This window comes from Lissotriton helveticus, chromosome 4_1 (genome assembly GCF_964261635.1).
Source record: "Lissotriton helveticus chromosome 4_1, aLisHel1.1, whole genome shotgun sequence".
Classification (NCBI taxonomy): domain Eukaryota; kingdom Metazoa; phylum Chordata; class Amphibia; order Caudata; family Salamandridae; genus Lissotriton; species Lissotriton helveticus.
The window spans coordinates 791,378,932-791,523,110 of NC_136063.1; the positions used below are offsets into that span (position 1 = coordinate 791,378,932).

The 144,179-nt window shown below is 45.6% G+C and overlaps 1 protein-coding gene, 1 long non-coding RNA gene and 1 pseudogene across 5 annotated transcripts in view; 2 read left to right on the forward strand and 1 right to left on the reverse strand.

The window, feature by feature from the left end:
• The window catches only part of GATA6 (GATA binding protein 6), a 59,101-nt gene extending 51,379 nt beyond the window's left edge, over positions 1–7,722 (reverse strand). The window contains exons 1-2 of one of the 4 annotated variants that reach the window (XM_078687427.1): positions 7,117–7,722; positions 4,069–4,986 (exon numbers count right to left, since the gene is read on the reverse strand). In XM_078687427.1, coding sequence (XP_078543553.1) covers positions 4,069–4,939 — 871 coding nt within the window. In that variant the 5' untranslated portion in view covers positions 4,940–4,986; positions 7,117–7,722. Of the gene's footprint in view, positions 1–4,068; positions 4,987–5,857 lie in introns of all 4 variants that reach the window. The other 3 variants (XM_078687429.1, XM_078687428.1, XM_078687431.1) reach the window with 3 other exon arrangements.
• A 4,989-nt stretch (positions 7,723–12,711) lies between these two features.
• LOC144827335 (uncharacterized) lies at positions 12,712–121,581 on the forward strand. The gene is made up of 4 exons (XR_013610143.1): positions 12,712–13,243; positions 103,150–103,266; positions 119,366–119,458; positions 121,428–121,581. It is a non-coding gene; the product is annotated as an uncharacterized LOC144827335 (long non-coding RNA).
• On the forward strand, positions 39,603–42,896 carry LOC144826832 (uncharacterized; annotated as a pseudogene).
• Positions 121,582–144,179: the final 22,598 nt, after the last annotated feature.

Here is a 144,179-nt window from a genome sequence, read left to right on the forward strand (position 1 = left end):
AGACAGACGCAGATAGGGAGACGCGGGATCTCTTGGGGCCTTGTTTTCAGACGCGCACACTCACATTAGGGCACTAGCGCAGGACCTTTACACCACGGTATATAGCACAATAATACCCAGTCCAGCATTAATAACGCATATGACGCAGACAGGACCTGTCATGGCGCCCACGCGTCAGCTTTGAGAGCACCGGGTCACCGCCATCTTTCTATGGTAGTCCGAGCGCAAGTACACTGAGCGACGGTGCAGGGGCGGAAATGATAGAAGGGTGAGCAAAAAATAAAGAGAGCAGTGACGTAGCTAACATTGGTGCGGCAGGCGCAGTGCACCGAGCCAAATGAACCATGCTGATTGCTGTATTTTACTACCCCAGCAGCATCCTATGGGGCCACTTTCCTTACTGGCACGAGGGGCCGTAGCATCCAAGCTCCTCCACTTGTAGAGAGAGAGTGTAACTCTCAGAGGTGCAAATGCAGAAGACGTGTGGATGGAGTGGAAGAGCCGAGGTACAGAGAGTGCAACTGGACAGAGAGAGAGAGCAGCTGTATATTGCTTTAAATATAGAGCGATTCGGACAGGCTATGGTGCGCCGACTGAAGACACGCTTCTAAATGGGCTATAGTTGTGTAGGTAAAGCAGCTGTACATGACGTCCACGTTTATAGAGAATTAAATTGAATGTCCCACGTTTATAGAGAATTAAATTGAATGTAGGGGGCAGAATTGAACAGGTGGACGAAATGCGAGTGGGCAGAATAATTATATAGGGGGTAACTTTATATACTGGAGCCGGTTGCACAGGGAGTGCAGTGAAAGGGTAGTGCAGGTATATAAGGAGTGTAGTTATACAGGGGATGGGATTCTGGGTATAACTGTATAGATGCAAACCTACAGGAGAATACAGTTGTTTAGGGAGTGCAGTTATATACACAATTCATGCATAGTTTGGACGACATGAATAATGATAGCGTATTTTATATACCTATTTAACCTGTTTTTAAAGAGCCACGCACGTTGTCTGCCACCCACTTTAGGGAACTTTGCAATACAGACCAGTTTGCGTATTAAAGCTGGTGAAATGAAGACATTTGTCAGCGTTCCGCGTGCACATTATACACTAAATAAAAGCTAAAGTAAGATTGTCCCGTTGTTCTTTGGACACAACTGGTGTAAAGGGTTTTCACGCACTCTGTGCCCTAGTGACACTAACACTAAAGGCGGCAGACGGCATCGGGTCTTCCTGCGATATAAAACTACATTTCAAACCCAGCCGCGAAGATACCGGCGAAGAACAGCGAAGGGGGCGATGAAGAGAAACTGAAGAGGGAGCCAGGTGAGAGGGAACGGTAAAGTGTCTGTGGCATTCGGGGTGCCATTTTAACTTCAGCTGCACACGGGTGTGTGTTCGGATGTTGGCGCCATGCTGCTGGCGATAATTGAATAATGAATGCACTTTAGGCCAGACTTTTGTCACTTTTCGCCACGGAGGCTGCGTATGCTTCGGAAGAATGTCTGCAGTGGGACTGCACGGGGGTTTCGACGCCCTGCACCCCGGATTACTACTATTACTATCGGCCGGGCATGCAGTGTGAGCTACGAGGCATGTCAGCAGACACCCCAGAGGCATTTCTGCAGGCACCTCAGCAAAGGAGGGCCTTAGGAAAGCAATACGAGCGAGAGGAACACAACGAGGCTTGGGAAAGTCACAGGCGCCACTGAAACGGGAGCTATCCACCAAATATCCGGTGTCTTCTAAAAATACCAAAATGTAGGGGTAAATTATAAGTCAAACATTTTCCAGGAAATAAACCCATATAGGGTTGTGATCAAATTTTGTCTCCAAGAGAGTGCCACTGTTCGAAACCTTATAAAATCCAGTGAATAGTTAATATATATCTAATGATCTGCAACATACCACAGCAATTATTTATTCTCCGTGCATGGCAGGCAAAGAAAGACCAGATTGTGCTGTGAAGCAAGTTACTACTCACATTTGAAATAATTCATGGTTCCATGTGGAATGCATGATTCATCCATCATCATGTCAGCCCCTAAATCACTCTGCAGTTCTTTATCATTGTCAAGGCCACTAGGGTTATGTGGCCAGGTTATCCAAATTGTGTGGCATGGTTATTCAAACTATGGAACGAAATGCCAAATTATGCAGCAAATTCTATGGCAGTATATTCATCCATTTGAGTTCGGATTTTTTTGTGTGTGGAATCTGCAAATGATGTGGCAAATTATGCAGCAATTGTAACTCCATAAGTTTGTGGCAACGGCTGATGCTACAGAAACACATAAATCTACTGGTCCTCACTGTTGTCTATTGTTTATGAATAGTTAATTCAGAAAAGTAAACCTAAACATTTTAGTTGCAATCATTGCTCATTGTTAGGAGCACTTTGAAGAAAACAAGCAGCCTTGTCAAGCTGACTGCTCTAAAATAAACCTGCAACATAAAAATGCATAACAGGTAGCATGCATAATATGGTCATTGGGGTTCGGGGGTCACATTTATAAACCATGTCTTGTGACACTTATGCCACAAGAATCCCTCGGTGGCAATATTGGACCATATTTTACATGTCACTTGTTGTTTCACGCACACACATATATAGACACACAAATATATGTGTATATATATATATACACACAAACACAAACACATGTAGGTGTATGTCACACACACACACATATATCGAAAAAGAGATTTATAATATAGATATATACAGTCAGTCAGTGATGTTGTTATATAGATTAACTTCATTAACATCATTTCTGAATGCACTGATAATCTGTATAGTTTTGCACAAGTCACTTTAGCATCTGTATACTGGATATTTTTATTGTTTTTAAACTGAATTTTGGTTATCTAATGTGATGTATTTGTTTGTGTGCTTTATGGGTACTATTGTATCCGAATAAAGTTGAGTTGACTGACTATAGATATATACAATAATAAACTTCACATTTTTACTGTATGGCAGTACTAACAGCAGGACGAGTACGGTCATAGCAGGTCAGTCTATAGAAGGAAGGAGTAAAAAGTGTCATGCCATTGCACAGAGCGGCTCCATTGAAAGGATTGTTTTACAAATGACTTTGGGAAACAGACTGCACTCATCTTTTCATACATGGCAGCCCGACGGGGGAGACGCCATACGCACCTTCCTGCTACAGAGTATTACCAAAGGGTTTCATTCGAGCCCTAGCTTTAAAGTGGCAGAATGCAAGGGCTGATATTTTAGTACATAACGGCATCTACGGTTGCCACTTAATGGTACAACAGCAATGACTGTCATATAAGGCGTAACATATGGTAAAGTCTCTCCCAGTCAACATGCCAAAGGAAGAAAACCTCACCTAGGTCCACAAAAGATGTATAAGCCAGAGACATAAAACAGTAGCATGCATGATTGCATCCCCAATTCTTAAATAACTCTCAATTCCTAGGATTGACAATTTGAGCATCTCACAAATACAAAAACCTAAACCAGTCGACCCAAGATCAAACATTGAGGTACTACACAAGTCAAGTTAACCCTTTCAACTTCCCTGTACCCCAGCTCCAATGTTATCGTGATTTGTCAAGATTTATATTGGCATTCAGCCTCCTGCCACTTCGGCGACCAAAGACAATGACACCAGCCCTCTGTGACTAGGGCAATGAGACATTCCAGAAGAATCCGAAAAGGCTGCCAAGACCACAAGGCAAAACCAAAGGAAATGATGGACGGAGCGTGGACAATACAAGCACTCACCCCCAGTCAACTGATCTGGGTTTAATCCATCACCATTCTGTAGCCCACTCTGCCACCCCAGTTCAGACCTGGCCATATGCAAATCAGTCTGACCCTGTGCCTCATGGGAACAGTCCAGCCCGAACTGCCAAGCCATGTCCTCCCTGGAGCGGAAACAAGCATCCTGGGACCGGTTTCTGACCACAAGGCCATGGCACAAGTGTGCAGCACATACATTACAACATAACACAACTCTTGACAGGCACGTGCATAAAATGGAAGCCTCCAGAGAGGTTTAGGTGGCCCAGAGGGTCAAGGCCGCTTACCTCCGCTGGGTCCCCGCACCGGCATGGGGGCGCGGTTCTGCAGGCTGTGCAGCATGGAGTTCTCGAAGGGGCCCGTGGGCCAGGCGGCGCCGAGCTGCGGGCCCATGTAGGAGCCGTAGGGGCTGGCGTAGGAGCCGTTGAGCGGCCTGGCCAGCGAGCTGTACTGGTCCCGGGGGTACACCCCGTCCCTGGCGGGGCCGCTGGCCATGGGCGGGCTGGGGGAGTAGGGGAAGCGGCCGGCGGGGCCGTGCGGGCTGGGGCCGCTGCTGTAGGCCGCGCTGCTGCTGTCGACGGTCTGTGCCCAGCCGGTGCCCGGGTGGTGCCCGGCCTGCGCGCCCCCGCCGCCCTGGAGGTAGTTGAGGCCGGAGATCATGGAGCCCACGCGGGTGGTGGGCACGTAGACGGGGGCGCCGGCCGCGGAGTGCATGAAGCCGGCCCCCGAGCCGTCGTAGGCCGCGGGGCCCTGCCCGGAGGCGGAGAGGGCCAGCGTCTGGTACATGTCCTCGGCCGCCGGCTCGGGGTAGGGGCCCGGCCGCGCCCCCCGGCTCGACACGATCAGCTTGTTGGTCTGGTCCAAGTCCGTGAAGAAGAGGATGTCCTCGGAGTTGAGGAAGCCCGAGGAGGGGTGGTGGTGGTGGGGGGCGCCAGGCCCGAAGTGCAGGGCGCGGGCCTCGGCCGCCGCGGGGCGGGAGCCCTCGGAGTCCAGGTGCGGGGTCCGGGAGGGGCCGGGGTCGCCCTGGGAGCAGCAGGAGGACGAGGAGGGCGACGAGGACGAGCGCTCCGGCTCCCGGCCGGGGGGCAGGTGGTGGTGGTAGTAGGGGATGGCGGGGATCCTCTTCACCACGGACCAGCTGGCTTCATTGAGGTCCATCCAGCTCGAGGGTGGAAGGAGCGTGACAGCGGGCTGCCCCCTCAGTCCTGGAAAGAAAGACACACAGGAGAGAAGTGTTAGCAGTGCAGCCCAGAAACCCTGACACCCTTTGGGCCACTCTGGGAGGCCAGTTCCCCCAGATCGAGCCCTTCCTGCCCAGCCTAGAAATCCGACCCTCCGGCCAGTGACACCTCTCCCACTCAAAACAATATCCCAGGTCAGTACAAGCTCCAGACACAGGTCCCCAAAAATGCGGCGCAGCACCCCAGGCTTAGACAAACGCCAGCTCTAATGAGCTTCATCTACCCTGGTGTAAACAAAAGGTCGCTTTAATCAGGGCTGTCTCCTCTTCTGGGCCAGGGTTAATGAGATCAGACGGGCAGGGGTCATTAACAGCCCTGACAATGGGCGCCTCGCCCGGGCCACCCCTATCTTCTTCAAACACGAAGAGGTGTGTGCTCTCAGATCAAACCTGCCCCGTCCCCCCCGTGCCTCCTCTACATGTTTCGGGAGCGGACCCCCTTGAATCAGACAGAAAATGTTAACAATTCCAACATTTTGTGCTCGCTCCCAGAAGCCCCTCTCCTTGCGCTGCAGAACCTCCTTTCCCAAACGTGGTCACATAAGAGTCGTAATTATCAGAGGTGCAGCAGGTGCAGCTGCACCGGGCCCCAAGATTGTGACTGACAGACCCATTGCTCCCCAGTTATGGACATGGTTTGCTACCCTATGTGGGGCAGGGGCTTTTAACATAAATACATTATGGCCCGCGGTCCCCTTGCAACCCTATTGTGGCCCAAGCTTGGCACTAAACTTCAGAAACGAAGCGTGCATTCGGTTCTACAGTTGTTCTCCAGTTTATTTAACTGGAAACAATTTTGTTTTCATATTGTCTACAAAGTTATCCAAATGTAATACATGGGATTGTTGTGGGAAAAGCAGTCGCCTCGCCGACAGAGCACAGAAAGCTCGCAGGCAGCAGCGTGGATGTGTGCGTTCCCATTTCCTTCGGCCCCAGGAGGAAGCTCGGAGTCAGCTGAACAGCAGCGGCGGCTTCCTTCCTCGCGGCCTGTGGGGGCCGAGGGGGTGCGCCGGCGCCGAGAGACAGAAAGAGAAAGGCAGAGAGAGCTGGGAGGAAGTGTGTGTACCTTGGGTGGAAGCCGCCGTGCCAGCCCGCGCCGTGCACCCGGGGCCTCCCGGAAGGGCAGCGCCGAGCCTGCTGCAGGCCCAGACCTCTGACTAACACACCTTGGAGAGGGCACCGCCAGGGCGGGGGCGGGCAGGGACGTGACAGCGGGCAGGCAGGGTCGGAGGTGCGGGGGGCGATGGGTTACAGCAGGCAGGGTGGTGGGTGACAGTAAGAGGGTGCAGGAGCTGCCAGGGGGTGGGAGCGGGCAGAGGAGAACTGAAATGGGAAGGGAGTTAAAGAGGTAAAGCAGGGGGGCTGGGAATGGTATGTTCGAGTAGGGCAGTGGGACTGAAAGTGGTGTGGGTAGATTCAGAGGGAGAAAGGTGAGAGCAATGGGGGGACAGTGGGATAGAAACAGGGCAGTATGTAGAGGAAAGGAGAGTGAACACAGGTGAAAGGGGTGAAAGGAGGAGTAAGGTTGGACTAGGGAGCTCGACAACAGGTTGAAGAATGACAGCTGGCAGGACAGAGGTTAATAAAAACAGGCAGAGGAGAAGACTTGCAAGAGTGACAGCAAGCACAGCACGAGGTAAAGCAGGCAGGTTTGGGCCACCAAGGGGCAGAACAGCCGGTAGTTAAAGGAGAAGAGGGAACTGGGGGCAGATAAGACTCCAGGTTGGAGCAGTCAGTGGAAGTAAGACGAGGCCATGGGTAGGGAGAGAGAGGGCGGTGAACAGGGTGACAGCAGGCTGGTGCAAGGAGCAGGCAGGTGTGAGAGAGCAGTGCTGAGGGTAGAGCAGTCGTGCAAAGGGTGAAAGGCAGGCCTGGGAGATGCCATTCACTTCTCGTAAACGTGACACTATCTACCCCAGAAACCAGAGGCGCACAGAGCCTGGATGAGCCCGGAGACAGATGCTGGGCTGCAAGTCGCAGCCCGTGCCAAGTTTAAAGAAAGAGCCGATCTAGTAGTGATCCTGGTCCAACCCCCCCTCACCGCAGCCCCCACCGCCCCCATCCCTCGCGCAGATAACCGCACGAACACTGTTACCAGATAAAGCCCGAGGCGTGTAATCCGTCCCTCGGGGTAGAGTCCTGAGAGATAAGGGCCGTAGTAGTCTGATAACCGCCCCCTAGGCACAGACCTGGAGCGGTGCGGACAGCGGCGGGGCCATGGGCGCGGGCGGGCGGGCTGCGGGGGTCGTCCGGAGCGGAGTGAGAGCGGGCACTGCTGGCTGCGACTGACCGCCGAGGGGACGAGGGCTGGGAGCCTGGGAGCCGCGGGAGGCGGAGGGAGGGGAGGGCCGGGAGAGGTGAGGAGGAGAGGATCGGGGGCGGGGCGGGCCCGGGGAGGCGCCTCCCCCGCTCCTGCTGCAGCCCCGCCGCCGCCGCAATGATTGGATTCCCTCACCCGGGGGTCCCCGGGGGTGCCAGCCCCCCTCACACCTCTCACACCCCGGGCGAGGCCTCGGGGGCGCTGCAGCCTGCAGGCGAGCAGACACCCGCCCTGAGAGAGAGAGAGAGGGAGGGTTCATCGGAGGGGTAACCAGGGTCACAGGAGGGCGGCGGGGCGCGCCGTGCTCACGCAGCAGCTGAAACTGACACCTGCACTCTCTGCTGCCTGCGAGCTCTCCAGTCCTACTGTAAGAACCGCCGCAATGCACCTATACCAAGCACCCTTTTATGAGGATTGCGGCACATTAACATTTTATCTTCAATAAAATGATAATGACATGTTTAAACACTCTCTTAATAGATTATATTCACTAACAATTAAATTAGCCAAACAGCACATACAATTTGACTAGTTTCAAATGGTTTCTAGTGTACCTAGTTGTAGAAAATGGGAATTTGGCCAATGAGCTGTCTTTTGGTTAAAAAAAAAAAAGCGTGGATAATTTATCAGGCAAATAAAATCCCAAATGAAGCCAATGATCATTTAAAAAAAAAAAATTTTATGCAGTTTAATATCGCGTGAACTGGGCCCAGGGGAATCAGAGCGCTTTATAAAAAAAAATGCAGCTAACAATCAACACAAGCATAATAACAGAGATGCACCAGAGGAGCCCAATCAGGGGAGGAAGGCAGACTGTATGTGGGTAGACTGGACAGGGCAAAAGGGGAAGCGGGGAAGTGATCAGAACTCCATCCAAAGTCTCTCAAAGAGGAGGGAGGGGTTGTGAGATCATTTTTAAACCTGGCCAGACTCGAGGGTGTGCAAAGAGCTGGTGGGAGGGAGTTTCAGGTCCTTGTTGCGCTGCCAGAGAATGTTTGTTTTATAAACTGTTCTTGTCTGAATGTTGGCGATTCCTGCAGGAGATACCATTAGGCCCTGGGAAGCAGGCCCGATGTACAACTACAGGGGACTGGGATCTTCTCTATAGTAGCTCAGAAGTTTTCCAAAGATCTGTATGCGAATAATTAAACCAAAAGCTCCATTTGTAATTGGTGAACTCGAATCCCCAAAGGGAACTACAAACGTAAAGGTGTTGCTGTGTTTTTGAGCTCTCTTTCTATAGTGATGGCCTCAGGTTCAAGGCTTGTTAGCTGAATAAGATGTAGATAACAGTCCTGCAGCCAGTTTTGTAAGGGCCATGAATGCAGAGTTTACATTAGGGTGATGGAGAGAATAAACATAGTATATTTATGATTTTTCCTTAATTCCTGAAAAAACACGTTACATTCATTCCAACAAGCAGTTCAGACTTGCCCTTCATAATGCCCTTAATATTGTTCTTTTCCCTCCCTTTTTAAGCTTTTCACACTCGCCACTAAAACATGAGGTGTTCCTAAAGTCATAGGTTTGAACCCCTCAGAGGCCTTATTCAGCTTTCTGTCTTTCTGGGATGAATACATTGATTACAAGAGATGGAATTATTTACAGTTGTAGTGCAAAATTAAAATACATTCTCAGACTGAGCAAAAAGTGGTAAGTGTCCCACCTAAGATTTTACTCTGATGAGGTGTTGGTGGTATTGGCGCTGTGATTAACACAAATTCCACTTTCTCTATCATCTTAGGCCAGGTTCCTATTAGCATCTTTGGATCGGTTCCGTTTTTTAATATCTTTTATATATTGTAAATATTTTGTATCTGAGTGATGCATTTTTACCATTGATAGATGGAGGGATGGGTGGATGGATGGATGGATGGATAGATAGATAGATAGGTAGATAGATAGATAGATAGATAGATAGATAGAGATAGATAGATAGATAGACAGATAGATAGATAGATAGATAGATAGATAGATAGATAGATAGATAGATAGATAGATAGATAGTGAACTATCTATTGATTGCCATTGCTGATGGCGAGCTTGTGCCATGAAGATTGCATTGGCTCAAGGAACTCCTCTAACAACTGTGGTAAGAAGCATATTGCCATCAGCAACTTGGCATATATGGTTTATGTCATGCTCTTTTTTATGCACAGAAGTTATACATGGAGGCATTCAATCAGAACAAAATGAGTTACCTCCATCCGACAAGAGAAAATCTCCTTAAGTCCACCACTTGATGCTTGAATAGTTCATAACACCAGGGGATTCTTCCTATTTTCAAAATATGTTATTCAACAGACAGATGTGGATCACAGGAGTTCACATGTACTGGCACTGACGCAGACATACACACACACACAAAAACCACATACACACAAACACACACACACCACATACATACACACACACCATATACGCACACAAACACCCACATAAACAAACACACTCCACATACACACACAAGGACACACACAAACACACACACAAACACCACATACACACAGACACACACTCCACATATGTTCACACACACACCACATACACACACACACAAACACCACATACACACACACCACATAACACACTACATATACACACACACCACATACAGGCACGCACATATTTCTGTAGGTCCTACATATATCTTCAACAGAAACTCACTGCACTTCTCCTGTTTGAGATCACAAAAGTGCTCAATGTAATTAAATTCCATCAGTTTAAAAGGCACCGAATTAAAAACTATGATACCCAAAAATGAATGAGTTCAAAAAAGTTCACTTCAAGGACCCAAATTCATCTGCTAACTCATGAATGCTGATATAATGGCCAAAATGTATGCTAGATGTGTATACTGATAGGGATACATAACTGCTGAGAGTGCAATATGGTGCATCGTTGCCATGAAGGGGCTCTGTTGATATCATAAATCCTGAGCTTGGATGCTGAGCAGCACTTTGAGAGGACAGTGCAAGGCCACGTTAAATATGTTTCCGGTTATTCATTTCTTGACATAGATTTATTTTGGGGAAATGACCTTGAAACAGCAGTTTTTGCAAACGGGTGAATGCTTCTTGAAAAGAATAAGTGATGCGCTGGACTGTACTGATTGATTCGTCTGTAGAAATGGAAGCAACACATATTTAATCAATTCACAAATGTAGAATTTTAGAAAAATCTATTTTCTTTGTTAAAAAACACATCTTAAGAAGAGAGAGCTGATTGAATGTATTATCTTCACAGTGCGGCTAACAATGGACACTGATTGTCATTAAAGTGTCCAGCTTCTGGTTACCTTTCATGAGTAGAAAAGGTGATTAGACAATGGACCAAAAGCTCTGCTGAGTGGTTTGGGGCTGTCACTATAATGATGAATTTATAATTCACATATATGTATACACAGACTAGTGTGTACCTCTATGAGATGAAAAAACATGTGTTTGCTTACTTGCCTGTGAAAGCATAAATGTAATAATGAAAAGTGGTTTACTTCCTGCGAACCGCCTGTTTTGCAGTTATTTTGACAAGACCTGGATAGTTTGTGGTGCCAATGGAGTTCATATGAATGTATCTTCTTTCACCCCTCACCCCAGTAGACTGGCCAGGGCCACACCCGCATGGGCACAGGTGGTGGCTGGTGCCCTCCCTAGGGTCCTTTCAGCTGCTTGGCCTGGCCCCTGCACCTCTCTGTGGGGTTGGATAAAGTTGAATTGGTATTCTAAAGCCCAGGTCATGTCTTCCGTGGTACGGAATGGAGCCCTTCTACCTGCCGGGGAGGGCAGCGTGTGACTTCACTTGTGCCCAACAATGAGCATGTTTAATATTCTATAGAACGCCGAGCCACGCCACAGTGACGACTCCTATATATGCAACTTGTGTTTCAATGAAAGGTCGCTTTTATTATACTTAAGAAAAACATATCGACATAACATACAGGTAAAATAAAGTGCGTCACTGTCTGCAAAAAATTGGAAGAGCACATTGATAATAACTGTGCGAGAGTGTTCGTTCTCCGAGACCCTCTTTTTATCAAGGGAGCCCTCTGCACCCACTGGGGAGCAGATTTGAGCCCACAAACATGGCACCTTGCTGGGCAGGCGCGCGCGCTTCCCCCGACTAATCCGTGTCCGGTGCCAAGAGCATCCTTACCCATGCTGCAGGGCAGTCTTCCTCCCAACCGACAGCCCAAAAACCAGGGAAACATTTGGACCGCAGTTCTTGGCATAATTATAAAGAGTGTTCAGTGGCGAAAAAAAGAGTCCCTCGGTTGAACATCCATTTTTACCCAGACAAGCTTCCGCAACATGTCCGCCTAGAATCATAGCAATTATGTACATGATTACCAAATAAATTGCCTGACATTAATCGCTCAATTAACTCTGAAGTAAACAAGGCACCCTCACGTAAAATCAAACCAGAAATAAGTAACCTGAAGTGAAACCCAAGTAAAAATGACATGCAGGGTGTGACAACGTTACTAGGGCATCAGGCCAGAGGCAAGCATGTCAAAGAGGGTATGCCTTTGATACCATGGGCTCTTATTGTCTTATCCTTCCACTCCCAAAACTTTAATGAAATGGCCAGTGGCCCACCGGAAATGACGCAAACGCCTGTCCAGCAATATCTGGAACCCTCCCCGAGCTGGTGGTGATCGTTATGGTGAAAGGGGACTAGTGAGTCCCTTCTAAACTACCAGCCACTCAAACCAGTGACTCCCCATTCAGGTAGCTGGCTTCTCAGAAGCACAGCACCAAGATCCTCATGAAAAGCCTGCTGCGGCCTAGCAATGGCGACTGTGCCCCAAGCCTGTGACGTAACATCTCCATCCGGTGGCAGCGCTCATGGTAACCAGATCCAGGGTAACCAGAGGGAACGACAGTTCACGTTTTAGTGGAAACACCAGGCCAAAGGTGGTCATCTCTTAAATAAACCGCGGGTGGAAGGTAACCCAACGACACGCCCCCTACTTCTTCCACTGTAGATAACGTCAACGGGAACGACGACATATACATGCATTTATATTATCAGTCAAGAATCCCAGCGTGCCCGTTTAATCACTTGGTGTGACCCTGGGTGAGTTTATCTTTCCTAGCCAGCCGAGGCCATGCGCTAGTTCGCAGTGAGTTCGACCGGTCCATTCATTGGAAATGGGGGATGTGTTTATGGCTGTGCCCCCTCCGGGGTGTGCCAGGGGTGAGGTGTGTGTGTGACCTGGTCACGCACTCTGCAGTAGAATAAAGGCCTCGTTGCGGAGCGCCCACCGTTATCTGTGGTGTGTACACATTGATATGACCCATCGTGGGGAAGGGAGAGAGAGGCTCCCGCGGGGCGGCGCAGTGCGGGGCTGGGAGCTGCCCAGGGCGGCAGGGCTGCTCGCGGGATGCGCCTGGCACGGGATCGAGCGCCTGGTGGAGGGTGATCAGACCTCAATGCGCATCTATAGCGCTTGGTGTGAGTTCACCTGACACAGACCCCTCCAGGGATGGGCGGAGGGTCACCGGCACCCCTGCCTGGTCTCCAGTCCCTGAGGTGTGCGTGGGCTGGCACGGGGACCCCCCTGGCACAGACCCTGCGAGCCCGGGGACTCGGGCACTGTCTTCTGCCCACTGCTTGGATTCAAAGGACTCTCACACGGTGTGTCTGCCCAGAGCTGCCCCGTCTTCGGCAGACCCCCTCACACACACCAGGGGCGAAACGCGGACTTACAACCTGTTCCTTCTGAATCTCTATCGGTAACAGTCGCGATTTCGTTTTCGTCGGTGGCGCCCGGGCATCAATCACCCCGGAGCCGGCGGGCCCTCTGCCAGCAGCGAGCTAGGGAAGGAGCCGGAGGAACAACATATGCGACGGGCACGAAGCGTCCGCCCTCCCGGGCGAGGCAAAGGAGTGTGTTTCATGTGTACGTATATAATGTGTACGGATTTAATGCGATGTGTCTGCACAGCCGTAGCAAGTATACAGTGGGAGATGTATTCAACGCAGTGGTGATATGTTTCTATGCACGTGTCTGGTATTTCACTGTTTCTTTCATAGTGTAATATACGCATGTGATGCTATTCCAGCATGTCACATTATATTGTATTATGTAACACATTGTGTGTTATATTTTTTAAAATTAACTGTATCTTATAACACACACACATATGAATATATTATATTATATTATATTATATTATATATCATATTGTATTGTATTGTATTACATTATGTTATATTATGTTATGTTATGTTATACTATATTATACTATATTATAGGATATTATATTGTATTATATTATATTATACCAAAATGAAAGCTTGCTTCTAATTCCTCTATTACGGTTGAGTTTTAACTTCTCTAGTCACCTTTATTAACGAAAAGACGCACTGACTCAACGGTAATAAATTATTACACATGAGTTGTGACATCATTGTTGCCAGATACTGCAGCCCTTGTAAAAGAGGAGAGTCAGGGAGCCAAATTACAGTTGCATTTACGGAACATTGCTCTTTGTTTTAACTGCTTATCCAAAGGGAAGTGACCAGCAGAAGGGAGATATTGGGTCCATATATTTATCTTTTGCATGCTGTAGGTCATTACAGGAAAGACAACCTCTCTGTGTGTTTCTAGACATTCTTTTTTAATCAGCTTTACATGTTACGGATTTTAGTATATTTTTGAAAAAATGACGGTTTTTGGTGGGTTTAATTTCATATTTGAGATTCTGCTTTTATTTATCATGTCTGCAACCGCACTGTCACTTTCATATGAACGAGCGAGATTCCCCAAGAGGTTCGTGAGAAGAGTGATGTGTTACTGTGCATTACGCGGAACAAAATACCCTCTACTGTATATTAAAAACACATTGAAAGTCACCTTGGAGTTTCAAAACCTAATAATGCAACTTAGCTTTGGTATTGTACCTTTATATGATCCCGGTACTCCCTGGTGACTTGGAATATCATTGTAATGTACTCGGATCCACTGAAATTATGCGATTTTACAACAGCATTCCCCCATAATTGTGGATTTGCCACATACATTGCATAATCCATCATTATCATCTGCATAGTCTGCAGGATTTACAATAAATGCTGCTTTAAACTAAAACTGATGAAAAGTGACTAATTCTGCAGTAATACACGCTGCACACAGCAGAAGCCCCTTCGCAAAGGGCGACCGGGTCCTATCTGTTGCGTATCGCTGTGTTTGGGTGTTGAATTGGTATCAATGGGGTGAAACCTTTATCCCACAAAAATGCGCTTCATTTTGCGTAAAATTAGCATTTTTTTGTCACATGATTTAGTCCACTTTGCTACATCATTTAGTCCTCTCCTGCTGCACAAATCCAGTGGCCCTGCATGTACTATTATATTATAGTATATTATAGCATATTATATTAGAGTGTATTATAGTGTATTATAGTATGTTATATTAAATTATAGTGTATTATAGTGCATTATTGTATGTTATATTAAATTATAGTACATTATAGTATATTTTATATTCTAATATATTATAGTATAGTATAGTATATTAAATTATATTTTAACATACATAGTATCAGATTATACATTTGCATATTGCATTAGTATTATATTGTATGATATTGTCATATAAATATGTTATGTTACATTTCAATATTATACCCCATGATATATAGTGCAGTATTCTACGACTCTTTTGAGTTACAATATTTTATTTACATTAATGTATTATTTTATCACATTGTGTATTGATTTATGTTGTTTTTCGCAACGTAACGAAAAGTTATATGGTATGAAATTATATAATCTCTTGTCATTTTATAAATTGCCGTGTAAAATGTATCACGAATATTCCTGAAAGCATTGCTGTATGGTTTCTGCTCTAATATCTGCTCAGAATGAAACACGGGCGTGCAGCATTGAAAGGGAGATACCCAAGATGGGAGAAGTAAACGTGAGGAATGGACGGAAGGCTCCGAGGGACGCGCATTACTCCGACGCCGAGCCTGCCCTGATATTATTACCACGACCCCTAACCACAGCCCCAGTGAGAGGTTCCGTAATCCACTCACTGCGCCCTTTGTCGCTATGTCTCTGGCCTCATTTGGGGAAAAAATAGCGCCTTGTCTTCAATCAAAGGGACTCGAGGCGGAGACGGCAGCCCTGCGGGGGTTACCTTAACTCCTAGCGGGAGCTGGCGTGTGTGGAGACTGGAGGCAGCCTGGGTACAGATGGGAGGGACGAGAGAGTGGCACGGTTATTTTTATTTTTAATATAAAGAGTGCGCTGCGAATGTCATGTGCGCTTTGTGAATAGCACACGGGCGCGTCACTGCGAGGTCTGCGCATTATTCTAACAAGATTCTCCACATCTTTTCTTTTAAACTATTCTCGGTTGCTGTAACTATGTTAAATACGGTAACCACTGAAGACAGGTTTTACCTACATCAGAGCCACGTGTGTGTGTGTGTTTGAGTTACTCCAATTTCACTTAATCCGAAAAGAATGGAGGGCACTTGTACAGACTCCTTTTTGTATTTATTAAATAATACTCCCTTTATCCAGGCAGCGCGAGGTTTTCCTTTAAATGACTGGAAAAAAAACATCCCTATGTGTAGACTAAATTTTGCTGCAACCGTATATAATTTATGCAGCAAAATATGCATCTTACTCTCTGGCAATATGGTGTCATCCATTGGGCGCACAAATATTTTTGTGAAATTTGGAAATTATGCTGCCAATTACATGACAAATGCTGTATGCTTTATCAAAAATTAATTCATGAATGGTAAAGTAAACTAAACTTTCTAAATCCGATCTGTGCTCACTGTTAGTCGCATTTCAGGAAATAACTTTTTCAAGTTAACTACCCAATGATAATCTTGTATTATAACAGTAAAACATAAGTTGTGACCTAATAAACAAAATGTTACTTATCAGCTGGGTCAAGTGAAGTTGGGCACAGAGATTCATGCATTTGCTATTGCTGAAGATAGACCTGGGTACTAAATAGCAGAATCCAATCACTGCGAGTGTAACAAAGCTGGACTGATATTCACAAGAAAGAAAATAAAAACATAACATAGTCAAGCATGCAGACACCCTGAGTGCAGGCTGGTTCCACATCATTATCTCTCTCTCTCTCTCTCTCTCTCTCTCTCTCTCTCTCTCTCTCTCTCTCTCTCTCTATATATATATATATATATATATATATATATATATATTTTTTTTTTTTTAATCACCAAAATGCTCCGTTACCAGGGGCACACTTTTAGCCAGCCGGTGCAAGTTCAGGGACGGGCTTTCCCTGCAAATTCAATTCTTCACCAAAAGAAATACTCGCGCTCCACCAGAAGTATAATTATGCAGGTTTAATTTTCATTAAAGTAAAGTCCACATTTGTAAAGCGCACAATCACCCGTAAGGGTCTCTAGGCGCTGGGGGGCCGTCGGGAAGATTAAGCGAGCTATTGCCCAGAGTCACATGGTGCTGGGCTAACCTGCCACCGGAGCCGGGGATCGAACCGTGGTCCCCAGATTCCAGCGTCAGTCGCCCTGGCCGCGGCGCCACACCTCTCCCATGTAAATACGTGTAAATATATGCAAGTAAAAAACGTCATTTGTTTTGTTAAAAAAATTATATATAAAAAAATGTAAATATGGAACTACCAGGACCACAATGCCTCATAACTAGGCGATTGTGACCACCTGGTATAAAAAGGTGAAACTGAAAAGGGACCAATGTTTGTAACCGTGATCAAGCAGCGGATGCTGTGAAACGCGTTGGTGAAAGCTGAAAATTAAACCTGCATAATTATACTTCTGGTGGAGTGCGAGTATTTCTTTTGGTGAAGAAATATATATATATATATATATCTCGCTATATATATATATATATATATATATATATATATATTCACTGAAAAGACAAATGTTACAGGCGATTTATAGATATGTTCATATTTTACACACAAAAAACATAGAAATTAAGCGGTTATAGTTACAGTTATGTCAAGTAACTATCACTCTTGCCTGCTGTATATTGTGTGTGTGTATATATATGGATTGCCAAAGGGGGCCACGGCACACAATTCATGCTGTCGCTGTTTGTGGCGAGACTGATTTTGAGATGGGCAGAGAGAGGCACATCACGGCGAAAACAGCGCTGAAGGACTATTTACTTACCTATCCCAATTGGGCAGGAGGCAGCGGTGTGACACTAAAAGTCCCAGCAGGTATTGGGGAAAGCAAATAAAGAGCTTATCGGAGCGTTTTGAAATAAAGTGTCAGCTGATATGCTAATCGTGGAATGAGCCTATGATTAAGGGATGAACCGAAACGCGTCAGGCTAAACACTCAGAGATTGGTGTGCTTCGGATGCCAGAAAAAACAGATTGCAGTCTGCGCGTGTGCACCCTCAAGTGCTGAGCCCTCGTATTGGAAATATATATATATATATATATATATATAGATATATACGTATGACCAAGATCTTGCTTGAGATCGAAACTCGTCGTCCTCTGACTGCTGAATAAACCCGCGTATTCTAAACTGCAAACCTGGTGTGGCCCGCCTTTTCTGCGGTTCCTACAGAGATTCTTGTTGTATATATATATATTCACTGAAAAAACCATAGGTTATAGACCATATATAGTTAGGAATTAGCATTTACAAAACCTTGAAAATTCACTGAAAAAACCATAGGTTATAGACCATATATAGTTAGGAATTAGCATTTAAAAAACCTTATTTTACTCACACAAAACCATTGAAATTCCATATATAGTTAGTTGTACTAACTATATATCGCGCACCCGCAATCCACTGCTGATCATGTCACATATTACATCATTCATGACATGGTCAGTGACATCACTGATGACATCACTGATGACATCTCAAATGACATCACTGATGACATCACTGATGACATCTCAAATGACATCACTGATGACATCACTGATGACAACATCCAGTGACTGTATGTTTCTGTAAAGTTAAAATATGTCTTACATATTGAAGAATGAGTGGATGTATAAGTGTCTGGATGAAGGATTTAGTAGGTGCATGACTGACTGTATGAGTGAGTGAATAAATGTGTGTCACTGAGTGCATGGGTTAGTGACTAAACTGTCTTAATTTGTGCATCATTATGTCTGTTGTTCTGTAAACTGCTGCATGTGTTGATCAGTAGCTATATGAGTAACTATATGGGTTATTGATTAGTTGCCCAAGTATTTGTATGGGAGACTGAGTGTGTGTGTGTGGGTGGCTGGGAGGTGTATGACTCTGTGCATAGATGTGTGAGCAGTTGATTCACTAGATGTATGGGTTCAAAAGTGCATGTAGAAACACCTGTATGGGCGGTTGACTGAGTGCATAGGTGAGTGAATGGATATCTCAGTGCTACATGTCAAAGTAAGTACATATGTAAAACACAGTACATGTGACAGTTGACCACTGCGCCTCTGGCCTGGTCGCCCCCCTGCTCCGCGCCTGCCACTGCAGCCCTGCTTACCTGCTGAGAGTTCTTTGCCGACGCCGCCAGCAGCGCCCCAGCCGCCGCTGGGCCGCCCGCTCTGCCGGTCCCGTTCCCGCGCCTCCTGCCTGCGGCCCCGCCCCCCCACCACACGATTGGTTAACCCCTTCCCGCCTCCCAGCGGACCCGCCCTCACTGCTCCCCTCTTAAGGGGACCTCGCCTGACTCTAGGGAGCGACCACTGCGCCTCTGGCCTGGTCGCCCCCCTGCTCCGCGCCTGCCACTGCAGCCCTGCTTACCTGCTGAGAGTTCTTCGCCGACGCCGCCAGCAGCGCCCCAGCTGCCGCTGGGCCGCCCGCTCTGCCGGTCCCGTTCCCGCGCCACCTGCCTGCGGCCCCGCCCCCACCACACGATTGGTTAACCCCTTCCCGCCTCCCAGCGGACCCGCCCTCACTGCTCCCCTCTTATGACGCCCCCAGAGCGACCGCGCAGCGGACGCGCGCAGCGGGAGCACCGATTGAGCGCCGAAGGTGTGCCAAAGGTAAGCCCGTCTGCGCCCGTCCGCGCCTGGACCGCGCCCAGTGCCAGGACCCCTGGCCCCCGCAGACCCCAGCCCACCCGCCAGACATACGACGCCACCACCCTCAACGCACTCAACGCCGGCCGAACCCCTGGATGCTACCGAGCCACCCCGAGACGCACCCACGGACCCTTCATCTGCCAGGCCTGCAAGTTCTCCTGCACCCGGACCTGCACTGCACCAGCACCCACCAAGCCGAACTCCAGCAGCAGCCACCTGAAGTGCATCCTGCTCAACACCCGGTCCGTCCACAGACACGCCGTCGAGCTCTGCAACCTGCTCGACACCACAGCCCCAGACGTTGCCTTCCTCACGGAAACCTGGATGAACGCCTCCTCAGCACCCGACATCGCCATCGCCATCCCGGGCGGCTACAAGATCATCCGGAGAGACCGCGTCAACCAGACAGGAGGAGGCATCGCCATCATCCACAGGACCACCATCCGCATCACGACCAACACCGACGACACTATCGCACCCGCCGAACACCTGCACTTCCAGGTCCACGTCAACCCCAAGACCACCCTCAGAGGCACCCTCATCTACAGACCCCCGGGACCACGCACACAATTCAGCGAGGACATCGCCGACTTCATCAGCCCGCTCGCCCTCCCCTCAGCCGACTACATCCTCCTCGGGGACCTCAACTTCCACCTGGAGAACAACGACGACCGCAACACCACCACCGTGCTGGAAAACCTCGCAAACCTGGGACTCAAGCAACTGGTGACCACCCCCACCCACCTCGCCGGACACACACTCGACGCCGTCTTCTCATCAAGCAAAGACATCGCCTTCAGCCACGCCACAGGACTCCACTGGACGGACCACAGCTGCGTCCACTTCACCTTCAGAAGAACGACGACCCACCACCACCAGCAACAGGTTGCCCGAAGAAGCTGGAACAAGATCACAGCCGACCAGCTCGCCGCCTCCCTGAGGCAGCACCCTCCCGCCAGCTCAGCGAACCCCAGCCAGGCCGCCGACAACCTCACGAAGTGGATCAGCAACTGCGCGGACGAACTCGCCCCTTTGAGGAACCCGCCCAGCAGACCCGGCAGCAAGAAAGCCCCATGGTTCACCGACGAACTCAAGAGCTCCAAGAAGAACTGCCGAGCCCTCGAGAAAGTCTGGAGAAGGGAACCAACACCGGACAACATGACCACCCTCAAGCTTGCCACCCGGAAGCACCACCAACTGATCCGCGCCACCAAGAAAACTGCATTCAAGGACAGACTGGACAACAACGCACACAACTGCAAGGAACTCTTCAACATCGTGAAAGAGCTCTCCAACCCCAACGCAGGAAACAACGACATCACCCCATCGCAAGACCTCTGCAACTCCCTCGCCTCCTACTTCCACAACAAGATCGCGGACATACACAACAGCTTCAGCAGTCAACCATCGCACACAACGACCGCAGCAACGCCACCCACCACCACCCTCCGCGCCTGGACTCCGATCAGCACCGATGACACCGTCCGCATGATGAACTCCATCCACTCCGGATCGCCGACCGACCCCTGCCCTCACCACGTCTTCAACAAGGCCGACACTGTCATCGCACCCCACCTGCGGGACATCATCAACACCTCCTTCGACACCGCCACCTTCCCGGAGAGCTGGAAGCACGCCGAACTCAGCGCTCTACTAAAGAAACCAACAGCGGACCCCACCGAACTCAAGAACTACCGCCCCATCTCGCTCCTCCCGTTTCCAGCCAAAGTCAGCGAGAAGACCGTCAACAAACAGCTGGCCGCCTTCCTCGAGACGAATGGATCCCTCGACCCGTCACAGTCTGGCTTCCGAGCCAACCACAGCACCGAGACCGCCCTCATCGCTGCCACCGATGACATCCGAGCCCTGATGGACAACGGAGAAACAGCGGCCCTCATCCTCCTAGACCTCTCCGCCGCATTCGACACTGTCTGCCACCGCACCCTAGTGCAACGCCTCAGCAACGTCGGAATTCAATAGAAGGCACTGGAATGGATCGTCTCCTTCCTCGACGGAAGAACACAGAGAGTCCGTCTACCACCGTACAAGTCAGAGGCCACCGAAGTCATCTGCGGCGTCCCTCAAGGATCCTCGCTGAGCCCCACCCTCTTCAACGTCTACATGAGCCCCCTCGCGCCCATCGCACGCCAACACAACCTGAACATCATCTCCTACGCCGATGACACCCAGCTGATCCTCTCACTGACCAACGACCCCGCCGCTTCCAGAGCCAACCTTCAGGAAGGGATGAAAGCCGTAGCCGAATGGATGACGACCAGCCGCTTGAAACTCAACTCAGACAAGACGGAAGTCCTCATCCTGGGCTCCTCGCCCTCCGCCTGGGACGACTCCTGGTGGCCCCCCGCCCTGGGCTCCGCACCCACACCGACAGACCACGCACGCAACCTGGGCTTCATCCTGGACTCCTCCCTCTCCATGACCAGACAAGTCAACGCCGTCTCCTCGTCATGCTTCAACATCCTGCGCATGCTACGAAAGATCTTCCGGTGGATCCCCACCGAGACCAGGAAGACGGTCACCCAGGCCCTCGTCACCAGCCGACTGGACTACGGCAACGCCCTCTACGCCGGAACCACCGCCAAGCTCCAGAAGAGACTCCAGCGGATCCAGAACGCCTCAGCCAGACTCATCCTCGACATCCCCCGACGCAGCCACATCTCCGGACATCTGAGAGACCTGCATTGGCTCCCCGTCAACAAGAGAATCACCTTCCGTCTCCTCACCCACGCACACAAAGCCCTACACGACCAAGGCCCGAGCTACCTCAACAACCGCATCAACTTCTACGCTCCCAAACGCCACCTCCGATCAGCCAGTCACGCCCTCGCCGCCGTCCCCCGCATCCGAAGATCGACAACAGGAGGAAGGTCCTTCTCCCACCTGGCCGCCAAGACCTGGAACTCCCTCCCGACCGACCTGCGCCTGACCCAAGACCACCTTTCCTTCAGGAAGAAGCTCAAGACCTGGCTTTTCGAGCAGTAGCAGCACCCCCCCCAAGCGCCTTGAGACCCTCCGGGTAAGTAGTGCGCTATATAAATGTTCATGATTGATTGATTGATTGATTGACATATATAAATAACTGTGCATAAGAGCCAGTGAATGTGTGAGTGGCTGTATGGATCATTGTGAACTTGTATCAGGCATTGTAAAAGAGAGTAAATATGTGTTAGTATATGTTTAAATAAGTAAGGTGTGTATAACTGTATAGTTGAGGAAATGGAGGTGTGATTGATTCTTTGCATGACTGACTAGGTGTGTGAGTAACTCCATGGATGAGTGACAGTCTGTGAGTGTCTGTTTACACTGAGTATATCTAAAGTTATATTAGAGTCTGAAGAGGTTCATCGTATTATCACATGAATGATGTCATCAGTGATGTGATCAGTAATGTCAAATGAGATGTCATCAGTGATGTCATTTGAGATGTCATCAGTGATGTCATCAGTGATGTCATTTGAGATGTCATCAGTGATGTCATCAGTGATGTCACTGACCATGTCATGAATGATGTAATATGTGACATGATCAGCAGTGGATTGCGGGTGCGCGATATATAGTTAGTACAACTAACTATATATGGAATTTCAATGGTTTTGTGTGAGTAAAATAAGGTTTTTTAAATGCTAATTCCTAACTATATATGGTCTATAACCTATAGTTTTTTCAGTGAATTTTCAAGGTTTTGTAAATGCTAATTCCTAACTATATATGGTCTATAATCTATGGTTTTTTCAGTGAATTTCATTGGTTTTTTAAAAGCTAATATCTGTAGCTGTAAAATGTATTCTTCTTTAAATCCCAAAATATATTTTATATGTTTCTTAATAATGTTTTTTTTAATATTTTTTTTTGTTCGCTCCCGGTTCGCGAACCGGGAAGCTTCCCGTTAGCTCATCTTGATGCCGCGACCCAGTCCGCGAACCGGTAAACGTTCCGTTTGCGCAACTGCCGCGTTAGAAATCAACATCGTGACGCGTCGCGGAAGCGCGACGTATCACGTTGTCGCGTAATGCGTCTTATGACGCGCCGCGTTAGCGCACCCGGAAGTGCTCCGGTACGCGAACTGAGACGCGAAGCGCAGCTCCCCGGAAGCGATCCGCGGCGCGTCGCGAAAGCGCGACGTATCGCGTTGCCGCGTAATGCGTCTTATGACGCGCCGCGTTAGCGCACCCGGAAGTGCTCCGGAGCTCGAACCGAGGCGCGAAGCGCAGCGACCCGGAAGCGATCCGGGGCGCGTTCCGCAGCGCGTAACTTAAGCGTAAGAGGTCATGTGACTTGTTAGTAAAACTTTTCATTGGTTCATTTCACTTTTGGTTTCATAATGATGTAAGGCTAGGTCAGGTGACCTAAAAATAACACTTTTCATTGGTTTAGAACTGTTGTTTTTCCCAAATGATGAAAACCCCTCCTTCTTTCCTCACTCTGACTTTCATCTTTGTGAGAGGAAGACCTTTTTGGATAGTTGAGCCATGGCTTCATTAGTTGCTTCAGCTGGTGCACCCCCACCACCACCTCCACCTCCTCATGGGAAGAGAGGACCACCTCCCCAGTTCATCAGCAACACAGAGGAGGAAGAGGATGAACTAGAGGAAGAGGAGACAGAAGGACCACAGTTCTTACAAGAGGTGCCCCGGGTTTCCCATCGGAAAGCCAGTTTTATTTGGCAGTTTTTTTCAATCCCTCGAGGGCAGAAGAAAGTAAATGCTAGGTATGTCACCTGCCTCATTTGTAAAGACCAGTTATCTAGAGGCACTGATAAAAAGTATAGCTTCGGTAACTATACCATGCATCGCCACATGATCAGGTGGCATCCATTGAACTACAGCCAAGCAGAGATGCGTGACCTGCAGGATAACCCAACAACAACTCCTGTGGCCAGGTCAACATCACAGATATCGTTGACAGGAGCAGAGGCACGGGAAACCGTGTCAAACATTCAGGAGAACTTTGTTCATATCAAATTTACCTGCTTGTATTGCGGTGCATTGCTGTCATGTGGTAACATGAGCATTAACTTAATCAACCTAGCTTATAAAAATCACAATTGCCCTAACCACCCCAGACAGTAATTTTTTTTTTTGCTCCTGTTGAGCCCTTTTCAATGCCTGTTTTTTGTTGTTTCCCCTCCATCAAAAACAAAAAAAAACATAAAACTGTTCAAAAAAATACAAAAAAAACAAAAAATGTTCAGAAAAAAAATAAATATATAAAACAACAAAAACATTTAAAAAAAAGTTCTTTTCAGAACTACCTCCCCTTTCAAAAAAAAATTGCTAGAATGTTTAGCACTCTGGCAAGCTCTATTTCTTTTAGTTCGCTTCCCCGTTCGCTTCCCGGTTCGCGAACCGGGAGCGAACCAAAAATTTAAAAAAAAAGAAGAGTAAGTATAAGGGAAGTAAACAGAGAGTAATGTTAAAAGAAAGACAGCTATAGGGAGTAAACCAGAGATACTGTTTAATAGATCTATTTACCGAAGAAAAGATGGAAGAGGGTATAATTGTGAAAAACAAAATAGATAAGGAAGTGAAAGAAAAAAAAGAGAGTAGAACAATAACAAAGAAGAGTTTCTTGGAGAATGTGAGTGAATGTTCAAAATAAGATTAAAACATGTGGAATAACAGAGAGAAAAAACAGAAAACAGAAAAGAAAAAATAACAGAAAAAGATTAATTGAAACAGCAAAGAAATGTAAATAACATAGAGCCATATCATCAACATAGGCAATAAAAGTTTTGCAGCTTTTATCGGCAGAAATGTATCGCTAAAGCCACTTTCGCGGCGGAAAACTGCCGCTAAAACCACTTTTGCAACAGTTTTCTGCCAATAAAAACAGCAATAATTTTATTGGCTGTGTTCATAATATGCCCCTCAGTGTGCTTCAACTACACAGAAAAAGCATAATGAACAAGTAGTGAAAGAGTGATCAGTCAAAGACACTAAGAGTAATAGAGACGGAGTGAGTGAACAAGAGTGAGGAACTATGAGAAGAGAGGGACTGAGAAAAGGAGTGGAAGGAGTAGAGTAAGTAGGTAATAGAGAAAGGAATGAGGGAAGTAGCAAAGGCAGGAAACTGAGGGTTAAAGAAATGAAGCTGTCGAACTACTAGTAGGTGAATGTGATAGAAATGTAACGAAAAGAGTACAAAACATTTACCTTATAATTGTCGTTAACTTACTCACTTTTTGTTTTTATACTTTCAATCTGTGAAAGAGAGAACAAACATTTGACAAATATTAAAACATGTATTTAAAAATTAGAAAAGACAAGGGAAAAGATTGAAGGACAAACAGTTTTTCAACAACTTTGACACTTACAGAAGCTTCTGCTTCTCCAGGCCCCCTACACAGTCCTAAAGATATACATTTTAAACTAACAGTATCTTGATGCAGATGAAGTGAGGCCTATCTTAAAACATGGTGCATCTTTTGCACTGCTGTTGTCTCACAAAAGTGTCGTAAGACACTAACATTTTAAATGATTGTTTCAGGATGCCAATAAGATGTGTCCTATCCAGAGGTTTGTTTGAGGTGAGGCCTACTCAGGGTTCCAAATGAAATTTCGAGTTGTTGAAGAGAACAGAGGACATAATACATGTGAAGTCCTACCAATGAAGTAAGTCATGTCCACTTCACTCTTGAACAAAGGCCAGACCTCTTCTGTGTCCGTGGACAGACCTAAACTTCATCTGCACAATGTCATTCGTAAACTTAGGAAACACAGGTGATGTAATTGAAAAATGTGGAGTTTCTTTTCCTCATTTCACAATCACATCACCTGTGTTGCCTTTGGTTAGGTATCTCATAGTGCAGATGGAGTCTAGCATATCAAAGAGTACATAGAAGTTGAGCAGTATATACAACAATTTTGACATTTACAGAAGACTTAGCTTCTTATCTTGTTGGAGATGAAGTCAGGCCTGTCTTGCAACATGGTGCATCTTTTGCATCACTGCTGCATCGGTTTCATGTGGCACGGGTTTTTTACAGCATGACACATCTGCCTACATGCATCAATTTGTAATTTTGTCGCCTCATAGCAAATCTTTTGCACCGCCGCTGCATCACAAAAGTGACGCACAGTGGCGCAAAAGAGGCATACACCTATCATAAATCTGTCCCTAACATTTGAAATGATTGATTCAGGATGACAATAAGGTGTGGCCTCTCCAGAGGTTTGTTTAAGGTGAGGCCTACTCAGGATTGCATATCAAATTTATGCTTGTTGAAGAATACAGAGGAGATAATACATGTGAAGGCCTACCAATGAAGTAAGTCATGTCCACTTCACTCTTGAACAAAGGCCAGACCTCTTCTGTGTCCGTGGACAGACCTAAACTTCATCTGCACAATGTCATTCGTAAACTTAGGAAACCCAGGTGATGTAATTGAAAAATGTGGAGTTTCTTTTCCTCATTTCACAATCACATCACCTGTGTTGCCTTTGCTTAGGTATCTCATAGTGCAGATGTAGTGCAGCATATTAAACAGTACCCAGAAGTGCAGCACTGCATGCAACAACTTTGACACTTACAAAAGCTTCAGCTTCTGCATGCCCCCTACACAGTGCTAATTATATACATTTTAAACTGATGGTATCTTGCTGGAGATGAACTGAAACCTATCTTGCAACATGGTGCATCTTTTACCCAAAAGTGACCCACAATGGAGCAAAAGAGGCGCACGGCCACCATAAATCTGACCATAACATTTTAAATGATTGTTTCAAGATGCCAATAAGGTGTAACCTATCCACAGATTTGTTTCAGGTAAGTCCTACTCAGGGTTGCAGATGGAATTTAGGTTTGTTGAAGAATACAGAGGAGATAATACATGTGGAGGCCTACCAACGAAGTGAGTCATGTCCACTGCACTCTTGAACAAATGTCAGACCTCCTCTGTCTCCAGGAACAGGCCTAAACCTCATCTACACAATGTGATGTGTAATGTTAGGAAACACAGGTAATATAATTGAAAAACGTGCAATTTTTTTTGCTCATTCCACAATCATATCACCTGTGTTTCCTTTGCTTAGGTATCTCATTGTGGAAATGTAGTCTATCATATGAAAGACTACGTAGAATATGAGCACTGTATGCAACAACTTTGACACTTACAGAAGCCTCTCCTTCTCCATGCCTCCTACACAGTTCTAAATGTACATCATAAATGCAAACAGTACAGAATTAGTTATACATGTTAAATGGTTTATTTTTGCTGTTCTCAGAATGTATCAAATTTCACTAAAAACAGTGACTTGAAGGTATTCATCATATAACAGCGGGGAAAAAAAACCACAATCAAAATGATTGTGTTTAAAAAACCCATACAACATAACAAATCAGAATTCAGAACTCCTTAAAGTTAACTTACTTTCCCTGACGTCGAAGGATGTCCTATGAACAGCTTACACTCTGTTGTGCTGTTATTACTTTCAGACCGCCACTTTCTGAAAGAAAACCTCCATCGTTTTGAAAAACATGTTACATACAATAAATGACTTCTTGCTCTCTACCACACGTTTCCACAAGGCCAAATCATGTCAGAGCCATTTATAACTCTTAGAATTCTTGTAAGCCAATCCCGTCATGTTGTATTTCCGCAACTTTCACAATTAAAATGTTGAAGATCATTTTCACAATCCTGGACTAGTAATATCTTCCCCTTCTTGCTCAGTCATGTTCTACATTTCCTATGACACTGATACTGCTTACTATGAAGCAGACTTACACTATCTCTATGACTACTACAATTATTTAATTCTCTACATCACTTTTAATCACAAAGCAATATAAAACAGTAGACAGCATTGCAGACTTACATTCCCTCTACTCCATGTTTTGATTGGCTGCTTCAATTTGCTTATAAAAAGAAACAGTTTTTCTGAATTCATTCAAAGTGCAGTTATTTCTCCATGACGTCCAGTGTTATGGTAAGAAGTTATGTCTCTGTACTACACTTATCCTCAAGGCCAAATCGTGTAGGAGCCATTAGAAAAAAACCTAGCAAATTCATTGAAAAAAACATAGGTTTCATATCAGTTATAGTTAGCTGGACAATTTACTCATACAAAACCATTGAAATTCCCACGTTATACTTAGTTGTACTCACTATTACTGGCGCGCCCGCAATGCACTGCTAATGACATCACATATTACATCACTCATGACATAGTCAGTGACATCACTAATGACATCACTGATGACATCTCAAATGACATCACTAATCACAGGTGTGATCAAGAGACCGGTGGGTCTCGAAACGCGTAGCGGTAACTAAAGAATAAACTTGGTGTTTTCCACCCTCTTTCTGAGTGCGCATTAAATCCCTTGTGGAACCTTGGAACTTCATATATATATATATATATATATATATATATACTCACCCCCGTGAGTGCTTTCTTTGCTGTGTTTGGAGAAAAATACGGAGTTGGAGCTGCCATAGTTGCGGGCACACCACCCGCGAAAAAGCACCCGCACGTGAGTGCGCGAAGGAGGTGAAAGGAAGGAGCTGAGAGATATATATATATATACAGGGCACAAGTCCTAAAAAAAGAAGTGGGGAGAGGCTGACGTCACAACAGGAAGTGACGTCATGAAAGGTGGCTTATACCATCAGACTCATTGCCTCCCCTCACTCACCCCTTAGATGCGATTGCATCAGAGAAGCCAGCGCGTGAACAGCATTCTGAATGAGCTTCAATCTCGCCCCAGAGAGGCAAAAGAGTGAACGTGTGGCTCCATTTGCTCCAGTAATCGAGCTCCTGGTTAAATAAGTGGGGAGACGCCGTTCAGCCGCGTGGTACCCTGACCTGAGCCCTGTATATATATATATATATATATATATATATATATATATATATATATATATATATATATACATATATATATATATATATATATATAGTGTCACAAGAAATTGCATAATTTGCCTTTCCATGCCACATAATTTAGATATCCCTGTCGCATAATTCAGTCCCACTTGTCATACAGTCCTAGTGCCCCTTACAAAGAAAAAGGTCTATATATAGTGGCTTGGGGGCAGTCGTTTTTAGGTTTCGCTGGAGGGCGGAGCTCTTAGCTCCGCCTCCAGAGAAATCTCTTGATTTCCAGTAAGGAAAATGGAATACGCCCCCCTGTCCCATTGGCTAGCTCCATAAATGGAGGCTAGCCATTGGAACAGAGATCTGTCCGTCAAGGCCGGACCAGATTCGGGGGCGTTCCCGAGATTTTTTCCCTGGGCGGAGTTTCGTTTTTTCCCGTTCCCTCCCCTTTCACTGAAAGTGATTTCAGATGCGCTGTCCATTCCCGCCCCCCTCCGTGTGCCTCCCCGCCCCGCCCCCCCCCTCGCTGTCCTGTGCACGTTTCCCGCCTCCCTCCCGCCGTCCGTGTCCTCTCCCGCCCCCCCTGTCCTCTCCCGCCCCCCTCCCGCCGTTCGTGTCCTCTCCCGCCCCCCTCCACGCCCACAAATCCTCAAAATCCGGAAGCTTGTGTCCGCCATTTTCTCTCCTTGCAGTGAAGGTAAGCCCGTGTTTGTTTCCCTCCGTGCCTTCTTCCCCCTGTCCGTTTCCCGCCCCCCTCCCGCTCTCCGTGTATTTTGTTTCCCTCCATGCGCTGTGTCTCCCCTGTCTGTTTCCCGCCCCCCTCCCGCTCTCCGTGTATTTTCGCTGTCCGTGTCTCCCCCTGTCCGTTTCCCGCCCCCCTCCCGCTCTCCGTGTATTTTCGCTGTCCGTGTCTCCCCCTGTCTGTTTCCCGCCCCCCTCCCGCTCTCCGTGTATTTTCGCTGTCTGTGTCTCCCCCTGTCCGTTTCCCGCCCCCCTCCCGCTAGGGACAGATCGTGCTTCACAGTGTAATGGGTGATTTTGCTTCCACCCCTTTATTTGACCCCGAGGGTCAGTCCATGTGCTTGCCCCAGGTGCCTGCGTGTGAGAAGGCTGGGGCAGTGTCCGGGCGAGCTGTGCAGATGCAGGCTCTTTGGAGACGCTCCCTGGGAGGAGGGGCCTGCATGAGCATTCCGAGCCGGGAGGGGAGGGCGGTGTGTGGGAGGGAGCGAGCCCGCCCGTCTGCTTGGAAAGCAGCGCTGGAACGAGGACGGAGCCGGTGCTGGAAGAGGCTGGAGCGACCAGTGACCACGAGGAGAGGGGGACGACGGAGCCTCCGGCACAAAGAGGCCAAGTGTCGCACCGAGGGAGAGGCTCCGAGGCCCGCAGGACCGGGGGAGGTACCTCTGCAGGCACGGCACCGCCGCGGCCCCGGGAAGCATGCGAGAGAGCTGCCGGGGAGCTTCTGTGGGGCTGGGCGGGCCGCCCGGCGGGGACCGACCGGAGGGGCTGCGGAAAACAGGTACGGGCTCCTCATATATTGCATACCTAACCGCCCCCGAAGCACTGCCAGGACCCCCTGACCGCCCTGCGGGCACCCGGCTTTACCACGTTTAGTTGAGCCCTCTTTACCGCCCTGCGCACACTCCTCGGCTCTGCCACCTTTGGTTGTACCCCCTTACAACCCTGGGCACACCCAACTATGCCCCCTGAGTTGTGCCCTTTAGCGCCCGCTGTGCCCCTTAGCGCCTGCTGTGCCCCTTAGCGCCCGCTGTGCCCCTTAGCGCCCGCTGTGCCACCCTTCGTTCACTGCCAGTCGCTGAGATGTCCCTAAATCGTTCCTGCGCTCTGATGCCTGAAGCTCTAATCCCCCTACTCCTAGTGGACACTAGGCCCTGCTGCCTGCAGTCCCCTTGCCTCCGTGTGAACGCCTAACATTTACCGCCCTGTGCACACCCGACTCTGCAATCTCTAGTTTTAACCCCTCTCCTGCCCCTCACCCGGCTCCGCACTCTGTAGCCTTCACCCCTTCCCTGACTGTGGACACTTGGCTGCACACTCTGTATGTAGCCTTTGACCCCCCCCCCCTGCCGGTGCACTCCTCTGCAGCCTGTAGCCCTTGCCCCCCTCCCGCCTGCGAACTCCCGGCTCCACAGTCTATAGCCTTTGACCCCTCTCCTGTCTGTGCATTCTCGGCTCTGCACTCTGTAGCCTTTGACCCCCCTCTCCTGCCCTTGCACACTCGACACTGCACTCTGTAGCTTTGGCCTCTCCTCTGCCTGTGCACACCCTGCTCTGCTGCCTGTAGCCCTGAACCCGCTTATCCACTGTGCATAATCGACTCTGCGTTCTGCAGTCCTAAACCTTACTGCCCATAGTGTGAACCCCTTACTCCCTCGACTCTAGTTCCAGCCTCTTCCTTCCCTCGCACCCAGGGCTCTGCCGCTGTGTCCAATCGTGGGCCTGGCTCCTAGCCCGCCCACCCTAACAGTGCACTGCCCTCTCTACTCTACCCGCCCCAACCACATTGTCTCACACACCCCTTTCTGCTTTCTAGAGTTAGTTATTGGCACTTGTAGCGCTTACTACCATATTTATGGCGTCGCAGCACATGAAGTGATTTGTGTAGTGAGCGCCTCGCTGCAGCATCACCACGTCTCAACCGCTATGCCCCCATCAACCCCAGCGTGATTCTCGCCCTCCTCCACCCTCTGATGTACTGCTCATCGGAGTTACCTCCACCCATATCCAGCTTTGCCTATCACCAGCACCGCCCCTTCCAGCTGTGTTCCCGCAGGAGCACCTCCACCCATCCCCAGCTGTGCTTCGGCCCCTCCACCCCGACCCCAGCTGTCGTTCTTGATCTTTCCCCTCCCGAGATGCGCTTCTCACAAGAGAGCACTCACTGGTACATTACTAGTGCACTCCTCTGTGTGATTCCCACAAGAGTGATGGACGCCCCGCTGTGCGCATTACTAGTGCTCCCACAGCTGTGCTTTACACCCCTGTCTGCTTCACGCCCTCCTGCCTGCATTACTAGCGGGCTCCCCATATGCCTGTGAGTGAAGTCCCGCCTGCCCCAGATGTGCTGCTCAGTGGCGTGTCCCGCCGCGACACTACTGTACTGGGTGGATGCGGGTCCACCCCCAAGCAGATGTGCTGCTTGCGTCATCGCCTCAGCTGTGCCGCTCCGCGCACACACACCTACAAACACACACACCATCACTCAGGGAGCTCTAATTGAATGTGAGCATTGCATGTCAGCAATACACATGTGCACACACACACACACACACCTACAAAACACACACCATCACTCAGGGAGCTCCTAATTGTCAGCAAGCTCTTTAATGACTGCAACCTAAGGCAGGGTTTTTGGTCCTTTGACAAGAAGGAGGTTAGTTATTATTAATCATTTTTACTGTTTGCGAGAGATTAAGCTATTGGCATTGTAAATGGCAATGCCATTTATTTATCTGTTTTCAAAACCAACACATAAATAAAAAAAAATGTCATTTACAATGCCAATAGCTCTAACTTTTACAAAGGCGAAACCGTTGCATTGTAAATGCTTGTTTATGATGGAGTACGTTTCAAGGGGACCTATGACATTTTTTCCATATTTCACGATTCCTTGTGAATTATTTATTTTGAACCACTGTGTTTTGTGCAATGAAATCACTTGATCATTTATGTGCATCGATTATATATTTGTTTGAGCTACATGGTTTATAGTTTAGTGTGTTTGTGTCTAATTATATTTTACTGCTATATTTAATTAAATTAAATAATCTAGCTTTCTTCCTCCCCCCCTTGGTTCCCAAGTTATCCAAGAAGTAGTAAAACAACACAGCCATCATGGCTTTCCCTTGTAAAAATGCGTGAAAGGAAGGAAAGTGATTCAAACCATTAACACGGTACAAAGTACTGTGCCGTGTCACAGATACAATGTGCCTCAGGTTTCGGACAATGCACAGTATTTTGCCGTGGGATGGAATGGGGTTCCTGTCGTTTGTAGCGCCACTCCACCTGATGGCGCTTTTTAATTTCGGTCCCTTGAAACACCCGACACATAGCTCTTTGAGTAAGTCAGTTTACAACATGCAATCGTTTACGAAAATAAATCATGCGGTGGAAAAATGCAGTAAAGAAACAATAGTAACATGTAAGTTGTCAAGTTACCAGAGACCCCATGGAGTCTACACAAAACCAGAGCTATTGAATCACACCTTTCATAGCAATTACCTATACAACATTAACAATTGAAAATTAACTTGATTATGCACAGCATGTCACACCATGCTTTTACAGTTTGTAAGCGTTGTAAATAACAGATTTTACAATTACCAAATCTAGTTGCACTGAAATTACAAATCACACGTGAGGAAATCCGAGTTGACCATAACACGATTCGAACTCGACCAGCGATCACTGCACGTGTCAGCAGCGAGCGTCAATTCATTGAGTCATCCTCCATAACCGTACTGGTATTTTATATGTGCAGAACATTTGCTCGCCTGCAAGCAAAGAGTACTATGAAAGACACAAAACACACGATCAGATATCTGTGGTGGTCCACTGCACCCATCACTACTTGCCCACAGGAATCATCTGCAGAGGTGCCATACAAAATATAACCGCATAATATAGAGTAGAAATAAGTAGAAATACAAATGAACAAGATTTGCTATCCATATTGTTGGTATAGGTGTTATATAAATATATTGAGAGAGGCTCTATAAGGGGTTAATGGGTAACTGTGTAATAAGGTCCTATATTGCCATTGAGGATTTCTCATGACATCATGAAACACGAGGAGTGATTTGTAAATGTCACCGCAACCCCACAATGACAGTTGTGGACCATGCTACCTATGCCTATATGTTTCTTTATATTGCATGTTTATTTTGGGGCAAGCTTGAAAAGGTGTGTTTTTTTTTCAAACAGGGAAATGTTTATTCCAATTTGTAAGTTCAACCCTGGACTATACTGTTTGGTTTACTGTAGAAACAAGCATTTGCAATGCAATAGGTCTCGCATTAGGAAAGTTTGAGCTATTGGTATTGTAAATGCCAATTTTTTTATTTATGTGTTGGTTTTGAAAATAGCAAAATTAATAGCTTTGTCATTTACAATGCCAATAGTTTTAACTTTCGCAAATGTGACACCTATAGCATTTGTAACGTAATATGTGTTGTATTTACATGAGTTAGATGTATTGATATTACAAATAACAATAGCTTGTAATTTTTTTAATAATTAATACTTTAAAAAAAGTTATTGTAATTTATAATGGCAATAGCTTAAACTTTTGTAAATAACTTTTGTGAAGATTATGTTCATTGTATTTTATTATGAAGAAAATCCAAGAACAGAAGTGAAATATTAACATCTTTTTGTGATATTTGTAATAAAGCTTGAAACATTGAGAGAACATATTTGAACCAGTTGTTGTTGAATGATTGCACAGATTGATGCTGTGGTGGCGCTGAGTGATGTGGCGGCGACGAGTGATGCTGTGGCGTTCAGTGGTGCTGTGGTAGCGCATAGTGATGTTGTGGTGCCCCTGAGTGATGCTGTGGTGCCCCTGAGTGATGCTGTGGTGGTGCTGAGTGATGCTGTGGTGATGCAATGGTGATGCGATAGATAGATAGAGTCAGTGCGATAGATAGAGTGAGTGCAGTAGATAGATAGATAGAGAGAGGGCGATAGATAGAGTGAGGGCGATACATAGATAGATAGAGTGAGGGCGATAGATAGATAGAGTGAGGGCGATACATAGATAGATAGAGTGAGGGCGATACATAGATAGATAGAGTGAGGGCGATACGTAGATAGATAGAGTGAGGGCGATACGAATATAGATAGAGTGAGGGCGATACATAGATAGATAGAGTGAGGGTGATACATAGATAGATAGAGTGAGGGCGATAGATAGATAGAGTGAGGGCGATACATAGATAGATAGAGTGAGGCAGATAGATAGATAGAGTGAGGCCAATAGATAGTTAGAGTGAGGCCAATAGATAGATAGAGTGAAGCCGATAGATAGATAGAGAGAAGCCGATAGATAGAGTGAGGCCGATAGACAGGTAGAGTGGTATTGTGTGGAGTGTGTGTTGCATTCAGTAGAGTGTAATTATGTGGTGTGTAATTATGTGGCACTGAGTGGTATTTGGAGTGTATGTTGCATTGAGTGCTGTGTAATTATGTGGCGTGTAATTATATGGCACTGAGTGGTATTTGAGGTGTATGTTCCATTGAGTGCTGTGTAATTATGTGGCACTGAGTGGTATTTGGGGTGTATGTTGCATTGAGTGCAGTGTAATTATGTGGCACTGAGTGGTATTTGGAGTGTATGTTGCATTGAGTGCTGTGTAATTATGTGCTGTGCAATTATGTGACACTGAGTGGTATTTGGTGTATGTTGCATTGAGTGCTGTGTAATTATGTGGCGTGTAATTATGTGGCACTGAGTGGTATTTGGAGTGTATGTTGCATTGAGTGCAGTGTAATTATGTGGCACTGAGTGGCATTTGGAGTGTATGTTGCATTGAGTGCTGTGTAATTATGTGGCACTGAGTGGGATTTGGAGTGTATGTTGTATTGAGTGCTGTGTAATTATGTGGCACTGAGTGGGATTTGGAGTGTATGTTGTATTCAGTAGAGTGTAATTGTGTGGCATGTAATTATGTGGCACTGAGTGGTATTTGGTGTATGTTGCATTGAGTGCTGTGTAATTATGTGGCGTGTAATTATGTGGCACTGAGTGGGATTTGGAGTGTATGTTGCATTGAGTGCATGATGGGGCCCGCACTACAGAGGCTTCTAGGCATGGGGAACAAGGGTTTATACCAGAGAGCAATCCTAAATGGGGTGGGGTTTGTAGTGCTGCAAAACAGGTGCATAAGTAAAACAAATACACCCACCAATGCCGGAAAACAAGACTCCGCACCGTTAACAGGCGTCATCCTGTACCCAGGCAACAAGCAGCAAGCCACGCTCACCGCTCACAAAGAGCATCCTCTTCTAGACTGACACAAACAGAGTACCACGAGGAGCGCAGGCGTCCCCTGAGCTTTCATTAATCTCATTCTCTGAGCATCACAACTGGCACTCACAGAAGAAGGGGGCATGGATGCTGTGCAGTGGGGCACAGAGGCGCAACTAGAGCCAAATTTCGGGGGGGCTACTAAAAAAAGGCAGAGTGGAGATGCAGGGGCCCTAAGAAAGGGTGGCATGGGTGCGCTTTAAAAAATACATTTCAGTTTAAATAAGGCGACTGCAGCATTGCGTGCGCCAGAGAAGGGCTGCGCATGACACCTCAAAGCAATCATGGCATCCGCGCCATTAAACTGAAAGTGCGGCATGGGTGCCCTTTAAAAACAAGCTCGGGACTGGTGCGCGGGCGCTTGTGCCCGCCGCTGCATGCGAGAGATCAATTAGAGTTAAATAGTTAAAGAATGCAATGTCAGGGGAGCCTCACCTAGACGAACTGACAGCGGGAAGGTAAGCAGAATAAACGCTCGTGAAATAAAGTGCAATTCCTCAGGTTAGGTTGGAGACACAAAAAATTGTTCATGTGAATACAGCGAACAGTGGCATTGCGCAGGCCAATGAAGGGCTGCACATGACACCACTATGCAATCACAACACCCGATCCATTAAACTGAAAATGCGGCATTGGTGCGCTTAAATAAAGAAAACATTGTTGATGTAAATACGGTGAACCGTGCCAGTGAAGGGCTGCACATGACACCACTATGCAATTGTGGCACCCACGTCCTTAAACTGTAAGCGCGGCATGGGTGCCCTTAAAAAATACATTATCAATGTAAATGCAGCGAACAGAAGCATTCCGCATGCCAGAGAAGGGCTGCGCATGACACCTCCAACAATTCACGGCACCCGCGCCATTAAACTGAAAGTGAGGCATGGGTGCCCTTTAAAAACCTGTGAGTTACTCCCCAAAAATCATGTGAAGGCCGAAATGTGACAGCAAGGTTTCGGGTGGTGCAATACCCAGGACTAAAGGACCGAATATCTGCGATGCGTGCTTGAAAGTACACAGACTTCCATACTGCTGCCGCATTCTGCTGGTCCTTTCTACTCGCCACAGAAGTCTGTTTTCTTTGCAGTCCGGCCCCCATTTCATAGCAGGAGACAACAATTGCAATGACTGTCCCTTGGCAGCATGTCATGGCAAAACAGAAATCGATCGCGCGTTTGTAGCAGTGTGTATTATGGAATTGGATGTTTAAAGCAGACTCTCTATGTGAGCTACGTCCTTTGTGATAAGAGACTGTTACTCAGCTGAGAGACACCAGGCAGAAGGGAGAAGCAGCTGGTCTCTGCAGACACATTCGGCCAGGGGACACGGCTGTTACTGAAACCAGCTTCTAGCAACAGTCTACAAAAGAAAAAATTGCTTGGCGCCAAAAGTGGCGGGGGAGCGGCTTCCTTTGAAGTCTGATGGGGCGGGGGAGCGGCTTGCTTTGAAGTCGCAGACAAATGGTGTATGGAGTGCGATGTGCGATATGGCTGCTGATGTGCACGCGCCTGGCTCACATGAACTGTGTCTAATCCGCAGCTTGGGGAGACTTTTCGGACGCCTTACTAGAATCTCAACAAACAAGCATTGCTAAAGCAATGCTGTAGGTCGAGACCTAAAAAAGCTCATGTTTTCCACCCACACCGTGCATCAAAAGGGTCACAACAGAGCGTGGCAGATGTTTGTTCCGAACTGGAAATAGAGTTTGGAGAACACCTGCGCGAGACCTATTTGCCTGTCTCTAAATTGCTGCAATATATCATCGACTTCAAAAGCTTGTATGTTGACTTTTATTGCAGAGCTGCATGCACTGAGCTCCAGCAGACTCTACTGAATAGGGAAGTAAAACGCACGTAGACCAGCAACAGCCTGACCTGGGTAAATTGGCGTGAGGGTAAATTGTTATTATTATTTTATTTTTACAAAGACATGCCTAAAAAACTAGGATTACGACGTAATATCATGTTCTCCATTTTAATTCTATCCATATATATTTATATTTATATGTAGACATCTTCAATCTAGAAACTTTTATTTTGAAGTTTCTACTTTTTATACATTCAATGATGGCGCTGATGTTTTGTGTCAAAATGTCCTCATGGGTCTCGTTCACTGTTAATAAAAGTGTGTAGTCTGCTTTTACTTTTTCGTTTTGCAAACCCCCTTATCAGAAATGCGTAGATGGTGAAGTGACGAATTAGGAATAAAATATCGAATTTGAAAAATCACCAGCTTTGTGAAGTGCCGTTCTAATGTCCATATCGGGACGTTTGTTTTTGTTCAAAATTTCGGGGCCTCAATGAAGCGGCACTACTGAAATTCAGGTAGCACACCAGCAGCCGCGACATGTGACGGAGGAGAGTACGAGGCAGGCGAGCCCGCGTAACCGCAAGGAGAAGTAGAGTGACGAGGAAACATGAGAGCCGGGAGTCGGAGGACAACCGACAGACGAGTATACTCGACAATGAGGCAAGATCCATATTAGTGGTTTTACACAGAAGCCGGGAAGCAGCATGTGACAACCTTCAAAGGAGTTGTGAAGGCAGAGAGTTGTTGCGCTGTACAGAAGCAGTGAGAAAGGTCCCGGATGGGATATAGTACTCACTAATACAGAAAAAGCTGAGTGTTGAGGAATTCGCAGAAAGAGAGCAGAAAGCATACAAACTGTTTGCTGATAGTAATGTAAAGGATACTGGCAATATAATAAGCAATGACTGCTGAAACGGCTTTGAGTCCCAGCATGGGCTCAACATTGCACAGTGTGAGCTGTGTTTAAAACAGGCTCTCGACATTGCTGTGGCGGGGGGGGGTTAGGGGGAACGGCAGCCTTTGAAGTATGATGCCGAGGCACAGACAAATGGTGGTGCGCGATGTGCACGCGGGGGGCGGGGGAGCGGCAGTCTTTGAAGTCTGATGTCCAGAAACAAGCTCTCGGTATTGCTGTGGTGGGGGGGGGGCGGGGGAGGGAGCAGCAGCCTTTGAAGTCTGATGCCGAGGCACAGACAAATGGTGGTGTGTTATGTGGCTGGCATGCACGCGCTTAGATCACATGAACTGTATGTGATCCGCAGCCGTTCGGTAGACTTTTTTTCCCACTTACTATATTCTCGCCGGAGCAATGTGCAAGCGCATTGGCTCAGGCAAGACCTAAAAAGAGAGGAAAAAAATATTTAGTTTTTAGTTTAAAATGTTGAATCTTTGAAACAACAAATTGTTAAACATAGTCAGTGTTTAGAATGAAGAGGTTGTTGAAGCTGTTCTTAACAAGGTAAAGCTATCAATGGACACTGATTTGAATTAGAATGTTCACGTTTTGTTTAACTTTCTTGGATAGATTGTTGAGTAAAATGGACAAGGGTAAGCTGTGCAGAGGTGTTTGTGGCTGTCAATATGATGATGAACCACATACTTCACAGGGACTGGTGGTTTCCGTTTCCATATTTTACAGAACTTGTCAAATATTTCCCATGTTTCATGGGTCTGTGTGAAATATGGAGTTTATGCCACTGCATTATATGTAAGATTACTCCACAATACAGGACAAAAATAATACAACATCTTTTTACAAGCTTAGGTTGCATTCAGACTTGAGGTGGGTGGAAAATACTGCTCCACTGGTGGAGTTCGTGGAGTTTTGCCCACTCTGCGCTGTGCAAGTATCGCAGAGTTTCTGCAAAACTCAGCCCAGCATTGAACAGTGGAGTTTTTTTCTCATGCTTGGCTCACCAATATTAAGTTGGCAAGAGCGAACAAAAATTTGTGTCCCCTTGTCCGATTTTCGGGCACTAGATTGCCCCTGGTGAGATTTTCTCAACGCAGGCGGTCACAGCATGTTGCGACCATTCGCGTTGAGAAAGCTGCCACTAGTTACTTGAGCAGCAGAAAGAAGCAGCGCCCTCTGGAGAGCCCAAAATTCAGAGAGCACGCCATTAGGGCCTAGCAATCTGGGATTCCAGCCACGCCAACCTAGCAAGCCGGGGTAGCCCGATTGGCGACCGGCGAGTAAGCAAGTCCTTCTGGGTCACATGATGACACGCTTCTGGCTGGGACCGGTGCTGGGAGGGGGAGGAGCTGGAGCCTATTTATGGCTAGGGGGCTCCAGTCTTCGTTCTCTCTTTATCCCGCGCCGGCCCCAGTCGCAGTCATCAGCGCAGAATCTTCCTTTTCTTTTTCCTCTGCAGGTCAGCCGGAGGAGCGAAGAAGGCGACGCAATGTGGTTGGGCGGCGTTCATCGTTCGGAAGGCAGAGATCTGGCTTTATTGCAGCAGTTCCAGTCGGTGGATACAGACTCGTCAGCGGGAATGCAACATCAAGTGATCTAGAACGCGTCGAGGAAAGGCGGGCTGTCTTGGTTGGAGTACTCGCGGTACTCAGAGGTAAGGTGTCGGGGGCCTAGGGTTGGGGGCACGGGGCAGTCATGGGGGGAGCGGTATCATTGTGGGGTGCTTGGTGACTGCAATTTGGTGATACGATTGAATCCCTCATGCCGTCGGTTCCTACGGCTGCCTTGTGTCCTCAGTTGTGAACACGCGAAGCAGGTTGTGCGCATGGGGAGATTTTCGTCCCCTCTCTCTTTGGTCCCTGAGTACCCGGCGAAGGCAGCCTGTGTAATACAGTGGGCAGAGCGTCAGTTTATATTCAAACACGAGCCGTTGTAGTTAAGCGCGGCCGACGACGACATGCTGTAGAATCAGATTACCTGCTAGTAAGCCATCAGCACACTCCCATTAACGGGGCAGCCAATTTAATTGAGGGGGCATTACAAGTGAAGTGCCAATCTTGGGAGCAGGGGATTTTGGCAGTGCCTGAGTCTTTGAGAATAAGTTCGCAGAGTGAGTGCGCGCTAATTACAGTCAGCACCAGCACTTGCCACGCTGTATCAGCCGGTTTGCGTGGGGGAGCCACCTTTAGTACTACAGTACCAGCGAGGAAACCATTCTGCAGCGTGGAGAGCGGGCAATCAGGGCAACAAAGCGTAGGGTAAGGCAAGTTAGTGAGCCTGCGCCAAGAAACTATAGAGTGCCTGCCAAAGGGCGTAACCCAAAGAGGAAGGACAGAGACCCCGACCTGTCCCAGTTGTTAAAACTTGTCCTGGCCAAATTAGGTCAGAACGAAGGGAGTGAAGATGAGGCTGTGGGGCAGGACAATGAGCGGGATCAGGGCATGGAGGTGGAAGATCGCCCCCGAAGAACCAATGTCTCCCCCAGGGCAGCATTCCCTCCCCTGGAAAAGACACCCAGGACTCGCCCGAGTAAATAGAAGAGTAAGAGTGGGAGAGGGGGCAGGAGGAATAATGATAGAAATGGGGAAGGAGAACAGGAGGAGCAGCTCCCGTCTCATGAAGCGCCTCGCGGGGCACCCAATGAAGCACCCAGCCCCACGCCAGCACAAGCAGTACCCAATGTGGCGGAGCAAGGTGATGTGGGGGCAGTGTTAGCAGAGATTAGGGGTGCATTGAAGGCATTAACGTCCACGCCCCAACCCCCCAGGCACAGGGACAACTGTTGGGCCACGAACTGAGGAGACAGGGCAGAGTGCCCAGAAGGACCCAGCTCCTGCAATGGTACTGGCCCCAGTCACCCAGGGTGGGTTAGGAGGGGGAGTGCCACCACAGGGTAATGCATCAAGAGAGGTAGCTCTCCCGCTTCAGGTAATTCTGAGGGAGCAGCAGGGTTAACGCAAGGGACCACAGCTAGCATATTAGCCTCAGTAGCAACATTACTAGCACAATTGGCAGCACCTGCGTCAGGGAGTCAGGGCAATGGGGTACCGGTGGCGCCATGGGCACCACCACCAGCCTTAGGGAGCACTGTCAATGAAATTAGTAGGCAAGTAGGTCTCTTGGCAAGGGCGCAGGATATAAACGTGAGCACAGCCTCTTCAGCGGTGGGTCAAGAGGCCCCCGCACAATCTGCTGCAGCGACAGTGGCCGCAACAGGTAAGGCAGTTGAGAACACAAGCAAGAGTGCCAACGCCGAGGTGAAAGGCATTGGGGGGCAGGATACACTGTTGTTCAAGCCAGAAAAATTGGCTTTGCATGTTCTTGTGGAAATTAGGGAAAAGATTTGGAAGGGCGAATTCATAGATATATTCTCCTTAATCAGACGAAAAAGGAGGGAAGTGGAATCTAGAGAAAGGGATGGGAAAGAGGGCTTTTTCAAAGACAGGCATCCAAGGGTAGAGGAGGCTATTAAGAATTGGCTGTTTGGTTTTAATGTATTTACAAAAGTAATGCTTGAAAAAAGGCCTGAGCTGGCGATACCATTGATATTTTATGCTAATAAAATCCTAAAGGCACACACAATGTACGGCGGGATGGCATGGCTGGATTACGACAGGGATTTCAGATGGGCTACGGTAGAGGACTCAGACATGGGTTGGGATCAGACAGAGTTGAATGTTTGGTTAGAGAGCATTAACAACAAAACACAAATGAAGCAGCCCTTTCAGACTTCACAAGGGGGGTCAGGTGAGAAAAAAGGGACCTACTGGGCATTCAACTGAAAAATATGTACTCGGCCAGCAGGATCCTGTAAGTTTAAGCATGATGTGCATTCTGTGGTCACACATCTCACCCTGAGTTTAAATGCATATAAAAATCGAAGGATAGACGTAGGGATCACAAGACACCCCCAGAATAGGTTGCCCACGCAAGTTGAGATTGGGAAGCTGATTTTATGGCTGAATCAGTGCCCCAATAGGAATGCAGACAAGATATTGTACCCGTACCTGTTGATTTGCTGAGGAATCTCTGTGCCTGTTTAGGTGTGCGAGGCCACCCGGACATACTGCCATCTGCTTTCTCGCCCTCCCGCCTCCCGCTGCCGGACTCCAAATCCATCCCGGAGTCGGGCTGCCGAGCGGAGAGCGGTTGAGACTACTGGTCCCAGCAGCTTCTGCGGCGCTAGCCGCGTCAATCGCGCGCCAGGAGGCGCTTACATTTGCAGTAACCCCGGTCGAGGGGGGGAGCGTACCTGTTGATTTGCTGAGGAATCTCTGTGCCTGTTTAGGTGTGCGAGGCCACCCGGACATACTGCCATCTGCTTTCTCGCCCTCCCGCCTCCCGCTGCCGGACTCTAAAACCATCCCGGAGTCGGGCTGCCGAGCGGAGCGCGGTGCAGGGTTGAGACTACTGGTCCCAGCAGCCTCTGCGGCGCTAGCCGCGTCAATCGCGCGCCAGGAGGCGCTTAAATTCGCAGTAACCCCGGTCGAGGGGGGGAGCGTACCTGTTGATTTGCTGAGGAATCTCTGTGCCTGTTTAGGTGTGCGAGGCCACCCGGACATACTGCCATCTGCTTTCTCGCCCTCCCGCCTCCCGCTGCCGGACTCCAAAACCATCCCGGAGTCGGGCTGCCGAGCGGAGCGCGGTGCAGGGTTGAGACTACTGGTCCCAGCAGCCTCTGCGGCGCTAGCCGCGTCAATCGCGCACCAGGAGGCGCTTAAATTCGCAGTAACCCCCGTCTCGCGGGACGCCGGGCGAAGCCCGGGCAAAGGGCGGGCCGTCTGAGGCCGTCCGAGGTTGGACAAGGTTGGGTTGGGCCAGGGATTCTGCCCTTTTTACCAATTGCCTATCATTGGATAAAGTACACCAGGCCCGCTGAATACCAGGTAAACATACATCTCATTGCTTTTGTGAGCTATATCATTTTGTTCCAAGTGTACTTTTGCTCGAGCAAATGCCTGCTAAAAAGCTAACCCCTGACTCAAACACAATGGAGAACTATCTCGTCCAAGTTGTGACGAAAATTAATAGCGATAGAAGGACTTCTCTGGGTTTAGAATCACCTATACAATCACCACTGGTAGATAAAGAGACAGAGGATTCATTCGCTCTGCTAAATAACAGCCTCTTGGGTGAGGCACACGACTCTCTCCAGGATACAAATAGCATCCAGCCCAGTGGCATAGTAGCCAGCACTGAAGAAAACAGTGACATTGAAGCTTTGACTGTGCTCTCTATAAACAGTGAGTTTATTACCTCCACTGCTCCCCCTATTCCTGCACCGAGGGTTTCAGGGGGTAAAAGAAAAGCCATTCAAAAGCGTGGAGGCCTAAGATCAGCCAAAAACAAAGCTGCTACGCCACCAAGGAAAACAACCGACGAAGACGAGGAAGATCTGACTGGGGAAACCTATGTGACCCTTTCTGATGATTTACTTCAGAAACTTTGTTGCTTGATGGACACAAAAATTAAAGGGATGGTAAAACCCCTGATCAGTAAAATAGATAAATTAACTGCTGAGGTAAGCAAATTGGAAGGTCTATTGGGAAAAACTCTGGGGGAAGTGAGAAAACTCCCAGAAGTCATTACATCAAGTGTCCAGCCATTGATGAGTGAAATCCAATCTTGTAAATTTAATGGACCGACTCCTGCCGCTGCACCAAACCCTCCGTTGACTTTACTGATAAACCCATCTGATAGGCCCTCTGGAGATGTACCCACTGCTTCACTCTATGGGGAACCTAATTCCTTGAAAGGATCATCTGAGCTTGTTGTGGAAGCTTCACCATTAGTTCTCGTTCTTGCAAATGTACCCCCATTAGCTCCAGGCGATGTCGAATCAACTTCATCATTGTTAAATAAATCGTTATCATGGCTAACTAACAACATGGCCATAACTTCCTGGGGCAAGCAGCAATTATCCGAAGAGTTGGTGAATGCAAGAAGGGTTAAGTGGATTGGGAGTAGGGTAAAAAAATTCAAGGGGGACTGTGTCGTGCTTACCTTCTCTGACCCTGAGGTTTTGCTAAATATCTTGCCTAACCTTCACCCACCACAGAAACGATCTACTCCAATTGTCCCATTGACCCTAGATTTCTTCAATCCTCGGAAAGGCAGAGGCCCTAACTGCAGTACACTGAGAACAAAATGGAATGTTGTAACTAAGAGGGGCAGTAAAAATCCTGATTTTGCTGAGTGGGGTCTAGGATTGGAAAATAGATTTTCTACTCTTTCCAACCTAGATGCATGTGATTGACTACCATCCAACCCCATCACCTTGCTGCAAATTCCTACGGCTGCACGTTCAATAGAGGTGTCTAGTTGTTCAACGGTTGTACAAAAAGTGACACATAATCTTGCAACTAGAGCTGGACTAACTGCTGCAAATATAAATGTCATTGGTACTGACAAATTAACGCTAACTGGGTCAGCTCACAGTAATTATCCAATTATGGCAAATGCTACTGGGAATTTATTGTCTTGGAATATTGCTGGTCTCTGTTCCAAAATGGATTGTGGTGAATGGTTTGGGTTTGTCAGTTTGTATGATGTTTGCATTTTTCAAGAGACCTGGGCCTGTGATCCAGTATTTGCATTGGGTTACTTGAACTTCTATGTCCCGGCCACCAAGGGCACAAAAGGGCGACCGCTGGGGGGACTTATCATATGGGTCCGCCAGTCTCTTATGATTAATGTGAGAAACATCGAGCTCCATCAAAAAGACATCCAGCTCATTCGACTAAAGGGTAACCCATCTACCTCCATTGATATTTATAATGTATATGCTAGAGGGGGTAGCGTAGGAAAATCCGAGGTCCTTTTGTCTTTGTATAAATTGCTAGAAACTCACTCATCTGGGAAAAACATACTAATAGCTGGCGACCTAAATCGCACTTTTGAACCATTAGACATTGGCGACGCACATTTGGGCACGGAGGAAGATATGTTCTGGGATATCCCCGTTCTTAATACAATCCCAATAACACGCTGGACTGAGGATATCCTTGGTCTAAATGCTATGTGCCTCGAACATGGTTTAAGGGCCTTGAATGGTCGGACAAAGTCTGACAGAGTACCAGCTATGACATTTAATAATGGTAGAAACAAGAGTCGCATTGACTACGTCATATGTAGCTTGCCTTTATGGCCAACTGTCACTGATATGGTCGTTTTGGAAAGGCTCGAGAGTGACCATAACCCTTTATGTGTTTTCCATAAATGGTGGCTGTCTGACGTTGTCTCAAGTAGCCGTGTTGAATCTCTCCCACCGTCGATTGTACCCACCAATGATTTGCGCAGGCTGAGGTGGTCAAGTGTTAGAACAGACCCGCTGGTTTTAGAAAAAATAAGCATGGCAACTGATAAGGCTATACTGGCCCTAGAGGGAGAGGCTGGGCATTCTCCTACCCAAAACAATGTTACCAAGGTCCACGACGACCTTTTTAAAGAAATAAAGCGCCACTTCTTAAAACCGGCAAATAAAAAGAAGCCTGGGGCCTATAGGCCTGCTAAATGGTATAACCAGGACTGTAAGGGGGCTAGGGCCCGTTTGGGTGCCGCAATCAAGAACAAAAATATGGAGGCTACTAGGATAGCTAGGAATCAATATAAACGTTCCATAGCTAAAGCGAAAAAAGACTGGGACGAAGCCCATTGGAACATGCTAAAGGGTGCTAGTGACCAAAATCATTCCAGGTTATTTTGGCATATAGTCAAATGGGGTCACGACAGGCTTGAAGATGCCAGTACAAACAATGTCCCCCAGGATGCCTGGGTAACATTCTTTAGCGTACAATACGCTTCCAGTGACCAGTCTGTCGACAGTATATGCCCACTCTCTTCTTTGGTAGAAGACGACATTTTTACGCAGTGTGAAATATTGACTGCCCTCAAAACTGTTAAAAGTGGTCGTGCCCCTGGCATTGACGGGGTTCCAGCAGACGTTTTTTTAAACGACACTGTAAGATGGTGCAAATATATTCACCTGTTAATTAATCACATTGCCAGAGGTGCAGATATTCCAGGAACATGGCGGGGTGCTGTCATCATCCCGGTACATAAGAAAGGAGATCGCGCCCAGCCCAGTAATTACCGCCCTATTAGTTTGATCGACACTATCCAAAAAATAGTGGGGCGAGTAATCGTTAACAGGTTGCTTGATTGGGCTGAGGATAACAACATTTTATCCCCCTATCAGGCTGGTTTTCGTAGGGCAACCAGCACTGTGGACCAAGTCTTCCGTCTCCAACTGATCCAGTGGAGGACCGTGGTGTTAGGCGGAGGCAGCCTGTATGCAGCATTTGTTGATTTACGGGCTGCCTTCGACCTGGTACCAAGGGCGAAATTGTGGGAAGTCCTTGCGACTCTTGGGGTCCCTGGGGAACTGTTGTCCTTAACCATGCGATTGCACGAGGGCAATTATGCTAAAATTCGCTGGGGTGGGTACGGAAATGACACTGCCGAATTTCCAGTTGAGCGTGGGGTTCGGCAGGGTTGTTCAATGGCCCCCACTCTGTTCACCCTTTTTATTACCGGTGTGGTTTCTTGCATGCAAACTCAGGCAGTGGATGCTCCCTTTCTTGCAGGTGAAAAAGTTCCAATTTTAATGTTTGCCGATGATACCTTAATTTTATCTAAAACACCAGCTGGGTTACAAAAAGCATAGGCAATATTTGATGATTTCTGTGTAGATCACGGATTGGAGGTGAATGGGTCTAAGACAAAACTCATGGCTTTCAACCCCCACAGAAATTTTAAATCCAAAATTTCCCTGAGTGGTCGTACCCTGGAGGTTGTAAAATCCTTTACTTACCTAGGGATCCATATCTCAAACGACAATAGGTGGCAGCTACATCTTAACATTGCTACTTTAAGGCACAAGCAATTAGCTGGCACAATCATTAAGGAGCACAGGAAATCGCTCACTAAACCCATCAAACCACCATTGACAATCTATGAGGCAAAAGCAATAGGGTCTGCCTTGTATGGTGCGGAGTTATGGGGGCACGAAAATCTTCAGGAAATCCAAACCTCAGAAAACAAATTTTATAGGACACTGATAGGTGCCCCCCAGAGCAGTCCGCTATTGCCCCTAAGATATGAATTAGGTAGGAGAGAGATTTCTGATAAGGCCAAACTGCGCCCGATCTTATACTGGCGCAGGCTTTGGACCACGCCGGAGCTCTCCCACTACGCGAATGGGTTTAAAGATGTTGTCAAAGCCGACTGCTATAATAAAATCAAATGGTTTAAATCATTAAAGATTGCTTTGTTCGAACTAGGACTTAACGCTCTATGGACTGATCCAGCTGGGGCTTTATTTCCTTCAAAGTCAACTTTAAAAAACATTTATTGGGAACATGTCGTTAATAAGAGCACGCTTAGCACAAATAGTGGGTCTATGACCACTAGCTACCTAGAGATCAAGCTGTACCCAATTTATGAAATGTATTGGGACTACATATCAAACCCCTTGGACAGGAAACTGCTTTTTCAATTGAGGGTAGGCTCCCTCCCCCTCTGCAATCTAACATCTAAATGGAAAGCAGGGGGTGTATCAATCTGTCCAGTCTGTGGGGTAGGAAATGAGACTCTTGGTCACTTTCTGTTCTCTTGCCCAATGTACTCTGCACCAAGGCGAGCTTGGTTGGCTCCCATGTGCAGGAACCTAGGCACAAAAAGTAGTATGGTAGCACTACGGATTGTAAGATCTACTTCTGTAAATTGGATAATTTATAATTGCTACTGCAAAGTACCTGGGGTGGGCCTGGACTATAAGGCAGAGATTGTTGGTAGGGTAACTACTCTTCGTTTAGACGACAGTAATTGTCAGATACATGTCTATTCTCTGTAATAATTTATTGTAATCCAGAGACTGCTAGACTATTGTTTATTCTCTGTAAATGCCGATTAGTTGGTCAGAGACTGCTAGACTAGTGTCTATTCTTTTTAATGCAACATACTCGTTTAACGTATCATCGGTATGAAATTTTATGATATGAATTCTTTTATATTTGCCTTCTGTGATTATCATTCTGGTACTTTTATTTATAATGAACTTGCACCTGCTATTTTACATCTGTATCGTTTTTATATTACCTACGTGCTTATGTCTAATTGACTATGTAAATTTAATCGTTTTTTATTATATGTTTGTATGTCTGCTTTTATGAGTAACACTCGAATAAAGCACTTTTTGAAATTGATATTGTACCCAGGGTTTTCTACAGGCTTTCGCATTCCCACCCAGGGGGGGCCACCTGTCGGTCATTGCAATAACTTACTGTCTGCACGCACACATTGCACTGTGGTGTCTCAAAAGGTTAGCAAGGAAAGCGCATTGGGGCGGATAGCTGGTCCCTTCGCTACCCCCCTCCCCCCTCCATGGCCAGATTATGTTTGTTCACCGTGAGGGGTCGTACCTAAGAAGGATCCAGGCCAGTTCAGATACATAACCTATCTGCTCCTAAGGGGGCATCAGTGAATGATGCCATAGACCCATCATTATGCTCGGTGACATATTCTTCCTTTGACACAGCATTGCAGAAGCTGTGAGACCTAGGTCCCAATGCCTTCATGGCGAAAACATACATTGAGTCAGCCTTCCGGCTCATGCATGTGCACCCTGAGGATTATCACTTGTTGGGTTTCTAGCTGAATAACCAGTATTATTATGACAAATGTATGCCAATGGGATGTGCTGTGTATTGTAAATATTTTGAGATGTTTAGCTCCATACTCCATTGGTTGTTTACTTTCAGAATAGGGCACATTGACATTGTGCATTACTTGGATGACTTCATGGTCATGGGCCCGTCCGCGTCTGGGACATGTGGTCAGGCTTTGAGGGAACTGGTCTCCATGTTTGAGGAATTTGGTATGCCATTGTCGCCTGGGAAAACAGTAGGTCCTGTGACATGCATGCCGTTCCAGGGGATCGAGATAGACACTGTGGTGGTAGAGTGTAGGTTACCAGAGGACAAAGTGCAGGCCTTATCCCAAGCGATTGATTCAGCATTGGCAGGAGCAAAGGTGACGTTACACCAACTCCAGGTATTGGTGGGCCAGTTGAATTTTGCCTTGTGTATCATCCCGATGGGGCGCTCCTTCTCGAGGTCACTTGCAAGAACAATGGCTGGGTTGACTCAGAAGCACCATCATGTGAGACTGCGGTCTGGGGTGAAGGAGGACCTGAGAGTGTGGCACAGTTTCTTGAAAGATTTTAACTGTAAAGTTGTGTGGCCAGCACCAGCAGTTACCAGGGAGGCCTTAGGTTTACTCACTGACTCCTCTGGTTGTAGGTTTTGGGGCAGTGTTGAGACCGCACTGGTGCAGGGACGATTGGCCGGCAGCTTGGCATTAGAGCGGGTTGACCAGGAACGTAGCCTTCTTAGAATTATTTCCAATTGTGGTGGCGGTAACTGTGTGGGCCGACTTCTTTAGGAATAAAGCAGTCGTTTTTAGGTCAGACAACATGGCTGTAGTGGAAGCTATAAACAGACAGGGGGCTACCTGTACGCTTGTTCTGAGACTTTTGAAACATTTAGTATTGGCACGTTTGAAGCTGAATCTGCTGTTCAGAGCGGCACATATCCCAGGTGTAGAGAATCAGGCTGCTGACGCTTTGTCTTGCTCCAAGGTGCAGGAATTCCGGAGGTACCATCCACAAGCAGAGGACCAGATGACAGTGTTCCCGACATCTCTGTGGAGGATTGGAGCCTCGCATTAGCGGGGTTGGTGGGGGCCTCGTTGAGCCAGCGCACCCAGAAGGTTTATCAGCAGCATTTTAAGGCTTACAGGTTTTTCGTGCAGCGCTCAGGGGTAGCAGGCCTCTTGTCATCCGAAGCCATATGTGGTTTCTGGTCGGCTTTAAGGGAGCAGGGCAGGCCTGTTTCATATGCTAGGGTGCATATAGCAGCAGTGGGTTTCTTTGCAAAATTGGCAGGAGTGCAGGACCTGGGGAATTCATTCTTAGTCAGAAAAGCGCTCACAGGGTGGGCCAGGTTGGAGGGAGTGAAGAAGAATTGCAGAAGGCCACTAGACTTGCACGCGTTGGGGAATATGCTGGGCGCCTTGCAGACAGTATGATCTCCGGATTATGAGAGCACCTTATTTGCTTTCACTTTAGCCTTTTATGGGGCTTTTAGATTAGGCGAGTTGGCAGGGGCCTCCAAGACAGATTATTCTGGCGATTTGCAGTGGCACGACATGAAGTTAGTTCAGGGAGGGCTGTTGGTTGTATTGCATAGATCTAAGACAGACCCTTTGGGTGAAGGTACTACGATTAGGCTCAGCCCGGCACCCGGAGCGCAAGTGTATCCAAAAGCCCGGATGGAAGCATACTTGACTATCTGCCCACAAGGGAGAGAGCAAGCTCTGTTCATTCATGAACAAGAGGGGTGCCTGTCTAAATATCAATTCAGGGCGGCGTTGAGGAGGTCCCTGACAAGTTTGGGGTTAGATCCCATCGGTTACTCATCCCACTCATTCAAAATTGGGGCAGCGACTTTAGCAGCGGGAGCGAGCCTATCAGTGGAAGAAGTGAAGCGGGTTGGGCGATGGTCTTCCTCATGTTTCAAGTGCTATGTGCGGCCGGACTTATTGTAGTATGACGAACGAATGCACAGGCGTGACCACTCTAATGACCCCCTTTCTCTTTCCGCTGCAGTATGCCCTCTAAGGTGATATTGGTGTTGGGCCACTCTTTCGTACGACGGGCCGCGGGCCGGTTGCAGCAGCAACGGGTGTCGAAACCAGCGGGTTTGAAGGAGATGTCGTTCTATTGGCGAGGCACTGGGGGCCTGCGAATCGGGCAACTGCGGTGGCAAGTGGACGAAACGAGAGCACACAAGGGACATCAGTCCCCAGATTTAATTATCCTGCATTTGGGCGGCAATGACATGGTGGATCTTGGGCGGCAGGCAGTCAGAGAGGCATTGCTGACAAAATTCACATGGTTGGGGCGCAGATTGCCTGGTCATGCATGATTCCGCGGCAGACATGGGGCATGAGAGTAAGATCGAGAGCATTGAACGTGTCAGTAAGGCGCCTCAGCTGTGAACTGGCAAAGCTGTGCACTGGACAGGGCCATTCGTGCCACATACCACACAGACTGATCAGAGGCAACCAGATGTTTCACCACGACGGTGTACATTTGTCAGACATTGGGACGGATGTTTGAATCAACAGCATCTGGTCATTTGTGCAGAACCTGTTCGGTGGTGGGGAGGGAGAAGGACCTGTGGGCCCTGGTCGCCCTCGTGGCGGTAAAGAGGCCACAGAAGATTGACTCACATTGTTAACAGGAGTCCTCCTACATACTCCCTAGGCCAGCACTGAGGGAGAGAGACGGTAAGCCCTCTGCAGAGAGAATGGGGACACCGGCTGGAGGGCAAGGGCACCAGGTCACAAGTTAGGGTATGGGGCAGCGGCCCCTGGTTATTCCCTACAAGCCTCATTGTCAGCCTGGTGGTAGAGGGGTGGGCCCTGAAATGGCGGACAAGGACCAGAGGGTTGGGGCTCACCTCTCAAGGACACAGGTGGGTTGTGCCTTGCTTGGTTCTCAGTTGGGGGATGCGAGCTGGAGGGCCCCTTGCTGCTGGAGCGATAGAATGTCTTCTAGATAAGTAAGTCGGTCGGTTAGGCTGATTGTCTATGATTGCCAATATTAAAAGTGTGAATATGGATTAGTGCAATATGTAAATAAGTAATTTCAATTTGTCATGTTTATGAGTGATGGTGTTAAAAGTAAACATGGCCGTTTGTACCCACAGTTATGGTATCAAGTATTGATTTGTGGGGTTTTCATGGGGGCGGGGCTGGGAGCATCCTAGGGGGTCCGGGCTCTATGGCATGCTGCGTGAAGTAGTTTGCACTGATTTTACAGCTCTCTGTGCTAAAAATCAGCGCAAGCAGCAGAATGTATCAAATTCCGCCTGCTCGCAGAAATCCACATAATCTCACAGAGTGGAATTTCTCAGAGCAAAACTCCCTAATTTAGACACACAGTGCAAATAAATTACATATCATGTATTGCTGCCTTATATTCTTAATTATATGTAAATATATAACCTTCCAAATTCCTTTGCGAAAATATAGCTACATTTTTCTAGGACAAAATTTCCATGATTTGCAGCACTGTTCTTCCTTGCCCACTCTTTTGTTGAGTCTAGCTAGTCAGGATGAATTCTGTCTTTCTATTTTTTCTTTGTCATGCTTAGATTCCACAGTGAACTAGAGAGTTTCTTTTACATTTTGTTCACCCCTCGATCCCTCTCTAGTGCACGTTAACCATAACATTTCCAATACAATTGGACAGACTTTTCAAGAGTTCTGCAATGCTTCTAAATCCAGTACAACTGTTCATGTGAATTGGAAATATGCTCATGTCGTCCACTTGCTAAGAACAAACTAACACTGACACAACAATTTTTAGTAACAATTGTCCTGTTTCTCTTCTCCAAATTTCCATCAAAATTTTAGAAAGCAATATCAATAGTCATGTTATTGATATTCTGGCACCAAAAATTGCTTGGCCCCTGATCAATCAGTTTTCAAGTCGCTGCAAAGTACAGAACATACATGGAAACAAGCATTTGCAATGCAATAGGTCTCGCATTAATTAAGTTTGAGCTATTGGCATTGCTAAATATTGCAACACCAATTGCAATAAAAGCCTATAAATTGAAGGCTAGAAAAATTTGTATTTATTTTTTTAGCAATGGTGGCATGTATGTTTAGTAAAGTGCGCAATACTGCGATTGCTACAATAGTTAATTGTGGATGCGTTAACAATTGATGTGTGCACTGATGGCTGGTGGTGTGTATGCCTGTAGAAATTGTGCACTGATGGCTAGTGGTGTGTGTGCCTGTTGGAAGTGTGCACTGCTGGCTGGTGGTGTGTGTGCCTGGTGGAAGCGTGCACTGACGGCTGGTGGTGTGTGTGCCTGGTGAAAGTGTGCACTGACGGCTGGTGGTGTGTGCCTGGTGAAAGCGTGCACTAGCAGCTGGTGGTGTGTGTGTGCTTGGTGAAAGCGTGCACTGATGTCTGGTGGTGTGTGTGTGCCTGGTGAAAGCGTGCACTGATGTCTGGTGGTGTGTGTGTGCCTGGTGAAAACGTGCACAGACGGCTGGTGGTGTGTGTGTGCCTGGTGAAAGCGTGCACGGACGTCTGGTGGTGTGTGCCTGGTGGAAGCGTGGACTGACGGCTGGTGATGTTTGTGCCGCGTTAAAGCGTGCACTGACGGCTGGTGGTGTTGGTACCCGTTGAAAGCGTGCACTGACAACTGATGGTGTTTGTGCATGGTTAAAGTGTGCACTGACACTGTGGTTGAGTGTGTGGTTGTGTGTGTGGTTGTGTGTGGTTGGTTGTGTGTGGTTGTGTGTGTGGTTGTATGTGTGGTTGTATATGTGGTTGTGTGTGTGGTTGTTGTTGTGTGTGTGTGGTTGTTGTTTGTGTGTGTGGTTGCGTGTGTGTGGTTGTGTGTGTGTGGTTGTATGTGTGGTTGTGTGTGTGGTTGTGTGTGTTTGTGTGTGTTTGTGTGTCTGTGTGTGTGGTTGTGTGTGTGGTTGTGGTTGTGTGTGCTGTGTTTGTGGTTGTGTGTGGTTGTTTGTGTGTGGTTGTGTGTGTTTGGTTGTGTGTGGTTGTGTGTATGGTTGTGTGAGTGGTTGTGTGAGTAGTTGTGTGTGGTTGTGTGTGTGTGTGGTTGTGTGCGTGTGTGTGGTTGTGTGTGTGTGTGGTTGTGTTTGTGGTTGTGTGTATGTGTGGTTGTGTGTGGTTGTGTATGTGTGTGGTTGTGTGTGTGTGGTTGTGTGTGTGGTTGTGTGGTTGTGGTTGTGTGTGTGGTTGTGTGTGTGGTTATGTGGGGAGTGAGACAGAAAGAACTAGCGGTTGGCAGTCTGGAGAGAGTTACACAGATAGAGACCATTAAATGTAGATATTCAAAGAAAAATAAATTGTTAAAGGCGGACAGAGAAGCAAAGGCAGGGTTGAAACAGGGAGAAAGGCAGGTGAAAAGGTTATGAGCGATTAAATAAAAGAGGAGATTAGAGAAAGAAAATAAAGTGGGCACATTTTGGAGGCAGCGAAACAGAGGTGTAGGAAAGAGCGTGAGAGAGAAAAGAAACTAGCAGAGAGGTGAAGCAGGCGACTGGTCTGTACATAGATGGAGGATGGAAGACAGGAGAGACTAAAGTGAAAGGAAGAAACGAGAGTTGAGAGCAGAAAAAGACAGAAGTGAAGATAGTGGAGGAGAAAAGTAGGTAATGAGAGAAATGCAGAATAGACAGTAACAAAAGGTCGAATAGGGAGAGAGGAGCGAAATATTAGAAGAGGGAGCGACGGAGAGCACATCTACAGTTAGTTTCCAATAGTACAGCTGTAAACTGTGACTGCTCAGCTGCCCATATTTTGCTTGAAAGTACATCGGAATAGACAAATGTTCTGGTGGTTCAAGATATAAAACACAAAAAGTTATGTTTTTATAAGAACCAAGTCCACTCTTACAGGGCAGAGGCATTTGCGGATTCACCGTGAGTGGTGGGGGTCCTGGACGGACATGTGTTGGAGAGCGCCATCACTTGTCGCAAGCCTGGCTCTGAAACTTGGGAGGGTGGAAGTGAGGAAGTGGAGGCGGTGGTAGGTAGCCACCCCATGGGGTAAAGTGGTTGCGCCCAGTTTGTACTGGAAAAAGCTGCGGTTTCTGTAGTTTGTTTCTTGTATGTGATAAATAACAGGGGGAGGGGCACTGGCGGGTCACAAATGCATCACGATGATAGTGCGTTAAAACAAGTAGGGAGATACCATTCTGAAATGTAAATTCTGTTTATTCGGTGGAAAAGTTGCACGTTGCTACCCCTGTGTGGTGTTAGGTTGATTTCTGCCGAATCCACAAAAGTGGCCTGCAGTATTTTTATCCGGGAGAGGAGGAAGGCAACGCGCACCGCCTCGTGAAATGGATCCCGAAAAACTCCAAGCTCTCGGCATTGCTGTGGCGGGGGCGGGGGAGCGCATTCCTTTGAAGTCTGATGCCGAAGTTCAGACAAATGGTGTGGGATGTAGCTGGCAATGGTGTGGGTGTTCGATGTGCGATGTGCACGCGCCTGGCTCACATGAACTGTACCCGATCCGCAGCAGTTTGGGTAGACTTTTGAAAGCCCTACTATAATCTCGACCAAACAAGCATTGCTAAAGAAATGCTGTAGGTCGAGACCTAAAAATGGGGTTTGCCCAAGTACTCCGACTGCATCTGGACAAAGGAAACACTCTGGGAAAGAACAGTGATACAAAGGAACAAATGCATGTACAAATCTGTAGGATTTTTTTTATTAATTCCTAGCAATGAGTCATCAATCTCTACAATTATTTTAATTATATCAAACCAATACACACTCCAAAAAATGGTTGTTCAAGCATGTATTTATCTGTTTTATATTGTTGAACACACACAAAAATACATACAAAACATATACATAAATGCAAACGATATACAAATCCTTCCTACCCTTTGTCTTTGCATACGGATTCTACAAATAAACAAAGAATGTCATACAAAAACAGCAATCGGAGATACTATGAGGTAGTCCATTACACAATCGAGGAAATGAATCCACCCTCCACTTGTACATGAGAAGTGTAATCACAATCTTTAGGAATTAATCCCAATCTGTCAAACTCCTCCATGATGAAATCTCGACACGCTTCGGCCCATTCATTCGGGCCTCATCAGGACAGGGGAGACCAGAAACGACAATGCCTAGATCCTAACTGAGAGGAGCTCATTCACAAATTACTTGTGAGCCCCAAATGTTCTTCAGCTGTACGTCACACAAGGAGTAGGGTGGTGCTCTTCTGGAAGACTTCTGTATTGTCACCAGATAATTGTGAGAAAATAATTAATTAGCTCCCTGCACAAAACACGGAAAAAATCGGTTTCTGTATGGTGAATATCCTCTTTATTGAATCTCGGAAAACATCTAAGATCTGAAAAACCGCTTGTTCTGTACCGTGTGCTAAAATTACCACAACACGGTTGGTGGCGGCATCCTTCACGTTTTCGGCGGCAACCTCAAACTTGAAATGCCCAGTGCAAATAAGTTACATATCATGTATTGCTGCCTTGTGGGCTTAGTTATATGTAAATAAATAACCTTCCAAATTGCTTTGCGAAAATATAGAAAAGTTTTTTTAGGACAAAAATTTCCATGATTTGTAGCACCGTTCACCCTTGCCCACTCCTTTTTTGAGTCTGGCTAGTCAGGATGAATCCTGTCTTTCTATTTTTTCTTTGTCATCCTTAAATTTCATAGTGAACTAGAGAGTTTCTTTTACATCTGGTTCACCACTCGATCCCTTTCAAGTGCACGTTAACCTTAACATTTCTAATACCATTGGACAGACTTTTCAAGAGTTCTGCAATGCTTCTATATTCAGTACAACTGTTCCTGTGAATTGGAAGTATTCTCATGCCGTTCCCTAGCTAAAAAGGAACTACCACCGACCCAACAATTTTAAGTAACGGTTGTCCTGTTTCTCTTCTCCAAATTTCCATCAAAATTTTAGAAAGCAATATCACTAGTCATGTTAATGATTTTCTGGCAACCAGTCAGTCAGTCAAAATCTTTATTCGGTTTTCTTTATTCGAAAAAACCCATAAAAGTACAAATTTAACGTGGTTCCGGTTAAAATCATTTAAAAAGGAGAATACATAATATGTTTAAAAAATAGGATAATCATTAATTAATTTAGATTAGGACGATGATTTACACAAAATTTTAAAAAACAGGCAATGGATTTAGCATATAGTTCATTTTCTAACATCTGAAGTGCTAGGAATGCTGGGCGGCAGGATCGAAGTCCCATTTGTCTCAGTATCGGGAGAATCCATCGTCTGCATGGAGCCTCATAAAATTTGCAGAACAGGGAAACATGGATTAAAGATTGTGGCGAGTTGTGGTCACACGGACATGGTGGCAAATTCTTAGTCCAGTCATTCTGCTTTGAGACCGAGACCATCCTGTGGAATATAGTTAATCTGAATCGAGTGAGCAAAAATTTCTCAAATTGGGTTAGATTGTACTTCAGATATGGCTGAATCGAGAATGTGGTTTGAATGGTCAGCAGATGTTGCACTGAACGCTTTCCTATTTCTTGAACCAATCGAAGGTCGCCCAGATGAAGGAGAGAGAGATCCTTTTTAGCTCTCTTCTGGGTATTTCAGAGATAGGGCCCGATGTAGGTAATCCCCGATTACCGATTCTAAAATTCCGAATCATACCGATTCTGTATTTAAGAACTGGCAATCGGGATGTAGGTATATTTACTGAATTAATTACCGAATCGGTATGATTCGGTAATTAATGAATCAGTATTTACCGATTCTGTAACTGCCATTGATTCCTATGGGCCTTGAGGCCCATAGGAATCAATGTCAATTACCGAATCGGTAAATACCGATTCGGTAATTGGGGGAAACATTGAAGGGTGGCAGGGTGTCACTTTGACACCCTGTTGCACCCCTCAATTGTGCATGGGTGCACATATTGCTGACATACATGCCCTTAGGGCATGTATGTCTGCAACAAAAGCAAAACAAATGCTTTTTAAATGGTTTTCTTAATTTACCACCAACTACTAGTTGGTGGTAAATTAAGAATTCTTAAACCCTTGTAGCACTGAAAACAGTGCTACCTACATCTGAAATTACAGATTCGGTAATTTTACCAATTCGGTATTTTACCGAATCGGTAAAATTACAGAATAGGTAAAATTACCGATTCTGTAATTTTCGATGCCCCTACATCTCAATTTCCACATACCGGTCGGAAACGTACGAAAATCGGTATTTTCGGCCGTTTCCGACCGGTATTTGCCTAGCTACATCGGGCCCATAGTGTCTGGTTTAATAAAATATCTCTGCAGGGTGTTATCAAGTAACATGCATTCCTCAATGAGGGAACGGGTTAGCTCACGCTGTTCAGTGGTCCAGATACGCCGCCACAGCATTATGGGCTGGATTTTTATAATATCCGATATGTGGTCCAGTCCTAGTTCTAAGTGGCAGCCGTCTGTCGTTGTACTTTGGGGAACTGACAGAAGGTACCTAATAAAAGAGTTCTCTACCTTCTGCAATGCTTCAGTGTTTAAGTAACCCCATAGCCCTGAACCATAACTGGCAACACTGGTGCATTTTGACTGATAAATCTTTAACATCTCTTCAGGCGATCTCTTGCCTAGCTTTTGAGCAAAAGCCACCAGCGCTTTCGTAGTCCTTAAAAAGGATAACTTCCTAGCTTGAATTGCATTTGCCCAGTTTATCTTGTTGTCTATTAGGATCCCTAAATAAGGGTAAGATATTGTGGTCTCTAAGCTAGAGTTGTTAACGAATATAGCTTTACTTTTTGTTTTATTTGTTCCCGGATCAAAATGCATTGTGAATGTCTTTTTTATATTAATTCTAAGATTTAGGGAGCTCATGAAGTTACAGTAGGTGGTTAACGAGCATTGTAGCTGTACAGGGGTTCTGGCCAAGATGACGGCGTCGTCGGCATATAAAAGTGCCGGTATAGGTCGACGCCGTATTGTTGCTAAATCTTGGCTCTTTTTGACCATTTCATACTCCAACCCATTTGTATACAGTGTAAATAGGAAGGGGCCAAGACACACCCCTGTCTGACCCCCCTCTCTATCCTAAATGACTCGGTCAGCTCTCCCTCTACCCCATATCTTACCCTAGCGGATGCATCTGAGTAAAGCTCTCTTAAGAAATTCACCAACGGGGATCTACCCCCATGTCTAAGATTATCGCCCACAACTTTGAATGACTAACACAGTCGAAGGCTGCAGTTAGGTCTACATAGACCATGTGCAGGGCTCCTCCCTTCGCTGAGACATACTTCCCTATTAATAGGGCTAAGTTCAGAGCCTGATCGACCGTGCCCAGGCCTTCGCGGAAGCCATATTGTAAATCCGATAGTATACTATTATTAGAGGCCCACACCTGAAGGCGGTCTAAAAGGATTCGTCCAACGGTTTCACCAAGGGAATCCAAAAGTGATATGGGCCGATAACAGGCCGGGCTATGGCGGTCACCTTTTTTAAAAATTGGTACCAAAATAGATGTGGACCATGACTCAACTAATCCTATGCTGATTGCTGCCTCCAATACCCTCGTTAAAATAGGAGACCACAGGTCTAAGTTATATTTAAAAAGGTCTGCCGAGACCCCGTCCTGGCCTGGTGCTTTGCCGGATTTTGACATTTTAAGGGCAGTAATGACTTCTTTATGTGCAATTTTTAACTGTAATGGATAGTTAATTTACTTCAAACATTCTGCTGGACCTAATAAATTGTCATCTTCTTTTCTGAAGGTGTTTGAAAAGTGTCAACCCACTCGGCGGCGTCTATCGCCACTTCCAATTTCGGTGAATCATTACCATCGCAAAGAAAGGGAGATTTAACTATCCTCCAGAAAGTGATGTTATCTTTCTTGGTGCAACTCTCATGCAGCTGCATCCATAAGTTGTCCTTAATCTGTATTTTGCGATTTTTTAGGCCTAGCTTATAGCTTTTCCTTAGTTCCACTATTTCATTTCTGTCCCTTGTTTCCCTTGTTAGAGCTACCTTTAATTTTGTATAGGCTTTTGTACAATCTGTGCTAAACCAACCCTCTCTTGTGGACCCTTTCGGTTTCTTTTTACATAGCAATTCATCTATTATGGTTTTAGTGATGGTATCATAGTTAGACAATACCAACTCAGGGGTAGTATATGGATCTAAACAAACAAGGACCATGGGAAGAGCTTTTTTTAATACATTAGTCATTAATAGTTCTTTGTCAATCTTACCCCATTTCAGTGAGAAACCATTTAGTTTGTCTAAGTGAAGAGATTGCTGGTCCAGGATACTCCAAAAAGCTTTCTCTGTCATAGCAGAAAGACTGCTCATTGAGATCTTATTTGGAAAGTGGTCGCTAACTGCATTCGTGATTGTTTCAAACTTGCCTAATCTTGATACGATATTTTTTGAGGTGAGTATAAAATCAATTGTGCTATTAGCACCTCTTCCATTAAAGGTTGTAGAAAAAGGTACCGGTGGGCTGACTATTTCGTTTGCAAAACCCAGATTTGTGGCTACCATTATTTCATTCACGTGGTCTCCGCCAGTCGTGTGTGAAAAGTGTGTCAAATTGTTCCCACACTCGTCCTCGATGCCACATTTTTTAGTGCCACTTTCTTTGCACAAGGTCAAATTAAAATTGCCGCCCCATATTAATATTACAGATTTTTTAATGTATTTCTGAGATAAATCCTGAGTTAAAAAGGAAATCTCATTCAAAACATCAATTAATTCTGATGTATTCATATTATTATAAAAATGTATAATAACAGAAATGGTGGGAGTTTTGTCAGCTATCATAAAGGCCTGATAATTAGTGCCTAGCTTTAGAACTTCGATTTTGTCAGCGGGGAGGGTGTTAGATATAAATATTATCAAGCCCCCCTTAGCTCTTCCAGAGGCTGATGGAATGGCTTTTGAAAAATAGGTTTTGTATCCCAGCAAATGAACTGGGGTACATAGCCATGTTTCCTGTAGGGCGATAATACTATGTGATGTTACTTCTGTTCTCCAATTAGTATTCTTAAATGTATTCTGTAGTCCGGCCACATTCCAGAAGATGATGTCTAATGTTGAATTCTTTTTGTCTGCCTCAACTAATAAATTAGAATTCAGTGGGGAAGGTACTATCTGGGGTGTACCGGTTAAATGGATCTGTTTAGTATCTCCCTTCCCAGGTATGCCTCCCATTTCTCCAACAACCTTGGGGCTTCTTGGGTCCAGCATACTAGATAATGGGCCCTTGAAAACAGTTAGTGAATTCGTTGTTTTTAATACGGATGAAGCCGCGGGCAATACATTGGTGAGTCAATCTACCCCATCCAAACCCGTGAATGCAGCAAATCTGTTTGAGGTATGGATGTTGAAGATTGAGCCCCCCAGGGTGTTATGATGTAGATTCATTAACCTTAATTGCTGGGGTAGTAATGACCTAGGATAAAAATAACTCAGGTCATGTATCCTGATCCCCTCTTCTCCGCTATGATTATACCAGTTGTTCAGGTATGAAATGACCCTGTGGTCCCTGAAATTGATAATTATAACATCGCCCTGAGTATCTTTGGGCCTCTGTCCTACCCACCCAAGCCTTCTCACTTTTAAAATTTCCCCGTTAATATTGGGAGGTAAAGGTCTGTTGTTCCTTAACCAATAAATTACCTTGTTTTTGAGCTCTGAGTACACTTCAGTTTTCGCTATTTTCAGTTCTGGGACCCTTGTCAGTACCGCAACGTAAGAGGCTGCTTCTGGGGGGCAGGTCAATTTGTATATTGGAGCCATTTGAGTTCCTGATATTTAACTTCTCTCTATCACTTTTTCCATGCGCGTTCAGTGGCTTATTTTGATGTTCGACAGGTCCTTTTGTCCTGGATGTTTTAGTTGTTTTTGGGTCACTGCTTGTCTTCATAGGGGTCCGTGTTTTTACCGGCAATGGGTGTATCAGTTCTAATGTTTTATTCAACTTGCTAGCATTGTGCGACCCAGATTCCACTGTTAAAGTTAGTTTTCTGTTATCTTCTACTAGACCCTTTAGTAAAGTTGTGTCTGTGGTGATGGCATCCTCTATTGACCCCAAATGAGTTGCTAACCTTTTAACTCTTTCTACAAGGGGCAGTAGTAGGGATTTTACTAAGATCTCGATATTCCCCATTAAGTCTTGGTTTAGGGGGGGGGGGAGTCGGTGTCTGACCTGGAGCTGTATTCTCAGTTCCTATACTATGATTATTTGGGGGATGCTGGAAAATGTTAGGTAGTTTAGCCTGCCTCCCCTTATGTCTATTTCCCCCCTCTTTCTCTTTAGTGTGTGCCCTTTTGAATGTGTTAAGGGTTGAGGGTTGTTCTTTGGGTTGGACATTAAAGGATGAAGTATCAGGGATTCTTCAGGGATTATTTCTAGTATACGATCTGTACTAGAATCCCTGTTACTATTGGGTCTACTAGGGTCAGATATTGTTGTAGCATCAAGAAGTAGAGAGGGGACACTAATATCGCTATTTATAGATTTTTCCTTCCCATTGGTCGAAGTAGGAGTGGTAGCTAGTTGGAGTAGCCCTAGCGAAGAGCGTCTATTCTGAAGTTCTGTAGAAAGGAGTCGCTCAGCGTTGGCAATCTCTTGTTCCAGCGCTGAGGCCGCCTTTGTAATATACTGATCGATGGTCCCCCTCAAAGTGCCTCCCACTAGGGATTTCCTACCCTTAACAGACTTAGCACCCCTTGGGGACATGTTCCCAGACACTTCCGTACTAACTTGCGACGTAAACTCTGGCACAATGAGAATGCAAACAACCAAGAGCAGTATAGCAATGGGTCAATAAATACTAGAACCAAAGTTCAATGTACCTTCTGTTGCAGAGTCTATAGTATCCTGAGTCAAAGGGGAAAGAGACTGGGCCCGGCCTGGCCTCCGAGGGCCAAAGAGGGCCCGCCCTTTGCCCGGGCTTGGCCCGGCGCCGCCCGCGCGCGTCCCGCGACGCGGAGGGAGTCAGGTCTTTTTCAGCGCCTCCGGGCGCAGGCTGAAGGTAGGCGGCGTCAGCCGCAAAGGCTCTTGCGGGCCGTAGTCCCCACCTCCCGGCGGCCGCGACACAGGATGGAGTAGCATCACTGGCGGTGGGGGGGGACCTGGGCTGATGGCAGGAGCCCGCAGCAAGGAAGCAGATGAGCCCCAGAGGACCTGGGCGTGTGGCAGGAGCCCGAGACGGCAAGGAACACCACGGGTAAGCAACCGTGTAGTGTGAAGGATTCCCACTCTGCTGAGGGAGTCAGGTCTTTTTAAGCGCCTCCGGGCGCAGGCTGAAGGTAGGCGGTGTCAGCCGCAAAGGCTCTTTGGGGCTGTAGTCCCCCCCTCCCGGCGGCTGCGACGCAGGATGGAGTAGCGTCACTGGCGGCGGGGGGGGGGCCTGGGCTGATGGCAGGAGCCCGCAGCAAGGAAGCGGATGAGCCGCAGAGGACCTGGGCGTGTGGCAGGAGCCCGAGACAGCAAGGAACACCACGGGTAAGCAACCGTGTAGTGCGAAGGATTCCCACTCTGCTGAGGGAGTCAGGTCTTTTTAAGCGCCTCTGGGCGCAGGCTGAAGGTAGGCGGCGTCAGCCGCAAAGGCTCTTGGGGGCTGTAGTCCCCCCTCCCGGCGGCCGCGACGCGGGATGGAGTAGCGTCACTGGCGGCGGGGGGGGGGACCTGGGCTGAAGGCAGGAGCCCGCAGCAAGGAAGCGGATGAGCCGCAGAGGACCTGGGCGTGTGGCAGGAGTCCGAGACAGCAAGGAACACCACGGGTAAGCAACCGTGTAGTGCGAAGGATTCTGGCAACCAAAAATCGCTAGGACCCTAATCAATCAGTTTTCCAGTAATTGCAAAGTACAGAATAAGCACTGATTGCCATTTAAATGACCTAAGACTTATGGTTGATCACAGGGACACTGCAGCACTGGTCATATCAGCTCTATCATCTTTGTTTCACATAAAATTCAGATTCCTTCAGTGGGAGTGCAGGGCCATGCATTGGTTTGGAACATTTAACATCTGACTGACAGATGCCAATCTGAACCCACAACTCAGCGCCTGGATACCATTAAGGGTGACACGAAGCGCTCTACAAATCTACTGATTGATTTATTCACTTCGTTTGTCTCATAACCTCTCCCGACTTCACTGGAGTCCCCCAAAGGTTTGGCCTTGAGTCCATGTTAACATATATGTTACTCCATTGGCCTAGTTGATTCATTCTTTCGAACTTAATGATTTTAATCCACCTAGTTGTGGCTGTGACTGAATTTCGCTCCTATCTTATTTGACGTCTTACAGGAGGGGTCCACTGGATGCATACAAATTCCTTGAAAATCAATCTTGACAAAACTGAAATCTTCAATGTCTGGACCTCTCTTCATGTATGGACTCCTAAATGGTGGCCTGAAGATCCGTCTCCTGTACCTTCTCCGTCCACTTCAGTGTTAAATTGCAGTTTCACCTTTGATCGTCAGCACTCACTTTCACCCCAGATCAGAGGTTCAGGTGGTTATTCTCTCCTGCGTTGACTACTGTAACTCTTTGAATCGGGTCGTCCCTCATTTTTAGGTCGAGCATGGGCAGTGCATGCGCTACTCTGCAAGGCATGCTGTATTGGAGTATGTACTTGAAGCCCCGCCCACTCTCCGCCCATATTTGTCATTGGCTTGTGTCATTATCCTTCGTAAATGCTGGCTTCTGATTCATTATTAGGCCTATTAGCCCCTCCTTAGTACCTCCTTGTCTTCATTTATAACCTCCCATGAGGACCGACCCTTTTACTTCGATTGTTACACAGTACATCTTCTTTAGTCTGTAAGCACCATTTTGTTTAATGAATTTCTCTTACTGCAGGAGGGTCTCTCATGCGCAGCTGTGACCATCGGCTTATTTATTTAATTCGTAGCGAACGGGGAGCTCTTCAGAGGCCATAGGAGACAGAAGGGGGCAACTCAGCGATGCATTCAAGCATTTGGAATGCAATACGTCTTGCATTTGCGAGAGTTTAAGCTATTCGCATTGTAAATGAGAAACTGCCTTTTTTATGTTTTAAAAAACAAAACATAAATAAAAGGCATTGTCATTTACAATGCCAATAGCTCAAACTAATGTAAATGAGAGACCTATTGCATTGCAGATGCTTGTTATACTGGCTTGCCTTTCCGTATCCAGCGTGCAGCAGTTTGAGCTATCTTCCATCTACCATGTAGGTCTCATATTTCCTTCCATTTGGCATCTCTGCATTGGCTCCATACCGTCTCCTATTAGGTTCAAAGCTCTTTTCCAAGATCACCAAGATTTTCACCTACTTGGTGCCTGAAGAATGAACGGCTGACGCGGACCCACCCGCGCCGCCGCTCTGCTTCCTGTTTCCGTGTTTCCGTGTCCAGCCACGCCCATCCCTTGCTCGCTAGCTGCTTCACGATCACTGGCGCTGCGAGGTACGCCGAGGTGAAGAGACGTTGACCACCTAGTGCAGAGAGGTGAGCGGCTTCCCCTGTGACGGCAGCAGCACTGGCCCTGGAGTTCTACGGGAAAGAGGAGCACGTTGGCCCCGCGACCCCCGAGGTTTGGCAAAGCCGCGCTAGCCCCCGAGGGCAGGGAGGAGCGATGCTGGAGACCCGGCGCCCGTTTTGCTCTGCCTTATCCTGGCGCCCGTTTTGCTCTGCCCGATCCCAGTGAGCAATTAGGGTAACCGAAAGTGACTGTGTCTGTACCAGAAAGTGAAGTGAAAGTGAACTACCAGGAACCGGGGACACTGGACGTTGACTACAGACTCTGGTCGCTCTGCGAGGTAAGGCGCACTGGGCAGGGCTCTACCCAGTTCGCGCTCGCTTTGCTTGCACCGCGCCCTCCTTGTGACCCCTCATTTACTGGTGCGCTGCGGGGAAAAAACGCTCTATTCTATACTCTATTCTATACTCCCTCACTTGTTGGCCTGATGATTCTGAACCTTGAACTTTTGAAGTCGTGAAGGAGCTGGCTGGCTGGCTTCTGTAACACCTCAATATTCCTATATCCTTTTATCTGTATTGAGGAGAGCTGGACATTAGCTTGTTGCTGTCAGGCACAGTTTTGTTGGGAGAAAAATCCTCTCGCGCATATTCCTTAGGGCAAAGTCCAGTGCACCTTATAAATCCACGCTTGTGAGCTACGAATTCTGATGGCGGCAAGAGCGAGGGGCAAACAGTCCAAGCCAGAGCTGGGGAAGGAGGTAAAACTCCCTATTCCGACAAGCTCTCCATCAATTATAAAGGGGGAGAGAAAAAACAGAAGGAAAAATCAACAAAAAGAAGCTTTAAAACAGAAAGAAATGGAACTAAACGATCAAATTAGGAAAAATAAGTATAATGTATTAAGGAAACAGATGGAGGAAGATAATGATGTCAACGAGGACAATGAACAGGAAGAGGGCGAAGAGGATGAAGAGGCAGAGAGCCTGACCTTGTCGGAACCGTCAGCAGAATTGAGCTTGCTCGCTGTCGGCGACAAGGGTGAGGAGGATGGGAAAGTTAAGGAAACAAAACTGGATCAGGGGGGGAAAAACGTGGAAAAAAGGGTCAATGCGGACAAAACGGGTAAGACTGCTAATACGTCCCCTCTTTCGTGTCCTGAGTGTGCTGAGAGTCGATCTACCCCCAAACAGTACCCTCTCTTTTCAAAATCTCTTCTGCAGCAGGGACAACTTTCGAGTACTCCTACACGAGGGGAGATAAAACAAGGGGCCACAAGTGCCACCTTAGAGCAGGTTGCCTCCAACACGGTAGGGAGAGCAAGTAGCCCTACAACGCAAAAGTCACAGCAAAAGACACCGTTGTCAAACACTGCAGGGGCAACAAGGCTAGAAGGAGTAGCAGCATTACCCGCACCATTGGTTTCCACTACGATCTCTCCGGTTGCACCCCCTCCCTTACACCCCCTGTTGTGGCTGATCACAAGCTCAAGCCCAGCCCCAAGTAGCAAGCAAACTACGACAGCTCCAAGTCAAGCGCTAAACCTAGAGGCCTCTTTGACCTCCCAGGATGACGGCTTGCTTGCTCTCCCGAGTGCTGCAAAAGCAAACAAGATGGAAGGCATCCTAGTTACTATTCTTCAGGAACTAAGAGATTTCAAACTATCTCAGGATCAGGAAATCTCACTCTTGCACAGCAGGCTCACGAAGATGGAGGAGTGCCTTGGGAATATTCCTCTGAGGGTCTCTGAAGCCGAAGTTCGGATATCATCCCTAGAGGACTCATTGACTACAATTCAGAAAAATCTTGTGGAGGCTAATAGAGAGAAATCTCACTTAGAGGAAAAGTTGCAGGACCTTGAGAATTACAATAGGAGATCGAATCTACGGCTAGTAAGCATACCAGAGGGCCTTGAAGACAAGGATGTAGTTAGATGGTCAGATTCTTTATTGAAAAAAGCTATCCCTGAGTTGCAAGGTGACTTGACTATAACAAGGGCGCACAGAGTTCCCGCACAAAAACCTATTAATTCGAAATACCCCCGTACAATCCTCCTTAACTTTTCAGACTTTAGGGTAAAAGAAAAAATCCTAAACACCGCATTTTCAAAAAGAACTTTCAATGTGGAAGGGGCGAATAATTTTAGGATTTTTGGGGACATGTCGGCTGCATCTGCTCACAGACGCAGGGACTTTGTGAAACTCATCGACTCCTTTAAGAGCAAAGGAGCCCAAGCCATGATAGTGCAGCAATCGAAACTCAAAGTTTTGGCTAAAGGAATTTTTTTTATATTTACGGCCCTAGATGAAGCCCAGACACTTCTCGATGGCCTCGGGGCTTAACAAATCAAGTTGATGAATTTTGCTGAATCTACCACTACTGCACGGCGGATACTTGTTGGAAACAGGAAGCACACAAGGATGCAATGAGATGGCATCCAAAAAGAAGAGACAACAGAGAAGGATGGAAGTGGGACACTGGGGTCTCTGTCCACTCAAGGGGGGAGGGAAAGGGTGTGAAGGGGGGTGTCGCATGTGGGAAAAAAAGAGAGTTCAAATGCAATATGTTTTTTCACACTTTCATGATTGACGATACGAGCAAGGTTATTCACTTCTTTTCTGTTTTATTTTTTTTATTTTTATTTTTATCCAGCACTTGTCACTTTTGCCCATTTGTATCTTGATAAGATGACAAGACCCTATAAGTATATTGGCCTATTTTGCACTAGGAGGTGTTTAAAACTTCAAGCCCAAGCTGCTATTTTTGCACTATTTTGCACCATTTTGCTGCTTATCTGCATATTTGCACAGACAATGGTATTCTATTTTTATCTGATGATGTTATATTTATATACGGTCTATTTTTTTTATATATATAAGATAAGATTTTATAATGCGTCATCTATTTCCATGTCTTGCATTAGGAATGGTACGTCTCCTCAAATAATATCATTTTACATTTTTGCTGCTCGCTCCCATATTTGCACATTGAATTTTAGCTTCTGCGTGAAGTCCTTTACGAATATCTTCTGCTTCGTCTCTTTAAGCAATATCACTTTACTCTCTTGCTGCTCGCTTGCATATTTGCACATTGAAAATATATATTTCTTTAATATCCCTATGAATTTCTGCTGCTATTGCTCTTTATTGTTATATAGTTATATTATCTATCAGTTATATATGCTGCTGCTACTGCTTGTACATTTGCACATTCTTGCATACTTGCATATTAGCTGAGGATGACGTCCAATATTTTGAACATCAAATAACCTGGTGAAATTTATCTCTTTAAATGTTAATGGCCTGAATAACGTTCGTAAAAGGAACGCTATTGAGTGCTGGTTAAAAAACCTTGTACCCGACGTCATCTATTTGCAAGAAACCCATCATAAAGACCAGGCAGAGTCAGCTAAACTCTTTAAAAGCTGGGCGGGCTATAACATATCTGCTCCGGCCGGGATGGCCCAGAGAGGAGTTTCCATTTTAATAGGTAAACATGTAGGCTTTAACCTTGAAGGGACGTGCATAGACCCTGGAGGTAGATGGGCAGTCGCACACGGTAAATTAAACAATGTTAATGTTATCCTTGCCACAATCTACCCACCAATTTTGGACGACCCACAGGCTATTTTACAGGTCAAGCAGGCAGTAACCGGTCTCTCTGGGTCAATAATTTGGGGGGGTGATTTTAACCTACTACAAAATCCTCGATTGGATTCTTCCAAGAAAGACCGCAGACAGAATAAACCTCAAGTTTCCCTAGCTGTTCAAAGTTGTAAAATAGACCTTGATGTTACTGACCACTGGCGTAACTTAAATTCTACCAAGCGCGAGTATACATGCCATTCAGCAAAATATAATTCTGCGTCAAGGCTAGATTTTTTTTTATCTTCCCATGACCTAGAATTATATAACTACGCACATCTACCCAACGCTTTTTCAGATCACGCAGCTCTTTGTATGGAGGTCAATTTAGGGAATTCTGAAGCAAGACCTACAAGTAGATGGTTTTTCAACAAACTTAACCTCCTTGACCAACAATGGTGCACTGATATTACCGAAAAGATTGAGCAATTTTTTACACATAATAGAGATACAGCCCCATTAAATATAATCTGGGATGCATTTAAAGCCACTTTACGTGGAATAATTACATCTAAAGAGATTCCCAAGCTTAAGGCAAGAAGGGAGGAGAAAACTAAACTCCAAACTGAATTATCGCAGGCTACTCAAGAGCACTATAGGGTCAGATCTAAGATCTCTAGTCACAAACTTCAAGAGGCGAAGTGCAAGATGAAGGATTTTTATTATGATTTAGGTGAGACAAATAGTAATTTACAAGCACAAAAGATTTATGAGGAGAGTGAGTTCACAGGAAAGCTTCTGGCCTGGCAATCCAAAGAAAAGCAGGTTCGTAATAGAATAGATCAGTTAACAGACCCCATTACTAAAACACAAGTTAAGACCACCACTTCCATCGGTGAGCTGTTTTTAAAACACTATGAGGGGATATACCAAGCAACTTCGGGGGCTTCGCTTGACTCTATCATGGATTTCCTTCAACCACTGGAAATACCTAAAATTGATGTTGAGGGTAAGAACTACCTCACACATGATTTTTCATTATCAGAATTAGAAGAAGTGATAGAGTCCTTCCACAATGGTAAGGTCAACGGTGAGGACGGCCTACCCATTGAATTCTTTAAAAATTTTGGGGAACATTGCGTAAGGAACTCTTGGAATTAATTAATAATTTACTTCAAGGAGGTCCCCCTCCAGACTCATTTCATACAGCGGTGGTAGTCAGTATTTTAAAAAAAGGAAAGGATAAGGGAAATATAAATTCTTACCGTCCGATCAGCCTTCTGAATACAGACTACAAAATTTTTACAAAACTTTTAGCAAACCGATTAAATAAAATAGTAGGATCTCTGGTAGCTCATGATCAGTGTGGTTTTATTGCAGGCAGGCATCTCCATTCTAATACTACATTTTTACTGGAGGCGCTAGATTATTTTAAAACTAATAAGGTGAAGGCTCAAATTTGGTTTTTAGATGCGGAGAAAGCCTTCGATCTAGTGTCTTGGGATTGTTTGTTTGCAATTTTATGCAGTTTTAATTTCCCGAACGTTTTGATCTTTCTTTTACGACAATTATATATGAATTCTAGGGCACAAATTATCGTCAATAATACTAATATTGGGTCATGTGAGGTCACTAGAGGCACGCGACAAGGATTCCCCCTGTCGCCAATTCTATTCGCATTATTTATTGAACCTCTAGTGATCGCCATCAGGAATACCAAAGCTGACACTGCCCCAATTTTAGGAATGACAAATATAAAATTATATGCGGACGATATTGCCCTCTTTATAGATTCTAAACCCTCAAGTCAATTGAAGATCTTAAAAATCTTCTCTGACTTTCAAAAGCTAGGGGGTTATAAAATGAATGTAAATAAAACGGAAATTATTCTACTCAACTGCACTATAGACACTTTAGCTCCAGAATTCAGGCAGACATACAATACAGATCCAAAAAGATATCTCGGAATATTTATATCGGATAGCTTAGATGATCTTTTCTCCCTAAATTTTTTATCCTTATTAAAAAAGGTGGGTTTACTTTTAGATTGCTGGAATTTATTACCCCTGTCTCTTATAGGGCGGGCATCGCTAATTCGAATGTCGGTGTTACCCCGTTTTCATTTCATTTTTAGTGCGATTCCCTGCGCAATCCAGGCCTCTTATTTTAAAAATATAGAAGCTCTGATCTCCTCTTTTTTATGGGCAAAAAAATCCCCAAGACTTGCACTGAGCACTTTATATTTATCGTCTGCACAAGGAGGGCTGTCCCTCCCAAATATCAAAGAATATTACTTTGCGTCTTTTGCACATTATAGCCATAGGTTTTTTTTCTTAGATTCTCACGCGACAGATAATTTTTTCATGAAAAGGATGTTGTTGGAATTGAAAATCTATGATCCGGTTAGAACCACGAAAGATCCAAAAAAAGTAAGATATAAATCTCTGCAGTGGATTTTTAAGGTGAAAACTCAGTTTTTTAAATTTTATGACTTACCGATTTTAAGTACTAAGACGAATTTAATTAATTTTAGCTTGGGAGATGCTGGCTGTATGGATAAAAATACATTAACTCTTTGGAAGGAGAATGGTTTTGAGAAAATTGAAGATTTCCTGTTGGGAAATAGGTGGAAATCTTGGGATGAAATTTATAGCCAGTTAACCCACTCGCACTTAATGCTGAACTGGTCCTTTATTAGGATAAATCCAAAACTTAGAGAACTCAACATAGGAAATGTATTCAATAAAGAAAATATTTCCACCATCCTCAATAACAAAATACAAAACAAAATGAGTATCTGGATTAAAATATTAAAAGAAAGTAAGGACCAGGACTTCCACAGCAAGATTATTGAAAGATGGAAAAAGAGGGAAGATATTATAATTAATCAACAGGCATGGGACAAAATAAATAAATTCAATAAAACCATTTTTCGAGGAGCAAACTTTAAACGTATGCAATTTTACAACAAATGGTTAATATATAGAACTCCGTCCTTTTTACATAATATTTTCCACCAAGTAGCCGATAAATGCTTTCGATGTGAAGAAAAAGGCACTTGGAAACACATTGTCTGGGAGTGTCCAAAAATCCAGGTTTTATGGAAGGAAATAGAAAAATATCTTTCAATCGTCCTTGAAACTAATATTGTTTTCGATGATCTAATTCCACTCCTAGGCTGCTCTCCAATCCACACCCGACATGATGAGCCCCTTTTTATAGCTTCTTTAATAGCTAAATCCCTTATACTGCAGTCCTGGAAAACAGATCTTGTTCCATCCTTCCAGGCATGGAAGGCAAAATTACTTCGAATCCAGGGTAGGGAGATAAAATATGCCCTTAGATTAGAAGCTCTCAAAAAATATGATAAATATTGGAGTGTGTTTGATATTTAAATTTGTCTTTTATTTATTAGTCTATTATGATTGTCTTGTCTCCGCACGCTGCACTTTACATTTCAGCTTTGGATTATTAACTGAGAAGACGCGTATTGTATTTGAATGCTACGTACTGTTTTAATTCTAACAAAGTCTTTTGTATATCTGTGACAGTTTATCAATTGTTTGTTCTTACACAACCTTGCACTTTATAACTTAAATGCTAAAATGACAAATTGCATGAATATTTTTTGTATTATTCTTTCTCGTACTGTATCAATTGGATTTCAATTGCATCTAGCTTTCTATATTGTATTGCTATATTTGAACTCTCAATACAAAAATAAAAAAAAAAGATTTTCACCTACTTGGTAGCTAGTAGCATCAACAAAAAAGTTGTCAGTATTCGACTTCTGTTTTTCGTTAGGCAGAGGTGGGGGACCACCCCCCAGGGATGCAGGTGGTTTCACCAGTGTGGTCTTGTTAGAATAATATTAGAAAGGAACCTGAGTGCTGTGTAACACATCATGCAATCAGAAACTGTAAATAGGTGTGAATATTTAGGCTATTTTAGGAAGATGGAACTGTTCTCTTGAAGTTGTTGTGTCGTAATATGTTGTAAGATTGGAATGTCATAATAATTGACTTATCGCAGGTTATGGAAATGTTCATGTGTCATAATATGTTATAGGGTTGGAAAGTCATGATAATTGCCTCATCACAACTTATAGAAATTGTCATGTGTCATAATATGTTATAAGATTGGAATGCCCTTGTAATTGCCTTATCGCAACTTATGGAAGTTGTCATGGGTCGTATTATGTTATAAGATTGGAATGTCATGATAATTGCTTTAAGGCAACTTATGGAAGTTGCCATGGGTCCTAATATATTATAAGATTGTAATGTCTAAAATAAAGAAACAAATAGCAATACAGGGCCCGATGTAGGTGGCCCATTACCGGTCGGTAAACCCGAAATTCGGTAAATTTCAGTCTTACCGACCGGTATTGAGCCATTTCAGATGTAGGGGATGATTCGGTAAATGCCGAATCGGTATTTACCGATTCTGTGTTTACCAAATCATTATTTACCGATTGGGTATTTACCGAATCAGTAAATGGCATGTAGGAAGCACTTTTAAGAGTGCTTATGTGCTCTTCGTTATTTACCACCAACTATTAGTTGGTGGTAAATACCGAATACCTTTGAAAATGCAAATTGTGCATTTTCAACAGTGCCATGTGGCAGACATACATGCCCTTAGGGCGGGGAACATCCTTTACAACGCAACTGTTATAACGAAGTACCTTTATGACTCAACCATTACAAAGCAACTTTTACAACGAATTGCGCTGGGGGGCGCTCTAGGATAGGGAATAGTTTCCAACACCTTCCCTACTATCCACGGGGACTGGAGTTGGAATAGTAAATTAAACTATTCACTATCCAGCGCCCCCCAACGCAAGTCGTTGTAACGACTTGCGTTATAAAACTTGCGTCGTAAAGGCATGCGTTGTAATAGCATGCGTTGTAACATCATACATCCCCTTAGGGCATGTATGTGTGCCACATGTGCACACAATCACTATTCAGCGGTGCAACAGCGTGTCAATGTGACACCCTGCCACCCTTGAATGTTTCCCTATTTTACCAAATCGGTATTTACAGATTCGGTAATTCACGTTCATTCCTATGGGCCTCTAGGCCCATAGGAATGAATAGGAATTACCGAATCGGTAAATACCGATTCGTTAAATACCGAATCGTATCGATTCGGTAATACTTACCACATTTTTTTCTACATATCATTTACCAATTCTAAAATACCGAATCGGCAAAATTCGGTATTTTAGAATCGGTAAATGATATTTACCTACATCTGGCTCATAGTGCCTTATTCATTACTACTCAGGATTGCATTTAAAGTTGCGTGTACATGCTAAATAAAAGGGTGGCAAGCCAATGATGGAAGATCTGGTGTGCCCCATGACTGACCCTTAAGGACAGTCTGCCCCACGAGGAGTCTAGGACTGAGGTAAGAAGTAGCAGTAGTGCTGAGTTTACTCAAAGGTATATTTTACTATATTTTGCACTCAGGTAAGTCTCAGAGATCCCGATTGTGCGCTGCAGTAACTCGCAGTAATGGGCCTGTGACTTGGGTCCCGTTAGTGTTGATAAGGCTTGATGTACTTTTAGGTGAATCACATTACTGGGCCTGGGCAGTGGTGTACATTGAGGTCGTCAGGTTTTTTTGGCCAGGTGCTTGAGGTAGGTTCCAGTAGTTTTGCTGGGTGCTCTAAGCTAGGATGTCTGTTTGTTTGTTTGCTCTCTGGTAAATCCCTGATGGTACTGGTACAGTAGTTTACTCTCAGGTAAGGTCCAGACTGAGTGTACTGCCAGGTAAGTTCCAGACTGAGTGTACCCTTAGGTAAGTCTCAGTCTGAATGTATTGTCCGGTAAATTCCAGACTTAGTGTGCTCTCAGGTAAGTGCCAGACTAAGTGAACTGTCAGGTAAGTTCCAGATTGAGTGTTCTCTCAGGTAGTTCCAGATTAAGTGTTCTCTCAGGTAAAACCCAAACTGAGTGCACTCTCATGTAAGTCCCAGACTGTGTGTACTCTCAGATAAGTCCCAGACTGAATGTACTCTCAGGTAAGTCCCAGACTGTGTGTACTCGCAGTTAAGTTCTAGGATAAGTGCACTCTCGGGTACGTTCCTGCCTAAGTTTACCCTCAGGAAAGTCCCAGACTAAGTGAACTCACAGGTAAGTTCTAGACAGAGTGTACTCTCAAATAAGTCCCAAGTGAGTGTACTCTCAGGTAAGTCCCAAGCTGAGTGTACTCTCAGATATGTCATGGGTGGTACTTGTGCATGCTTCAAGGAGTGTACTGTAAGGTAAGTCTCAGACTGGGTGTACTTTAAGGTTAAGTCCCAGACGGTACTGGTGCAGAAGTGATGGAGTGTACTCTCCCGTAGGTCCCAGACTGAGTGTACTATCAGGTAAGTCCTAGCCTGCGTTAACTGTTAGAATTGAAAATGTTATTGCCCCCTTGCTCATGCTTTATACTGTGTTAACTTAGCATTCATGGTGCCATTTTAGTATTAGCCACCATTCTGCTCTATGATTGAAGCTAAGCTCATGCCTCCTTTTGCATGCCTCAGCAGAAAACTGTCTCCATGCATCGTTGCTCCTGTTTCTCCAAGGCTGATTTCAGCTGCACTAATGAATAGAGCAGAACGGTGGCTACTAATAAAATGGCGCCATGAATGCTAACTTAACACAGTTTAAAGCATGAGCAAGGGGGCAATAACATGTATATTTCAGACAGACCCTCCTTTTAGCATTTATTGCAAAATTGTATGTTTGCTATCAGGTAAGGGCCTTACAATTCTAAGGGAAAAGGGAAAGAAAAAAAAAAATGTTCAAGCATGGGCAACAGTTGCGAACTCATTTGGCTATCAACGAAGGCTAGAACTCTGTGTAGTATGTAATAAATACATTAAAAGACTAGGCATACATCATTAACATTCGAAAATGCCCTCACCAATGCACATCATATCCTGGATGTCGTGCATCACCATGGCCTTGTTCTTAGAATCATGTTCTGAGTGTTTGGGGTGGGGTGTCAACATGTGTACACAGTAGGCACAACAGGCAGGGAGGCAGTGTAGGCGCAGACAACATGCAAAATGAGACCAGCTATGGCAGCCAGAAAATATTATTCCAACACCAAGATGCAAATATGCCCTAAAACACACTGATAATTGTTTTGTTTGTTGCCGCGCTGACCTCGCTAGCTTGCGATTGACTGAATGAAAAGCTTGCGCTTGTACTTGCACTAAATTGAATTGTATCTCTGTTTTAGAAATTGGTTTTAAAAATTATCTCACTTACTCGAATCGCGGAGAAAGCACTCGCCTGGGAATTGCACTGTTGTCCCTGACGCACTCCTAGCTCCCCTCCCATAGGCCTCAGCCAATCGGCCGGTACGGGGTGGAGAGTGGAGGCGGGGCCAGTCAGTCATAACCAGCCTCAACGCGGGAAGCGGGCAATTGTTTTGTTTGTTGCAGCGCTGACCTCGCTAGCTTGCGCTTGACTGAATGAAAAGCTTGCGCTTGTACTTGCACTAAATTGAATTGTATCTCTGTTTTAGAAACTGGTTTTAAAAATTATCTCACTTACTCGAATCGCGGAGAAAGCACTCACCTGGGAATTGCACTATTGTCCCTGACGCACTCCTAGCTCCCCTCCCATAGGCCTCAGCCAATCGGCCGGTACGGGGTGGAGTGTGGAGGCGGGCCTGGGCTTATATGCACACCACCCTGTGGGAGCGCAGCAGACGCACGGAGCGGGCGCGCCAAGGCAAGCCCGTTTGCGCCCGTCTATGCCCGTTCGGGCCCAGGGGCCGTGAGCCCTGGCCAAACCATTATATATTCCTCTAAGGCACTCAGATCACTAGAACAACCTCTATTCTCGCTAGTGCCTGATGTTCTTGGTCGAGTCTCAGGTTTTGGTATTCTGCGAGACCAAGTGGGCCATCCTACTCATCCCTTTGCCACTCCATTCCCCCCCTTACTATCAGCCCCACCACAGCTAATTCGACCACTCTTCAGGTTCTGTACCTCAATACGCGTTCCCTGGTGAAGCACCAATTAATAAGGAAGCAATATAAAAAATATTAAAAAGTTTTGAGTGAAAACACAATAAAAAAGGTAGATCTGCACAGTTTATTACCATACACTATAATTTGTTAAAAATGGGAAACATATACAAGACGGAACACTATACACAAATTATAAATCCAACATTCCAATAATTGCCGATTCCAGCTTCGTTTGCCTACACGCGGGACGCTTCTACTTTAGCGCCAACAGGAAGTGCACGCTGCTATTATCACGTGCGACTGATTGGTTCCCTTATCCTGGGACGGCCTATTAGCAATGAGATTTTAATTACAAACTCCTACTGAGTGTGTGTAAACGACCGTACCCATACCACTTGTGTGGTCCTTTTACTACATAATTATATTTATACGGATTTATATTGGCACATGTTACGAAGCCTATGAACAACGCAGAACACAAGTGTTGCTGTCCCCTTATCACTATCCAGATAAATTGGGAGGACAATCCTATTTTTAACTTCGAAGAGATAATTCGCTGGACGAATATCTTATGAGACTGGAAAGGAGGCAGAGTACCCCTGACCTAGACTGAATGATATATATTATTTGAGAACCATTGGGAAACATTTATTTTTGTCCTGATGAAGGTGGTTAAACATTATATACACCACCGAAACGCGTCGATGCTCAAGGAGTAATACTGGAAAAACATATTAAGGAAAATTCTGAAGTCTTATCGGAATTTAGCCCTTTACCTGTACCTCCTTTTTTATTGGAATGTTGGATTTATAATTTGTGTATAGTGTTCTGTCTTGTATATGTTTCCCATTTTTAACAAATTATAGTGTATGGTAATAAACTGTGCAGATCTACCTTTTTTATTGTGTTTTCACTCAAAACTTTTTAATATTTTTAGGTCTCGCGACCTATCGATGCGCGCATGCGCATCGAGCAGAGCGAGAATTCAAGTAGCGAAAATACTCATGAAACCACCAGCTTTTTGCTGGCGTTTTCATGAAGTTAACGTGAACCACGTGAACGCGCATCAGGCACTCCACCCACACCTCACGGACATCTGTTCATTTCTCCTGCACAAGGCTCGCAAAAGGCTCTCCTCCCTCCCCACATCAAAGGCATCAATCACCCTCCCACAGGCTTCCCCAGCGCTGCCCCGCCCCCTGCTTCACGGCCAGGCCATCTGTTCCCTGCCAGACCTCCCACACCTCCGTCACAGCATGCCTGTTTATGTGCTTGTAATTATTCATGGCCGGCCGCAGGCCTCTCCGTTTACAACGAACCATCCTTTGTGTTTACTAACGCAACCCCTACACGTCATGAGACCTAATAAACCGCCCACCATCCGAACATCAGTTACAATGCACCCGGATGCATCGCAAGAGTACTAACGACATTCGGAAGACGCCCAGTGATTTTTTACCCCTAACACTCGGTAAGCTGCACTGATTAAATAGCTTTCTAGTAAACTTGCATGTTGCATGCATTTCCTCTAAATGGTATTGACACGACGAGCGAGTGACGTATCGTTCTGAACCTTGCTAACTTTTGCCCGTCCGGTGAGTTACACACCGTTAACACAGCTTAGTGACTCGCTTGGAGTCACTTTTAACATCGCGTTTGAGCGCACAACTCATAACATCAATAACATCACTACCTGACATACTAAGACACTGCCGAAATAAAACTGATACCTCGAGCGGGTATCGTAACGTTTGAATCTTTTTAACTTCAACTTTTTTCGTTCTGTGTGTTAAACACCTCGTCTCCTCTGCCCCCTAATAAGTAAAAAAAAAAACAAGCATTGGCATAGCCAATAGGTCTCGCTTGTGGGACATTATAAGTATTTAGTTTTGCAGCACAATATCCTTGGTGCAACAAGGATATTGTGCTGCAAAACTAAATACTTATAAGGTCCCCCAAGCGAGACCTAGTGGCAATGCCAATGCTTGTTTATATTGCTTCCTTGTTATGATTTGACATTGTTGAGTGTATATGTGCATGTTGGTAAGAAATCTGTCTTTCTACGATAATTCGCCCAAAGGGAATTATACTTTGACTTGTGTCAATTGTGGAACCCTATCCCTTTGGTCCTGGGGTCCCTCTCTCTTTTATTAGAGAAGCACCAATTAGACATATTTATGTTATTAACATCGGAGAAACCGGATGTACTACTGATCACGGAGACCTGGCTTACCCAGGACTCTTCACCTGATATTTTAGCGGCTCTCCCCTCAGATCATTGTCAACCGGCCGCCAGGGAAGTTAGGCGGGGGGTAGCTGCCATTATACACAAAAACCACAAGTTCATCACCACGACCTCTCTAGTTCTAAGCTGAAGTCGAGAATATTGTCATCAATCTCGAAACTATCACGGGGTCTTTGGCATTGGTGCTCATCTACCGCCCCCCTCAGTCCATGCCCTCCTTTCCCCTCTCCCTAGTGAACAGATGGTGAATCTCGTCATCAACCACGCTAGAGTCCTACTTATCGGAGACCTAAACTACTGGTTCAACGATGCATGCGGTGGGCCACATGCGGCAGAACTCTATGAACTGCTCTCTAACTTAAACATGACCCAGCATTTATCTGTCCCTACCGACATCAAGAGTCACACCCTTGATCAAATTTGGTCCCACAATGTCACACTGTCAACACCATTAATTTCACCCTGCATTTGGTCTGACCACCACCTGATCGAATTCACAGTCACCGTCCACGGCAGGGCTAAGCCTCCCAAGGTAGCAGGAGGTCAGACTCGCAAGTGGAGAACACTTGACTCTCAGGGATTTATCAACTCCTTAGCCAGAACCCTTCCCACCATCGATCCCAACTCCAACGCCGACTCTATGGAAAAAGACATCGCGAACTGGCTATTGGTGGCCAGTGACAAGCACGCCCCTCTCATTAAATTCTCCCGTGCCAGACCCTCCGATGCCCACAAATGGTTCACCAATTAACTAAAAAACCATAAACTCAAACTCCGTCAACTAGAGAGGAAATGGAGGCGCGGTTACTCCAGGGAAGACTGACTGTTGGATTTGTCAGCTAAGGTATCCATTTCAACCGCCAAAGCTGCGTACTTTTCAGAGAGAATACTTATTTCCCACAACAAATTGAGGGAAATTTTCAAGATTGTGAATGATCTCAGTAGTGATGACAGAATTCTACCTAGTCAGGCACCCACTCAAGAGCTGTGCAACTCCTTGAACAACGTTTTTGTGGAATAAAATTGCGATTATTAGGGCCAGCCTCCCCCCTTCTGCTCACACGGAATCTTTAGATGACATCTCCAGTAACTCATCTACTTTGAATCACTTTACAGTTATATGCCCCAACACACTTTCAGAACTTATGACCCGTGTCAAGTCGGGCTCGCCGAAGGATTGCTGTCCTCCCTTTGTTTTTAGGGATATTTTCTCGGCCTTACCCCAAAGTATCCTCCCTTTTCTCAATCAATCCCTCGGCAAGGGCGTAGTACCTAGCGCCCTCAAGGATGCAACGCTAGTTGCTCTCTCAAAGAAACCTGGGGAAGATCCCTCGAACGCCTCCAACTACGGCCCTATCTCCCTCCTCCCCTATCTGGCTAAAACCTTGGAGGCCCACATGGCAAGGTGCCTATCTAACTTCATCGACAAATCAGGTTTTTTAGAGCCTAACCAAGCTGGCCTTCGGCCAGCTCACTCGACGGAGTCAGTTATTCTGGCAGTACTGGATACACTGAGAGCAAACGCGGACATGGGGGTCCCCCAGGCCCTCGTGCTCCTGGACTTGTCAGCGGCGTTCGACACGGTCGATCACAACATCTTACTGCGCCGTGTCAAACAAGCAGGCATACATGGTCCTGCCTCTAAATGGATAAAGTCATTTCTCAGAGGGAGAACCCAAGCAGTACGTCTCGGTACCTTCACTGCCCCTAAACTATCTACCTCATGCGGGGTCCCACAGGGCTCGTCCCTCTCCCCACTGCTGTTCAATCTTTATATCCGGCCACTGATTCACTCACTTAAAGCCAGGAGAATAACTGTCTTTAATTACGCCGATGACCTTCAGATTGTTTTCCCCCTGGACTCCAACGCCGCCGCAGAATTCCAATCTGTGATGCTTCATATCCGGCATTGGATGGATCTCAATCAGCTGAAACTCAACCCGGGCAAGACAGAACTGGTGCTGCCTGGGAACAGTGTAGCTTATTAGGGACCACACTTTTGGCCGAGCGAATTAGGACCCCCTCCCACCCCTTCCCTCTCAGTGAAAAGTTTAAGGGTGGTCATCGACTCTGATCTCTCACTTAGAAGACATGTGGGGGCCATGATATCTACCAGCCTCTTCCAATTGCGAAAAATCAGGAAGATTGCTCATCTGCTATCTCACGCAGCCCTTGTCCAGGTAGTGATTGATTTGGTGCTCTCACGCCTTGACTTTTCTAACTCCCTTTATATGGGGCTACCTCAGGCCTTGCTTAACCGTTTGCAAATGGTTCAGAACCAGGCAGCAAGATTAATTCACAAACAGCCGAGATGGCAATCAGCCATGCCCTCGTTGCAAAAACTCCACTGGCTGCCCATAGCGAAACGAGCAGCCTTCAAGACAGGCTGCATAGTCTTCAAAGCACTGCATTGTAACAGTCCAAATTTTCTCAGTAGTTTGATCACAAAGCACGTCCCTACTCGTAATCTCCGTTCAGCCCACCTACACTTACTCACCACCCTGACCTTCAAGCTGAAAAGGCAGGGAGGCCGCAGGTTTTCATTCCTTGCATCCAGGCTCTGGAACTCTCTCCCCCTCACAATTAAGACTTGCGACAACTTATTGGGCTTTAGAAAAGCCCTAAAAACGTGGCTATTCGTGCAATCCTGCTAACCCGGTCTACCGCAACAACATCATACATGATCAGCGCCATGAAACTTCGGGTGACAGTGTGCTTTACAAGCTTCTATTAACATAACATAACATAACATGTACCTGTTTCTTGGCTCTTTTCAGCTGATAAAAAACATTTTAGTATAGAACAGTCTATGTGTGTCCTTATGCAGGGCCAAAGTCACAAAAACATGTTCAGCCAGTGAGAGTGTCATACCAACCAAATAATGAATAGGATATTTCTCATTCAGAAATCATATCATCCCCAGTACTACTATTAGGAAAATCACAACAATGGCTACAAGACTATTTCTCTTTTTGGGCCAGCCCCGCTCTAAACGTGGTGCTGAAAAAGCTGTTCCTCCTCAACAGTTGGGCGGCCAAAAGGATACATGGTGATTGGGGGAGAAATATGTAGGGGTAAAGGCCCAGGCAAAAAAACACAAGGTCTGACAAAAACAGGAAAAAAGGACACACCTTAAGGAGAAAAGATACTCAAAAGAAGATACTATATGATAAAGTACAAAGTTTAATTACATAAATAAAAAATCGATATGAACATATTCATTGATACACATAATTAAAATTGAAGGGATAAAAGTTGATTTTTGTAAAATAAGCTGTTACTCCAAAAGAAATATACATGAATCACAACAGAATAATAATGCCCAAAGATTGTTGAGGATGCGGCAGAACTCTATGAACTGCTCTCTAACCTAAAAATGACCCAGCATTTATCTGTCCCTACCCACATCAAGGGTCACACCCTTGATCAAATTTGGTCCCACAATGTCACACTATAAACACCATTAATTTCCCCCTGAATTTGGTCTGACCACCACCTGATCGAATTCACAGTCACCGTCCATGGCAGGGCTAAGCCTCCCAAGGTAGCAGGAGGTCAGACTCGCAAGTGGAGAACACTTGACTCTCAGGGATTTATCAACTCCTTAGCCAGAACCCTTCCCACCATCGATCCCAACTCCAACGCCGACTCTATGGAAAAAGACATCGCGAACTGGCTATTGGTGGCCAGTGACAAGCACGCCCCTCTCATTAAATTCTCCCGTGCCAGACCCCCCGATGCCCACAAATGGTTCACCAATGAACTAAAAGACCATAAACTCAAACTCCGTCAACTAGAGAGGAAATGGAGGCGCGGTTACTCCAGGGAAGACAGACTGTTGTATTTGTCAGCTCGTAAGGAATACAAGGTATCCATTTCAACCGCCAAAGCTGCGTACTTTTCAGAGAGAATACTTATTTCTCACAACAAATCGAGGGAAATTTTCGAGATTGTGAATGATCTCAGTAGTGATGACAGAATTCTACCTAGAGCGGTGCAACTCCTTGAACAACGTTTTTGTGGAAAAAAATCTCGATTATTAGGGCCAGCATCCCCCCTTCTGCTCACACGGAATCTCTAGATGACATCTCCAGTAACTCATCTACTTTGAATCACTTTACAGTTATATGCCCCAACACACTTTCAGAACTTTTGGCCCGTGTCAAGTCGGGCTCTCCGAAGGATTGCTGTCCTCCCTTTGTTCTCAGGGACATTTTCTCGGCCTTACCCCAAAGTATCCTCCCTTTTCTCAATCAATCCCTCGGCAAGGGCATAGTACCTAGCGCCCTCAAGGATGCAACGCTAGTTCCTCTCTCAAAGAAACCTGGGGCAGATCCCTCAAACCCCTCCAACTACCGCCCTATCTCCCTCCTCCCCTATCTGGCTAAAACCTTGGAGGCCCACATGGCAAGGTGCCTATCTAACTTCATCGACAAATCAGGTTTTTTAGAGCCTAACCAAGCTGGCTTTCGGCCAGCTCACTCGACGGAGTCAGTTATTCTGGCAGTACTGGATACACTGAGAGCAAACGCGGATATGGGGGTCCCCCCGGCCCTCGTGCTCCTGGACTTGTCAGCGGCGTTCGACACGGTCGATCACAACATCTTACTGCGCTGTGTCGAACAAGCAGGCATACATGGTCCTGCCTCTAAATGGATAAAGTCATTTCTCAGAGGGAGAACCCAAGCAGTACGTCTCGGTACCTTCACTGCCCCTAAACTATCTACCTCATGCGGGGTCCCACAGGGCTCGTCCCTCTCCCCACTGCTGTTAAATCTTTAAACCCGGCCACTGATTCACTCACTTAAAGCCAGGAGAATAACTGTCTTTAATTACGCCGATGACCTTCAGATTGTTTTCCCCCTGGACTCCCCCAACACCGCCAAAGAATTCCAATCTGTGATGCTTCATATCCAGCATTGGATGGATCTCAATCAGCTGAAACTCAACCCGGGCAAGACAGAACTGGTGCTGCCTGGGAACAGTGTAGCTTATTAGGGACCACACTTTTGGCCGAGCGAATTAGGACCCCCTCCCACCCCTTCCCTCTCAGTGAAACGTTTAAGGGTGGTCATCGACTCTGATCTCTCACTTAGAAGACATGTGGGGGCCATGATATCTACCAGCCTCTTCCAATTGCGCAAAATCAGGAAGAATGCTCATCTGCTATCTCACGCAGCCCTTGTCCAGGTAGTGATTGATTTGGTGCTCTCACACCTTGACTTTTCTAACTCCCTTTATATGGGGCTACCTCAGGCCTTGCTTAACCGTTTGTAAATGGTTCAGAACCAGGCAACAAGATTAATTCACAAACAGCCGAGATGGCAATTAGCCATGCCCTCGTTGCAAAAACTCCACTGGCTGCCCATAGCGAAACGAGCAGCCTTCAAGACAGGCTGCATAGTCTTCAAAGCACTGCATTGTAACAGTCCAAATGTTCTCAGTAGTTTGATCACAAAGCACGTCCCTACTCGTAATCTCCGTTCAGCCCACCTACACTTACTCACCACCCCGACCTTCAAGCTGAAAAGGCAGGGAGGCCGCAGGGTTTCATTCCTTGCATCCAGGCTCTGGAACTCTCTCCCCCTCACAATTAAGACTTGCGACAACTTATTGGGCTTTAGAAAAGCCCTAAAAACTTGGCTATTCGTGCAATCCTGCTAACCCGGTCTACCGCAACAACATCATACATGATCAGCGCCATGAAACTTCGGGTGACAGTGTGCTTTACAAGCTTCTATTAACATAACATAACATAACATGTACCTGTTTCTTGGCTCATTTCAGCTGATAAAAAACATTTTAGTATAGAACAGTCTATGTGTGTCCTTATGCAGGGCCAAAGTCACAAAAACATGTTCAGGCAGTGAGAGTGTCATACCAACCAAATAATGAATAGGATATTTCTCATTCAGAAATCATATCATCCCCAGTACTACTATTAGGAAAATCACAACAATGGCTACAAGACTATTTCTCTTTTTGGGCCAGCCCGCTCTAAACGTGGTGCTGAAAAAGCTGTTCCTCCTCAACAGTTGGCGGCCAAAAGGATACATGGTGATTGGGGGAGAAATGCAATATAATAGAATTGATGACAAGGGATCAAGCGGATGGGAAAACGCTTCTTTCCAGCATCCTTCAGAATCTCGCTGGGAGACTCCTATTGTTCATCTACTGTGGTGCTACTGAGCACAGCGGTGGGGTAGCGCAATCGCGGCCCGTTGAAGAAATCCCACGCCCTCCACGATAGCGCACCCCTCTTTTTCAGGAAAAAACCCTCAACTTATCCTGTCCAGTGTTTCGGACAATGCATCAATCTCCCTTTCCCTAAGCTATCGTTGGTACCACGGGCAGGGTACATACACCCTATTCTTCATCCAGGCCGTCCATCCCTACTAATCTGACTTTTCCTTTGGTGCACTGTACCTCCATCCATGGGCACAAATTGCAGCCAGTGACTCCAGGTACAGAATGATCGAGGAAGTTTTACTCCTGGATAGCTCCTCTCTTTCTCTTTTTTTTTTTTTGGTACTGCCTCATTCAGCACTTCATTACTCTGCAGATCCGTTGTAGTCTTATTCACTTCAAATTGCCCATAACAAGCAGCCAGGCTGGGCATCTCGTCCAGGCCCCTCAGATGTGACTGCAGAGCGTCCCGGACCTATGAGTGAACAGAATACAAACTTTCAGTTAACTTGGCAAAGATAATTTTGTTTACCGACAATGAGTAGTGGTGTAAGCCTCAATCCATTTACTAAGCTCTTAAAGAACAATCAGGACATACTTTGAATCATTGCATCCGTCTATTCCTTTACTATTCATCGAAAGAACCTCAAAAGGAAAAGTGTGTGGTTCGAAATTATCTGAGGGAATACGGGTACCTTTTCAAGGATTGTGCATCATGGCACCATACCGTGTACGGGCTAGGCAATGGGTCATCATAACCACAGGAAATACATATGCATCTGGCAAAATTCTATTTTCTTCCCTGGCCTATCAATTCACCATCCCTCGTCCTTTCAACTTTTCCATACTTTCAACTTAAACATCATGATTTCCGGTACCCACCGAGCAGGACCTTCTACAAACTTTCTTTTCATTTCATTTTGATCATTTTGCTTGGTTGTCTGATCTGCCAACACATTATCCCTTCCCACATCATCAGTTATTTTCCGGTGGGCACTACACTTACAATTCACAAGCTCTAATAAAGGCGGCTTGTTCATTTACTCGGGCTAACTGATAAAGGACGCGTGATGTTTTTGCGACTGTACGTAGTGTTGCTGTAACATAAGAAATAGTGGTGGTGCCACCTGGGAATTTAAACAAGAGCCATCGACATATAGTTCCCCTTGAGGGCCAGATAAGGGAACATCAGTCTAGTCTACTCGTCTTTTAATCTCCTTCTCCTTATCTATTCCTTCATTTGGCAGAAGGGAGGGACAGTAACATGGCTGAGTTCAAAGTGGCACATCTTTTAATCACGATATTTTTTGCGAACAATGCTAATTTGTAGCCAGTTAGATGTGCACTGGTAATGTGCTGTGTCTCTTTTTATTCAAGGTCACCATATCTGTGAAATCAGTGGCTAAAACGAGTCCAACCGATTGTCTTATAGAGACGGCCACCCTCATGACCACTCCCAGACAGCTCAGGAGGGCTCTTGCGGTAGCGTCAAAGACAGAAAGCGCACAGAAACCCATCTCGTGTACTTACAACACAAAACAGCACGCAACAATTTGCACCAAGCACAGGAGCCGTAGACTGCGCAGTTTGTTAGTTGCCCAAAAGAAGACTGTCTCAGGCATTCAGGATAAAGGCTCGTGCACCTCATGCACTTCTTTAATGTGTTATTAAGAAGCTAATCGCCTACCCCCCTTCGACAGTAGTTGACCTAAGTAGGTGATCTCCTGTCGACAATACTTACCTTTTGAAAGGCATTCTTCCTGGCCATTCGAAGCTAAATGCAATAAATATTTAACTGTACTGTCCCTACAGCTTTGCCCTGTGTCTGAAACGATGAACAAGTAACTAATCTTTCCAATTTGTTCTTTTAATTTAACCGTAGATGCCGTGTCTTTCTGCTAAGAAGCGCAGCCGAGCCTATGACTCCTACCAGTCAATGTGAATCCGGACAAAGACCTATTATTGAAATAAACAGTACTGCCAAAGAAGGTATTTTAGATCAGTGACAGAAAAATATTGAACAGCAGAAGAAACCATTAGCAGAAGCATAGCAATGGCTAGAACAGCAGGAAGTTGGAGAACCACATTTCCGTTAACTTCACATCAATCAGTCACAAAATTGTAAACACAATCGATGCCAAACCCTTCACATTCTCACCACAATTCGGCATTAACACAAACAGAGAATCCACTGTAGAAGGACCAAAAGTCAAAAACAAGAGGCCGCAAAATGTGTGTTACACCTAATACATCCGAAAACCCACTAAAATACTCATAATATTGGACTATGTTAAATATGTAACAGAAAGAGGCAATGTAAACCAAGTACTCTCAAATGTCTACAACCAAGCCACTATTTCAGAAAACACATTTGGAACAAATCTGTGAACAAACAATCAAATACCCCTGTCAGGAGGCAACTCCTGCCCACTATAATCTAGGAACACCTTCAAGTCAACAAAAATAGAGAACCCAAAGGCATGACAATGCGGCCCAGCAAAATAAGTATCCCTGTTAATATCACACAAAATTTGCAGCGCAGCATCTTTGAAAACACTGTTCCTAGAAACCAAGCAATGTAGCTGTCAAATTCCTAAGGACAAGCTGTTGCACAAAAGGCTTAAAATTGTTATCACATTCCACACCTACCACACAAACCCACTGAGCACCTTTATTAGCTATTACCCACTTTCTTTCATTTCCCACTTCAGATCACACGTACGGGCCCACATGTTCCTCCAATTTTGTCCAGTCTCTATCCTCAAATCCACATACCCGTGTCCCAGTACTCACTATTATCGGGGGATGAAAAACCACAGTGGGAGTAGCACCAGAAATTACAAACATTATCATCACTGCTGGCTGTGCCGCAAGTATAAGCGTTAGCGAAAAAGGATGCTGAGGCAATAGGTGTGTCATGGGTACTAATAGTCATAAAGGCCACAGGTGGCGGAGACAAAGAAAAGCAAGGTGTGCCATAGTCAACGCAGCCTAAGTGACATAGCAGGAGAAGAGGCAGCAGAAATAGAAAGAACAGCTGTATAGACCCTCAACTATTCTCTCACAAAGCTTATTGCACACAAAGTATTCCATAAAGGAAGAAAAACCTATTTCTATGGAAAGTGAGGCATAAAAGTCAGTCAGGACTCTAAAAGAGTTCAGGAAATATAATGCAAGGGTGAGTTCAACATATAGCTAGATCAATAATTAATAATTACCAAATCCCCAAACAAGAGAAATAACTGCATAGGACAAATTAAAAAGTTACAAAGCCTGTTAGTCAAAACATAAAACTTTGACTTTTATCCTCTAAATCTGCCCTTGTTCCGTGCTCTTTATCTTTTCATGAAGAGACAGAACAGAAACAGCGAGAGAATTCTGTTCTTATCTCATGGCCGGACAGTGAGCCTTCCAAAGCAAACTAAATCACGAGCTGTGTATTTCATTTTTCCTACTACCCTTTAAAAATGCTTTTTCATTTAGCACAAATACACGCTACCTTGAATGTTCAAAACACATTTTTCAAATTAAATGCACTTTCTATAGTGAGGTCAAATCTAAGTTAAACACACTCAAATCGATGAATTAATTAATTTAGCTTTCCTTACACTACTCATCAGACTGAAAGCATCTGAGCAGGCCCCATTCATTGCCTTCACTCTTCATGCACCGAATTTCTATATGCCACTGCCAGGATACAGTCTATGACTGAGACTCAAAGCAACTTTTGTCATCCAGCAATGCCTAAAGCTATAGGTGAAATCTGGGCACCATCAACCCGCCCCCTTTTTGTACATTCCTTTCCATCCTTTATCGCCTCTATTAGCCTCCTTCCGCCATGTTCAAAGGTCATCAAACATAGACTGCCTCCTCTCACTATGTAAAAATAAACATATATATTATTACTATTATTTCTGTTCAAAAATACCCATCAACAGCTATGTGAACTCAGCATTGTCCCTCATATATTTGTGCCTTAGTGTACTAAACATAATAGGGCCGAGACCATTCTTCACGTGCATCAATATTAAGAGTGCCTTCTGGAGGCGCCAGCTGATCTTCTTCCAATCGAGCATCTGCTGAGCAACAACGACAACCAGAAACTCATTCCAGGCATTTTCAAAAAGGAGCCAAATTCATTATTTTGCCTGGCAAAGCAATTGCAAATGTTGTCTTTTTTTTCAAAGATGGTCTTCAAACCGAATCACATGCAACCCAAAGTGGTACCATGCTCACAAAGAGCCCAAAGAAATTCAAGTGCTTGTTCCAAAAACAGTCCTCAGACTACACCAAACAAAGGAAACCACAAGCCAGTCCTCAGACTGCACCAAAGAAACAGGCTCAAGCCCCAGGCATTTTCTAGAGTACGCCAAATTCATTATATTGCCTGGCATAGTGTCCGCATAGTGTCCGCAGACACTATGTATCTAAACGGCCAACAGACATACCAAGCTCAAGCGAGCCAAGAAATGGTCTTCAGACCATACCCAAGATTATTCAAAATGGCGCCATAGTCACCAAGATTCAAGACAGACTCACCTGATACACACAGGTCGAATAAAGTTTTTCTCTACTACCGACTCTTCGGACCAAATGGTCAGATCCAATGGTTTCGCCTTTCAGGACCCAGCCAGGATGACCGCTGGGTGAGGCACTGCCCAATCAGACAGGCAGGGCAGCTGCAAGAACTAAGCTCTGTCTTGTGTGGATCCTCGATCCGCCCATCTGACCTGACGCAGCCCCGTTCTCCACACCGGTTTGCGGGCAAGGATTGGCCACCTGGTGGGTTCCTGTTCGGGCGCCAACTGAAGGAAGTGACCCGAATTGGACCACCCTGGTCACTTGCAACCACCTCTCAGCCTTCCAAGAAATGAAGTCGGTGAAGCAGTAGAGAATCCAAACCAAGTTGTTTATTAGTAATTGCGCTGCAGCAGAGTCCAGTCTAACCAGCCTCATGAGATAGCTGCTGAGGGACTGACTCCCCCAAAATAACACAAGATGTTATATAATTCTACACCCCAAAGAACCCACCCAGACTGAAAAATTCCAGTCCAGGCACAAACAAACTAAGGAAGCACAGAAGGATGAGCTGCAGTCCTGGGACCGGGGACATGTTATCTTGACTTCAAGGCCATTTCACCCCTTCTCGCCGTTGGAGTGAAGATGGGAATTAGCCTATCTAACAGCTACGGTATGCAACAATAGAGAGTACATTCATTAGTGCAGCTGAAATCAGCCTTGAAGAAACACGAGCAAAGATGCATGGAAACAGTTTTCTGCTGAGGCATGCAAAATGAGGCAGGAGCTTAGCTTCAATCATAGAGCAGAATGGTGGCTACTAATAAAATTGCACCATGAATGCTAACTTAACACAGTATATAGCATGAGCAAGGGGGCAATAACATTTTCAATTCCAACATAAGTCTCAGATAAGTCCCAGACTGAGTGTACTCGCAGGTAAGTCCCAGACTCAGTGTACTCTCAGGTATGTTCCAGACCGAGTTCACTCTCAGATAAGTCCCAGACAGAGTGTGCTCTCAGGTAATTCCCAGACAGAGGGTACTCTCAGATATGTTCCAGACAGAGTGTACTTCCAGATATGTCCCAGGCGGTACTGGTGCAGAAGTGATGGAGTGTACTCTCCTGTAGGTCCCAGGCTGAGTGTACTTTCGGGTAAATCCCAGATGGTAGGGGTGCAGAAGTGACAGAGTGAACTCTCAGGTAAGTCCTAGCCTGTGTTAACTCTCAGATAAGCCCCTGACTGAGTGTACTCTCAGGTATGTCCCAGGCTGAGTGTGAACTCAGATAATTTCCAGACTGAGTGTACTATCAGGTAAATCCCAGACCGAGTTTACTCTCATCTAAGTCAAGGACAGACTGTGCTCTCAGGCAATTCCAAAACAGAGTGTACTCCCAGGTAATTCCTAGACAGACTGTACTCTCAGGTAATTCCCAGACAGAGTGTACTCTCAGGTAATTCCCAGACAGAGTGTACTCTCAGGTAATTCCCAGACAGACTGTACTCTCAGGTAATTCCCAGACAGAGTGTACTCTCAGGTAATTCCCAGACAGACTGTACTCTCAGGTAATTCCCAGACAGAGTGTACTCTCAGGTAATTCCCAGACAGAGTGTACTCTCAGGTAATTCCCAGACAGACTGTACTCTCAGGTAATTCCCAGACAGAGTGTACTCTCAGGGTAAGCCCCAGTAGTGTTGATGGGGTGGGTGTCCTTTAATGTATGGCATAGATAGTAGATGCGGCTTCAGGTTGTTATTGTTATTTGACATTTGTTAAGCGCATATATCACCCTTAGGTCTCATAACGTTGATACTAGTGATCACAGTAAGTAAAAGAGCGGACGAACTGAGGGCGAGGGGAGTTAGAATAATAGGGTTTTGAGGGACCTACAGTATTTCTTTCTGTTTTGAGGTGTATGGGCAGCCTGTTCCAGATTGTGGGGGCGATTATGGAGATTGATCTGCCGCCATATTTCACGGTGCGGGTCTTTGGTATGGTTAGGAGATGTTTGCTGGTTGAGCGGAGGGTTCTTTAGGGTTGATACATGATTAGTTTCTGCGCAAGGTAGTGAGGTCCATTTCTGTTTAGGGTGTTATGTACGAGACGGCATATTTTAAAGGTGATCCGTTTTTAGGTCAAGTGACCTTAAATGCGCCCAAGCACATTGAGGAGCGAGAATTCAAGTGCTCGAAATCCTCTTCAAACCAAGGGCTTCGTTCCTTGGTGTTTTCTTGAAGTTCACGTGGCCACAGGCACGCGCTTTTGGGCCATAAACTCTGTTCCCCACAGCCTTACATTCATTTCTCCTCCCCCTCCCCAGCCAGCTTCCCCCAGGCCGTAGAAGCACTCCTCCCACACCAGCACCTCCCCTCTCTCTCCCCGCAAACACAGCCTTTACATACTTCAAAGGCTTATCACTTCACACGGCCGCAGGCCGTGCAACCAGAGCACTTCAGTTGGTGCGCAGCCCCCCTCCCAGCACTGCCTTGTTACTCTCGGCCAGGCTCCGCATTTCACCCATTGAAATAACTTTAGAGCAGCATAAAAGGGAATACAAACAAAGTAATGTAACTAAACAGAACATATATTCTTAACTAAATGTGGCATATACATGGATAATATATGGAACGTATGTAAGCATAACATACCATATGTAGAGTGCAGAGTGCAGTGTGCAGAGTGCAGTGTGCAGAGTGCAGATTGTGAGTGCAGATTGTGAGTGCAGATTCAGAGTGCAGATTCAGAGTGCAGAGTGCAGATTCAGAGTGCAGATTCAGAGTGCAGAGTGCAGATTCAGAGTGCAGATTCAGAGTGCAGATTCAGAGTGCAGATTCAAAGTGCAGATTCAGAGTGCAGATTCAGAGTGCAGATTCAGAGTGCAGATTCAGAGTGCAGAGTGCAGATTCAGAGTGCAGATTCAGAGTGCAGAGTGCAGATTCAGAGTGCAGAGTGCAGATTCAGAGTGCCGAGTGCAGATTCAGAGTGCAGAGTGCAGATTCAGAGTGCAGAGTGCAGATTCAGAGTGCAGATTCAGAGTGCAGATTCAGAGTGCAGATTCAGAGTGCAGAGTGCAGATTCAGAGTGCAGAGTGCAGATTCAGAGTGCAGAGTGCAGATTCAGAGTGCCGAGTGCAGATTCAGAGTGCAGAGTGCAGATTCACAGTGCAGAGTGCAGATTCAGAGTGCAGATTCAGAGTGCAGAGTGCAGATTCAGAGTGCAGAGTGCAGATTCACAGTGCAGATTCCGAGTGCAGATTCAGAGTGCAGATTCAGAGTGCAGATTCAGAGTGCAGAGTGCAGATTCAGAGTGCAGATTCAGAGTGCAGAGTGCAGATTCAGAGTGCAGATTCAGAGTGCAGAGTGCAGATTCAGAGTGCAGATTCAGAGTGCAGAGTGCAGAGTGCAGATTCAGAGTGCAGAGTGCAGATTCAGAGTGCAGATTCAGAGTGCAGATTCAGAGTGCCGATTCAGAGTGCAGATTCAGAGTGCAGATTCAGAGTGCAGAGTGCAGATTCAGAGTGCAGAGTGCAGATTCAGAGTGCAGATTCAGAGTGCAGAGTGCAGATTCAGAGTGCAGAGTGCAGATTCAGAGTGCAGAGTGCAGATTCAGAGTGCAGATTCAGAGTGCAGATTCAGAGTGCAGAGTGCAGATTCAGAGTGCAGATTCAGAGTGCAGAGTGCAGATTCAGAGTGCAGAGTGCAGATTCAGAGTGCAGAGTGCAGATTCAGAGTGCAGATGCAGAGTGCAGATTCAGAGTGCAGATTCAGAGTGCAGATTCAGAGTGCAGAGTGCAGATTCAGAGTGCAGATTCAGAGTGCAGATTCAGAGTGCAGATGCAGAGTGCAGAGTGCAGATTCAGAGTCGAGAGTGCAGATTCAGAGTGCAGATTCAGAGTGCCGAGTGCAGATTCAGAGTGCAGATTCAGAGTGCAGATTCAGAGTGCAGAGTGCAGATTCAGAGTGCAGATTCAGAGTACAGATTCAGAGTGCAGATTCAGAGTGCAGAGTGCAGATTCAGAGTGCAGATTCAGAGTGCAGATTCAGAGTGCAGATTCAGAGTGCAGATTCAGAGTGCAGAGTGCAGATTCAGAGTGCAGAGTGCAGATTCAGAGTGCAGAGTGCAGATTCAGAGTGCAGAGTGCAGATTCAGAGTGCAGGATGCAGAGTGCAGATTCAGAGTGCAGAGTGCAGATTCAGAGTGCAGATTCAGAGTGCAGATTCAGAGTGCAGAGTGCAGATTCAGAGTGCAGATTCAGAGTGCAGATTAAGAGTGCAGATTCAGAGTGCAGATTCAGAGTGCAGAGTGCAGATTCAGAGTGCAGAGTGCAGATTCAGAGTGCAGAGTGCAGATTCAGAGTGCAGAGTGCAGATTCAGAGTGCAGATTCAGAGGGCAGATTCAGAGTGCAGATTCAGAGTGCAGATTCAGAGTGCAGAGTGCAGATTCAGAGTGCAGATTCAGAGTGCAGAGTGCAGATTCAGAGTGCAGATTCAGAGTGCAGATTCAGAGTGCAGATTCAGAGTGCAGATTCAGAGTGCAGATGCAGAGTGCAGATGCAGAGTGCAGATGCAGAGTGCAGATTCAGAGTGCAGATGCAGAGTGCAGATGCAGAGTGCAGATTCAGAGTGCAGATTCAGAGTGCAGATTCAGAGTGCAGATGCAGAGTACAGATGCAGAGTGCAGATTCAGAGTGCAGAGTGCAGATTCAGAGTGCAGAGTGCAGATTCAGAGTGCAGATTCAGAGTGCAGAGTGCAGATTCAGAGTGCAGAGTGCAGATTCAGAGTGCAGATTCAGAGTGCAGAGTGCAGATTCAGAGTGCAGATTCAGAGTGCAGATTCAGAGTGCAGATTCCGAGTGCAGATTCAGAGTGCAGATTCCGAGTGCAGATTCAGAGTGCAGAGTGCAGATTCAGAGTGCAGAGTGCAGATTCAGAGTGCAGAGTGCAGATTCAGAGTGCAGATTCAGAGTGCAGTTGCAGAGTGCAGTTGCAGAGTGCAGTTGCAGAGTGCAGTTGCAGAGAGAACTCAGCAGCAGCACCACCACAGCATCACTCAGCACCACCACAGCACCACTCAGCACCACCACAGCACCACTCAGCACCACCACAGCACCACTCAGCACCACCACAGCACCACTCAGCACCACCACAGCACCACTCAGCGCAATCCCAGCACCACTCAGCGCAATCCCAGCATCACTCAGCGCAATCCCAGCATCAATCTGTGCAACCATTCAACAACAACTGGTTCAATTATGTTCTCTCAATGTTTCAAGCTTTATTACAAATGTCACAAAAAGATGTTATTTCACTTCTGTTCTTGGATTTTCATCACAATAAAATACACTGAACATAATCTTCACAAACGTTATTTACAAAAGTTTAAGCTATTGCCAATATAAATTACAATCACTTTTATTTAAGTATTAATTATTTTAAAAAATTAAAAGCCGTTGCTATTTGTAATATCAATACATCTAAGTCATGTAAATACAAAACATGTTGCATTACAAATGCTATAGTCGTCACATGTGCGAAAGTTATAACTATTGGCATCGAAAATGACAAAGCTATTAATTTAGCTATTTTCAAAATCAACACAAATAAAAAAATTGTCATTTACAAGACCAATAGCTCAAACTTTCATAATGCGAGACCTATTGCATTGCAAATGCTTGTTTAATGGGCTGCTAGTGGAGGGACTTCAGACTGGGGGCAGAGGGCGAACTGGGGGGAGGGGGGTTTAAGGACTAGTATGGCTGCAGTATTCTGTAGGACCTGAAGTTTTGTTAGGTGTGCTTCATTAAAGGATGCCAACAAGGCGTTGCCATAGTTAAGGCAGCTGATGATTAATCCCTGCACTAATGGCATACGTGAGAGTGGTATCCATTTAAATATTTTTCTCAGGCTAGGCATTAGCCCATAGCATGTACCTACTACCTGATTGACATGGTCAGACATTGAAAGTTTGGTGTCTAGTATCACGCCAAGATTGTGTGTTGCCTTTTTAGGTGGAGGGCAGGGCCCTAAAGTGGAGGGCCACCAATCGTTGGTCCACAGCTGTTGGGCCTTTCCGAAGAGTAAGATCTCAGTTTTTCCGGCATTAAGTTGGAGGTGATTGGTGGTTATCCAATCCTTAATGTCTGTCATACATTGTTTATATTTGAGTTTCTTAGAGGTGGGTTCTGGACCAAGGGTGATTAATAATTGGGTGTCGTCAGCATACAACTCTGTATCAAAGCTGTAAGATTTGATTATTTTGGCCAGGGGGGATAGGTACCGGATGCGCAGTCGGTCAGGTAGCTCCTGAGCCAATTCAACGCAGTGCCCTTGACACCAAGTAAGTTTAATCCAGCAGTTTCTCCGGGTGTGGTCTGAGGTAAGTCTCAGTAGTTGTGCTGTGTGCTTCTCGGGTATGTCCCAATTTGGCTGCTGTGTGCACTTTGACGTAAATGCTAAACAGTGCTGTTGGACTGGTGCATTGATTCTGAAGTATCCTGTCAAGTAAGTCTCTTTCGTTCTGCTGAGTGTCATTTGAGGTAAGTCCCAGTAGTTCATGAGTGCCCTCTCAGGTGAATCTGAGCACTTTTGCAGGGTCCACTCAAAATGTGTGTCTGAGGTACTGTTCCAGATGTATACTCTGAGGTATGTACCTGGTGCTTTGCCGGGTGCCCTCTGAGATAGTTCAGCAGATATCTGGGCCCACTATGAGGTACGAACAGACAGTATAAGTGCAGGCAGTCAAAACAGGTGATGGATTAAAACCATGATCTCTTGACTTGGTAAGAGTATTCTGCATCATTCAGAAACTCTGTCCATCACCACCCCCTTTTTCCAAAATCGATTTTATCCACACTATGTGTGGGAGGGTATACTCAGACGTGAGTCCCTTGCTCATTGCACCATCAGGATTCAAGCAAGCCGGGCCGACGAAGGCTGTGATGCCAGAAACCGGTCCCCGGAAGCTTGTCTCCTTCCCAGTATAAGAATTGGCTTGGTAGTTTGGTTTGCCCTGTTCCCATCATGCACTGGGACAGGAACAGACTAATTTGCATATAGCCAGGTTCTGAGCTGGGATGGTGCAATGAGCTAAAAAACAGGTGATGGATTAAAACCATGATCTCTTGACTTGGTAAGAGTATTCTGCATCATTCAGAAACTCTGTCCATCACCACCCCCTTTTTCCAAAATCGGCAGTCAAAACTGTGCCAGCACCTACAGTGGCATAATCACGCAGAGCCAGTCCTTGAACGCTCTTTGCTGGCTTCCTGCGGAATCCAGGCTGAAGCACAGAATACTTTGCACTGTGTGTAGAGTGTACTGGGACAAAGGTCCTGGACGTGCAGGAAACTGCGCACCAGGCACAAACCTCAGCTCATCTGGTCCAACAATGGCCCTATAGGAGACTGAAACATGCTGGATGATTCATCTGACTACAGGGCCCAAAACGACTTTTAGTCTGTGGTTGGGAAAGACATATTGTGGGCTTCAAGAAGATAAAAGGGCTTGAAGCCCACCCACAGCTTACCATTGGTAAGCCCTACTATTACTCTCAATGCTAGCTTTCTATTGGATGGCTTTCCTTGTTTCAGTCTGTCCATATTGTGTGTGTCCCTCCCATGGAATCTAGCCTCTTTACCACCTCTTTGATTGAGTGGCTTCTGTGCTTCCTCCGCCCACTTTTAGGGAATAACTCGTTTTTATTTAAGCACTCCAATAGTATACATGTGTTTTCCAGCTGTCTCCCTCATGTCCTCCCCCCTCCCCCCATTTCTATTAGATCTGTTTTATCTATGTGCTCCTCTCCCCCACTCGAACGTGTGTTGCTCTATCTCACCTGTGTGCTTCTCCCCCCTGCACGCTATAGTGAGTAAGTAAATAAGTAAGTAATTTGTTTATTTGTGCACGATTAATTAAAATCTTTACAAAACAATAAAACGTTGCTAAAAATTGTTTAAAATGTGTAATGCGCAATTTCCTCAGTTTTACTAGTTTACTTAATCTCAGTTCATAATTGTCCATAAAATGTTTTGAGGTCATCAAACGTCTGTTTTTTTTTTGGTCCATTCCCAGTGTGCTCTTGTGTCTTTTTTCTACTAATTCAAAAAACTTTACGACCCAACAGTTTAATTTTGTTTTAGTGGGGTTAAAACACAATTTAACAGCCCGCCTGCATGTCCGAAAGCCATATGATTTGAAGGAGGGACGTAATAGATTGTACCTAAAATCTTTTAATTTAGGACAGATGCACATGACATGGATGATGTCTTCCTTGTCAGCTTTGCACGCCACAGTGCTCTCTCATGTGTTACTCCCTTTGCCCCCATGTTCTTTCTCGTGTCGCTTGTCTCCCTGACCGCCATGTTGCTTCTTCTTTGCTGCTGTTGTCTCTCACCTTAGTCCGCCATGTTTCTTGAGACAACCCACCCCCTTCCGCTACCCGCTTAACCGTCTCATAATTGTTTTTAAGCACTTTCGCGATATGATTTTAAAACGTGCTTTTGCGCTACTTATGTTTTATGTATCTATCCATCTTGTACTGGAAAAAAAGGAACTGTCCTTTTTTAGGTGCATGCTTGTGTGCTGGAAAAATGCACAGCCCCAGAAAATGATGGGTGGACACTTCTTCACTTTTTTTTAACCGTGCTACACAGCAGTCACATACAGCTAAGAAACATTAGCAACACCTAGGGTCTCATAGGCTAGACCTATTGGCTTTGCCAGTGCTTGTTTATGTTTTGTACCGAAGGAGAGAAAGAGTAGATATTTCTCGATACACCATGTGATAACGATGGGAACAAAGATGATGTATACGTGTAAATACATGCCATATATATACATATTTTTTTTTAAATAAAGTATTCCCTGTTGCTTGTTTACACTTTACAGCTTTGTCAGAGTCCAACTTAAAGGACGACACGCATGTTGGCTGCTGTTCAGTACCAGAAGAACAAGGCGGCTGCTGCACAAAAGTAATACACTTTAAATGTATCAAAGAGGAAATGAATAAAAATAGTCTATTTTGTGCTTTTGACAATTATTGGATATCACGTCAATATTTAAAACACTTCTCAATGGGGGTGTGCTGCAGTCTGCCCCGCGGCTTTGCAGGTGTGGCGTGAGGTAAGTCCCGTTAGTTTTGCCTGGTACCTTGAGGTAAGTCCCGTTAGTCTTGCCTGGGACCTTGAGGTAAGTCCCGTTAGTTGTGCCTGGTACCTTGAGGTAGTCCCGTTAGTCTTACCTGGTACATTGAGGTAAGTCCCAGTAGTTTTGCCTGGTACCTTGAGGTAAGTCCCAGTAGTTTTGCCTAGTACCCTGAGGTAAGTCCCGTTCGTTTTGCCTGGTAACCTGAGGTAAGTCCCGGTAGTCTTGCCTGGTACTTTGAGGTAAGTCCCGGTAGTTTTGCCTGGTACCTTGAGGTAAGTCCCGGTAGTCTTGCCTGGTTCCTTGAGGTAAGTCCTGTTAGTTTTGCCTGGTACCTTGAGGTTAGTCCCGTTAGTTGTGCCTGGTACCCTGAGGTAAGTCCCGGTAGTTTTGCCTGGTACCCTGAGATAATTCCCGTTAGTTGTGCCTGGTACCCTGAGATTAGTCCCGTTAGTTTTGCCTGGTACCCTAAGGTAAGTCCCGTTAGTTTTGCCTGATACCTTGAGGTAAGTCCCGATAGTTTTGCCTGGTACCTTGAGGTTAGTCCCGGTAGTTTTGCCTGGTACCCTGAGGTAAGTCCCGTTAGTTTTGCCTGATACCCTGAGGTAAGTCCCGTTAGTTTTGCCTGATACCTTGAGGTAAGTCCCGATAGTTTTGCCTGGTACCTTGAGGTAAGTCCCGGTAGTTTTGCCTGGTACCCTGAGATAAGTCCCGTTAGTTGTGCCTGGTACCCTGAGATTAGTCCCGTTAGTTTTGCCTGGTACCCTGAGGTAAGTCCCGTTAGTTTTACCTGATACCTTGAGGTAAGTCCCGATAGTTTTGCCTGGTACCTTGAGATAAGTCCCGTTAGTTGTGCCTGGTACCCTGAGGTAAGTCCCGGTAGTTTTGCCTGGTACCCTGAGATAAGTCCCGTTAGTTGTGCCTGGTACCCTGAGGTAAGTCCCGGTAGTTTTGCCTGGTACCCTGAGATAAGTCCCGTTAGTTGTGCCTGGTACCCTGAGATTAGTCCCGTTAGTTTTGCCTGGTACCCTGAGGTAAGTCCCGTTAGTCTTGCCTGGCACCTTGAGGTAAGTCCCGTTAGTTGTGCCTGGTACCTTGAGGTAGTCCCGTTAGTCTTACCTGATACATTGAGGTTAGTCCCAGTAGTTTTGCCTGGTACCTTGAGGTAAGTCCCAGTAGTTTTGCATAGTACCCTGAGGTAAGTCCCGTTAGTTTTGCCTGGTACCCTGAGGTAAGTCCTGTTAGTTTTGCCTGGTACCCTGAGGTAAGTCCCGGTAGTTTTGCCTGGTAACTTGAGGTATGCCCTGTTAGTTGTGCCTGGTACCCTGAGATAAGTCCCGTTAGTTGTGCCTGGTACCCTGAGATAGGTCCTGTTAGTTTTGCCTGGTACCCTGAGGCAAGTCCTATTAGTTTTGCCTGGTACTTTCAGGTAAGTCCCGTTAGTTTTGCCTGGTACCCTGAGGTAAGTCCCGGTAGTTTTGCCTGGTATCTTGAGGTAAGTCCCATTAGTTGTGCCTGGTACCCTGAGGTCAGTCCTTTTAGTTTTGCCTGGTACCCTGAGGTAAATCCCATTAGTTTTGCCTGGTAGCTTGAGGTTAGTCCCGTTAGTTGTGCCTGGTACCCTGAGGTAAGTCCCGGTAGTTTTGCCTGGTACCCTGAGATTAGTCCTGTTAGTTTTGCCTGGTACCCTGAGGTAAGTCCCGTTAGTTTTGCCTGATACCTTGAGGTAAGTCCCGATAGTTTTGCCTGGTACCTTGAGGTAAGTCTCTGTAGTTTTGCCTGGTACCCTGAGGTAAGTCCCGTTAGTTTTGCCTGATACCGAGGTAAGTCCCGTTAGTTTTGCCTGATACCTTGAGGTAAGTCCCGATAGTTTTGCCTGGTACCTTGAGGTAAGTCCCGTTAGTTTTGCCTGGTACCCTGAGATAAGTCCCGTTAGTCTTGCCTGGTACCCTGAGATTAGTCCCGTTAGTTTTGCCTGGTACCCTGAGGTAAGTCCTGTTAGTTTTACCTGATACCTTGAGGTAAGTCCCGATAGTTTTGCCTGGTACCTTGAGACAAGTCCCGTTAGTTGTGCCTGGTACCCTGAGGTAAGTCCCGGTAGTTTTGCCTGGTACCCTGAGATAAGTCCTGTTAGTTATGCCTGGTACCCTGAGGTAAGTCCCGGTAGTTTTGCCTGGTACCCTGAGATAAGTCCCGTTAGTTGTGCCTGGTACCCTGAGATTAGTCCCGTTAGTTTTGCCTGGTACCCTGAGGTAAGTCCCGTTAGTTTTGCCTGGTACCTTGAGGTAAGTCCCGTTAGTTTTGCCTGGTACCCTGAGATAAGTCCCGTTAGTTTTGCCTGATACCCTGAGGTAAGTCCCGTTAGTTTTGCCTGGTACCCTGAGGTAAGTCCCGGTAGTTTTGCCATGAGGACCGCGAGGTAAGTCCCAGTACTATTGCCGGGTGCACGGAGGTGCAGCGCCACATTAGCGGTGCCCCAGCGGGCCGCCCTCAAGAAGGGTAGCAGACGAGACTCCGCTCCCCGCGGCTTCGCTGTCTCCGGGAGGGAAGGCGCTATCTCGGCTCGAGGCGCGCGGAGACATTCTTGCCCCCGCGGTGTTTGTGTAACTGGGGGCACTTTCCACAGCGCTGGCGAGCTGGGCCCGGCTGATAAGAGCGCTAAGTGGCGCAGGCTCCGGGCCCGTCTCCCTTTCTCCTTCACAGTCACCTTCACCGTGTGCGGCTTATCAAGGTCACACGGTGATAGGGGGTATCTACAGCCCTCCGAGGGCGGGGGCCACGTGCTCGGCTTCATCTGGGAGCCCACGTTACTCTTCGCATCTTCCAGTGCCTCCCTTCCCGTGCAGCGGTGTCACCGTCCACTGCAGCAACACATGAATGACCTCATGAAATGCTGGATTCAGCCGAGCACCGCTGGAGCGGTGATCATGACCTCTGTGCAGTTCCTGCCTTGCTACTGACACCGGAAACCTGGGGGTATATGATCAAGCTCGGAGTTCAAATTATCGCCGCTTTAGCGGCAGAAAACTGCTTAATAATATGACCTTAATATGATAAGTTGACACCAACACATGGGTTTCTATTGGAACTCTCAAGGGCTATTATCAAGCCCATAGTTTTCTACCGCTTAAGCGGCGATAATTTTAACTCCGTTACTTGATAATATGCCCCCGAGTAATTCAAAGCCTGTGGGGAAAGGCGCACGAGGATTACAGAGTGAACCCAGAGACAGAGAATCTAATGTTCTCGTATGGTTTCTTACAATATGCGATGTGGATATGTCTTCTGGAAAAAGATGTGAATTGAATATACATCTGCGTTAACAATTCCCTTGATGTATACATACATACAAGACTCTGGCCTAGGTGCTCTCTGTGGCCGCCTCGTTCTTTTAATAGAGGTCTAACAGAGTTTGCATGTTCACCACGGAATCTTTTTTTTCTTTTCAGAGCGCCGCGAAGCTACCAAATGGGCCAAACGCGCTGGCGTCTTCTCGTCGCATGGAGCCCAGAGCGCTGCGAGTGTTTGTTGCAACTACACGGGAGGTTGTCACGATCAAAGATAAGGTGTGTATAGCAAAGGGGCGTTAACACGAGGTACTGAAGTCCCCTGCACGGTTTATATTTTTGTACACAAGGGGAGGTTTCCACAGTATGCCCGAATGAGAAGGGAGCGCATTGTATGTGCACAGTCTGTACCCCACTTCAAGACACCGAGCCCGAGAAACACATGGACCGACCTGAGTAGGTCTTCTCATAGCGCATAGAGGCGATTTGTTCAGCCCGTAGCGCTAGAGAAGTAAAGCCACTCTTTCGCTGGCACTCTTTCTTTAATGTTTGATTTTTTTTCGCTGGAAGCCCACAACTGCAAAGTTTGTATTCTTCAATAAAATCAAACGAAAACGACTGTGAATCTTTGCCTTTGCATCCCACTTATTATTTGTTGCTGCGCATTAACTCTTCATGTCTGCACCGTGGGAAGGAAAACTGATTGAAGAGCCGAACCTGCGACGAAAATATGTTGTGTTCAATTGTTGTGTTGTTGGGAGGTGGGGGGATCTTGGTGTGTAGAAGGGATGTAAACGTTTTCGCATCGAAGCAGTGTGTGCCACACTCCCTGGTGACCATTTCACCGCATCTATCACCATTGTATATAGGTGAAGGCATATGGGGTACGAACTACTATGGATACATTTCCAGTTGCTTTTGTAACTGGTAATTTGTTCTTTAAGAAACTAATTGAACTTGCCTCATTATTTATTATGATTAATTTTAAAATTTAGTTTCAATTCCTAAAAGACTATTTTTAACATACTACATAAACCATTAGCGACTGGTCCTCTGGGATTACCACCAGAGCCCGGAAACGTCCCTGCTCGGCGCTGTGCTGATTTTTCTCAAAGCTGGTTCGGGTAACGTGGAGACACGTCCTAACATCCACCCGTATCATAAGCAAAGAAGAGAAAAAAACACTTTTCATTAACAGGGTTGAAAGGATAAAATTTACCTGGATTAAATGGATACAATTTACTGTCTGCTGCTTCATTGAGTAAAATTAAATCCGTTAAATGACATGGGAGGGCTGGTGCAGTGACAGTTATGCACGGTCGGTTCCGGCCGCTCTTATGCCACCTTTAATGTCCCTGGCATCCTGCGGGGCGTCTGAAGTGAAAAAGATCCAAGGCGCTAGCAAAGCTTTTTCCAAGACTATAATCAGACGGTCTGATTATATTCTTGGGAAAGATTTGCTAGCGCCTCGGATCGCTTTCACTGTGCTAATTCTACGTGAAGTGGGCGCCACCATTCCTCAAAGGGGTTCCGACAAATCGTCACTTTAACAAAGTAAAAACACCTTTTCAAAGTGTGCCCCATACAAGGCGGCCATCAAATAATGGATTGCTTAATAGGGTAGACTAGAAGGTAAATGGTTATCGGCTCAATTCCTGCACCCCCGTTGTCAGACAGACAGCACCGCCGCAGCCTGCTGCACCCCCTTTCCGCTGAACTTTGTCCCACCCACGTGGATGCTTTTCCCCCTGTTAAAGTCATACAACCTCCGCCGCTTTTTCCGAGTTCCTCGTGGCTCCAGAGAGAAACTCGCATTTCCTTCCCTTGCACGTGCCATCTGCAGACCAGCCTCACTGTGCGCCCAGAGGTGCAGGCGCAGCGCTAGAGTGGAGCTCGCGGGAGAGGCAGCGGCAGCACAAGACAACTGAGACTGTACCAGGGAACCGCTCAATTCAGCCCGTCAGCTCAGCCAGCCTCCATCACGGCCTCGATAATGAGAACGAGAATCTGTTTTATGTAGCGCTTCAATGCACTTGTCTGGTTTCTAACCACTGTAAAAAAAAATAGCACATTCCAGAGAACCCTCCTTCCGGTGCCCACGCGTCAACCATACAGGAGCCCTCAGCAATATTAACCTCTTTTATGTAGCGCTTCAACCCCAGTGGTGTGAGTCAGTCAGTCAAAATTTCTTTATTCGATTAATTAAAATCATAAAAGAATGAGCAATACATGGAAACATTTCATCATGACACACAATAGTACATTTCATAAAAATCTGTTAAAATTTATAACAATTTTATAAAAACAAAACCCTAAAAACACATTATACACAATAAAATTGTACCATTAAAATCAATAAGATATAGAGGGTAATCGTTAATCGGGAACAAAGTGTCTAGTGCTAAAGCGATGTTTGTTTATACGTGCGCCAGCAACCAAGAAACTAGCAACATGAAATGCCACTTTTAGATTGGGTAAAAGTTGCAGGAATAGCATGGCTGGCTTTACCTGTGTAAAGCCCATATCGCACAAAATTGGCAACAAAAACTTTTTCCTACTCTCTTTATAATGGCCACAAAACAGGATAAAGTGCGTCGTGTCTTGAATAGAAAAATAATCACAATCACAAAGATCAGCATTTTCAGGTCTAGTCCATTTTTTAAAATTGCCCAGAATAAAAGGAATTAAATCAAGACGAAACCTTGTTAGGAGAAACCGATGGTATGGTTTATGTACCGAGAAAAGGTATGGTTCCATGCCTATAACCGATGTTATCGTACAATGCTTCCTAACTGTAGTTTTATTCAGCTCTGTGGCTTCCCTCTCCAAGACATAGTGCTTAGTCAAAAGATTTTTGACTATCTTCGCGTCTTCTAAGATTATCAAGTGTGGAGAGGAGAAAAGTTCAGGACGGCCAACTAGAGTTAACTGCGTCTTGACATATTTTAGCCAAGGAATGTTATGTACGTTATCCAAGGCTAAACAATCTTTAAGAATATGATGGTTTAGAGTGAGCTCCTGATTAAGCCACACTTTCAACCAACCAATAACTGGGGCAGCCTTTAAAACGTCGGTAATGTAGCCCAAACCAAGCTCTGTGTGTATTATGTATGTGGAGGTTGACTGGGGGACAGAAAGCAGAGTTCTCAAAAATTTATTTTCAACTTTCTGGATTTTATCGTACTCTTGACTAGAGTACCCCCAGATAACAGAGCCGTATTGGGCAACCGATAAACATTTGGATTTATAGACCTTCATAATGCTTTCCATGGGGCGAGCACCGAGCTTTTTGGCAAAACCAAGCAGCCCAGCAGCCGCTCTAGCTACTGCGTTGCCTTTTGCCATAAGCTGGGGACCCCACTTGCCTTTTTCATCAAAGATCACGCCTAAATAGGGAAAAGACGGAACTCTCCTAACCTCCTTCCCCGAGCAAAAGAAAGTTTTAGACTTTCTTTTCCTGCCTGCGGGTCCTGTTATCATTACATGGGATTTTTCTACATTTGTTTTCATGTCCAAAGAGGACATGAATTCCCCAAAAGCTGAGAGTAGTTTGTTCAGTGCCACTCCAGAGCGAGCCAGGATAACCGCATCATCCGCGTACAGGAGAACAGGTATCTTAATTTCTCCTGCACGCGGAGTGTCAGTATGGGAGCCTGCCAAAACTGCCTCAAGGCCATTAATATAAAGTGTAAAGAGAAGGGGTGCAAGGATACATCCCTGCCTAACCCCTCTCCCTGATTCAAAATGACAGGTACATCTTCCTTCTCTAGTCACTCTGACCGACGTCTTGAGGTCTCTATGTAGCTCTGCCAAGTATCCCACTAAGGGGGCGTCAAAGCCCATGGCCAAGAGGACCCCCCACAACTTAGCCCTGTTGACCAGGTCAAAAGCTGAGGAGAGGTCCATAAAGGCCATGTACAGAGAGCCCCCCTTGGCAGCCACATATTTACTTATGATCAGTTCTAAATTCAAACACTGATCTAGGGTTCCCCTTTTGGCTCTAAAACCATATTGTGCGTTTGATAAAATGCCCTTCCCCTCTAAAAGCTGAGTCAGTCTACCTAAAAGGACTCTTCCCAAAATCTTAACACTTGAATCGATTAGGGAGATTGGCCTATAACAGGCTGGGTCTGTTCTTTGTCCTTTTTTAAAAATTGGTATAATAGTAGACTTCGACCAGCTAGTAGGAAAAACAAAGTCTCTAGTGGCATTAAAAATGTTGGTAAGAATCTTGGCGCTTAGTTCAGGGGCGGTCTTAAAAAAGTCAGCGGGAACCCCATCGGGGCCCGGAGCCTTTTTAGAATGTGTGTCGCTAATAGCTTTTTTTACCTCTTCTATAGTAAAAAGGGAAATGGGAGGGGCAGTTTGTGTGGATTGCGTTCCACAGCCTGGTATATTATCAGGACAACTGTAGATATTACTGAAGTGTGTGACCCACTGATCGTCCGGTATAATGCAATCTGCTCTCTGCTTATCTAGATCGACGAAAAAGGGATGATTAATTATCGCCCAGAATTTTGAACTATCTCTCTGGGTATCGGGCGACAACAAGTCATTCCAGGCCTCATATTTGATCTCTGATTTTCTCTTCCTGATAGCGTCATTGTAACTTTTCCTTAACAACGCTATCTGTACTTTGTCTCTAGGCTCAACTTTTAAAGCCTTTAGGAGAGTTGAGTGAGCCTTTGAGCAATCTGAGTTAAACCACTTTTTGGCCCTAGATGTCCGGGCCTTATTCCTTACAGTCAGGTCTAGATCAACCTGTTTACAGATGGTGTTATATGCTTCTATCAGGGTAGTGGGCAGATTATTATTATCCAGACAAATTGCAACCTCGCCCTCAACCTTGGACAAGGTGTCCTGTATAAAAGTAATCGGGGTGACTTGATCCCACTTCAGCCTACGGTTTTGGTCTACCAGGACTAAATTGGTCGCACATGAGACTACAGCCTCTCTCTTTCCAAAAACTCCCTGAGATAAAATTTCTAAAATTACTGGGTTGTGATCACTGAAGACTGAGGTTACCACCTTATAGGTTGAAACCTCAGACAAAATACTAAACGACAAGAAAATATAGTCTACTATTGTGCCAAAGTTGTTGCCCACAAATGTTGGTAACCTCAAGTCTCTGCTACTACTAGAAAATTCATACAAATTAAAAGTGGCTAAGAGTGATTCCAAAGCCTCCCCTCGCGGTGAATGTTCAAAGTGCGGAATACAAAGGAAGGGAGGAAAATCTTCATATTCCTCACGGCAGTCCATACTACATGGATGGATATTATAATCTCCCGAGAGAATCACATCGTAGCCATGGGGACTATTTTCACTATGAGTGGAGAGAAAATCATCTAAAGTTACCAGGTGCTCGTTAAACAATTGACTGACAGGAGAATTATAAAAATTAACTAATAAGATAGGCTGTGAGTTAAGTGCAGTTAATTCAACCGCTAATATATTTGATGAATTAGTTTTAATTTGTCTTGGCCTTCCTTGAACATTTAGGGAAATATATATAGCCAAGCCTCCCTTGGCCCTTCCAGATGTACTAGAAACAGCAGGTACGGAGAAATGGGAGAAGCCGTCTAAGGCAAATCCGTCCGACGTCTCCCAGGTCTCCTGGAGTACAAGAATATCATATGATCTAACCATTTCCAACCAGTTCTTATTACTGATTTTAGAACTAATACCAGCAACATTCCAACTCAAGATGGAACAAACCCTGTTACTGATAATATTTGAGTCAGAAAGAACAGGGACCGATAAAGAAACAGGTAAGAAACCCTCGTTGTTGGTATCTTCTGGGGGAATGAGTCAGTCATTCTGGTCCATGAAGGACAGTGGGGCAAAGCGATTGAATAACTGGAGAGGTTCAGCAAAAGAGTTACGCTGTGGTAAAAGGGGATATTGGGCTACAGAATTATGCCTTATATCCTGCCCCCGTCTAGAATTAAAATCCCAAGGTCTGTCCCACCCCAACGCTGGCGTTCTTGGATAAGTAACATTTTGTTGCTCCCCATAAAAAAACTTCAGAGTAAGAGGAACAACAGTACCTTGTCTGCGTTGGGGGGGGAAAAGATTGGCCAGTATGTTAGGAAGAACATCTTGATTCGAAAGGGTCACTGCCACACAATCCCCTTTAAACTTTTTTGGGCGATTTCCCAACCAGGGGACCCTTGACGCAGACTTAATGACGTTTGCCAAATGCTGTTTCCCCCCTGGTGCTAACCACATATTATTAGTTAGCCAGTGCAGAGCCTTACTTGTTAGGGAGGTGGGGCTTTCAGATGTTCCCCCTTCCAAGGGGGGTACATTTGCAAGCACCAAGACCACAGGGGTGGCCTCGACTAAGAATTGGAGAGGGGCCGTAGTTTGAGTAGTTGCTAGGGGTAGTCTGACGGAGGGGAGATCATCTGTTGAGATGGTAACTAAGAGAGAGCCCTCAGTGGTGGTAGACAAAGGTATTAATGGTTGGGGCAACAAATTTTCAACAGGTAACTGAGTCCCTTCACTGTCACAAAAAACTTTGTTAGTCACATCTCCACCAATATTATTGGGCAAATTTGTGACCAACTTGGTAATATTTTCTACCCCGTCTACAACCAAGGTACTTAAGCCCCCCAACCTCTTGACCTCAGCTTGCAACTTATCTAATTTAGATATTAGGGGTTTAACAATGGCATTAATTTTTTGTTCCAAAAAGTCAGAGATCCTTTCAAAAAAAGCATCCTCAGAAAAGTGGCTCTGATTGTCCTCCACAACATTCGCTTGTTTAGTCTTTGGAGTGATGACCCTTTTCTTTCTTGCTCCTATACGCGGGCCACCCTGCTTAGGAGGATTTTTGGTGCATAAACGTTTTGGCCTTGTTGCACGTCCTTTAGGTGTCCTCTCCTCGGGTGTAGCTTGTACTTGTCTCTCTTGATCAGAGTCAATGTCAATATCAATACCACCCTCGGTCTGTATGTTACGGGGCTCATTAGCCATGACTGCATTTTCAGGTGCACTACTTAAATCTAGGAGAATGGGGCCGCCAATATCATTCTCCTGACCAGTTTCCTGCAGAATAGTGTCATCGATCATAGTAGAAGCAGTAGGTGACAAACAGCGAAGGTCTGGCGATTGACTTAACCCAAGAGAGTCTCTCCTTTGAGTGTTAATTTTCCTAACTGTCTGGACAAGATAATTATCAAGGGTATTCTGTGGGGGTTCCTTTGTTTTCACAGGCATGCTGCTCAATGTACTCACAGCCAACAATACAATGACTTACAGAACTTAGTATTATTTAAAATGGGACAATATAGCTTACTTGAGTATTAGTCCTGCAGAGTCTCTGGCCCTGCCCTGCCTCCTCGTGCCGATGAGGGCCGTAGAGGGCCCGCCCTTTGCCCGGGCTTAGCCCCGGGCGTCCCGCTCGCGTCCCGCGACGCGGGGGTCTCGGGGCTTTATCAGCGCCTCCTGGCGCGTTCTCCCCGCCTTTGGCGTCAGTTCCTCTGCGCCGCCGCGTGGCCTGCCGGGATTAGCAGTCCCCGGAGCGGCGGCGCGGTAATTTGACCCTTCGTGACTCCTGGCGGCGGCGGCAAGACTCTGGTTCCGCTCTACAAGACTCTTGGCGGTGGCGGCAAAAAGTAAGTTTATTCCCCCGCTCTGCCGGGGTCTCGGGGCTTTATCAGCGCCTCCTGGCGCGTTCTCCCCGCCTTTGGCGTCAGTTCCTCTGCGCCGCCACGTGGCCTGCCGGGATTAGCAGTCCCCGGAGCGGCGGCGCGGTAATTTGACCCTTCGTGACTCCTGGCGGCGGCGGCAAGACCCTGGTTCCGCTCTACAAGACTCTTGGCGGTGGCGGCAAAAAGTAAGTTTATTCCCCCGCTCTGCCGGGGTCTCGGGGCTTTATCAGCACCTCCTGGCGCGTTCTCCCCGCCTTTGGCGTCAGTTCCTCTGCGCCGTCGCGTGGCCTGCCGGGATTAGCAGTCCCCGGAGCGGCGGCGCGGTAATTTGACCCTTCGTGACTCCTGGCGGCGGCGGCAAGACCCTGGTTCCGCTCTACAAGACTCTTGGCGGTGGCGGCAAAAAGTAAGTTTATTCCCCCGCTCTGCCGGGGTCTCGGGGCTTTATCAGCGCCTCCTGGCGCGTTCTCCCCGCCTTTGGCGTCAGTTCCTCTGCGCCGCCGCGTGGCCTGCCGGGATTAGCAGTCCCCGGAGCGGCGGCGCGGTAATTTGACCCTTCGTGACTCCTGGCGGCGGCGGCAAGACCCTGGTTCCGCTCTACAAGACTCTTGGCGGTGGCGGCAAAAAGTAAGTTTATGTGGTTTCCTAGTGCTGTAAAACAATAGGGCATCACAGCACAGCATCCTCTCACTGGCAACACACCTTGTCCAGACCCCCCAAACATATTAATATAAACGGTATTTCTAAATAGTGTTTGAAGCGGCTTTGCTGCGGTTTCTAACCTCGGTAAACAGCGCGACTGTCACCTTACCACGCATCACCTACCCCCTGCCCATCCCCTGCCGTGACCACCCCCCAAAAAAATCGGAAACGTGTTTTCATTAAATAGCGCCTCACTGACAGTTTAAAGTTTTTCACCACCATAAATACGAGTTGCGCCATGTTTTTAGTCATCAGAGTCTTTTTTAACCAAACAATTAGTTTAAAAACAAAAAGTGGAGAACTCTTATTTTTTATATTGGGATGCCGCCTGTCACCTTCAACGGCGTGAGTGAAAAAAGGACTGTCTGCTGAAGACCAGTTTCTCTCAAGGATGTTCGGCAAACCAAGATACATGTTGCCCTGTTTGCGGCTCACCAGTCTGATGGAAGCAACCGGCGGTGCAGGTATCATTTTATGATCTGCATTTGCATCCACCCTCGTAGTTTCTGTATTTTGTACTGCACACAGTGTGATGCACGTGGTTCTCTGTGCTCTGCCTTCAGCAGCGTAAACCGCTCTGGCCACGTGTCCCGCGCCATATAACATCAAAAATAAATGAGCCGCGGAGAGCAGTGCTTGGGTGTGGGGGAGGGGCGGCTTGCTATAGGACAGGTTCTGAGAACACACTCACAAGGTCCCTTAGGCACACGAACAAGAGATACACCAGATGCTAATAATGTTTGCACTCATTTTCACACTTGCTCCTACGAGGACAAAGTGGAAAGAACACACCAGTGAACCCGCTTAGAAATCGAGTCGTTTTCTGTAAGAATATAGATTTGTGTCAGTGAACAATATTTGGGAAGTAAGGTTATGTGACTGGGCATTTGGTATGGGGTAAATATAGACAGACCCATGTGTTGAGAGCGCTTGGAATCCTGTTTTTTTAGTTTGCAGTCAAAATATTGTGGGGGGAAAAGTACACTGAAAAAAGTCGTGCCAAAAACGCAGTGCGCTGTATAATTAAAATGGAAAAAATGCTGCTACATCAACTTCGAAAAATATTGTGACTTAAAGGGCAAAGGCAGTGGCGTAGCAAGGTCAGGTGGAACCCGCTGCGGAAAATTTCTTGTCACCCCCCGGCTTGACAACATGTCAAAAATATGTGTTTAAAACACATATTTTTGCCATTTTGTCACCCCCCCTCAGTGATGACAACCGGGGAGGCCCGCACCCCCCCCACCCCCTTCCTTCGCCACTGGAAAAAGGTAAGCTTACTAGGAGCAAGGTGGCATCCTGCTACAGTAGAGAGGAGCATTTAAAGTGAAGTGGGGAAAGGGGGGGGGGGGACTACAGGGTGTGGCATAAGGGTCAGAGCTGCCAACTTTGGAGTTGGGGAACCACGTTAGCGACTCAGCTTCGGCTCAACATTCTGTGATTCTGTGATTCTGGGCAAATCACTTAATCTCTCCATGCCTACCAAAAATGAATGTGTCCTTGTGTATTATAACTGGTGCTCATGTAAAGTGCTCCAATATCGTTGGGTCAGGTTGTGATATATAAAACTTAAAAAAAGGATTGATATGATTCAAGGATTGGTGGCGTTAAGGAGTAGTTAGGAGCTTTTGGTGTTTAGGTAAGGGTAGGGTTTGTTATGTTCAACACACTGAGATCCACTGAGTTTTAGTAGGACGTTTACGTGTGGCGCAGTACAGTGCCCACATTTGTATGCCAGGCATGTCACAAGCAATCAGCCCGCTTACATTCTAGATTCGGAAACCCTCATGAAAGTACATATGGCATACTAGAAAATAAATACCATAACAGCTAATAAGTGAAAGCAAAAGTGATATAACTAACACACATATATCGCCTTAAACTGACAATATAACAACCTAAGGGTTCCAGAAACAGCGTTTACACCGAAGTCTAAACCAAGTACTGTCTTTACAACGTGGTCTTTACTTACAATGAGGCGTCTTTACCACTGCATTTCTTTACCACAAGAGTCTTTACAACAACTTGCAATAGGGGAAGCGGTGTTGGACTTCGAAGTCCAATGCTTCTCCCACTGTTGTGCCAACTGGAGTTGGACTAGTAATTGATACCTCTCCGAAGTCCAGCTCTTTCCCCCAAGGGAAGACGGTGTTTGTTGTAAAGACTTGCGTGGTAAAGGAATGCAGTGATAAAAAACAGGTCGTTGTAAAGACCGCTTTATAAAGCCATGTGCTGTCATGGCTTGCGTGGTTCCGACATACAACCCCAGGATACACATGGCAAACTAGAAAATAAACACTCTGGGGCATATTACCAACAAGTAGCGATATTTATCGCTAAATAGGCTTAGCGACAATTTTTTTATCGCTGCCTATCGCTGGATATGTTAGCGGAGAAAACATGCTATTAGCAATGTTTTTCTCCATTGTGCTAAAATATCCAGCGATAGCAGCGAAATGCGTGAATATCGCTGAGAATACAGCGATATTCACGCATTAGCGACGAAATGCTCTTAGCCATGTTATCCACCTCCCATTGGATAACATGGCTAAGAACTGGTCTGAGCAGGCGTTGGTTTTTGGCGATAGCGGGAATATTTCCATCGCTACGCCTGCCTTGCTAATAGGCGATAGTGACGTTAGCGACTGCTTTCAGTCGCTAACAGGTTGGGGACGCCCACTTTGCATGTCATTAGCGATAAATATCGCTGACATGCAAAGCGGGCCCCAAACCGCTTGCTATCACCTAAAAGCTGTTAGCGATAGCTTGCTAATAGAGTGATAGAATTATCGCCGCTTAGTGGCCGAAAACAGCTGCTAAGCCGGCGATAATTGCCTTTCGCCACCCTTGGTAATATGCCCCTCTATAACAGATAATAAGTTAAAGTGAAAATAATAGAAACACAAAAGGGTTTTTCAAGGTTCAGGGAAGGGCAGTATTAAGGAGTGATTCAATTTTTTTTAGAGATCAGGGATGGGTTGTGTTAAAGGGTAGTAATGGTGCTGAGTGTTTCGGGAAGGGTAGCTAAAATGGTACTAAGGGGTATTTAGGCTTCGGGGAAGGGTAGTGTTAAGGAGTAGCAAGTGGTATTTAGGGTTCAGGGAAGAGTAGGGTTATAGGGTTTTGAGAGTTTTTTTAGTACTCAGGGAAGTGTGTGTAAAATGGCATTAAGGCTTTTTAGGGCTCAGGGAAGGATAGTGTTACAAAGTAGAATGGGGTTGCTACGGATCAGGGAGTGGTTGTATTAAGACGTAGTTACGAGCTTTAAGGGTTCTGGTAGCATTAAGAGGTAGTTTGGGGACTCTAAAGGTTCAGGGATGGGAATCATTAAGGAACAGTAAGGCATTATTAGGGTACAGTTAGATAAATCAAAGAATACATCTAATAAAACCAACTGATACAATACAGCACTTTTACCACAGGTAATAATAGTGAAGGACACAACATTATTACCTGGTCATTTCAACCCAACTTTTATGTAGTGGTCATCATTTAAAGTCAACGTTATCACATGCTACCACTTTTTTAAGATGATCATTCCAATCCGAGTACATTTTTATGGCACTATGAGACCCGTTAAAGTGCATCAATGTGCTGAATCATAAAAAAAGACAGGACAAGAGAGGTGCTAATGGCTATGGTAGAGGGCACGTTGATGCCAGTAGTGTGATTACAGTAGACACCTATACGTGAGGTGAGCAGAGAGATGATAGGCAATGAGAGGGGTCGTAGCTGCCAGACCCACACATCTGTTTTTTAATTGGTGAATGTAAAGTAGTGCTTTAAATGGGACATTAGAAGTGCTGGTACCCACTAATTAGACTGGGTGGGCAGTTAGGGGCCTGTCTGTGAGCCAGGTATTTACCAATATCCAATTATTTTTGGCCTGGATCAGAGGTTGGTGAACCTTAAACCATTCAAACAAACATCGTATAGCACAACAAAAAATTAAAGATGTAGGATTGCCGAGAAAGTGTCGTCTCGATAGTGGTAAACAGTCACCATGAGACCCACATTCTAATCCTTCTGCTTCTGGAATTGGGTGTGAGAGGGAGTAAGTAACACCTTGTTTTTCCCAATTCTCCCACTACATGTGGGTATGTTACAACAGGCTAGGCACATACGCATGCATTCAAGAAAATTCAAGTCTGCATTTGAGGCAACCATACATTGATTTTGTGTTATACATGTGGCTGCGGTCCTGTTTATGTGTTCTGTGCCTCAGCTTACTACCTCCTTACTAAGCCAGGTCACCCAACACCCAGCTCCCAACACGTACATTAGGAGACATGGCAAGCATCAGCTTCTATGTCATACTTGCTTGGCCTCATTTTTGGCAGTTTGGCCTATGGGCATCAGAGCGCCTTAAATGATGATCAGAACAATTGAATTGAAGCTTACTTTTTTGTATGCACCATTGGTTAAGTGAGTTGCCCAGAATCACAGGATGATGAGCCAATGTTGGGATTCAAACCTGGTTCACCAGTTCCACTGTCGGCAGCTCTGGCCACATCCTCATTCTTGTTGCGATGCCAATTAGAACCTAACAATGCAGGAGCAACCCAGCGCAGGAATACACTACCCGTTGCCTGCCAGATCGGCACATAAACACGCTCCATCTGAAAGGGTCATTTTTAGTAGTTTTTGCATTTTGCGAACCAGTACTTCAGGATGGACCTGATCCCTGCTGCTTCTGTGAGTACTGGTACTCTCCTTTCCTGAAAAGAAGTTCCGGTACTCGGGGGGAGAAAACTGAGAAGTGCCGGTACACAGTACCAGTGAGTACCGGCTCATTTAAAGCACTGGTGTAAAGCCTAAACAGATTTCACATGACCTGAATCACAAAACGTTGCTGCAATTGTAAAAAAATGCTATTGGACCAGCCAACTCACATGTATCCATTGTGTGTTGCATAATATCGGCTACTTTCATCTGATCACCCGCTGTGAAGCTGATTTCAGACGGTGGCAGGGAAAACGAGCTGGAGACCACCACAAAGAGCCAATATGCATTAAGGGCAGTGGTCGAAGTGGGGGGAAAAAAGTAGGGAAACTGTGGGCAGAGAATCAGAGGGCGGGAATAACCTGAGGATTGGGTCAGTGGGTGGAGTCAGGTGTGGCCAGAGAGTGAAAAACATACCAAATTTTAGTATTTGTTTGGCATTTCACTGACCAGTTACAGCTTAATATGTTATTTAATACAACCAATGGATACACATGTTTAAGGTTTGATACGAGTTATTGACATTAAAATACATTCACAAGAAGGAGACATTTCCCCCGACTCTGGGTAAGTGGAAAACTGAGCTAGATAAATGTATGGGGGCTGAGATTGCTGTTTTTGATGCCTGAGGGTGCCCTGCGAAAGATCGCAAGATATGGACTCGATGGGCGGACTATCGTGGAATTGACCTTCCCCTCTGCCCGAGGTGGTCCCCTGAGGATGCCCCTGTTTTTCTTGAGCATCATTATTCCAAATGTATGTCTTAAAAAGGTTGTACTGCCATGTTTCATAATGTATATTGCGACTGACGCACCATTTGCACATATGTGGAGATCGGAAACTGTCTTATTTAATTTGTTTATTACGCCTGCATGTTTGTTGGGTGTTGTTATAAGTCAGATATATGGTTGTTGGAGCAAAATATCCTCTCGCTTTTCATGTCTTGGTGGGGCTGTGGCCCCTACGTATTGCAAATAAAATTTGTTGTTAAAAAAAAATACATTCACAAAGTGGGATGTGTTTACAATCACCAAACGTCCCATATACGCTTAAAAGTGGAATCACAAGCCATTTGTTTCCTAGCCATGCAGTCTCTATCAGCACTTCTCCCTTTTCCACAAGAGCAGTTCAAACATGAATGGCATAATATTCTAGTTTACATATGTTTTCCACATAATCTTTGCCACATAATGCATCATCTGCATGCATAATCTGATGATTTTAAGAAAAAAATTGTTTGCTGCTCAAATGGATCAACAGTTCCAAAAAAATTTCACTTGTGTTGCTGAGAAGTGGAGGGTTCTTTGCAAAGGTTTACTGGTCACCTTTTCTCACTGCTGTACTTGCATAATACACTGGTACCAAAGAGGCAAAATCTTTACAAAGACTATTATTATGTGTAAAAATTTAAAAATAATAATGTTTCAGAGAATGTACCGCATTACTCTGCAGCCTTTTTTTTGCTGCATAATTTAGCCAACACTGCAACATCATTTTGTCCTTCATTGCTACATAATTCCAGTGACCCCAAAGCAGGCAGAACAAGTTAAAAGTGCATGTGCATGAAGTAGAGAGACCATGATGTTTGCAAACGTAGTTTGGTGTGCATGCAAATCCTGCACTGCCGACCCCTTGGGAGTTCCACTACTACTGCTGAAACAAGACCAATGGAGGTACCAATGGGCGAGGCAGACTGGCCTCAAGTTCCTGTGACCTCAGTGACTGAGTCACTGTTGCTCTAGAGTGTACTGCTTCATAGGTCTACCCCAAAGACTGGAGGTGAACTTCAGTATGGATTGTGGTGGGCAGGCCTTCAAGGTTAACCCACGCTTGCCAACACTAGGGTCCACCTGCTGGTGCTAGGACACAAGGGCTTCTAAGATCTAGCATGGGAATGTGCCCCCTCAGGACAGTGCTCTGGTGGTACAAAAAGGCACAACATGTTTATTTGAAATCTACTATCTATTGCAAACCTAGTTTTATGCTGGAAACTCACCTGAAAGTAACACAAAGCGGTACCTAATGCTGCTTTGCATTACTTTGTGTCAAAGTGTTCCATGGGTGGTACATGACCCTTTTTAGGGCCTTATTACAAGTTTGGCAGTCCATGGACCACCATCCCAGTGGTGGCAGTCTGACGGTGATGGGTTTGGTGGGGGGAAGGCAACAAAAGTGCTTTGTACATCTCTTCATGAAGCCCCTCCCCCTCCTCACACGCGAAGGGGCGGGAAGGCAGGGGCCGGTAAAAAATAAAATAAAAAAAAAGCAACACTTACCTTGCTGCGCCAGTCCCGCATCTCTGCTCCTGCTCTCCTCATCAGACCGAGGCACAGGAAGCACAGAAAAGGCTCCCCATACCAATCAGAATGCTGCAATGCAGCGTTGTGTTTGGTAGGCACCCAGGCGCCCCTGAACAATCACAACACTGCTATGCAGCATTGTGATTGGTTATGAGCGTCCTGGTTCGACGCTCAACCAGGGAACGGGAGCCTGGGCTTGTTCTTCAAGCAGGCTGTAATGCAGCCTGCATGGAGAACAGGGAGAGTGCGCATGGCTTGTTTGGGTGGCCTGAGAGGGCCAACCAAACAGCAAACTACTCCTCCTATGCCCTGCTCCGAGAGCAGAGCAGAGCAGACCTGCCCACCAGCCCGCAAACCAGCAGGAAACATAAAATGATTCTATGTTTCCTTTACTTTGAAGTGCACTGCTTAAAAGCATTGGGACGACGCTCCACTGCCATTGTGGAGGAGCCGCCCCTGGTTGGAGTGTGGCCCACAGTTAGAGGTGTGACAGATGACAGAAGCTGACACATTGCATGTGCCCCTCTTCCCTTTTGTCGATCAGGCCTGGGACATGACTTCTGCAGAGAAATATTCAACACACACATGGCTCCAATGTGTCCCACCCTAGCAGTATCTTCACTGCACTATCACATGTGCATCGCATACATTTGGTGTGCCTCATTTGATTTCCAGCTCCTAACCACGGTTACACATGAAATGTGTTATAATTCCCCAAAAATGTGAGTGAAGGAAACATGGTTGTGGCACTTCTGTGTGGAGGGGACATGGAATTAAGTTATTTGCAAACATTGTTATCTTTGGAGCTAGTTTTTAAGAGCATCTTTAATTTATTTTAGGGATTAAATAATTTAAGTTTACTTATTCATTTTCTTGTAAATACTAATTCAATTTTTATGCAATTGTTTTCTTTTATGTTAATCCTGATCACTTAGAGAACTAGTTTTGTGAAGGTTGTTTCACCATCTAGAAAATTCTTCTTCTTGCCACATCTTCTAGAGTCACATACTATTCACCCTGATACTCTCCGGCTGAACTACTGCAACTCCCTATGTGATGACCCCCTCAAAATAACCGATTCATAGAGTTCAGGTAGGTCAAAATGCTACCTCTCAGTTGGTCATTGGACTAAATAAAAAAATCATCAATTTCTCACCACCTTTGACACCTCCATTGGCTGAATTTTATAAGGTTATATTGTTTTCAGTGTAAGGCTATTTCTATTGTAATTTTTTTTTCAATATGTATTTAATTATTTTTATACCGATAGTATTTTTATTTTAGATGCATTTTACTTTTTCACTTATTTTATTTTAAAACGTAAAAATATGTAAATGAATAATATTTTGAAACTGTTTAATTAATGTTTTTTTTTAGAGCTCCATCTTTTAGATACTTTCTACAGAAGGGTGCACTGAGCCTGATACGAGGCTTCGATTATGGCAGATGAGCAATCAAAGGATAAAACCAAGAACACATTGGAGGGGATATTCAGCCATCGCCACCACCTAGTTTAGTTGTTAGTGAGAAATATATACGTATTTTCCGAAATAGGCTCTCCAACAGTGGCACAAGACTTCGGGTGTATTAGTACATTTCATTATTGAGAAGACCAGGGTAGTATAGAAATAATTGTCAGTGTTATCACTGACGAGGCAGTGACTGGGATCACCAATGGTATCTCAGTTGGGAGAAGATATACAATTAGAGATGGTTAGCTCAGAATAACAGGTCTCATGGAGGGTTTCTGATTGACATTGTTGGACCTGGCCCTTTCTGCAGGGTCATCCTCCAAACTTTTTGCCTTACGCTTCCATATTTTTCTGACCTTTCTTTTGTTGGCCTTAGGAGTCTGTGCACTTTACCACTACCAAACAGTGCTAACGTGCATGTGCTCACTCCTTAAAACATGACAACAATGGCTTATCCTCCAATAGAATACTTAATTTACTTATAAGTCCCTAATGAAGGGGTACTACTTGTACCCAGGGCCTGTAAATTAAATGCTACTGCAGCATTGATTGTGCCACCCACTGAAGTAGGCCTGTAACGCATGTCTCAGGCCTGCCATTGCAGCCTGTTAGCAGTTTTGGAACTGCCAATCCGACTTGGCCAAAGAACCCCATTGCTAAGCTTAAAACTCCCTTTTTAATACATATATATCATCCCTAGGGCAGGCCCTAAACAGAAGAGAGGGCAGGTTGCAGTGTATTTAAAAAAGTAGGACATGTACTATTAAGTTTTACATGTCCTGTTAGTGAAAAACATCTAAATTCGTTTTTCACTAATGAAAAGCTTGCCTTTCCCATAGATAATACTAGAGTTATCTTATTAGATTTAATGAGCTGTAACTTCCAAATGGGAACAAATAAACAGTTCATGTTTGGTGTCTTTGGAATTGTAGTGAAAACTCCTCTCTTATGGTCAAGTTTTACTCATGTTTTCACCATTCTTTACACAATTCCGGTTTTCTGTTTACTGTTCTTTTCATTCTTTTTCCTGTCGGCAGTACATTTTTTATGCACTCTTCTGGTTCGCACATTTCTCTTTGGTAAGAATTCCTGCGTTGACACTCAAGGTGATTTATACATTGGGGTACCTGTAATTTCACTTTTGGGTTTGGCTTTCCGTGTTGGGCATAGACTTTGAGAAAGGCACAGATATTGATGGTAACTGTTATTGATTACCAGGCAAGTATTAAGATACTGTTTGCCACAGTATTTATTATATATGGGGGTGACTTTCCTGCTCTATGTTTTAGCACCTGGTGTTTCATTTTTTCCACTAGATTGTTTTCCTTTATATTAGCTTCGTGCTTTAGTTGTTTTCTTCACATATTTTGTGAATGGATAATGCATGACCGTTCGATTAGTTGTGTTTGGATACCATGTTTCTAAGTGTCCACTCTTCTTTCCCTTTTCCTTTTTTCTGGTCCTTCAGGCTTTTATCCTCTCTTTTTTGGTTGACGTATGTCCTGCTCATTATGAGGTTTCTTAAGCTGGTAAATAGCAATATTTCATGCAAGAAATTAATTCAAAATTATTCCATATGTTTTGTTTAGAATTACCTCTGATGAAGGGAATTTTCAGTAGCCTGAAATGCATTGGGAACCCCTTTAACAGCGAGCATCTGAAGATTGTCAAGACTAGTTGATACATTGAAACTATTTTCGAATATTTACATTGCTGTCATTAAAGTGATTGGATGATTAAAAATGACGCATATGCACAGTTCATCATTTTCTAATGGCGATTTCGTGTACATGGACGCTCTATTATGGAATTGATTACAATTTGAACTTTTCATATAAGCTTTTGGTTATATAGTGAATTTGTTGTTAACCCATGTTTGGGAGCCAGTAGTGCACACTGTGTCTGGGACACCTGTTCTAGGAATTCTTTCACTTTTAGAAAGTTGGCATTTTCCTGCCTTAGCCCTTTAGTGTCTGCTGCCAGTCTCTGTGTACCAGACTGGGTGTAGTTGGCAGTTGTACTTTGCGTATTCGTCCTAGACAGCCATATACAATAAGTGTGCCTGGATGGGCCATCACTGGCAGGATGGAAGGGCGGAGTTAGGCACAGCCCCACTTACACCTGAATAGGTTGTGCCCTGCCTTCATACAAAGGATTGCATACCCCCTGTGGTAAGTCTGGAGCCAAGGCAGACATAAAACCTGTGCACCTCAAAGGGAAACCTCTAGAAGCTTCTCCCACTTCAAAGGAGACACCAAGTATAAATATTGGACCCCGGACACCAACTCATAAATACACTCCTGGACCTGTGGATACTACAGAAGAAGGAATGTGTGCTGCTTTGTGGCCATAAGGACTGCCTCTCTGTTGCCCTGGTACTCTGATGCTCTGCTGCCATGCTTGCTGAGAAGGAACATTGGACCTGCACTTTTCATTCCAGGCTGAAGTGACTCCAATGATCAGTCAGCTGACCTCCTGTTCTGAGCTACAGGGACATAACAAGCTCCAGAGGATCCCTGCAACTGCCCAGCTGGCCTGCTGCCTGAGACTTGCTGGCCCTTGCTGAAGTAAGTTCCTGACCACCAAGGGGTTTCCCTGAGGTCCTTGACCCTTGGTGTGGCTCAGTTGAGCTCCTCTGAAGTTTTTGAGCTCTTAGCGAATGCCCATTCATGCCAAGACCTTGGCGCTTAAGCCAACGCAAACTTCTGGAGAAGCATCTCTATGCGCTACAGCATTGGCCACTACAGTGACCACCATCATAAAGCTCTAGCCCAACCATCCACAACACCAAGTCCTTCTCGCTACAGCAACAACCATCCATGACACCCAGCTAGCTCTTCGAGTTACTTCAATGAACTCCTGCAAAACTCTCTCTGCTCCTCGCTAACCCTTCCAACGTGAATGGAAATCTTGGTGCTGGACTGAAAAGGTAACTATTTCAGTGGGACAAACCTAGTTCCTTTACTTACAATTCTTGACAAATGTACAAAAACATGATATCTGGGTAGGTCTGCAATACATTTGTATAGGATTACTCTGATCATTCCTTTGACAGAAGACCGAGGACACTGATGCTCACAAGTGACACTTAAGACAAAACTTAAGACAGTGTAAGTTATGCACATTTCAGTAAGTGACATTTTTTCGATTTTCTTTAATAATGCCAAATCTTTTTTTAATTGTGGCATAACTTCCACACGTTAGGTATTCCTAATTGGAAGTATAAATTAATTCTAAGTTTAAAAATCTTCTTGCAAGTATAACTTAATTCTAAGTTAAAAAATCTTATTAGTAAGTTAGTCTTTGAGAGAGGTAATTCATTTTGCGCCCCCAAATAAGTGCAATTTAGGGAATAGGTTATACATGTAAACATTGCATTTGAATCATGACATCTCAGACTAGTCTAGCTGGAGTGTAATAATTGTGATGGCTTCTTTAGTTACACCAACATTTATATTTTGTTGTAGGTAAGAGCAACATCATCATCAGCAATATGAATCTTCATCATATTGTTTAATTCCTCCATTTTTTTTCTTTTTTAAATTTCTCAGATAATTAAATCTTTCAATGTACTTGAGGTGTACTCATATACTTTGCATCCACTAGGATGTGGTACCACTGCATGGGTGGTGCAACATTCGAATTACAGCTAACGAGAATGCCACTAGTGAAGATATGGATAAACTGAATAAGGTAAGTTCAAGGGCTAGCTTTAGATTAAGTTGAAGATAATTAATTTAATTAATTTAATGTTAGGTTATTGTTATGGCTCATATTAGGGATCCAATAAAGATTTTATTTAATTAACGTTCATTGAAGGTTAGGTTTCACATTAAGATTAGCTATGGTGGGAGGAGGAGCTTGGCGGGCATCCGAGATGGCCGCTTGAGCACAGCGCTCTCCGGACCCTCGCCGCTCCCGACACTTTATCCTGGCTGAATCCTGATTTCTTGCAAGAATTCGTGTAGGGGACGCTTGGCTGATTACCCTGGCACTTTTCGGGAATCGATTTGGATCTCGTATTCCTGAGTTATGGTGCTCTGAACTTTTGGGCTCCGCCCTTGAGGTGCGCCCGGGACGGGGTGCGGTACTGTAGCCGTCCTGCAATTGAACAACAACGGCAGGAGATCTGGCCTTGTGGGTCCCCCCTTCCTAGGTTTCGGTTTCGATTCTGTTCCGACTTGGGCCACGGCTGTGGATGTCGTGTTGCGACTGAGACTTGGAGGCGGATCGGCTGTTGGGCTTTCATGTGACCTATTTGCTGGTTTGGCGACCTCCACCCGAGTTGTGCCCCCTTTTTATGTACTTTTGATCCTGTACTTTGGGTGTCGGGCCCGTCGAACCTGGTGGCTCGTCCTGTGACGCATCTTCAAAATGGCGGGCAGAGGGGACAGAGAGACGCGCAAGACGAAAACACCTCTGCGCGGAGCTCCAGTTCAATCGAATGTCATGGACCGTTATACCCATTCTAAGGGGTCCCCCGGAGCTGCCCTGCCTGGTTCTAGTATTGCGTCCGAACGAATTTTGGAAGAATCGACGGAGCCCTCCTTACAGGATATCATGGGCGCCATCTCGGGTGTGAGAGAATCCATCGGCCTACAGTACGAGGCCTTGGCCCACAAACTTGACACCGTGGCTATTGAGGTGAATCTGATTCGTGCTGATCTCGGCAAGACGAATGAGAGGGTACAGTCACTGGATATTAAATCCTCTAGCCTTACGAATGACGTCTCGGAGCTCCAAACTGAGATTGGAAATCTCCGTCGGGGGAATGACTTCATGACCCGTCGCCTGGAGGACTTTGAAAATAGGGCGCGTCGCTGCAATGTTCGCCTGGTTGGTGTACCGGAAAACCCTGAACCCCACTCGGTGGATCTCCTGGTTGAGGATTTGGTCTTGAACCATTTGGCCCCTTCTGGGCTCACAAAATTTTTCACGGTGGAACGTGCACATCGTGTTCCAGGGGGCAAAGTCAAGCCGGGAGCCCCGCCGAGACCCATTGTAGCGAAGCTTTTTCATTATAGAGACCGGGACGCTATCCTGCAGGCCTCGCGGGTGAAGGGCCCGGTGGCCTTTGAGAACGCTACGGTGAACTTTTACCCGGACTTTTCCCAACAGGTTCAGAGACAACGTATGGAGTTTCGTGGTGCCAAGAAACGTCTCCGGGATCGGGGCCTACGTTACGCCATGCTCTTTCCCACTAGACTCCGGGTTGAATACAATGAACGTACCCTTTTCTTTGATCGGCCAGATGCTGTTAATGACTGGCTGGACTCATTGCCTGACCGTCCTCCTGAGACAGACTCCGCCGCTCACCCTGGCGGTGCCGAAGGTGGTGTGGAGATCTAACTGTTCGGCTCTTATGTCTTATTTTGAATACATTCTCAGGGGTGTTGGCCGGCGTCCCTCTACATTGCGATCATTCTGTCTTTTCGTTTGTTATTTTTGTTCTTGCTGAGGTCGGGGGGTGGACGGAACGGAGACCTTTCCTCCTCCGGGGTCTTTGTGTAGAATAGGGGTTCTTGGGCGACAGGCACACTGCAGGTTGGGGTGGCTCTTTAGCTTTTTGCAGGGGTGCAGGGTGGGGGGTGTTTCTCTTCAGTTTGGGGGAGGGGGGTTGGGAAGTTTTTTCTTTTCTGTGTGTTGTTTTCAAGGCGATTTGCTCCTGTGTTTGCTGCTGTTTCTGATGTCTAGCTCATGGACGAGGGGTCTTGGCTCGGGTGGTTGGGATGGGGGGTAGAGGGTTGAAATTTCTTTCCTGGAACGTTAATGGCCTGGGTGATCGTATTAAGCGCAGTGTGGTCTTAAAATGTATTCGACGTTTGTCACCGGACATTGTTTTCATGCAAGAAACCCATTTGATTGGTAATGTTTGTTATGCGATGAATAGATGGGGCTACCGCCTTGTGGCGCACTCAGGGTTTACCTCCGGATCTAGGGGTGTGGGTATTCTTGTTCGAACCTCCCTCCCCTTGGCTATTGATGAGGTGATTCATGATGACCGTGGGAGATATACTGTCCTGGTGGGTAGATATGAAGGCCGCACCCTATCTCTCTTCAATGTTTATGTTCCCCCGGGTTTGCAGGCCTCTACTTTTACTGACTTGGGCCGTGTTCTGTTGGATCTCCCTGATAGCACTCTCTTTCTTGCCGGTGATTTTAATTCGGTGCTTTCCGGCCTTCACGATCGCCATCCCCCTAGAGATACCCCGCAGGCTCAGCAGTGGTTGGGTGGGTTTTTGGATACCTTTGGCCTTGTGGACTGCTGGCGACTGTTGCATCCTACTCAACTCCAATACACCTTCCATTCTGGGGCCCATGGCAGTCTGTCCCGGCTGGATTATTTCCTGATGCCCGCAGCCCAATCATCGGCGGTTCGTGAGATTTTACACTTGCCGAGGGGTATTTCTGATCACTCGCCGCTCTGGCTTCGTTTTGAGGTTGGGGTGGAGGCGGCGGGCCGAGTGGCTCCCATTAACCCTTGGTATCTTTCCTCCCCTGAGACTCGTACCCTCTTGCTCAAGTCCATGGATTCATATTTCCTGGAGAATGAGGGGTCGGTCTCTTCGGCTGTGTCCCTGTGGGAGGCTTTTAAAACCGTGATTCGTGGACAGGCCCTTTCCTTGATTGTTGAAGCTAAGAGGGCAGGGAGGAAGGAGGTGGTGGAACTTGAGGGGGAGATTTCTGCTTTGGAGGACGAGTTGGAATCTGGTGTCACGCCTGACAAACTCCATGCCCTGAGTCTCAAACAGTTTGCGTATAAATCTCTGGTCACTGACGCTGCAAAGGTGATGTTTCGTGAGCAGCAGGGCAGATTGTATGATGTGGGTGACAAAGCGGGAAAACTCCTAGCGTGGTTGGACAAGAAAGAAAGGGTTAATCGTGTGGTGCCCGTGATTCAGTCTGCGAGTGGTGAGAAAGTGATAGACCCGACCGCCATTGTCGATCGTTTTGCGGAATATTTCCGTGTGGTATATGCTCCCGTGTCTGTGAGGGATGTTGACGACTCCCGCCTTCTTCTGCGTGATATCGCTTTGCCCTGTGTCACCGACTTGGACCGTATTGCTTTGGACTCCCCCTTTACGAATGATGAGATAGCCAATGCAGTTCGATCGCTCCGTTCGGGCAAAGCACTGGGCCCGAACGGTTTGCCTATTGAGTTGTACAAGTTATGCCCCGATAAGGTGGCGCCGTATCTCCGCGCCATGTTTCTAGAATCTCGTGAGCGGAACAAGCTTCCCTATGATCAGCGTCTGGCGACAATCGTCGTCATTCCCAAAGAGGGTAAACCACGTGACCTCTGTTCCTCGTATAGGCCCATATCCCTATTAAACGTTGAACCTAAGGTGTTGGCTAAACTTTTGGCGACCCGTCTCCTTTCGGTTCTTGGAGAGTTGGTCCATCCGGATCAGTCTGGCTTTATCCCGCATCGCAACACTGCTCTGAATTTACGTCGCCTTCACGGCGCGCTGGCGAGGGCGGGGCTTTTGACTGAACCGGCCATTTTGGCGTCCCTAGATGCCTCCATGGCCTTTGATACTGTGGAGTGGCCCTATTTATGGGCGACACTTGAGAAATTCGGATTCGGGTGCGAGTTTGTTAGCTGGGTTAGGCTGTTGTACGCGGAACCTCTGGCGCAAGTTGTAGTGAACGGTAGAGTGTCGGCCCCCTTTTCCTTGGGCAGGGGTACCCGTCAGGGCTGCCCCTTGTCCCCTCTGTTGTTCGCGCTCGCTCTTGAGCCGTTGGCGGCCTGGCTCCGTTGGGAACCGTCCCTTAAAGGTATTCGTTGGGCCCCGGACTTTGAAGACCGCGTCTCGCTTTATGCGGACGACATCCTCTTGTATCTTACTTCCCCTCGCAAGTCTCTATCTGTTTTATTTGACGTTCTAGCGTCCTTTGGCGCTAACTCAGGCCTCGTCATCAACTGGTCTAAATCCTGTGTATACGTTTTGTCTGGTATCTTGCCTCCGTTGCCGAGTAGACTTCCTCTTCAGGTGGTCCGGGATGGCTTCAAATACTTGGGGGTGTTCGTTACCTTGGATCCGTCCCTTCGTTTTGATCGTAATCTCCTTCCCCCGTTGCTTAGGCTCCGTTTGGACGTTGCCCGCTGGCGCAAACTTCCCCTGTCTCCACTGGGTCGGGCGGCCCTGTTTAAGATGATGTCACTACCGCGGTTTCTCTACGCTCTCCAGAATTATTATGATCCTATCCCCAAGACCTATTTTCGGGAGATTGAGAGCCTTCAGAGGCAACTTATTTGGGATGGGCGACCGCGCATTGCTCTCGCTAAACTTTCCATCCCGTGGTACGATGGGGGCATGGCGCTCCCCGACATTAAGAGATACTACTGGGCTTCCCATCTGTCCGCTATTAATCACGCTATGTTCTCTCCGGGTCGTAATCCGGCGTTTGAGATGGATAAACTTCAGCTTCCGGGAGGTGACTTTAATAGAGTGCTCTATTCCCGCTCCGCTGGGCGCCATCTTGTGGGACCTACTTTGACTGCTTTGACTGTGTGGCGTGCTGCGAATGTGAGCCTGGGCTGGGAGGATCGCTTGACGTTGGCGACGCCGCTTTATGCTTCAGAACGTCTGGGCGGTCTTTGGTCTTCCAAGGGTTTCGACCGTTGGGACTTGATTGGGATCTCTAAAGTGGGAGATGTATATTCGAAGGGTTCGGTGCGCCCGTTTCAGGCCCTCCAGGCTGACTACGGCCTGAGTAGTCGGGAATTCTTTCGTTATTTACAGATCAGGCACGCTTTGGTTTCGGTGTTTGCTCCTGGTGAGATTCCGCCTGACTCTTCCCCTCTTGAAGACCGTATCCTTGACGGACATCTTCCTGATGGCACTATCTCCCTGATTTATAAAAAGTTGATTAACAATCGGACTGACTTATTGGCCCGGCTTCGGGAACAGTGGATGGGAGATGGGTTGGAACTTGATGATGAGGATTGGCAATCGGCCCTCTCCTCTCCGAAGGAGGTGGCTATACCGGCTCGACTCCGTTTGGTCCAATTGAAGATCCTTCATCGGGTGTACGTGACGGGACCGCGACTGATGGTGATGGGCTTTTCCTCCGATGGACTGTGTAAGCGTGGATGTGGTTTGCGTGCCACTTTTCTGCATATTCTTTGGGAGTGCCCGATGGTGGCTGCTTATTGGGTAGCCGTGCTTGATCTGATGACTGTGGTGACGGGGATATCCTTGCGACCGGAACCTCGTCGCTGTCTTTTGAATGTTTGGGAGCCCACGGACTATTCGGTGGCTCAGACTAGATGGGCCACCCTGGGCTATATGATCGCGAAGCGAGATATTGCGCAACTCTGGGGGGCCTCTAGGCCCCCTGCCCTCTCGCAATGGGAGGATAATATGGATTGGTCCATGTTCCGTGAGAAAACTGTTTATGTGGCCAGGGGTAGACCCAGGGCATGGGTGAAGGTGTGGGGTCAATGGAATGAATACCGTGGCGACATTTGTACTCCTCCCCTTGAGGACACTGTCGAGACTACTCTATCTCCCTAGGCTGGCGTTCCCGGAATCTTCATATAGGGACTGAGCTGGTGTCACCGGCTCTTCCCCCCTTCTTCTTCCTGGTCTCTGCCCCCCTCCCTCCCCCCCGCTCCATGCTCCTTAGTGCTTAGGATATTATTATTGCACCTCCGTTGCTGTCCCCCCCTTGCGTCCCTTGGGCTGACCTTCAGTGATACACTCTCGCCTTTTTGTATGTTTGTTCTTTCATTTATATAAAACCTGTTTTGGTCCTGTATATAATGTGGAGTATTGCATTGTTGATTGACGGTTACCTCTGCGGGCTTATGTGATATGTCTCTCCTCCTTTTTAGCGGCTGGCCCGTGTGGTTGTAGGCCCATCCTTGTACATTTCTGCTTGCTCAAATAAAGGTTTTTAAAAAAAAAAAAAAAAAAAAAAAAAAAAAAAAAAGATTAGCTATGGTGTACTTTTAGTATATATATATATATATATATATATATATATATATATATAAAGGGATTTCTGAAAATTCTATGTTGAATAACTTTGGCGTTGATGACTGGAATTGGCTGAAATTTTTTAGGAAAATGGCACATTTTGTTTCTGAGCGTCCCCTGAAAGTTGGGGGGGGTTTCGTCAAGCGGGGGCCGAGAAAAAAGGGGGGTCCCAAAACGTGTTTTTAACATTGAGTTTTCCATAGGACGGTTCGACTCACTTTTAGCCCGAACGGCTGAATGGTTTTCCACCAAACTTGGCAAAATTGTAGGGACTGGTAGCCAGATGTGCCTTTGCTATGTCTCAAGATATGTGCTCCAGTGGTTTTTACGAAAATTAACTTTGAAAAAATATATATTGGGCTACATTGGGCTATATATATGTTAGAGCACAAATGTAGCCCAATGTAGCCCAATGTAGCCCAATGTAGCCCAAAGATGACCACCAGAGACAAAAAAACAAATGTAGCCCAAATATCAGCCAGATGTAGCCCAACTATAGCCCAATGACAGAATGTCCCAGAGTGTTCTAAAGAACAACTAGAGCGCTAACAGTCTTACTTATGACAAAAGTATGGCACACCTGAAGTCATCTTGATTGGAATAAAGTGTTAACACTTAAAACATTTAATTTGCAAAGGAACAAAATGAGGGGGTTCATTTTGCCATAGAAATTATGATTAGCGCTGAAGAAAGAAAAATTAGGGCACATTTTGAGTGACTTCTCAAATCCTCTTATATTTCATTAAAAAAATTCTGATATGCAGTCTCCCAAGATGGCCACCAGAGACAAAAGAGCCTGTGCTTAAAAACTCTGTTAGCAAAGCAGGCATTTGAGATTTAAAAAACGTTTTAATATATAAAAACGTTATCTGCTAATAGAATTAGCATTTAAAAACCTTGCGAATTCAATGAAAAAACCATAGGTTTCAGGCCTTATATAGTTAGGAATTAGCATTTAAAAAACCTTGCGAATTCACTGAAAAATCCATAGGTTTCAGGCCTTATATAGTTAGGAATTAGCATTTAAAAAACCTTTGAAATTCACTGAAAAAACCATAGGTTTCAGGAGTTATATAGTTAGGAATTAGCTTTTTAAAAACCTTTGAAATTCACTCAAAAAACTATAAGTTTTAGTGGTGTTATAGTTAGCTGGACATTTTACTCATACAAAATCATTGAAATTGCTCCTATATAGTTAGTTGTACTAACTATATTTCGCGCACCCGCAATCCACTGCTGATGATGTCACATATTAGATCATTCACGACATGGTCAGTGACATCACTGATGACATCTCAAATGACATCACTGATGACATCACTGATGACATCATCCACGTGACAATCACATACACCTTTTCATACACTATTACAATTTTTCATCACTCTTACAGAGTATCATATTTAAATCCATTGTCACAGCAATACAAGTATCTAAAAATCCACTCAGTGATTCATAGATGTATACACACATCTAATCACTTACCTATGGATTCACTCATACATGCTGTCAATGAACAATAGAACACTATCAAAAATACTTATACATCTATATCGACATTAAACAACAGCACGCATCCTATTCACATATGAAGTCATCCTACGCACTTATGCAAACAATGGATCATACTTACATATTTACTTAGCAAAACACTTATACAAACACCACTTCTTCTATTCATTTAGATAGTAAGTCATACTTAGTGAATTATAAAATCATTATTACAAGTATACAGTTATCCATACAGTCACTCACACAATCATTGTGTCTTATGTATACTTATTTATATACAACAACTGACACATACACTGCCTTTTATTTTTCTAGTGTGTTGGACCTGTACCATTGAGAAATATATTTGCTCATCACCACACCCATAAAGATATTCACTCACCCAAACAACTGTTAGAACATGTAGTTTTAACTTCATATATCTACTGAATCAACTATTCACACATCTTTGGACAGTCACACACCCCCCACCGAACCACACACACTTTCACACTCCCATACAAATACTCAGTTAACTAATCAATAACTAATATAGACTATCACATAGCTAGTAACCAACTGTAGAATCAGTTTACACAACAACTGACAAAGTGATACAGATATTCACACAGTTTAGTCACTATCCACTATATTTAGTGAGACATTATTAATTGGTCAAGTAAACAGTCAATTACACTGCTACTAAATCCTCCATCCAAATATTTATTTATATATATCCACTTATTCTTCAATGCAAATTGCTATAAATATAATGCATATTTAAATAACGAAGCAAACCACATTCACTGGATGATGTCATCAGTGATGTCATCAGTGATGTCATTTGAGATGTCATCAGTGATGTCACTGACCATGTCATGAATGATCTAATATGTGACATCATCAGCAGTGGATTGCGGGTAACACCACTACATCGCCAGGACATCGCCAGGACATCGCCGACTTCATCACCCCGCATGCCCTCCCCTCCGCTGACTACATCCTCCTCGGGGACCTCAACTTCCACCTGGAGAACAACAACGACCGCAACACCACCACCCTGCTGGACAACCTCGCCAACCTCGGTCTCAAGCAACTGGTGACCACCCCCACCCACTACGCCGGACACACACTCGACCCCATCTTCTCATCCAGCAAGGACATCGCCTTCAGCCACGCCACCGGACTCCACTGGACGGACCACAGCTGCGTCCACTTCAGCTTCAGAAGGACCGCGATCCACCACCACCAACAACAGATTGCACGCAGAAGCTGGAACAAGATCACAGCCGAACAGCTCGCAACTTCCCTGAACAAGAGCCCACCCACCAGCGCAACGAACCCCAGCCAAGCGGCCACCAACCTCACGAAGTGGATCAGCGATTGCGCGGACGACCTCGCCCCTCTGAGGACCCCCCCTAGTAGACCCGGCAGCAACAAAGCCCCTTGGTTCACCGACGAACTCAAGTACTCCAAGAAGAACTGCAGAGCCCTTGAGAACGCCTGGCGCAGAGACCCCACCACGGACAACATGACTGCCCTCAAGCTCGCCACCCGAAAACACCACCAACTGATTCGCACCACCAAGAAGACTGCATTCAAAGAACGACTGGACAACAACGCACACAACAGCAAGGAACTCTTCAACATCGTTAAAGAGCTCTCCAACCCCAACGCCGAAAACAACGACAGCACCCCTTCGCAAGACCTCTGCAACTCCCTCGCCTCCTACTTCCACAACAAGATCGCGGACATACACAACAGCTTCAGTACTCAACCGACGCACGCCACAACCGAACCACCGCCCCCCACCACCACCCTCCGCGCCTGGACCCCGATCAGCACCGAAGACACCATCCGCACGATGAACTCCATCCACTCCGGATCTCCAACCGACCCCTGCCCCCACCACGTCTTCAACAAGGCTGACGCTATCATCGCACCCCACCTGCGGGACATCATCAACACCTCCTTCAACACCGCCACCTTCCCGGAGAGCTGGAAGCACGCCGAACTCAGCTCCCTGCTGAAGAAGCCATCAGCCGACCCCACCGACCTCAAGAACTACCGACCCATCTCGCTGCTCCCGTTTCCCGCAAAAGTCATTGAGAAGACCGTCAACAAACAGCTGGCCGCCTTCCTCGAGACGAACGGATCCCTCGACCTCTCGCAGTCTGGCTTCCGGGCCAACCACAGCACCGAGACCGCCCTGATCGCAGCAACCGATGACATCCGAGCCCTGCTCGACAACGGAGAAACAGCGGCCCTCATCCTCCTAGACCTCTCCACGGCCTTCGACACAGTCTGCCACCGCACCCTAGTACAGCGCCTCAGCCACGTCGGAATCCAGGAGAAGGCACTGGAGTGGATCATCTCCATCCTCGCCGGAAGGACACAGAGAGTCCGCCTCCCCCCGTTCAGATCAGAAGCCACCGAAATCATCTGCGGCGTCCCTCAAGGCTCCTCGCTCAGCCCAACCCTCTTCAACGTCTACATGAGTCCCCTCGCAGCCATCGCACGCCAGCACAACCTCAACATCATCTCCTACGCCGACGACACCCAGCTGATCCTCTCCCTCACCAACGACCCCGCCACCGCCAGAGCCAACCTACACGAAGGGATGAAAGAGGTAGCCGAATGGATGAAGAACAGCCGCCTGAAACTGAACTCTGACAAGACGGAAGTCCTCATCCTGGGATCCTCACCCTCCGCCTGGGACGACTCCTGGTGGCCCCCCGCCCTAGGCAGCGCACCCAAACCAACAGACCATGCACGCAACCTGGGCTTCATCCTGGACTCCTCCCTCACCATGACCAGACAAGTCAAAGCCGTCTCCTCATCGTGCTTCAATATCCTACGCATGCTACGCAAGATCTTCAGGTGGATCCCCACCGAGACCAGGAAGACGGTCACCCAGGCCCTCGTCACCAGCCGCCTGGACTACGGCAACGCCCTCTACGCTGGAACCACCGCCAAACTCCAGAAGAGACTCCAGCGGATCCAGAACGCCTCAGCACGACTCATCCTGGACATCCCCCGCCGCAGCCACATCCCCGGACACCTGAGAGACCTGCACTGGCTCCCGGTCAACAAGCGAATCACCTTCCGTCTCCTCACCCACGCACACAAAGCCCTGCACAACCAAGGCCCAGGATACCTCAACAGCCGCCTCAACTTCTACGCTCCCAAACGCCAGCTTCAATCGACCAGCCACGCCCTCGCCAGCCGTCCCCCTCATCCGAAGAGCCACCACAGGGGGAAGGTCCTTCTCCTACCTCGCCGCCAAGACCTGGAACTCCCTCCCGACCCACATACGCCTGACCCAGGACCACCTCGCCTTCAGGAAGCAGCTCAAGACCTGGCTGTTCGAGCAGTAGCGGACCCCCTCTCCCCTAGCGCCTTGAGACCCTCCGGGTGAGTAGTGCGCTATACAAATGCTGTGATTGATTGATTGATTGATTAAAATCTATAGTTTTTTGAGTGAATTTCAAAGGTTTTTTAAAAGCTAATTCCTAACTATATAACTCCTGAAACCTATGGTTTTTTCAGTGAATATATATGTATATATATATAAAAACACCAGTTGCCCAGAATGAGGAGGTCACACAAAGAAGGGGTCACGCACACAACCGCTGGCAGCAGACCCTTCAGCCAGCCATCCATCTCATGCTGCGTGATCGCCAAACGCGTTTCAAGCATGTAAAGCTCTTGTTCACTGGTTGAGAGAATATCAATGACAAAGACTGTACAAATATTAATTTAAATAGATATATAAAATACAATAATATATATTACATATATTAATATTAATTTTTACAAAATAAATGGACTTTATTATACATTTTAACAAAATATAACAAATAAACGTAATAAAATAAATAAACACACAAACATAATAATTAAGACATATATATTTACTTTAAAATAATTAATAAACCATTATCTTTAATATATTGAACAAACTTGAACATTATTTAAAATTACACTATATAGATATCAAAAATTCAAAATATAAAAAAAATTCTACAATAATTTAAGACATTAAACTATTAAAAAATATTTAAACTTACATTTCCCAAAACAATCAGTACATCAGTAGGGAAAGTGTTGAATAGCAAAATAATTAAATTTACTATACCAACTCCAGTTAGTGCAACAGTAGGGAAAGTGTTGGATACCAGAAAGGTAAAAATTACTATTCCCACTCCAGTGAGTGCAACAGTAGGGAAAGTGTTGGATAGCGGCGGGGTAAAAATTACTATTCCCACTTCAGTGACTGCAACAGAAGGGAAAGTGTTCGATAGTGAAGAGACAAAAATTACTATTCAAACTCAGTTACAACACAAATAAAAAACATAAATTATAATTATAATTATAAAAAATCAATAAAAACCAATATTTAGAATGAAAAATAAAATATAATAAATATATAAAAAATGTAAATATTATAATATTAATTACATATAAAAACCTACAAATAATATATAATATAAAATAGATCCATAAAATAACATTCGTTTAAACTAGAAAATATTTAATAACAAAAGACTTCAACATTTCTAATTAAATTTTCTCCAAAACTAACATAATTAATAATCAATCTAATAAATATTGTTAATAAATAAAAACAAATAAACATTAATTGACTACACACACTTTAACACTATGATATCCACAATACGCACCTAAATTAAACTCTAAACTAATAAAACACAATTAAAACTTATTCATAACTTAAAAACTATTTCTATTAACAACTAATAATAAGGTAATTGAAATGTATTTAATACCCACCCTTTACCACCTTTAAAAGTAAAAACACCAGGCAAAAAAATAAATAATTACCCAAAATACATATCAAATGATTAACATTACGTAACAACTATATATTCATTAATTAATTACAATTACTTCCCACCATTTACTCCTATAAACACCAAAATAAACACCTAAAATTAATTACACAATTACCATAATTAATTACCAATTGATTAATTAAAATTAATTAACATCCAATTATTAATTCATCAATTAAAAATAAATGACTTCCTACCCTTAACACAGATAAACACCACAACACACACCTAACAATAATAACGCAATTAACATAATTAATGACCAATTATTTAATTCAAATTAACAGCCAATTATTAATTCATCAATTAAAAATAAATAACTTCCCACACCTTAACACCTATAAACACCACAACCCACACCTTAAATTAATTACACAATTACCATAATTAATTACCAATTGAGTAATTAAAATTAATTAGCAACCATTAAACCATTAATATGAAATTACTTTACATATTTAGCACTAAAACAATAATCAATACATTTTATATAATTAGATTACTTCCCACCCTATTCCCTTATAAACCCACAAACCACTACGGAACTAAAAACGCAAAATTTCAAGAATTCTTTTTAATAACTACTACAAATTTAACACAAATTATATTGTATTGTATTGTAATTGCATTTATATATCGCTTACTAACCCTGACGAGGCGTCAAAGTTCTTTTTTCGGCGGGTAGCACGCTACTCCGGGACCCATAGAGGATTAGTGTTGAATTAGTATAGTGAAACATGCAAGTACATTTTAAGTGGTGGATAGGTTAGTCAGTTATTTGGATTTGGAATGATAGCAGAAGGCTGGAGGAGGAAAAAAGGGTTGTATTTACATAGCGCTTGTTACCGCTGATGGGGTGTTGAAGCACGCTATTCAGGAAGCCCATGAAGGATTAGTGGTGAATTAATATGGTGAAATATAAATGTAATTTCAGTGGTGGATATGTTAGTCAGTTATTAGGATTGAGAAGGGTTGAGGAGGGGTAGAAAAGAGGGAAAAGTTTAGAAAGGTTTGTTTTGGGGGATCGGTATAGTAAAAGAGGTGTCAGATGATGCAAGGAGGGGTAGAGTAGGGGAGAGTCTAGAAAGGGTTATTTTGGGGATCATAGTAGTGTTATGGGTGACCCCTTCAGCCAATGGGAACCCTAGCCCTAACATTATCTAATCACAACACTACACCTAAAAATCTAGAACCAATAGGAGACCAGGACCTTACAACCAATAGCCCTAGTCCAAGCATCCAATCAGTTCAAAAACCTTGATCTTTACGTCCAATAGAGGCCATTGCCCTACCAGTAGCCCACCCCAAGTCCAAGCAACCAATGGCACAGGAAGCCCTAGTCCCTACTTCCAATAGAACGCCTAACCCTTCTCCTAGTCCCACAACCAGTCCAGCAACCAATCACACCAGAAGCCCTAATCGCTACTTCCAATTAAAGGTCTAACCCTAGCCCTAGTCCCACCCTAGTCCCAACAATCAATAACACAGGAAACCCTAGTCCCTAATTCCAATAGAAATCCTAACCCTAGCCCTAGTCCCAAGCCTACATTGATTGAATCACAGACCCAGAAACCAATCAGAACACTCAAATACCCAACCAATGAGGACACTAACCCTAATCCAATAGAAACATCAGATACAACCACCAATCAGAGTATACATGTACCAACCACTAGCAGACCATATAAGGTCCCAGCGACCTCAGACAAGGTTTGCTGGCCAGGGAGTTGGAAACTGCGTCTCCTGTTCAGAATCTCCTAGGAGACAGACAGGCTCAATCCACACTTCGGACTTCTGCAGGTAAAGGCCTCACTAACTTGAAATCTAACATTACTGTCTGAATAAAACTTTACTCCCTCTCCTGGCCAAAAAACGAAGTGCACAGTCCCCCGTAAATACAGTTTAAACAGCTCACAGAAGCACCCTCTGATGTAGAATATCCCTGTTGCTGGGGGGGGGGGGCAGGGGGGCTGGTTTCACTGGCTTGTGAACACAAAATGGTGGCTGGGGGTGCACTGTTTTAACATACAGGTCTTAGCACAGAGTACAAATACACAAAATACAAACAATTCATATTAAAAAAACATACAAATCATACACATGAAATAAATACTAAAATACATAACATTAATAAACAAACAATATTTTTAACAACTATATTTTTGCAAACGATATTAAGCACTTCGATATTTTTAACATCAATATTACTTACCTAAAATCAATATTCTTGACCACGAGAATCTGTATGTCGATATTTCTGGCCCACGATATTTGCAACTCAATATTTGTGCAAGTCGATATTTTTCAATTGATATTCTTTCTCTGCACCCCCTAGCTGATTATGCAGCCACTGCACCACACTTCTTCCTAAATGTTTTTAACCCGCAACGCCCCTCCACAAACGAGTCTTACGGTTGACCTGAAATCCTCTTATAAATCTATTGGCAGTACCTGGATTAGCAGATCCCCAATAACACAGTTTTCCTTAACAAAAGCTGTATGAAAACATTAAAAAAGATAAAGCAAATTTATGCAGCTGGCAGATAACCTTTATTATTTTTTATGGCACTTCCTGCAGAACCTATTAGCATCCAAATGAAATTATGTTAATGTATTGAGAGGAGTCAAGAAGGTACTGAATTTCAAGCTGAAAACAAAATCAATTACAGCAAGTTTAGTGTTGCCAGCCCGTCTTCTCTATACCTCCTTTTCTTTTCTTTAGGTGCTACATTTAGACACTCTCCATCTTCTAGACCAGAGGTCTTCAATCTGTACGGCGCGACCCCCAGGGGGGTCGTGGAGTCCTGGGAAGTGGGTCTCAGATTCTGTCAAAGCGTGCAGTTCCTGTGTGGTTTGCCTTAGTGGCGTCAGGCTGATTGAGGGTGCTCACGGCGTAGGCCTAATTCACACCGAGGGGGGGAAAAACATCAAAGCCTCAGTAACATGTGTGTCCCTGAACAGGTATATATATAACAGGGGTCAAGCCCAGATTACCCTCATCTACCTGAGCAATAAACATCAACGATGTAGAATCAAAAGTAAACAGTATAGAGGGATCAATCAAACATTTATTTACAGCCAGAGTACAATTAATTACCCTGCTAGTCCTAATTGTTATTTATAACAAATTAATTTCTACTCTTACAACTTGTGTACGTTTCAAGTGACGGGAAAAAACACAGTATAGTCACAACAAACGAATGCATATAAAGTTATCAAATATACACAATGAAAACTTCATTACATAAACATTTAAATCACACTCATATATATGATACACTACATCTATACAATATATACAACATATACAACATAAAACATATACAGATATCAAAGACCACTAGATCAATAATTGGTTCCCCTACTGAGAGCAAAACAAACAGAGTGTACACGCTTAATTCAGAGCAGTACACTATAAGGTAGTCCCTATTGCGCCTGAGGAATAACACCTCAAAAACCATTAAAGTGGCGCTTTACTTCATTCTCACAACTGTAAATGGTGGGACTCCTTTGTAAATGTCGACGCTGGCGCGGTCGCGTTTTAGCCAGAGAATCCTTTTGGCTTCATCAGGACAGGGGATTCAATATTTCTGAATGGAGTATGAGCTCTCTTGGAAAAGCACACGGCTGGCATGGACCTATCCAACTGCCGCCTAGCCAACAATGGCCAAAGAGGCCTTGTGAAGTTGTCTTCCATTCTTAAAATATACGATAACGTCAAAGAGCCAATAATTATAAAGGTAGCGAGGATACACAGGCACTCAATACCTGCAGCCACACGGTCCCGTCACGAGCACAAAGTCACAGTCCACTCGGAACAGCAAGTTTCCAAACAGCGGGTCAGCCGGGCTCACATATACAAGGGGGGGTGGCTGGGGGAGGAGGCTGTAGCCCTTTGAGTTCAATGGACGTTGAGTGCCTGGAGCTGTGGGTCCCGCCTTTAAAGCACATGAAAGGTCCTCTCCTCCGACCCCCCCTCTCTGACACGTCCCATAAATCATTGGTTCAAGTCCCACGAGCCCTCATACCTGGCGCCTGTGCCCGAGAAATGTGCCAGAGTCTGTTCTTCATGGTGAGATGTTGTTACAGCCTGTCTGCCCCCGCCCCCAGCAGGGAGGCACAGAGGTGCCCTCTCATGAGAGAAGAAGGAAGAAGACGCAGAGAGATACTGTTTCCCTCCCCCCACCCCATGAGAGAGGCACAGAAAAGAAAGGTGGGTGGATGAATGATGGGTGGATGGATGGATAAAAGGGTGGATGGATGAAGGATGAATGTATGGATGGAAGAATGAAAGAGTGGATGGATGGATGTATGGATGTATGGATGGAAGGATGAAAGGGTGGACGGATGAAGGATGGATGGATGGATGGAAGGATGAAAGGGTGGACGGATGAAGGATGGATGGATGGAAGGATGAAAGGGTGGATGGATGAAGGATGGATGGATGGATGTGTGAAAAGGTGGGTGGATGAATGATCAGTGGATGGATGGATGACAGGGTGGATGGATGAAGGATGGATGGATGGATGAAAGGGTGGATGAAGGATGTATGTATGGATGGAAGGATGAAAGGGTAGATGGATGAAGGATGGATGTATGGATGGATAAAATGTTGCATGGATAATTGATGGATGGATGAATGTGCGAAAAGGTGGGTGGATGAAAGATGGGTGAATGGATGGATGAAAGGGTGGATAGATGAAGGATGTATGTATGGATGGAAGGATGAAAGGGTAGATGGATGAAGGATGGATGTATGTATGGATAAAAGGTTGCATGGATCATGATGGATGGATGTGTGAAAAGGTGGGTGGATGAATGATTGGTGGATGGATGTATGAAAGGGTGGGTGGATGAAGGATGGATGTATGGATGAAAGGGTGGATGGATGAAGGATGGATGTATGGATGGAAGGATGAAAGGGTGGATGGATGAAGGATGGATGTATGGATGGATAAAAAGGTTGCATGGATGAATGATGGATGGATGTGTGAAAAGATGGGTGGATGGATGGATGGAAGGGTGGATGGGTAAAGGATGGATGTATGGATGGAAGGATGAAAGGGTGGATGGATGAAGGATGGATGTATGGATGGATAAAAGGTTGCATGGATGAATGATGGATAGATGTGTGAAAAGGTGGGTGTATGGATGTATGGAAGGGTGGATGGGTAAAGGATGGATGGAAGAATGAAAGGGTGGATGGATGAAGGATGGATGTATGGATGGAAGGATAAAAGGGTGGATGGATGAAGGATGGATGGATGGATGGATGTGTGAAAGTGTGGGTGGATGAATGATGGATGGATAGATGTGATGAGGTCTAACAGGCGCATTAATGGTTGTCGATAGTTGTTGATGATGAGGAGTACCAGTTTCTAGAAACTTTTGTTGGAAGGGGGTCCTTAAGCCTAAAAAGGTTTTACAAAGGGGTCTCGGCATCAAAAAGTTTGAAGACCTCTGTTCTAGACCTAAGAGTGACATACATGGGTGGATTCATTATGAAAAAGATAGAAGCTTTGGCTGGATGAACTTAATAATATATTTATTTATTTCTATAATTGATGAGGTGAGCTACTGGTTCACCTTTATTAGTTGATGATTTCTTGCCCAACTGCAAGGTCATGCCCTTATTAATGATAGCATAATAATAATAATAATAATAATAATAATAATAATAATAATAATAATAATAATATTAATTACCCAAGCATGTTAGATCTAGACATTGTCATACACGAAGAAGGGAAAAGAAAGTCATTGACAGTGTTGCAGGTTACACAACTTAAAATGATGAGCACTGTTAATGTAGAGATACCCTCAACACCTTAAAACAATATTAAATTTAAATATGCACATCACTCCTCATCCTGGTTGAGACCAATGAGACTTTTGTTTTGCAGCTCAATTATACCATATAACCCAAATTCTTTTTGATTGAGATTCTCCTAAAATTCCCAATGCATAAATGTAGTTCAATTTTGTCTATGGCAAAAAGATGTAGCAAATCAGAATTGCAGGAATGTTCTTTAAGCAAATGGTGTGCTTCTAGGTGGCTGAAATCTTGACAATGGACTGTACCAGTGATTGTTGTGGATTCTTGCGAATTTTTGCAATGGGGAGCTCTTCCTTGAGATATGGCATTTTCTAACGATTAGTTAAAGTATTAGATTACCACAGAGTAAGTGTGGCATGATACAGTTCCATTAGACACATTCTGCGAAGTCTTCCATAACTACACAGGCAGAAGAATTGATTGCAATTTGCCATGCAAGTTCCCTAGTGCTTAGGGAACTTGGGGAAACATTACACATTGTAAAGATATTGCCTTTTGACCCTGGTACCTCAGGAACCAGATGATTTTGCAAGCTCACTGCATGTCAATAGCCTTCCTTTTAGGCTTGATAGCAGTGATAGCGAGTGGTCAGGACTTACTCTTTCAAGCAGGGGTGGAACTAGAAAAATCAGGTACAGTTAAGATTGCAGTGGTACACAATAAATGTAATGTAATGCAGTGTAAGAGGACTTTAATGTTAGTTTAAAAGCTTACTAGCATAGTAAAATGCCTTTACTGGGTAATGCGGTAAGTTGCATTTGACATAAGCAATTTGAACTGTCTGGCTCTTCCAGGTATGTAGGGGGAACCTACAGCATTACTACTATTTACTAGTGCAAGGTTTGACATAGTAAGGGTGTAGTTCAGATAAAGGGTCAGGCCTGCAAGGCACACTCAGAAGTTATTTTTGCACGGGTCGTGTATTGTTTATAGTGGGCATGGGAGAGAGCCTTGACGGATTCAAGTGCTTACATTCATTCAAATGCACATACTCAGAGTTCTCTCCTGGCAGTAGTCAGCCGGAAAGCAGGCAAAGACTTTGTGGTTGGCAGGACAATGTCTTGGTCTGTTTGACATTCCAGCTGCAGCCGTACATCATAATAAAGGATGGCACATCACAACCTAATACTTATTTATAAATGGAGGGAGGTGTGTGCAGGTCTCAGGCTTGAGACAGCAGTGAAGCCTCCAGGGAATCACCCGAAGTTTTTGACAAATGCCTTTAATTGACTCATAAGTGGCACACTGTTTTTGGGGTGGAAAGAGCACTTTGAATAGGCTGCGCAGCCCAACCAGTTCAGTCATACTTTGGACTTTTCTCACTCCTAGAAGTTGGTACAAGGAGGGTTTGCTTCTGTTTCCCATCATATGTATGCAGGAGCTCTATTTTGTGGGTTGGACTGGACAACAACACAAATCTCTGGTCATGGCAGCCCTCCATACCTCAGTCATTGCTCTGCAAGACAGCACACCACCAGCCGGGCCTTGCTTGCTCTAAAAGGTAAGGCAGGTTCTCGGAAGTTTACCTCCTCATTTCCAGACAGTAGCAATGCATTCATTTTCCTCAGGTCTTCAAGTCAATTTGTGATTTGGGAGGGTGTATTGGCAATTTTACTCTCTCTGTTGCCATATTTGGGTGCACAATTCCTACTGGAAGTCAAGGAGAACACAATTCCTTTCCTCTCAGGTCTTGCTGCTATCCTCTGAGAGTTCCAATCAAGGGCCAATGCCCACCACTGAGAGCGGGCACACTTGAGGTTTTGGGGCAGTCAACTGAGTGCAGGGGCATCTTGCTTAAAGTTCAGTTCAATCACTTGGAAGTGATATTTCCTTAATGTTCTCAGAGTTCTGGTCCCATGTTTATGGTTAACAATCTGCACTTGTTGCTCCCTTTCAATCCACCTCTGCCAGAGAAGATTGATGTGGGGAGAGATGGGCGCTCAATTCACCTCCTTTAATCAGCTGTTGCATTGATACTTCTTTGCAGACCCCAAAGTGCCCTTCTCAGACTGGTCTTAAATCAGTGGGGGTAAATACAAAGAATCTTTTCCTACTCCATCGAGATATTTGTGAATCACACTAAAAACACCACGTGTATGACCAACTATGAGGATGTATCAGGACGGCCAGAAGGCATGTCTCTCACCTAGAGGGTTGATGCAGTGGTCTTTA